Consider the following 115176-nt stretch of genomic DNA (forward strand, 5'->3'; position numbering starts at 1 on the left):
GCTTGATCACCAGTAGGGGGCATGCAGGAGACAGCCAATCAATGTTTCTTTCTCATCAATGTTTCTCTCTCCTTTCCTCTATCTCTAAAATCAATAAGAACATCTTTTTTTTAAAAAAAGACCACAACCCAGCCAGTGTGACTCAAAGGTTGAGCATTGACCTATGATCCAGGAGATCGTGGTTCAATTCCCAGTCAGGGCACATGCCCAGGTTGCAGGCTCGATCCCCAGTTGGGGGCATGCATGAGGCAGCCAATCAATGACTCTCCCTCATCATTGATGTTTCTGTCTCTCTCCATCTTCCTTCCTCTCTCTGAAGTCAATAAAAACATATTTAAAAAAACAACAACCAGAACATAGCAAGAGACAAAGAAGGACATTACATAATGCTAAAAGGATTGATCCAAGAGAATACAACCCTTATAAACACGTATGCACCCAACATAGGAGCAGCAAAATATATGAAGCAAATCTTGATGGACATAAAGGGAGAGATTGACAGTAATATAGTCATAGTAGGGGATTTTAACACCCCATTGACATCAATGGATAAATCTTCCAGACAGAAAGTCAACAAGGAAACAGCGGCCTTAAATGATACACAAGACCAGATGGATTTAATTGATATCTCCAGAGCATTTCACCCCAAAGAAGCAGAATATACACTCTTCTCAAGTGCACATGGAACATTTTCTAGGATAGACCACATGTTAGGACATAAAATGAGTCTCATTAGATTTAAGAAGATTGAAATCATATCAAGCATCTTCTATGGCCATAATTGTATGAAACTAGAAATCAATCACAAGAAAAAACACCCTAAAAAACACACAAAGACATGGAAGCTAAATCACATGTTACTGAACAATGAATGGGTTAACAATGAGATCAAGGAAGAAATCAAAAGATACCTTGAAACAAATGAAAATGAGAACACAACAACCTAAAATTCATGGGGTATAGCAAAAGTAGTCCTAAGAGGAAAATTCATAGCATTAGAGGCATACCTCAAAAAACAAGAAAAATTTCAAATACAAAAATCCAACTTTGCACTTAAAAGGAACTAGAAAAACAACAACAAACAAAGCACAAAGTTCATAGAAGAAAAGAAATAATAAAGATCGAAGCAGAAATAGAGTCTTAAAAAAAATACAAAAGATCAATTTAACCAAGAGCTAGTTCTTTGCGAAGATAACTAAGATTGACAAACCTTTACCCAGACTCATCAAGAAACAAAGAAAGAGCGCCTAAATAAATAAAATCAGAAATGAAAGAGAAGTAAAAAATGACTACACAGAAACACAAGGGATTGTAAAAAAAAATTATTACAAACTATATACCAACAAACTGGACAATCAGAATGAAATGGATAAATTCCTAAAAACATACAATCTTCCAAAACTGAATCAGGAAGAATCACAAAACCTGAATAGACCAATACAACCAATGAAATTGAAGCAGTGACAAAAGAAAATCCCAGCACTGTTATTCAAGATAGTACTGGAAGTCCTAGCCACAGCAATCAGACAAAAAGAAGAAGTAAAAAGCATCCAAATTGGAAAGGAATAAGTAAAACTGTCATTATCTGCAGATAACATGATACATAGAGAACCATTAAAATTCCACCAAATACTACTAGAACTGAAAAATGAATTCAGTAAAGTAGCAGGATACAAAGTAAATATCCAGAAATCGGTTGCATTTTTATACACATGAACTATCAGAAAGAGAGACTAAGAAAACAATCCCACTCACAATTGCTTCAAAAAGAATAAAATAGCTAGGAATAAATTTAACAAAGGATGTAAAAGACCTGTACTCAGAAAACTGTAAGACACTAAAGAAAGAAATTGAAGATACAAACAAGTGGAAGCATATACCATGTTCATGAATAGAAAAAATTAACATCATTAAAATTTCCATACTACCCAAAGCAATCTATAGATTCAACACAATTCCTATCAAGATACCAAAGGCATATTTCACAGAACTAGAACAAATACTCCAAAAATTTATATGGAACCACAAAAAAACCCAAAAAGCAATAGCCATCTTGAGAAAAAAGAACAAAGTTGGAGGAATCACGCTACCTGATATCAAACTATAGTACAAAGTCATAGTAATCAAAATAGCATGGTACTGTCATAAAAACAGACATATAAATCAATGGAACAGCCCAGAAATAAACCCACACCTTTACAGTAAATTAATATTTGACAAAGGAAACAAGAACATACAATGGGATAAAGACAGTCTATTCAATAAAATTGAACAGATAGGTTCAAAAAAATGAAACTAGACCACCTTCTTACACCATGCACAAGAATAAACTCAAAATGTATTAAAGACTTAAATGTTATACTCAAAACCATACAAATCGTAGAAGAAAACATAGGCAGTAAAATCTTGGACATTTCCAATGGCGATATTTTTTCTGATAGATCTCCTCAGGCAAGGGAAACAAAAGAAAAAAATAAACAAATGAGACATCAAACTAGAGAGTTTTTGCACAGCAAAGGAAACCATCAACAAAATGAAAAGACAACCCATCGAGTGGGAGAACATATTCACTGATACATTTGATAAAGGGTTAATATCCAAAATTTCTAAAAAACTAACAAAACTCAACACCAAAAACACGATTCAATTTAAAAATGGGCCAAGGACCTAAATAGATACTTCTTCAAAGAGGACAGATGGCCAATGAACATTTGAAAAGATGCTCAACATCACTAATCGTCAGAGAAATGCAAATTAAAACCACACTGAGATATCACCTCATACCTGTCCAAATGGCTACCATCAATAAATCAACAAAAAACAAGTGTTGGTGAGGATGTGGAGAAAAGAGAACCCTTGTACACTGTTGGTGGGAATGCAGACTGGTGCAGCCACTGTAGAAAGCAGTATGGAGTTATCTCAAAAGAATTAAAAATGGAACTTCCTTATGACCCAGTGATTCCACTTCTGGGAATTTATCCGAAGAAACCCAAAACGCTAATTCCAAGGAATATATGCACCACTGCGTTTACTGCAGCGTTATTTACAATAGCCAAGATCTGGAAGCAACCCAAGTGCCCATCAGCTGATGAGTGGATAAAAAAGTTGTGGCACATTTACACAATGGAATACTACTCGGCTGTAAAGAAGAAGGAAATTTTACCCTTTGGGACAGCATGGATGGACTTGGAAAACATTATGCTAAATGAAATAAGACAGTCAGAAAAATACAAGCACCATGATTTCACTCATATGTGGAATCCAATGAACAGAATGAACTAACAAGCAAAACACAGACTCATAGATAGAGAGCAGGCTGACAGCTGTCAGGGGGTAGAGGGGTTGGGTGGGAAGGGTGGAGGGATTGAGCAAAAAGAGAAAGAAAGTACTCATGGACACGGACAACAATGTGGGGATTGCAGGGGGAGGGGAGGTGGATGGAGGTGGAGGAGGGATAAATGGTGATGGAAAAAAAAGCTATAAAAAAGGCACGAATTACAAATATAAAGAAGGGAAAGGTGTCCTAGGGATGTCAGAGAAATTAAACACAAGTAAAAGTATTGTAAATAATTTTATGAAAGTACATTAAAAGATTTAATTAAGTCTGGGAAAAATCTTAGGAAAATAGTTTTTCAAAGCTATTTCCAGTAGAAAACATAGTCTAATAACTGTTTACAAAACTAAATCAATAGTCAAGAAAATCTAGGACCAGATGGCTTCACTTGTTGAGTTCTACCAAATATTTAAGAAATTAATCTAATCTTAAATTGTAAAAAATAAAATAAAATACTCTCAAGATAAACTTGATACCAAAACCTAAACAAAAATTCTCATGAGAAAGAAAATTATAATCATTCTGTCATGAGATTACATGCAAAAAATCTTTTTTTAAAAAATACGTCTTTATTGATGTCAGAGAGGAAGGAAGAGGGAGAGAAACATCAATGATGAGAGAGTCAATAATCAGCTGCCTCCTACATGCCCCCTACTGGGGAGTGAGCCTACAACCTGGGCATGTGCCCTGACCGGGAATCAAACCGCAATCTCCTAGTCAATGCTCAACCACTGAGCCATGCTAGCCAGGCACATGTAAAAAATCTTAAAGAAAATATTACAGAATTAAGACTACACTAGGAAATCAATGTAATTTACCATATTGACAAAGTAAAGGAGAAAAAACATAATAACCTCAATAGATCCAGAAAAGCACAAAGAGAGAGAGAACTTATGGACATGGGCAACAGTGTGGTGATGGCGAGGTGAGGGGTGAGGGAGAAGAGGGCATGGGGGGATAAATGGTGATGGGGAAAATTAAAGTTTAAAAAAAGAATGCTAGGGCAATTGGTTAACAGTGTGGAAAGAAATGAAACTGGACTCCTGTTCACACCATTCACAAAAATTATAATTATTTTTAGTAATATAATTATTTAAAATAAATGCAAATATCTATTACCTTGTAAAATAATAGCTTATTTACCCAATCTTTGAAAGGCAAAATTTTAAAACTCTCAGAAGAAATTACTGGAGAATTTTTTTATAAGTTGAGGGTAGTGTATCAGTCTAAATTCAATCAGAGAAGCCAAACCACTAGAATGTGTAACTATGTGTATATGGGTGGTTATTTATGTGCTTGTAAAAAATATTGCTCCAGGAATCTGGCCATCTTGCCTCCTTGTGAGGAGCTATTTTCTTCCCATCTGATCCTGGAACTTGCAAGTCCACAGGGCAGGAAGTCAGGAAGATTAATGTGGCATGAAGGAGAGCGAGAACAGGCTGGAGCACACAAGGACAAGCTGAAGGCCATGGGGCAGATTGCTATCTGTGTCAGCTCTTGGTGTCTCTAACCTAGATGGTAAGCATGTCCTCCAGGAAGCAGGATTCTTTGTAACAGAGATAAACATAGTCACCTGACCGAGCAGGAGAGGCTAAAGAAAGATCTAGGAGATGTCCTTTCAGACCTGGCCATGCCTCATGCCTACGGGATGAGCCAGTAGATGAGAGACAATGTGTGTGAGCTACAAAATGCTCTTCGCCTTTGCCCTGCAAGTCCTCCACAAGCGTCTCTAACCAGAAATATATGCAAAGGGAAATTCTGGGAAATGTAGTTCAGCCTAGCCAAGCTGACAGTACAAAGGCTCCCAGAAACAGGAATATTTTTCTTAAAGAACACAATGACCAGTTGTAATAGTATATGTTTAAGTAATTTTATTCAAAAAAAAAAAAAAAAAAGGTAAGATGCACATTTTCAGGGCTCTTGAATGTTTGTGAATATCTTTTTCTTAATATCGTATGTTATTCAAAACATAGATATGTAAAAAAGTCTTGATTTATATTTTCTCTCTCAGAACTCTGTAAAAGTTGTGGTTTTTTCCCTTAGTGTTACTGAAACAAAAGTAGAAATTCTTGAAAGCTTTTGACTCCGTTAGTAACATTACTTTTTGTCTGAATAGTTCACATTCTTTGTCCTCATAGTCCAAACCTTTTGTCAAAACTTGTGGGTATAGTTTTTGTGACAGATGTTATCAGTAACCTACCCGGAACGACTCCCTTTTTTCTTCACCAACAGTAATTAAATTTCGTCTGAACAATTTTCTCAGCCTTTATTGCAAACAGTTTGGCCAGTAATCCAGTAACACATGAAGAGAGGTTCTTCTTTCCTAACAGATCTCCTCATGACTTTTTTTTTCCTGCCCTGGAAACTAGACTGGGCCATTGTAGGTGAAGTGCCTTCATGTGACCATTCATTCTGTATTTTTGTTTACTGAACAGAACAGTCAAAAAGCTCTCCCCTCCCTTACTTGGGTGCAGCTTAAACTCAATTGTATGTCAACATATAATAACAGAATTAAGTAAAATATGCAGAATGTTGATGATAATGAGGGCTATGGGGAAAAAAATATTAGAATATGGAATTCCAGGAGGCTTTTGGGTGCAAAATTAAGCAGGGTGGTGGAGAATGCTTCACTGATAAGGTGACAGTTTAGTAAAGACAGAAAGAAAAAGCACGGCCATGCAGTTGGTTACAGGAGGAACAGGTGGTAGTGAGAAAACAAGGCGAAGGCCTGAGGGAGGAATGTGCCTGCGACATTGAAGGAGCAGGAAGCAACTCGTCTAGCTGAAATTCAGAGGGGATGGGGAGAGAGGAGACGGGGACAATTAGTGCAGGGCTTTTAGGTCATTGTGTATTATTTGACATTGACTTTGAGTAGGATAGAAAACCACTAGAGGGTTTAAAACAGGAGAGGGAATGTTCTCATTTACACTTTTAAAGCTTTTGTTTTTAAACTTTTTGTTTTGATCTAATTTTAGACTTACAGAAAAGTTGCAAAAGTAGTAGTTTGCTTACATGTCTTATCCCATTATATGCCTAATGCCAACACTTTACATCAAGAACAGAAAATTAACATTGGTGCAATATTAACTAAAATACATTCAAATTTCACATTTTTTTCATTTCTTTTTTTTCTGTTCCAGAATCCCATTCTAGGTCCCACAATGTACGTTTTTGGGTTTTTCTCTCCCTTTCTTAGTCTCTTGCAATCTGCAAGTTCTTCTCTCTTTCCCTTGTCTTTTATGACCCTGAGACTTTGGAAGAATACTAATCAGTTATTTTTCAACCACTCTCCTATCAGTGGGCATTGAGGTTGTTTCCAGTACTGTGCCATTAAAAACAGTATTGTAATTAATAAACTGCTTAATATTTTTCATATTGGTGGAGGCATATGTTCAGGATAGATTCTTAAAAACAGAATTGCTGGTCCTATTGGTTGAAAGGTAAATACATGTCACTTCGTTAGACACTGCCAAATTTCTCTCGACTAGAATTGTAACAAACTGTATTCCCGTCCACAATGTCCTCGCAGCCTTGTAACAGAACGTGTTGTCATATTCTTAAATCTTTCCCAGCCTGACCAAAGAGAAATGGTATCCGAGTGCTTTTAACTTGCATTTATCCGATTTTGAATCCATTTTTGAACACTTTCATGTTTGAAGATCATTTTTGTATCTTTTATGGTGAATTGTCTGTTCATGTATTTTTCCCATTGTTCTATTGGGTTTTGGGTCCTTTCCCCCCTCCTTCTACTTTTAACAAAATCACTTGGCTATTATGCCGAGTACAGGTTGTAGAACACTGGTGGCAGGGAGACAGTTCGTTATTTCAATAACCCAGATGATATAAAGCAAGGTAGTCACAGTAGAGGTGGTGAGCCATGATCAGATTCCAGATATAATATGAATGTAAACCAAGAACATTTCCTAACAGTCTCATTGTAGGATATAAAGAAAAAAGAAATCAAGGTGGACTCCCAAGTGTTTCTACTTGAGTAAGTGAAAGCCTGGATTTGGATTTGTCATTAACTGAAGTACAGAGCTTGATTGAGGCAAATTTGGGGTAAGGATGATAACAGAAGCTGGGGTTGGCCTATGTTCATTTTGAGATGCCCATTCGACTTTTTAAAAATTTTTTAAAATATGTATCTTTATTGATTTCAGAGGGAGGAAGAGGGAGAGAGAGAGAAACATCAATGATGAGAGAGTCATTGATCGGCTGCCTCCTGCATGCCCCACACTGGGGATCGAGCCCGCAACCCGGGCATCTGCCCTGACCAAGAATCGAACCGTGATCTCCGGTGTCATAGGCAGGTGCTCTACTGCTGAGCCAGCCAGCGGACTTTTAAGTGGAGATGTCAAGAAGGCTTTTGAAGATACAATGTTGGAGTTCCCAGATATAGATGGCATTTTGATCCATGAGAACCAGACGAGATCATCTCAAGTGAGTAGAGATGTAAAATAAACTCCAACATTACCGAAATCATAGAGAAGGGAAGGAATCAGCCAAAGAGATTGAGAAGGAGCAACCAATAAGGTACAGTAGTAAGAAAACAAGACGACAGTGTCATGGAAACAGAGCAAAGGACAACTTTCAATGACAGTCTGATAAAGTGTCCACTGACCATAAGACAGCAATTGTTGGAGACTTTGGGGAAAAAACCACCCAGCTTTAGTGGAGTGGTAAAGATAAAATCCCAATTCAAGTGAATTTCAGAATGAGGAGTAGGAGTTTCAGAACATCGGCATAGACATATTATGGGAATTTTGTTGTAAAGAATTCAAACCACATTTTGTATCATAAAATACAATGAAAAGAAATATGCGTGCTTGAGGATTTCATGAGCAGCAAAACCTTAATAAGCAAGAAGCAGAAAACTCAAAAGGAGAAAGGCTAAAACAAATGGGTAAAAACTAAAAGAAATGAAATGGAAGATGGATGCACGTAAGAGAAATAAACCAGTCACTGAGTAAAATATTTTGAATAACTCATTCCATGCACATGAATGTCCACAACAGACACATCTATAAAGACTAAAAAGTGTATTAACAGCTCCTAAGGCTGGAGGGAGGAGGTTCAGGGGAGTGATTGCTAATTACTATGAGGTTTAGGGTGGGGGTGGCAGTGACGAAAATGTTGTAAAATTAGATGTTGATGTTGCAGAAACTGTGAATAAAAGTCACTGAACCATACACTTTAAAAGAGTGAATTTTTTGATACATAAATTATGTCAATAAAGCTGTTACAAAAAACAAAAGACAAGAGAATCTAGTTGATAATGACTTTGTATTTGTTCTACTTCTCAGTCTTTTCTGTCAATGTACAGGTTTATTTTACCTTACTTTCGGGGATCTGTTAATCATTTTTAAAAATAATCTTTTCTTCCTTCCCCGTTATCCCTATCTCCCCTCCCTCCACTTCCAAACTCTCCAAATCAAAGATAATCAGATAGAAAACTGTTTGCCTCTTTAAAAAAAAACACCACACATTTGACATCTTTAAAAAGTATTAAATGTGGTCATTGTTCATATTTACTTTTTACACAGTCCAACTTACATATTTCAAAAAAGAAGCATTTGCCTAGAAATAACATATCACGTTAAGTAAACAATACATTATATAGCCTGAATTCTAAAATTCATTTTGGGTTATATAAAGCTATTTTGTAAAAGTTACAAAACAAGTGTCCCTCAGTCTTAAGAAATGTTTAAATTTTTAAATAATGCTGCTATAATACATCTTTTCCATGAAATTAAAAAAGAATTACAATGATGAGCAGAAGGTATCAACACTTCATGGATAAAGGGACTAAGTGAGTACATATACAATCCCAGTGGCAAAGCTAAGTTTGGAGCTGATTTCTTCTCCTGGGTTGTATAATTTTAAGAGTATACCTGAGCAATTTAGCTAAAGATACAAACAATAACAAAAATCCTGCACGAATATTCAAACTTGGGGAATTCTAGTTAAAAATAAAACAAACAAAAAATTAAGACAATTTTTCCTTCCAAAAAAAGCTTTAGATATCCCATGCAGATTATTGAAGTTATATGTGAATCAACCTTTTCTGCATTCCTTAAACAAAATTTTATAATCAACTGATGAAAAAACAAACTTCATATTCAAAGACACTTTCAGAATGCATCTATAGTTAGTTAACTTAATGCAAAAACATATGGTAAAAACGAAGCTAATTCACTGAAGTCTTTACGTATAGCAACATTTTATTATTTTTGGTGCATCTTCTTGCGCATTTCTTCAAGGGCTGCTTCTTTCTCTCTCAGCATCTGCTTAAGTCTTCGTATTTTTTCATCCCGAATGGTTTCCTCTAACTCTGGTGGTGTCATGGGAAAAATATCTTCAGTATAATTTTTAGTAAAGGAATGACTTTGTCCAAAATCTGCATTTGAACTCAATGCAGCTTTCTCCTGGTTCTCACGGGTACAGTGTTCCACCTCAGTTCTCCTGTCATCTCTGGTTTTGCTGCAGGTTGTAACGACGTTATGGTGTGATACATCTGAAGTTGGTAAAATACAGCTAATGAGTTGGGAACTGGTGACATTAGTTCCTCCATTTAAAGCTGTGTTATAAGCATTCTCGGTTTTTCTCTTCTTTGTGTGATCCATCTTCTTAATGGTTTTTGCTTTTCTTTTCTTATCAAAATCCTGTTGCAATGTTGAGTATGATTCCAATGGAAAAGTAAATTATTAGTACCATTTATAGAGTGTGCTCTGGAATTTAACAAGTTTGTAGGTACAAATACATAGTAATTAAATTCAACTCAACAAAATATATTGAGAACAACTGCAAGAGATTAATATTTATGGCATCAAAAAAACAGCAATGCCCCAATGACTTTCACTGAGAATAAATTACTGAATTCACATTTTCCTGCTTAAGTATTAGAATCTATACTGATCTACTACCAAAATATAATAGCCATTTGTGAAGAACCTGAGAATTAGAATAGATTTAGTTTTTTCCCTTTTAATGGTAGGCACATAGTAAAGATTTTCATTAAGAAAGACTGATCTCTGATCCTATAAGTAGAATAATAGTAGACAAAGTTACAGGGATGCTTCTTTTCACCATTGTTGACCATGTAGATTTCTTAAGATGTTGGTATTAAGAGTAATCCTGCAATGAACATCTGCATGTTTACATTTTCCCTACACTTGGATTCTTTATTTTAGATAGGGTCTCCACAGTAGTATAACTAATTAAAAAGCGATGGCCACCCAAAAATAAAAAGCTATGGCCACTTCCTTATAATTTTATGATGAAAAAATAAACAGTGGGTGAATAAATACACTTACCATTAATTAACCAGGGATGCATTTTTACCTGTGTATATATGGTTCTTTTTAACACCATTCTGGTATAATACATAGATATTAGATATGCAAAGTTGGTAACTATTATTAAAACATAAGACTCAGAAAACAAATCAAGAAAATTAACACACTCATCTCTCTCTGGAGTACCTACAAAGAACACTTGAAAATCTATTACCTGTTTTCTCTCTTCCTCCTTCACTATAAACTTTGTCTCTCTGTCACTCTTCACCAAACTCCTAAAGGAATCAAAACCTTCTCCAGCATGCAAATGGTCAGGAATCCGAGTAAGGCATATTCTCAAATCTTTAGTGAGACCAAATAGCTTTTTAAATTCAGCATCAGTCTTCAGATATGCCTTATTGCTTCCTCCTTGAGAATTTTTCTTGTCATTTCTTTCTTGAGTAACTTTTCCTAATGTTGATGCCATCTCACTCTGGATCTGAAATTAGGAAAAGAAAACACACAAACAATACTGCCCATTACTTAAGCTATTTTATCAGACTGGCAACTAAGTGATTACCTCATCTTACTTCAAGCATGCTTTAAAGTCCTAAATGGTTGGTTTGCATTACCCTTGCTTTACCACCCTCACTCGGAAAACTGAACTGAACTGAATACACTTAAAATGTTCCCACGGAATTTCTCATTTACTTCACTTTCTCACACTAGAAAGGTAACAGGCACTCAGTTCTCAAACAACTGAAATGAGAATACAGACTAATGACAAGTTAGAAATAACCTATGTGACATTAATTAGACATTATAGTCTTCTGAAAAAGTCTTATGCCTTTAACAAATCTTATATTTAATCAGAATTTACCTCCTTACATCTCTGGAGTTCAATAAATTCTGAACTGAAAGGTGAGAAACACTGGCATTTTTAAACAGACCTCTAAGTGAGGAAAAAGTGGGTACAAATATTTAGTTAGCACAGAAACACTATCTTAAGTAGAACAGAAAGGTCCTATGTGGGTATGTTGGATAATTGGATGAGGAATCAGAAAGGGCTTAAAAAAAAGGGAAAACTTGTCTACTAAAAAAATCCAATCATAGAGGTTGATAATCCTATTTCCACAAATGACTTGAAAGGTACTGATTGTCCTACCCTTTCCACCATCTACCCTGAAAAATTGCCAGATAACTATATTCCACCACAAAACAAGCAAAACCCTCCAGCTCTCCTATATGCATAATATTGATCTCTTCATATACTAAAAGTAGGCTATTAAATATCTATGTAGCCATGTATATGTATGCATGCGTGTACAAATGTGTGCATATATGCACAATTTTACTGAGCTTTTAATTCACATTATTCCTCTCCCAACTCTTCTAAACCTTGTTGCTCTGTGACTTCAATTTTGTTTTAAAGATTTAGGAATGCCTAATGATTCAAGACAAAGATATTGCTTGGACTCTCAATTATACTCCTCAAACATTTCCTTCAGATAAAAGCTTTGACTTAAGTAAGCATTCATGTGTGTATGGTATGTGTGTGATGGAGTGGAGGATGGGAGAAGAGGGGAGAAAGGTATTATAGATAACTCTGACAATTAAAAAAGAAAAATTTTCTATATAGATAAAAACACCACCCTGGCATGGGAAAATTACCTTTGGTTCTTGGTCTCTGAAAACACACTGTTGTGAAGTAATACTTGTTGCATCAACAGAGGAACTTATTTTCTCTATGCTCTGGATGATATTTTCTTTTTGGGGGGCATTTTGTCCTGTACTAAGTCCATGTGGAAAGTCTGCCTTTATGAATAAAGTCTTACTCTGTTTTAAGTAGTTAATGGATGGGTTCAGATTATTTGGGTTTAGGATAGAAAGAGATGGTGTCTCCACTTTTTTATTCTTCTCTGCCCTTAGCGTGGCCATGGAAGCAAGCTGGGTGTTTGAAAGTGATTTTGTCTCCATCTGGGAAGATTTATTTTTAGCCAAAACAAAATTGACAACCTCTCTGGATATTTCTGTGACTGGACTTGAACTCACTATCTGTGATACATCTTTTCTTGGTGGAATATCAGGAGAAACAGAATTCTGTTGATCAATTTGTGACGGCAAAACATCTGTCCCCTTTTTAGCCAACAGATAGATTTTCCCATTACACATAACCAAAGCATTATCTTTAATAGGCATACTTTTAGATTGTGCCCCACTAGGACTGATGGTACTCAATGGTGGCATATTTATAGTATTATCTCCCAAACTTTTCTTTTCTACAAAACTTTTTAAAATCTGTGAAGCCACATTATTTGAAGACTTAACAGGAACAAGAGATGGAGTACAAGGCTGTAGATTGTCTTGAAAAATCCATTTCACTGGAGCAGCTTGAGAGTGCTGACCACCTTTTAACTGGGTCTCTCTTGCAACCTTCACTGGAAGGTGTGTGGCATTTAGCATCACTGGTTTTGCTACTTCTGTAGCAGGTTTTGGGTAAATGTGTTGTAAGTTCTTGGTAACTACATTTTTCACTGTTTTTACAGGAGATACGTAAATAACAGATGGTATCTGGGAGGCCTCAATTGTTCCTGAGGTGCTTGTGGTGGTGGCTGCAAGTATCTTTTGCTGAACTGAAGGAGGCAATGACGTCGCTGGTACAGATTTCACTTCAGCATGGGCTGGAATCTGTAAATGATGCCCAGAAGGCAAAACTGGAGGTTTCACAGTCATTGGGAGGCTCTGAGTATTTACTAAAATATAAGATGAATCATTTTGTGTTGAGGAGGAAGAAACAGCCAATGTTTGCATGGCGAGTCCATCAATTTTCACACCATGACTCTGAACTTTAGAAACTGATGAGGTAAAAGTCTCAGATCCCACAGTAGTAACTCTAACTTTTTCTGCTGTATCTACTGTTCTTGTAAATAAATAGTTTGAAGAACTGGCTGGCTGAAAAATGGGCAATTGAGCTGATGATGCACTTGTGGAAGAGCTGGAAATCTGAGTCTGAAAAGTAACTTGAACTGGGCTTCCTGTATTCCCTTTCAAAGCATCAGACATAACTGAAGATTGAACTACTGGTATAAGATTTCCAGAGAAATTAGGAATTGGAAGTAATTGCAGAAGATTTTTTCCATCCGAGCCAACCGTCTGAACTACTTGGTACATGCAGCCTGAAACACTTAAAAGAACATGAGTAAATAAATACAACATACTACATGGTACATACATTTTATTTAAAACCAAATATTTGCAAATATTTAAAAATATATATATATAAAATATAATAAAAGTATGTTATTTGTCACTTTGATTTTTCAAAGTGAAATATTACAAAACAAAGATTTTGAAGAAGTAGAAGAAATAGTGAGAGATATGATCACAGCTTTTAGATTTCATATGATTAGGCAACAGGTATGAGAGAGGAACGTTTATTCCTAAAACTGTAAGTAGTTTTCTAATGTTTTACCCTATATAAAATTATGTCTACTAGAATATGCTCCTCAAACTATTTGCATCCTCTGCCTCCTTTTTCCTGGATTCTTTCCTCCTGTCCTCCTGCTTTACTTTTACTGACCGGATTCTCATTTTACTGCCTCCCTGCCCCAATCTGTTGTGTTCCTCCCACTGACAATGGCTCAAGCTCTACAGTTAGCCACCCTTCTTTTGCTAAGGCATCTCTTATGGCGATACCTTAGTGTGCCACATTTCTAGAGACTAAACTGAGTCACTCAAGTAGGAACCATTTTCTTCTTTGATTTATTAATTGTTCTCAGCACATCTGAAGTTTGGTGCTAAACAGTCCTTGGTATGGCAATTACTCATAATAGTTCCGATTGCCTGTCAATTGTTATATAACTGCAATGTCATTTCAGCTGAATGGCTTTCAATAAACGTGGAACACACTGAAAGTCAATCATTTTTTATTTTATTATTTATTTTAGTAATTTTTATAATCTAGCCAATTTTGATCTAGATACTTATGAGCTATTTCTTAGCACAGATTGTCTGATTTTTTTTAAAATCCCATACCAATCTCTGTATAATCAATTATTTGTAGATTTCTTGAATGCAGACACCTCAAGTTATTTATACCTGAAACTATCTTTCGTTCCTAAAAAATACCAAGACCTCATGGGACTCAAGGCACATGTTATTTCTCTACCTAGGTACTCCTCTCCCACCCATGTAACTCCAGTCTCAGCATAAATGATACTTCTCAAGTATCTGACCACCTTAACTACCCTTCCCCCTCCTTCATAGTCTAAAATATTACACCTGCTGATTTCCTTCATGGGACATATCACAAGTTGTCATCATGTCTTTATTAATCTGTTTGTTCGCTTGTCTGTAGACTGTCTCTCGTGCTCAATTCTAGCAATATGAGTGCAGAGCCAACGCCGTATAAAACCAGTGTGCCTTTATATGACTAAGATCAGTGAAGAAAAAAATGTAAGGGTAAAAAATAATAATCAGAATTCTCAAAAGTATAAAGGTGTGTATACTGCATATAGGTGTTTTTAAACCTTAGGTATTAATAAAAATCAAATCCAAAATCCTATACATCCTAGGAAGCACTGGAACACAGTTTTACCTTTCTGCAACCCAAAATAATATAACTACACCTTACAAATATTTAAAACAGCTTTCTGGCTACTTGATATTGCTTCAATATTTATATTTACTTTTGGTAAATGAAAAATTAATCTCTAAAGAGAAGCATGAACATAAAGAAAAGTGGGAATTCTTGTTTTTTGGGTTTGAAGAGGAAAACCCACCTCATCACCTCCCCACACCTGAAAAAGCATATATAAGCTGGATCAGAACTTAGCATCTTTTATGGTTCAGACATCAGGCTCAGGTATGGGAAAAGGGTCAGTAAAGTACAGCCTGTGGGCGAAATCTGGCCTCCTCCCTGATTTTGTGCAGTCCACAAGCTAAGAGTGGTTTTTATGTTTTAAATAATTTTAATTACAAGAATATTTTGTGATATAAAAATTTTATGAGATTCAAATTTCAGTATCCATAAATAAAGATTTATTAGTACACAGTTGTGCTCATTTTTTTTCATATACTGTATATGACTGCCTTCATGCTACAACAGCAGAGTTGAGTAGTTATGGCAGAGATCATATGGCCTGCCAAAGCCTAGAATATTTACTACCTGGCCCTTTACAGAAAATGTTTGCTTCCATCCCATCTAGTTCAAACCACAATCCCTAAAAGAACTTAAACTTCCTGGTACGTGGGCATGAAAATAGGTAATTATAACTGAGATAAATTATGTATTTAAATGAGTACAAAACTGCCCGCTGCGCCTTTTCTTAAAACATTCTCTTCCCAAGGCTTTCTGGATATGACACTCTCCTACCTCTGTAGTGACCCCTCAGTCTTCTTTGCCAATTCATCCCTACTTGAATCAACCTTCGAATGTTGGAATTCACCAAAGCTTAGACGGAATTCTTCTCTTTCTACTCTGTAAGCTTTCCCTAGATGATTTTACATGCATGACTTCAATTAAATTACCATTTGTGTAACAACAAGTCAAATATTCATCTTAGCTCTTTTGAGAGTCAGGCTTATATCTCCAGCTTCCCTCATGACATCTCCATTTAGAATCTCAAATGCACCTAAAACTCAACATGGCCTTTTCCAGTGTTTTTCACTCCTTTTGTAAATGGCATCCATTTATCTCAGATGTCTAAGTCAGAACAAGTAATTCCTGCTTTCTTACCATCTATATTCAATCACACAATCCTGTTGCTATTATCTCCTGTATCTCCCTTGATCTGTTCGTTTCTTTTCAAAATAACTGTTTCACTCTAGTCCAAGCAAACATCATCTCTGGCCTAGACTATTACAGTAGCTTTATAACTGATCCTTTCTTCAGTCATATCCTCTCCCCTTCAAACTGGCATGCTACAGATGGCCTTTCCCTGCTCAAAACATTTCAGTAGCTTCCCACTTTCTTTAAGCAGTAGAAAGAAAACAAGAGAGATTTTGAGGCAATGGAAACCAAAGGAAGAGAGTTTCAAGAAAATTGGGCAATTTTATTAAAAGTTTCTGAGAGGCCAAGTAGAACACAGATTTAAAAATGTACACTGGAATGAATGGCACGTGTCATTGATGGCTTTAAAAGAGCACTTTGGTGGGGAAAGAAGTTGCTGAAGCGTGAATATGGAGAAAAGATATGAAGAGAGCAAGTATAAGAGCGGGTACAGACAACTCTCTTACGAACTTTCACTGTAAAGGGAAGAGAAAGGCTGGCAAACAGCCGGAGGCTAAAAACAGGGTGAAAGGTCTTCCCTCTTTTTTTTTTTTAAAGCTTCGAATAACCAGAGCATGTATGAATGCTCAAGTGAGTCATCAAGAGGAAGAGACTGGTAGTAAAAGAAGATAGCAGGGTAATTAAGTGTAAGGTTTGATAAGAAGGTAGGAAATGGGAACCAGAAGACAGGGTGGAGGGACTGAACCTTAGAGCTGGAGAAACATCTCCTTTTGTTGGAACTGGAAGAGACGTTACTAGGTACATTTGCAGGTAAGTTTATAGCTTTGGTGTCAGAAGGTTGAGGTAGTTCTTTTTTGTTGTTGTTAATCCTCACACAAGGATATTTTTTCCACTGATTTTAGAGAGAGTGGGAGGGGGAGGGACAGAGAGAGAGAGACATCGAATCTGTTGAATCGATGTGAGAGAGAGACATCGATTAGTTGCCTCCCACACTTGGACTCAGGGGCCGGGGACCAAGCCTGCAATGGAAGTACGTGCCCTTGACTGGTATCGAACCCATGACCTTTCAGTCTGTGGGCTAGAGCTCTAACTACTGAGCCAAACCAGCCAGGGCAAAAGGTTGAGGTAATTCTGAGCTAAGGGCTTTTATTTTGTCTATGAAAAAGGGCATGATATCATCTGCTAAGAATAAGAGCAAAAACAGAGAGATCTGAGGAGAATCAAAAAGATTTGGAACAGTCTTTGTTCGAGAATCAGATGAGCTAAGAAAATCTATTTTCAGCCCGGCCGGGCATGGCTCAGCGGTTGAGCATCAACCTATGATCCAGGAGATTGAGGTTCGATTTCGGTCAGGGCACATGCCCGAGTTTCGGGCTCGATCCCCAGCAGGGGGCATGCAGGAGGCAGCGCATCAATGACTCTCATCATTGATGTTTCTCTCTCTCTCCCTGAAATCAATAGATATATTAAAAATATATATGTATATGATCCAACTGATTCTCCAGGAAAGTACAGTAGGGTGCCTTGGTTTTTGAACATCTCTGTCGATGAACACTTCGGTTTATGAACTCGGTAAACCCGGAAGCAAATGCTTCGGTTTTCGAACATGCCTCAGAAGTCGAACATGCCACACAGCTTCCGCTGAGGGCAAGATCCTGAGGCCTAGCTGTTGGCTGTTGATCTCTCGGTCTTCTGGAACGGATTGCATTCGAAAACCGAGGTACCACTATAACTGCTTTCCAGAACAAAATTTTAAAAAAAGAAAATCTATTTTCAAATATAATCACTGATCTTTTTTCATCTCTTCTCTTCTCTCCCCTCCAAAAAAGGAAAATATAGCTTCTTCTATGTCAGTGTATCAGTAGAAATTCACACAATCTACCAGAGACCATAAATTCCTTAAAGGTAGATTATCCTATTTATATCCATATCCTCTACACCTAATACAGCAACTGGAACACTGTAGGCAATGTAGCTGAGTTGAATTCTACAAACTATAATAAAAAATAAAAAAAATCCATGATTTCCTAGTAACAAATGGAATGAGTTCTAAAAATTAAACTGAAATGCAAAATGCTAACAAGAAAAGTGATAAATCAGGGTGAAATTCATACTTCTTCAATCAATATACTTTTTTTTCAGATCTAGAAGAGACTTTCCATTTAAGAGACTAACTAAAAACCCTATAAAGTTTCTGTTATCTTAAAGATCACATTCTGCTACCTAATGTCAGAACTCAAACTAGAATCAGACTGTGTATCCCATGCTCTGGTTCAGTCACTTGAAAAGAAACATGAACATGCTAATTAGCTTAAACCAGCTGGGGTTTGAACTGAAACTCCATCAGAAAAATAACACAGTTTAAGGCTTTAAAAGAGAAAACAGGGATACAATAGAAAGATTATGGGCTTCTAGTCTCTACTCTTCCAATTATTAGTTGACTGACTGGTAAATTTACTTAATGTCTTTGAATCTGTCTCTTCATTTGTTAAATGGGGCAATAGACTTGCTCTGAGAAGTAAATGAAGGAACTGGCTGGGACTAAGATAACCAATATATACCATTAATATGTACTTGGGGTCCAAGAATAGGCAAATTAATCAGTCTTGAAAACATGAGAACTTTAATAAAAGGTATATTAAACATATATATATTATATAATTGACACCTTTTACTAATCCAATATTGGTATGAAGCACTCACGTATTAGAAATGGAATGATAAAAATTTTGCTGGCTAATAAACATTTTGTAGATATTTTTGCAAAATATATTTTTTCAACTGCTAAGAGATCTTTTTCCATATTACTATTTAACATTGTGTACTTACATAATATACATAAGTACATAATGTAATAATATATATACCATATGTTATATACATAATAGATACTATAACAAATACTCATCATTAATCTAATCCTAATGAACAGACCAGCAAGGTGGGTATTGTCATTCCTATTTTACAGTTGAGAAAGAAGAGGTTTAATAATATTAAATAATGTATTCAGAATTACATGCTCTCTTGGGCAATCTCATCCATTTTCTTGTTTACTTTAGCATAACCCCAATATATCAGGGTCCAAAAAGTTCAACTGCATAAAATGAGAGATTAATGAAAAATAGATTTCAGCTAGCCTGCATGCTATGTCTGTCTCTCTTTCTCACACACACATCACAAAAGTAAACATAACACCTACACTGTATAAAACCAAATGCACACTAAATTGGCAATGGAACATTATTTAACCAAAGCAAGCCCCCAGCTAAGGACACTCATTTTAACTTCCCATTTAAGAACAAAGGGTTAAAGGCGGATAGAAGCCAACTGACAATCACATGACATCCTAATTCCTATTATTGTGGGATGTGTTATCATGGGCTTTTATTATAATACCTCTAAGCTGATGGCTCACAAGCCTTTATTTTCAGCTGAGTTTCAGATTCAAATCTCTCTCAGATGGCTTTCTTGACAAGTTCCTCATCTCAATTTACTAGTATCTACCCAGAAAACTGGCATCACAATAGATTCTCTTTTCTTCCTGCCAATTCACTAACAAGGTCTGCCTACTGTCTCTGCTATATTTCTTTGAATCCAACCTTTACTTTATATCAGGTAGTTCAGGCCCTAAGCATCGTGAAAGGACAACTAAAGTAGAATCTTTAGATGCCTGATCCCTCACCCTCAAATCCAAACTACCATCAGTTATCTAAAATGCACAGGTGACCATGACAGTCCTTTTCTTAAATCCTCTAATCTCTAAGAGATAGTCTAATGTCTTTAGCAGGGCAAACCAAACCCTTACATGCTATCTATCCTGCTTGTAGTACAGAATCAAACAATACTAATTATTAATAAGCCATACTGGTACTTTATTTTACCAATTCCCTCTGCCTGCGCATAGCATGCATTCCTCTTTTTTGTTAATCCTCACCCAAGGATATTTTTTTCCACTGATTTTTTTAGAGAGTGGAATGAAGGGAGGGGGAAAGAGAAACATTGATGTGAGGCACCTCGATCGAACCCGCAACCCAAGTACATGCCCTTGACCAGGAATCAAACCCAAGACCCTTCAGTGTGCAGTCGACACTCTAACCACTGAGCAACACGGGCCAGGGCACCTGCATTCATTTCTAATTGAACAGCTGATACTTACATTCCCCAACTCAACTGCTCTAGAAACCTTTCCTACAATTCTCGTTCTCTATGCCCTAATAACATCCTGTGCACAACACTATTAAAAAAATGTTAACACATCATTCCCCTCTAGACTGTAAGGTTTTTCAGTCATGGCCTGTACCCTATTCTTTAATTGGTCTCTCCGTTTAGCACAGTCTATCACAGAGTAGGCACTCATTGAATGCTACCAAATGTTTGAAATATACTGATAGTAAGTGGTGAGCTAGGATATAAACCTAGGTCTCTATTATCTCCAGTTTACCTTCTTTCCACTCTACTATTCTGACTCCTGCTTTGCTCTTTATTAATAAAGCCTAAATCAGTCCTAGCCGGTTTGGCTCAGTAATTAAAGCATCAGCCCTTGGGCTGCAAGGGTCCCGGGTTCAATTATAACCAAGGGCATGTACCTCGGTTGCAGGCTCAATCCCTGAACCTGGTTGTCTAAACAATAACCTTTCTGTATCACATTACTACAAAAAAATTATAAAAGGAAAGCAGTAACTCAAGAAAATTCAAGTATCTATAGAAAACAAAACAGAAATCATAGTCATTTTAAATTTATGAAGAAAACAATTTAGTATCATCAAAAATATTATCAAAAATATAAGAAAACAAAGTTTCCAATCAAGAACTGACAGTAATCAAATTACTTACAAAATTCTATTTTGAATGCAGACTGTTACTTACAAAAGAGAATAGAATCTAATATGCAACCAATAACCAAAGTAAGTGGTTTGAAGAAATAAATGCATTTGAAGATGAAAACAATGCATAAATCAATGAGTCAATGAACTCCAAGTGACTTATGAATGTAATCAAAACGTAATTCAATCTGCAATGTCTTATGAAATGCCAAAAAGAGACAGTCAAAGGGTTAGAAACAGGATGAAAAAGTTAAAAGTACACCATAAATAAAAATGGAAAGTTCTTACTCTTATTTCTGATGTTAAGAACAAATGCAATCCTGAAACAAATTGTGTTAAGTTAGGGTAAGTCAGATGTCACCAATATCGAGGTACTAAAACAAGGCAAAAGGCATAAAGTCATTAAAAAGTAATCTTACTTTTGCAGATCCACACAGAGCACTCTCTCTGCCTCTCCTGGCAACATCCACCAAAAATAACCCAACGACCAACATACAAACACAAAATCTGGCTCTTTTGATGGTTTGAAACACAATAGTTCTTTCTTGGCAGTTCTTCAATATTATATTGTTTCAGCTCACCGCATTTTAGAATGTTACGCAAGCTTTTTAAAAGTCTTTATTACAATCAGGTTTTGAATCTACTTGTAATGAAAGGAAACCTACTTCTTCAGCCACAATTCGTACGGAAGTAACGCTGTATTCTTATAACAAGAAGAACATTAAAATAGCGCTTTTCTACTTTTCCTATTTTACATATATTCACTCTTTTAATCCTTAAACTACCTCTAGGCGGCCTTATTTACAGAATGAAAACCGAGGTACTTAGCCTCACGAAGCTAGGATTCAACCTAGGCAGTTTGATTTTCTTCGTTAATCCTCTTGCATGAATTTTAACATCTTAACTTCCATGCTTTTCTTCTTCACATTTTCCTTCTGCAGAGACCCATTAACTTTTTTTGTCACCACTTATTACAGGTCCACTAACCGTGGAGTGAGTGAACAACTTCAAACATTCTACCGGAGCTAACAGTTTTGTTCCCGTTTCACTTGTCGATTAATAGAAGCTTCAAAAACAAAAACAAAAACAAACAAAAAAAAAAACTACTGAGTTAGGGATAAACAACTTTCTAAATTTACGAATCAGTACGTCTTTAACACCGGCATCTCCCCACCTCAAACACAGTTCTTTCACATAGACATCCAGTTAGAGACGGCATTCGCTCTACCCTGCTTCAAAGGCGCTGTTCCAAAAGCCTGGTTTTTACATGAGAATTTCCGGGTGTTTTGGTTTTTTTTTTTTTTTTGGTTTTGGTTTAACTTCTCTTTCTCTCCACATAAAGCTGTTATTTGAAATTTTTAAAACAATCGATTCCCTTATTCTAGGACAATTTTTCCGTTTCTAAATTCATATACGCTTATCAACGACACAAACACCTCCTGCGCTCCTCACTCCCTGAAACGAGGGCTATTTTCACTGCGGGTCCAGCGCCACCTAGGCTGTACTTGCTACTCCGCGCAGGTCGCCGCTTGTTTTTCCTGCGAGTGCGCGAGAACCTTCCAGAAGGGTTCGGTCACACAGGAGCGTCGGCCATGTTGGTTTTCCTCGCCCGTGGAGCTCTATTCTGTCCGCCTATGAACGCGGAGACGCCGGGGCGGGGGCCGGCCGCGTTCGGCTCCGAGGAGGGTTTAGGTTTCCCAGGAGGATGCGCTCTAAGGGCTCTAACCGCCCGAGAGGCGAGCGCCTCCCCTGAGGCGGCTCCCCCCGCGGGGCGCGCTCCTCCGAACGGCGGGGTGACAGGAAACGACGGCCGACTCCACATCCTGCCGAGAGACGGGCGCGGGGCGGGCGTGCGGAGGGAGGTCGGAAACCTGTACTTACCAGTGCGAGGCGCTGCCCGACTTTTCCTCGGCGGCTTTCAAGAAGACTCCCTGTAGGTTATTGGACATTTTAGCGGGGTGGGAGGGGCCAGCACATCCAACAAAGTGGGCAGTGGGGGACCGGGGTCCTCCAGGGGGCGAGAATCGGCAAAAAAAAAAAAAAAAAAAAAGGTTGGGGGGGCAGCCGCCCCGCAGGAACTCTGACGGGGGTGCGAAGCTGAAAAGAGGGCGATGAGGAGTTTCTCCAGAGGGCGTAGCTCCGAGCCTCGGAGGGAGGCGGCGCAGCCACCGGAAACGGAAGAATGGGACGCGGCCGCCGGCGCCCGGCCGGCCCAGGGCTTGGAGAGAATCAGCCCGAGTCTCCGCCCCCCAAGGCTCACCGCTTCGCTCCAGAGCCCGGCGGAGTCGGCGCAGGAGGCGTGGCCTTAGTGGCACCGCCCCCAGCGGGGCCGGGTCCTCGGTGAAGACCGCGCCCACTGAGGCCGCCAGCCGAAGCGAAGCTCAGCCGGCGGCCTCCGGGATCGTCACTTCCGGTGGTCAAGGTGATTGGCTCGCTAAAGCCCCGCCTTTACAACGCGATCCAATCGCAAGTGCTGCTTGCTATCTCTTCTTCCGGATCAAGGAATGAATCGCCACAGAGATTTCTCCAATTACCTACGCAAAATAAAATGTTTCCGGGGTCAGTTGTAAATTTTCTGCCTCGCTGTTCGCCGTGAGTGTCCTGTTTCCTCGCCGGCCAGACTTCCGAGGGCTCTTGGAAACGCCGTGCGCTCGCGGCGTGAGAGAACTGTAGACGCCCGACTGCAGCCGGCGGCGTGTTATTGCTCATTTCTGAGGCTGTCTCGGTTATTTCCTCATTCCTGAAGCTTTGCTTCTAGACTTAACCTCTTTCTTCACCCCGCGCTCATGCCTTGGTCAAAATAATTATTTTTGTCATATAGTTAATTGTCTAAAAGTTTCAATTCCCATTAGATTTTTTCTTTCTTTTTTTGCATCTTTATTTGGATCTCTAGAGAAAAGCTTTTCAGAAGCCTCTTGATTCCTGCCAGTCGCTTATCCAAGAAACGGACTCAGTCTCGGGTTTAAGGGGTAGACGTTGTCGTGCCGCTGGGGCTGGAAGGAAGTTGTGGGACGAGTGGTTTAAAGAAATCGTTCTCTTAGGTACAGACTGTAAACTGACTCACTGCTTCAGTTTAGGAGACTGACATAAGGTGGCCAGTTCTAACGTTTATGTCGATCTTTTAAAAACGTTGGTTACTCATTACCCTGACTCCTTCATGAGCTGATCCTGATGAAAGAACTTTGTGTCCTGATACATTAACGGAAAGTAATACTTTCTAACTAGCCTTCACTCCCTGTTAAAGGATCGCTTCAGCGATATAGAGCCCCGGCTGTGTCACTGGCATTTATCTTTCAGTCCAGTATCTCCTGAACTGAAGGGGGGGTGGGGGTGAGCCCTTAATTCTGCCTTGGTTTTGCTCACAATCCTACCTGTGAGAGAAAAATGAAAAGTGACCCATTTGTGCCTGGCTGGTGTGGCTCAGTGGGTGAGCTTCGACCTCGGAACCGAGAGGTGATGGTTCGATTCCCCTCAGGGCACCTGCCCAGGTTTTGGGCTCCATCCCCAGTGGGGGGGGGGGGGTGAGAGGCAGCCAATCCATGTTTCTCTCTCTATCCCTCTCCCTCTATCTCTCAAGAAAAAAGAATTTAATTACCCATTGTTGTTTGTTCCATGTTTTCTCACCATTTATTTCTTACCTTTTGCGGTCTGGCTTTTCATGTCCATCACCACTTCCTATCAATGAAAGTCATTGTCACAGACTGGGTTCCCTGGGAAGCAAACTCTTGCCATGGACTTTGGTACGCAGGACGTTTATTAGGGATCAGAATCTGTGGAAGGGGAGGAAAGGAGGCAAAACTGGGCAAAGGGAGAAGTTAGGTTGTGATGCCCAATCTTAACAATGCCTTAGCCTATCCCACATTTCTAAAACAGGTAAACTTTTTAAAAAATTGATTAATTTTAACCCAGCTGGGCGTGGCTCAAGCGGTTCAGCATCAACCTAGGATCCAGGAGATCGGGGTTCTATTCCTGGTCAGGGCACATGCCCAAGGTTGTGGGCTCGATCAATGACTCTCTCATCATTGATGTTTCTGGCTCTCTCTCCCCCTCTCCTTTCCTCTTTCTGACATATATTTTTTTAAAAAAAATTGATTAATTTTAGACAGGAAGAGAAAGAGAGGAGAGAGAGAGATGTGAAAGAGAGACATCAATCGGCTGCCTCCTGAGTATGTGCCCTGACCCAGGGATCAAATCCACAACCTAGGCATGTGTCCTGACTCGGATCATACCTGCAAGGCTTTGGTGTATGGGACGATGCTCCAACCAACTGAGCCACCTGGCCAGGTCCTGAGGTAAACTTTCCAAGTTTTCCCCGGTGGGGATGCCGGTTTTGCCAAGGAATGCTGTGGGACCTTAGGCACTGAGCATCTCTTTAGCCAAGGCAACTACTCAAGGAGGCTTATAACTCAATTTAAGAAGTATTGAGGCTTATAACTGAGGCATTGCTGCTGGCAGCACTCCAACAAATGGGGGATTAAGACCTTGAGTCTTGAAGGGAGGTCAGGGAGATGCATCACAGCATCCACTATACTCATTAAACCACTCGTTCCAGTTGTTACAATTAATGTTTATCTCACATTCACTCAAATCTTTCCTCAGCAGCACTGTTAATTATTCTTTCATTCTTGATACCATTGGCAATATATTTTCTTGGTTGTCCTCCTACCTTTTGGTCTACTACTCAGTCTCTTGAAGATTTATCCCTCCCTCCTCAGCCGTTAAATAAGAAAGTTCCTTAAATCTCATTTTTTGATCCTCTTATTTTCTTCAAATGTCTTGTTTTCTCAAGTAATTTCAACCATGCCCATGGCTTTAATTACCACTTTTACCCATTATATACTAACCAACACTTGTATAATACTATGTGCCAAGTACTATTCTAAGTGCTTTACAAATATTAACTCATTTATTTTTAACAACTATAAAAATTATTTATTACATATGGATGAAGAAATCGAGGCTCAGAGAATAACATAACAGCATGTTTGAAGGGATGAGAGTGAGACCAAAAAAAATTAGAGCATATTAAAATATAGAGCTAAAAGACAAAGTGACAAACTTAAGAAACAACTGGCAGAAATGAGTAGATTAATAAATCAAAAAATGTAGAGGATGATTTTATACACATAGCTTTGAGAAATTAATAGTTGAAGCAGATAAAAATAGGCATAGTTATAAAATTTCTAAATACTAAAACAGACCAGATCAACCTATTAGATATGTAAATCACTCTCCACTCATCAGATAATTCAGATTCTTTTTGAGCATACATAGAATATGTATAAAAATAGACCACATATTATCTAGAGCTTTAACTCTTCCAAAGGAGAAATACTATACAGGCGGTTTTCCAACCATAAATTGACTAAATTAGATAATAAAGAATAGCTTTAAGATATTTAGAAACTAAATAACCTATTTCTAAATTACACTTGGATTAAAGGTGAAATTATAATGGAAATTAAGTGACTTAAAATTGTTATAAAATAAGCTTAAAAACAGATGAGTTAAGCACTCAATTTAAGAAGTATTGAAAAAAAGTGGTGTCTGAGAATTGCTTATTGGTGTTGGGAAGCCTCCATACACATGCTGGAATCAAGTTCCAGAACCTAATTTGGTTGGTGTCAGTGAAGTGAGATTTGCTAGAATGATCCTAACTCATCAAAACGTGGGTTTTGAAGAAAAAGGAGACAAGAGAGGAGGGGAAAGGACAATGAAGCTTTGACCCCTGGATGGCTACCTAGTCACCCATGATATAAAACTATACCTGCACTGAAATCAGTTACTAAAGGTAAAAGTAACTAATTGAATTTAGAAATGGTTGTAGACCCAACTCGCAAGGAGTTGACTAATTGGATGTATAAGGAAATGCAAATAATAAGAAGCATACTAAACATACAATTCCCGGGGTTATTGTTATCTGTCATAGCCAAGATGAAAATAAAAGGATTCCAAGATGGCTGCAAAGTAGGTGGAAGTTACACTCACCTTATCTTGGTGCCAAATCAGATTTACAACTAAATTATAGAGCAATCAACCTGAATAACCAAGTGAAGGCTAGCTGACCTAAAATATTATAACCAAGGATTTACAAAAAGAAGCCACATGGATACTGGTAAAAAGGGAGGAAGCACAAAAAGTGCTGACTCCCACTCACATGTGGTGGCTGAGAAACTGGAGTGATATCTTGGCTGCAAAACTTCTTCCCCCCATGACCATGGGTCTCAAGTCCATGCAGGGATCCCCAACCCAGAGCAACAGAGATGGGAGGAGGAGCCCACATAGCATCTGGTGGTAAAAATCAGTGGGGATTCAGTCCACCCAGGAGAGAAGGGAGTCTGCTAGAGACCCAGATGGCACCTTCCCAAGGTCAAACACTCCTTTTGTTACAGCGCTAGCCTGGGGAGTGCACTGCCAAGTCCTCCAACTACTGCAGACACCACTCATGCTTGGGTTCTGCAGAGGGGTCTGCTGTTGGTACCCATCAAGGACTTTTGGGGTGCTCTTCTTCTGGAGAAGCTCTTGGCACAGACTCAGACAGTGATTGAACTGTGTAGCTTTGGAAAGAGGGCCATTCTTGCCCCCCCAGAGCACACAGCCAGTGCCACCCCCCACCTGCTGAATCACTTGACCTGCCCTACTACTCCCTGTGGCCGCAACCTGCTGAGTTCAGTCACAGAGGGGGATCAGAGTGCTGTGAAGTGTCTAGAGTTTCAAAGTGCCATCTCTCGGGGAGGTTTTTGTCCAGGAATCAGATGGGCTGGTGCTGGGTTGTGTGGCTACATCACAAGGGGGCCACTCCTAACTCCCCTGAGAGCTTAGCCCAAGCTATCCCAGAAAGGGAAGAAGTGCCCCTCACACATACACACACAGAGAGACTGTTTAGATCTTCCCTCCCAAATCCTGGTAGACCCCCCTGCTGAGCTCAGTTCTGGGAGGGGAAGGGAGAGCTGCTTGGAGCTGGGACATTTGGAGTATGTCTCCATCAGAGGCTACTGTTTGGGACTGGGACAAACTCCCAATGGGAGACCCACAAAAAGGCCAACAGCATTTAAAACTAAACAACTGGAGGGTGCACATAACCCACAAGAGACATTCCTGCAGCACTGAGATGATATAGAAGATTGTACCACTGAGCCCAACAAGACAGCTACATCATAACAAGTTTGGGAGCCATAACAGATCTACCTAATACACAGAAACAAATTGGGGAAAGAAGTATGCCCCAAATGAAAGAACAAGAGAAATCCCCAGAAAAAAGATTTAAGTGAAATGGAAGCAACCAAACACCAGATGCAGAGTTTAAAACAATGGTTATAAGGATGCTCAAGGACCTTAGAAGAAGAATGATGATCTCAGTGAGAATTTAAAGAGATAGTGAGCATTAAAAAGGACATAGAAACCATAAAGAAGAACAAGTCAGAAATGAAGAATACAATATCTGAAATGAATACTAAACTAGAAGGAATCAACAGCAGGTTAGATGAAGCAAAGGAGTGAATTATCGATTTAGAGGACAAATAACAGTAAGCACCCAAGCCAAGCAGAGAGAGAGTGAGAGAATTTTTTTAAATGAGGAAATTCTAAGGGACCTCTGGGACAACATCAAGCATAACAACATCCGCACTATAGGAGTACCAGCAAGAGAAGAGATTGAGCAAGGGATAGAGAACTTGTTTGAAGAAATAATGGCTGAAAACTTCCTTACCTGGTGAAGGAAAAAGTCACACAAATTCAGGAAGTCCAGAGAGTCCCAATCAAGATGAACCCAAAGTAGCCCACACCAAGACACATCATAATAAAAAAGCAAAGGTTAAAGACAAAGAGAGAATCTTAAAAGCATCAAGGGACACACCTTGCTGTCAGTCACCTATGAGGGAGCTCCCATAAGGCTGTCAGTTGATTTCCCAACAGCAACACTTCAGGGCAGAACGGATTGGCATGAAATATTCAAGGTGATAAAAAGCAAGGACTTACAACCAAGACTACTCTATCCAGCAAGTCTATAATTTAAAATTGGAGATGAAATAAAGAGCTTACCAGAAAAACAAACAAACAAACAAAAAAACCTAAACTAAAAGAGTTCATTACCACCAAACCAGTATTGCAAGAAATAGTAAAGAACCTGCTTTAAGAAGAAGAGTTAGAACCAAGAAATTGCAAGGAAACGTACAATTTTATCTCTGGCAAGTGGACATCATTCCTGTATTATAGTGTATGTAAATGTACCTGGTAAATGTTAATTTTCATTAAATATAGGATGAGCACTCCAACTCCAGAAAAGCTAAAAGAAGAAGGAGGAGAAGAAGAAGGAAAAGAGGAGAAATATAGACAGAGCTCTGGTCTCGGAGGGTGCTGCCATTTATAGAGGTACCTAGCCATTTCTTTTAGTTTAATTTGTACAGGGGGTCCCTGGGTGCCCCTCCCTGGTAGTGCCTTGTCCCAGACTTTTGAGTTAAAAGTAAACTGTTTATGGAATTGGATGGAGCTTGAGGGTGGGCTGAGTCTTGGTTAGAGATTGACAAAAATATGGAGTGGCCATTCCTCCGGATTAAACTACGACGCTGGATATTAGTACCTAGGACTATCATTAAAACCCTTCCCATTAAGGGAGAAGGACATTTGGGCATTACCAGGGATTGTTAAGAAACTGAAAAATCTTAAAGGCAGCAGCTGAGAAGTGAGGTAAAATATTTTCTTTTAGGTAGACCTTCTGTAATGGTACAAGCTTCAGATGTCAAGGGTTTCATATGTTCCATTAAGACCAAATAGGTGGGCCCTGACTGGGTAGCTCAGTTGGTTGGAATGTTGTTCTGTACACCAAAAGGTTATGGATTTGATTCCTGGTCAGGGAACATGCCTGGGTTTCGGGTTCAGTCCCCAGTCGGGGAGTGTGAGGGAGGCAACCAATTGATGCTTCTGTCTCACATTGATGTTTCTCTGTCTCCCTTTCTCTCTTCCTTTCTCTAAAATCAATAAACATATCCTTGAGTGAGGATAAAAAAAAAAAAAAAAAAAAAAGATCAAGTAGGTGGCTCCTATGTAAATAAGTTATTTTTAAACTTTTTTACCTATGTCACTCAGGGTTCTTCCATAGTTACGTCTTTCATGAGGAGTGACCAGGAACCCTGGGTCCTTCAGTCTTCTTCAGACAAATCCCTTATGGGTTCAGGAGTTGCCTTCTCCCTTCAGAGCTGGGGACAGTCCCTTTCCCAATGGCCTGGCCAGGTTGCAAAGAAGGCAAGGACCAGGGGGCTCTTTCCTGGGGAGGGGACACCAGGTTCCAGCTTTGGGGAGGGGACATTGTCTGCTCCAACGATCCAGCTCACTGCACTTAAAGCATGCCGCTTTGGGGGCCCCAGGGGTGTCCTACTCAGCATCCCAATGTTTCCCTTGGGTCACCTTGAGGATGCAAGTCACCAGCAATGGTGACTGCTACCAACTGAGCCAGTCACTTGGCCTGTCTAGTCTCACATTGGGCCCTTTCATCCCTCTTGGTTTGGTCTCTGTTACTGAAGAATCTGAAGGCCATTTCCAGGAAATGGGGTCTGAGAGCCAAACTGAAGTTTTTGTAACTTTTTCCTGATATCTGGAATGGATTGACTAATAAAATGTTGACTGAGGCCCTAGCCATTTTTGCATAGTGGTTAGAGAGTCAGCCTATGGACTGAAGGGTCCCAGGTTTGATTCTGCCCAAGGGCACGGTTGCAGGCTTGATCACCAGCCCTGGTCAGGCCATGTGCAGGAGGCAACCAGTCAATGTGTCTCTCTCACATAGATGTTTCTCTCTCTCTTTCTCTCTCTCTCTCTCTGAAAAAGCAATGGAAAAAATATATCCTCAGGTGAGGATTTTTTTAAAAAAATGTTGCCTGAGTAAGGCTTGTCCCTCAGGGGCAGAGGAAGCCAGGGTGGTCAGAGATCAGCCCAGGGAAAGGCTATAATGGTCACAGGACGAAAGAGTAGCCTGAAAAAGTTATAATTTGCACTCAGACCAGGTAAAACTGAGGCACATGGGGATTCTGAAGAAAGTGTGGGACATCTGGTCCCCAGAAAAAGAGAGAAATACAAGAAAAAGGGTGTGTTTATGAAAGGCAGAGGTGAAACAAGGCATGTTCATGTGGGCAAACATACCAACAACTGCAGGCAGAAAACTTATTTTTCTGAGGCATGGGTCTGACGCTCTTGGCCATATGGGAGGGAGAGGGAGCCAGGGACAAGCTACAGCCACTTGCTGCTCCTTGGTTTGCAAGTCTTGCAGAGTGTTGCTGTGAATGGAAGAGACCTCCTGGCTGGCTCACCAAAAGCTGATGTCGGGTGGCACCTGGGAAAGCCAAGGGAGGCCTCCTCTGGATACCAATATCGGGATCCAGGTGTTTGTCATGGCACAGGAAAGGACTCAAGAACGAACTAAAAAATTTAAGAAAGCACAGATTTATTAAAGCAGAAGTACACATACTCAAGACGTGAGAGCAGGCGACCTTAGAGAACAAGAGGCCTGATGAGGTATGGGTGGAAGGTTTTTATTCAACATGAGCAAGGGATGGGGGTGATAGAGTGGTCCTCAGCTTCTGACGCTACCGGAGTGACTGCCGATGTGGTTCATCTTCATCCCTCTTCTCCCAATAGTGATTTCAATTTTGGTCCTTTGGAACAGTCATGGTGATTTGGGGAGTGGAGTGGTCACAAAACCACAATGCAAATTTATTATTAAGACATTATAATGGTTGCTGGTCACTTTTAGGTCAATATGGCTGCTGAGTCTGGTTGAGACCAGTTTTTGTTTCAACTACAGGAAATTGGGGAGGGAAAGCAGAGGCACAGGTGGCAAATGTCTGTGACGTTCCAGCCAGGATGGAAAAGTGGAGGGGTAGAGCTTGAGGCCTTTATTCACTATTCTAGCTCTCCTGCCTCAGGACTGCCCATAGCCTCAGCAGTTCCGAGCATGGTCTCTACCATACAGAAAGCACAGCAGGCTAGAGAGTCAGATACGCAGTGACTGACCCTGAACCTGCGTTCTTCTCTGTCTCGATCTCAGAAAAGAGCCAATTACAGTTTGCCTTCATGTGGGAACGATCCAGGTTTACTTTTACTGTTCTGCCACAGGATTATCTGAATGCACCCTCTTATTGTCGTAATCTGATCTTAAGTGATTTGGACTTGATGCAGGTCTTCAGTGTAACAACACACTATACTAATGACATTATGATAATATCAGAAACCAAAGAGTAGACTAGGACCAATTTGAATGCAATGGCGACACACGTGACCAACCGGGGCTGGTTAATAAGTCAAGCAAAGATCCAAGGCGCTGCCCAGATAGTAAAATTCTTGGTAATACCTTGACAGGAGCCACCCAGGGTATTCCACAAGCAACTAAAAGTAAACTGCTATCACTATCCACCCCTAGGATTAAGAAAGAAGCCGTGTTTGGTTGGCTTATTTAGATTTTGGAGAGTGAAGGTTCAACATTTGGGAATACTGCTAGCTGCCATCTATAAGACTACCTGAAAGGAAGCTGTATTTGAGTGGGGACCTGAACAAAAGCAGGCCATGTCTGAATTACAAAAGGCAGGAGCTCTCCCAATGCCTTTGGGTCCTTATGACCCCCACTCAGATATGATCTTGGGAGTTTCTGCCACCTGTACTCATGCTGAAGTTTATGGCGAAAACCTATGAGTGCCTTCCAGCAGCTGCCATTGGGACTTTGGACCAGAAAATTCGCAGACGTTGCCACCTAGTACCCACTGTTTGAGAGAGACAATTAGCAGCCTGCTATTGGACACTGAGACTGCTTCAATGATTGAAGGACATAAAATTGTCATGAAACCTGAGATGTCCATACTGTCTTGAGTGGTATCAGAGAAACACTCTAATAAGGAAAGCAGTGCTCAGAAGTTTCATGATAAAATGGAAATCATTTATACAGGAGTTTGCTCCTGAGGGAATGCAGGGAAGCACTCATCATATCCCCACTGGGATTGCTCCCCCTATGAGGTTTCACAGGCTCTGCCCCACCTTTAAATCTTTGTTACAATTCCTAAGGCTTGGTAAGGTGGATTATGCCTTCACCCCATCTGGCAAAGTTGGGGCTAACAGCAAATGGTGGTTCTGTACCTGTGTAACCCTACACTATATGAGAGCGGACTGAGAGGCACCTAATAGACTAGTATGTCTGCCAGCAATATGGACCAGTGCAGTGGCCAAACCTAATTTCCCTTCCAAGACTGGCAATGACAAATGGAGAGAAGGTAGAAACAACAGTAGGGGGTAAGGGGATGAGTAAGTGGGTTAAGCATGAGGAAAATCCAACATAATGCCCTGAAAGAGACTGAGAGCACAATAATAATATTGTCTCTCAGCTCGACTATACCAGATGCTTGATAGGGGAAAGCCACGTTTGCTGAGATCACCCCTGCTTTTGGAACCCGACAGGGCTGAATGGCAGCCTGCAAACCTGAGTGACATTATCCTGGGAGATACTTTCATATGCTGTGATGATTGCCTGGATAGGCTTTAAAGACTAAATGAGGTGCTAGGAATGTGCCAGTATCTTTTGACTTATAAAATTGTTTTGCTGTAAAGGATCTGTGTTTGAAGACCAGGGGTGGACTGCAATATTATGGTTTATAAGATATTTGGTTTTCATCCACCGTTCTTGGCTCAAGAACTGATCAAGAGTCTTTTGTTGTTAATACAGTGATATTTGAACCCCACCCAAGGGTGAGGGCTGGTTGTTAAAAGAACCAACCATGTGATTAGAGTTTGGAACTTTCAGTTCCCCAAACCCCGACCTCTATCCCCGACCTCTAGGGAAATAAGAGGGGCTAGTTCAGTTGCCAATGGCCAATGACTTAGTCAACCATGACTATGTAATGAAGCCTCCATAAAACCCCCAAAGGACGGCTCATGGGTCCTCTTTTTTTGGAGAGCTCCCACGTTGGGAAACCATGTGCCACCACGCTGGTCTCCAAGCTACACAAGGACAGAAGCTCCTTTGATTAGAACCTGCTGTGTATAAGTTTAATGTCACTTCAGATCCTCTTGTTTACAACCTAAATGGAGTGTTTTATTCCACTTGTTTATGACAAAGAAAATACATTGCTTTGATAGAAGTATGAAGTCAGTCATGCTAGGATGTCCTCATTCTACATCTGTTGTTGTTGATAAGCAGTTAGCCCAGATGCTGAAGGGCCCTGCTGGGGGCTTATTGATAAGAACTCATGGAGAAGCAACTATAGCAGGGGACATTTACACTATAAATACTGAGAGCTCGTGAGGATTATTTGTGAGTTCTGGTTTGGGTGAGGTGACTCTTCGCTATCCTAAAAACTCTCCAAAGACCCTTGGGGCATTCGCTCCTGTCTTGGCTGTGCATTCCTCCTGGACAATAGTGATAAATCGAGCAGAGGCCCTGTGAAGAGGTCACTCCGCCTACCAACCCTGGCTTCTTCATTCCCTAGCAACCTGCTCTAGCAACAGGGGACTTTTACTTTTGCATTGGCAGCTAGAAATCAGCTCCTTAGTTGGTCTCCAACTCTCCCAATTGCCTACTTTGAAAAAAAAAAAGGTACACCTCACATTAAATTTGGACCTCCCCTTGCCTGGAACAAGTGTGATTAATCTTTCATTTGTTTGGAGTATGTTCTCTCTTCATTTGGCTTATCAAGAGAGACTATTCTGTATGCTACTGACTTGTGAAATTATTATAATTTCCACAGCAAACCTGTGGTAAATTGTTGGCAAAGACAAAATCAGTCTCTGAGTATTACTTTTACTGCCTCCCCAAACAAAACATAAACAAAACAGGACCTCACCCTCTCTATCTCTTTATCTGTCTATTGATCCATACCCTTCAATATCTTGTGTAACAAATTGGTAACCTAGTGAGTAAATGTTTTTTTTTTGTTAATTCTGTGAGCTGTCTTAGCAAATTAATCAAACCAAGGAGGGGATTGTGAGGACCTCTGATGTGTAGCCAGTTGGTCAGGACAGGCAACCACCTGGACTTGGGATCGCCGTCCTGAGATGGAGGGGATTGTTGGAACCTCCAGTCTGTAGCTGATCAGCCAGAAGCATCGGTAACAACCTGGGCTTGCAACTGGCATCTGAAGTGAGCAGCAGTCCGGTGGGACTTGAAGTGAGCAGCAGTCCGGTGGGACTGAGCCCTTTACTTCTGTAACCTGATTCTATCTCCAGGTAGATTGTGTCTATGGTTCTGTTTGACAAGAGCATGCATGCCTGAGTGCCCAGAAATATTATGTGCCCAAACTGCCAGCAGGTATGAAAACAAGAGGGGTCCCAGGAGGCAGCTGAGGTGGCTAGCAGAAGAGTGTTAATCTTACGTAATTGGTCTGCTATGCTGCAATGTGCCTCTAGAGTGTCATGTCGTGTATATGCAGAGACAGGTTTGACAGAAGTGGGAATGGGCAATGTTGCCAACTCCTTCCACATGTGGGATCCTCGGAGAGCCTGGCTTTGTACTCATTAAGAAATCATACCTGTCACTGGCACTACCAGACCACAAGGCCATTTGCAAATGCCCATGAATCAATTAACAACCAGACATGGGGAACCTGCCTAGCAAATGGCTACCTGTAGTGCCAAATGGGCCATTTCCAACTCTGCAAGCTGGGCAGACCCAAAAACACTGTCCTTAGAGAGGTATTCGAAACCAAATGATAGGCTGTGGCTCTCCAGCAGGCTGCACTGCATCCAGTGGTGGTTATGACATCAGTAGTGAAGTACACTCACTTCCATTCCATGTCAGTTGGTCCCAAGGGGCTATTTCACCATAAAGGGAAGCAATGGGGGCATCATCACCATCTCTAGGGCCATAGGCAAAGCATAGGGGAAGCCACAGCCTCCTGGAACTTGGAAAGGCCGTTTGTCAGGTTTAGCTGATTACTGGAGGTTCCATTTCCATTTAAGCAGAGGCTTCCATGGCCTGGCAAATGGTCTGTCTTGGAGGATGTCCCATGTGCACTCCAGAACATGTATTCTGCTGTTCCTGGGTGGAGTGTTCTATCTGTGGTGTTCTTCAAGTCTTTCGCTTGCTGTCTTATCTTCTGTATGGTTGATCTATCATCCATTACTGAATGTGGGGTATTGCAGTCCCCAGCTATTATTGTAGAACTATTTTCCCCTTCAATTCTGCCCATTTTTGCTTCATATAGTTTGGAAGCCTGTCATTAGGTGCATAAATGTTTATATTTTCTTGTTGTATTGAGCCTTTTATTAATATATAGTGTCCTTAATCTCTTGTAATCTTTTTGAATTCAAAGTCTATTTTGTCTGATATTACAGACACCCTTCACTCTTTTGGTTACTATTTGTATGGAATAAATATTTCTGCCTTTTCCCTTTCAACCTATTTGTGTCATTGGGTCTAAAGTGAGTCTCTTGTAAACAGCAAATAGTTGCATCATGTTTTTATTTTAATTTATTGTGCCAATCTCTGTCTTTTGATTAGAGTTTAATACATTCACATTTAAAGTGATCACTTACAAGGAGGAACTTAATTTCTCCAATTTTGCTATTTGTTTTCTATATCACTTACTTCTTACTCTCCATTACTACCTTCTTTTGTGTTTAGTTTTTTTGTAGTGATACATTTTAATTCTCTTCTCATTCTTTTTATGTATATTCTTTAGATATTTTGTGGTTATGATAGGGATAATAGATAATATCCTGCATTTATAAAAATCCAATTTTAAATTCTGCCAACCTAACTTTAAAAGCATACAAAAACCTGCTCCTACATACCTCCGTCCACCATTTTCTGTTAGCGATGTCACAAACATCTTTATACATTAAATGCCAAATAACATAGATTAATAATTGTTTTTAGGCATTTGCCTTATTAATCCTATAGAAAAAGTGTAGTTACAAACAAAAATTACAATACTAGATTTTAAAATTTCCTATGTGTTTATCATTACTAATTATTTTTCTTCTTGTAGCTTTTAGTTTCCTTTTATTTCAAACTTAAGCACTACTTTTAACATTTCCTGCAGGGCAGGTCTAGTTGTAACAAACTCATGTAGCTTTTGTTTTTCCAGGGATGTCATTTCCTCCCTCATTTTTGAAGGGCAGTTTTTCCAGACACAGAATTCTCAATTGACAGTATTTTTCCTTTCAGCACTTTGACCTCCAAGGGTTCAACTGGAAAACAGCTGACAGTATTATTGAAAATCCTTGCGTGTAATGAGCATTTTCCCTCTTGTTGCTTTCAACATTCTTTCTTTGCATTTGTCTTTGAACACTTTCATTATAATGTACTCAGTGTAGTTTCTTTGGTTTATTGTTCAAGACTGCTTTGGCTTTCAGGGTGCTTAGTGGCCCATACAAATTCTAGGATTAAATTTTTGCTCTGTTAAAAATGCCACTGGAATTCTGATACGGTCTCCTTACATCTATAAATTTCTTTGGGAGGTATGGACATTCCAATAATACAAAAACTTCCAATAAAAAAATCACAAGATATTTTCCTATTTGTCTTCAATTTCTTTCATCAATGTCTTATAAAGTACAGATTTTCACCTATACGATTAAGAATTTCTCAGTATTTTATTGTTTTTGTAACTACTATAAATAGTATTACTTTCTTAGTTTCTTTCAGATAGTTCATTGGAAGTGTATAAATATTTAACTGATTTTTACATGTTGATTTTGCTTCTTGTAATTTTCTGAATTTTAGTTCTAATAATTCCTTGAAGTTTTTCTAGTTTTCTATATATAAGATCATGTCATTTGCACCACATGATTACACTTATATGGGGAATCTAAAAACAAAAACAAACATACAAAACAGAAACAAACTCATAGATACAGAGAACAAATTGATGGTTGCCAGATTGGGGGGGGGGGAGAGGATGAAAACGGGGAAGGGATTAAGATGTGCAAATTGCCAGTTATAAAAACAGGGATGTAAAGTACAACACAGGGACTATAGTCAGTGATAGTATAATAACTATGTATGGTGTCAGATCGGTACTAGAGTTATTGGGATGATCACTATGAAAGTTATATAAATGCTTAATCACTATGCTGTACACCTGAAACTAATATAATATTGGATATCAACTGTAATGCAAAATTAACTTTTCAAAATGCTCCCCCGCCCCATAATTGTTCTGGCTAGGACTTCCAGCCCTATGCAGAATATAAGTGGAGGAGTATTCTTGTTTTGTTCTTAATTTTAGAGGCAAAGTTTTTAGCTTTTCACAGTTGTTTGATATTGCCTGTGGGCTCATCATACATGGACTTTATAATGTTACGTTCCCTCCACCCCTAATTTGGTAAGAGCTTTTATCATAAGATGCTGAATTTTGTCAAATGCTTTTCCTGCACCTACCGAAATGATCATATGTTTCCACCCTTCATCCTGTTAATGTGGTATGTCATGTTTATTGGTTTGCATATATTGAACCATCTTTCATCCCAGGAATAAATTCCATTTTAGCATGGCATGTGATTCTTTAATGGACTCTTGAATTTGGTTTGCTAGTATTCTGTTGAGGATTTCTGCATCAATGTTCATCAGGGACACTGGCCTGTTATCTTTTTTTGTGTCCGCATGTACCTTTGGCATCAGGGTAATGCTGCCCTTGTCAATGAGTCTGAGCATGTTCTCTCCTCTTCAACTTTTAGGAAGAGTTTGAGAAGTACTGGTAGTAATTCTTCTTTAAACATTGAGTAGAATTTACCAGTGAAGTCATCTCATTCCAGATTTTTCCTTATTGGGAGGTCTTTGAATACTGACTCAATCTCCTTACTCATTATTGATGTGTTCAGATTTTCTATTTGTTCATGATTATGTATTAGTAAATGGTATGTGTCTAGGAATTTATGTATTTCTCCTAGGTTATCTAATTTGTTGGCATGTAACTGTTCCTAGTAATCTCTTATAATTCTTTGTACCTCTATGGTATTAGCTGGATGTCTTCTCTTTTACAGTTTTACTTATTTCTCTTTTTTCTCAGCTTAACTAAAGGTTTGTCAACTTTATATAACTATTTTATTGAAAACACAACAAAAAAAACCCCAACTTTTTGTTTTGTTAATTTTTTCTACTCTTTGTATTCCATTCCATTTATTTCTGTACTAACCTTTATCATCACCTTCCTTCTCCTACCTTTGGGCTTAGTTGTTCTAGTGGCGATGAACTCCCTCAGCTTTTGTCTAAGTCTTTAGCTCTATTATTTCTGACAGACAACTTTGTCAGATAAAGTACTCTTGGTGGGCATTTTTTTTTCTTTCAACTCTTTGAATATATCATCTCACTGCCTCCTGGCCTGCAAGGTTTCTGCTGGGAAATCTGATGATCACCTTATGGGGGCATCTCTTGTAAGTGGTGACACCATTTCCTTTCTCTGCTTTCAAAATTGTCACTTTATCTTTGATTTTTGAGAGCTGGTTATAATGTGTCTTGAAGATCTCTTTGAGTTTGTCTGGAGACCTTCAGAATTCATGTATCTGGATGTCAGTATCTCACCCCAGATTTGGGAAGTTTTCAGCTATTGTTTCTTTAAATGAGCATTTTCCACCTTGCTTTCTTTCACCTTCTTCTGGGATTTCCATAATGAGTAATTTGGTCTCATGACGGTGTCCCATAATTATGTAGGCTATCTTCACTCTTTTTTTGTTTGTTTTTCTTCTCTCACTGGACAATTTAAAGAGATCTGAATTCAACTTCATAGATTCTTTCTTCTGATTAAATCTGCTGTTGAAGCTCCCTATAGTAATTTTCATTGTGTTCACTGTATTCTTCAGCTCCGGCATTTTTGCTTGGTTACTTATTTATTTATTTTTAAATGTTTTTATTAATTTTAGAGAGGGAGACAGAAACATCAACAAGAGAGAAACATCAATCAGCTGCCCACCGCGGATCAAGCCTGCAACCTCGGCATGTGCCCTGACCGGGAATCAAACTGGTGACCTCTTGGTTCATGGTGGATGCTCAACCACTGATCAACACTAGCCCAGCCGGTTCTTTTATTTTTAATGATTTCTATCTCTTTGCTGAACTTCTCTTTTTATGTCTATTATTTCCTGAGTTCACTGAGCTGTCTGTGTTAACTTTAAAATCCCTGTAATTCTTTAAAATAATTACTTTTAATTGTTTTACAAGCAACTGGTAGATCTCCATTTTGGGGGTCAGTTACCGGATAATTATTTTGTTCCTTTGGTTTTGTCATATTTCTTTACTTTTTTGTGTTTCTTATGGTTTTGTTTTCATGTCTGTACTTTTGAGGGAGTAATCACCTCTTCCAGCCCTTTTAGATTGGCTTCCAGCCCTTTTAGATTGGCTGCAGGTAGTTGTGAAGGCACCAGGTGGTGGGGTGCAGTTTTCAGTTCTGGGGAGGGCATTGTGGTGTAGCTTAATCACCTTGTAGCTTAATCACCTATAGTTGATGTCACTGAAGACTGAAAATCCTCAGTATACAGGGCAGCAGGTATCTTCAGTGGCAGAGTCATCTAAAAATGTTGGGGTCCTTGGTGGAAAGGCTGCTGGGTCTTCCTGTTCTTTTTGTCTGTGTGAAAAAACTATAGCCAAGAAGGTCCCTTCTGACGCCAGGTCTGGAGCAATGGCACTCTGAGCAGCAGCCAAACTGGGGCACTATGATCAGAAGCATGCAGAATTACTGTGATGCCTGGAGCACGGGCACATCTGCTCTTGTGGTATGGGCATCTGAGGTACAGGCATGTGCAGGTCACCCACACAACTGATGTCCGGGTTTCTGGGACTTGCTGTGATGACTTGGGCCCTGGGGGTGGGGTGGGAGGTTACAGGAAAAGCTCTATTTCTTACTATTTTGTTAAGTATTTTTGCATGTGTTCAATATATTTGTCAAGTTTTGATACTGGGTGTTGTGCCAGCCTCATAAAACAAGTTGAAAAATTCTTTTATTTCTTGAAAGAGTCTGTATAGAACTTGGTATTATTTCTAGCTTAAATATTTTACAGAATTCACCTGTGAAGTAATCAAGGCTTGGAGTTTTCTTTTTTTGTGATTAAAAATTCAATACTTTAATAAATATGAAGCTATTTTTAGATTTTTTTTTCTTCTTGCATCACTTTTGACAAATCATATTTCAAAAGGCATGTGTCCATTTCTTCGGAATTGTTGAATTTGTTGGCAGAAAGCTGTCCATAACATGATGTCCCTCTTTTCATTTCTGGCAATAGTAATTTGTGCTTTCTCTTTTCTTCTTGATCAGTTTTTTAAATTTCCTAGACTGTCATAACACATTACCATAAACTGGGTGGCCTGAAACAAAAGAAATTTATTCTCATATTTCTGGAGGATAGAAATCCAAAATCCAGGCTCCCTCTACAGGCTGTAGGAGAGAACTTTTCGTTGCTTCTTTCTAGTTTCAGGTTGCTGGAAATCTTTGGCATTCCTTAGCTTCAGGCTACATTCTCCAATCTCTGCCTGTCTTCACCTTCTCTACTTCTGTCACAATGTGTCTTCTTAAAAGGACACCAGTCATTGAATGTAGGTCTCACCCTAATTTAGTATGATCTCACCATAACTAATTACATCTGCAAATGGCCTATTTCCAAATACAATCACATCCTGAATGTCTGGATGAAAATGACTTTTTTTGGGGGGGAAGGGGAGTACTATTCAACCCCAGATATTAGTCTTGCTAGGTGTTCGTCAATTTTCATCATTTTTTTAAAACTCAATTTTGTTGATCTTTCTCTTCATTAACTTCCACCAATTTGGGGAAGCTCTGTCAACATCACTTCAAACTTTTCTTCATACCATCCTCGTCAACCTCTCCTGAAACTCAATTACAAGACATAAGGCCACTTGAGTTTGCCTTCCAAACCCATATACTGTATTTTGACTTTCATTCATTCTTCTCTTCAAGTTTCAGTTTTTATCTTGTCTTTCCTTACTGAATTTATTGGGGTGACACTGGTTAATAAAAGTTTTTATACTTTCAAATGCCATCTTCAAGTTTATTGATTTTCTCTATGTGTAATGATCATAACCAGTTGTACAATTTTTGTGTTTTTCGAAGTTTACGTCTCTTGTGAAAGTCATCTTTTCATGCATGTTTTCCACCCTTTTTATTAGATCCTTTAGCATTTTTATCATGATTATCTACCTCTGATTATTGCAACATCTGGGAAACCTCTTGAGTTTGCTTTTATTAACTGGTTCCTCTCTGGATCAAATTTTCCTGCTTTGCATGTCTTGTAATTTTTTACTGTATGCTGGATATTTTGCACAAGAGTAGGTTTGAAAATAAATAAGTTACTTCCAGAAAAGGGCATGCCTGTTCCTTTGTCGAACTACGAGAGTGGAGAGTTAACTGGTTCTGAAGTTGAGGTGGAGATGAGCTTTGTTGCTGTTTTAGTTTGACTCACTTTACCGCTTACTTCAAATGTTTAAAGCGAACAAATTTTCTTTCAGCAGGGATTGGGATCTGAGATTTGGTGAGATTTTAGTAAAATCTTTGGGCTTTTCCGCTGAGCTGAATTTCAGGCATTCTCTCTGTATTCTACTCAGGCTTTCTGAGCAGGTGAACTCTTTCAAATTACCATACCTTTTGGCAGATAAGACTTGCTTACTGTTAAGACTCACAATGCCTCAGAAATATTCTTCCTAATAAATGAGTACATTCTTTCTAAAACCAGCACTGTGGTTGGTAAAAAAGAGGCAAGATGTACATCATGGACTTACTAAGGACACTAATAAGTCAATAATAATTGAACTTCATTTCACAGTGCGTCTGTATAGGACACTGCAGAAAACAAAAGCTGTCTTTCTCTTTCATAAACCCACGAAGCATTTATGATATATGACACTATTCAAGAAATATACAATATAATCTTAGTCACTGGGAAGGATGAAAACAGAATTCCTAAATTATATTAGATCACTGGTCTGATTTTCTAAAATCTGGTTAAAAGTGGACTAGTGCAGCCTCCTTTTACCATGTGACTGTGCCATCTCTTAAAATCTTGTTTATCCAATCAATATCCAACTGGCATAAGAAATTGGAAAAAATTCCTGTTTTTCAAACACACCCATTTCATTTATATTTTACCAGCTAAAATTTGGACTCATGCCTATTCTTAATTGAAAAGGAGTCTGGGAAAGATCATCTTGCTATTTACCCAAGACAAAAAGGAGACAGATTTTCATTATCAGTTCACAGTATCTGCTAATTTTGTCAGTTTAAAACCTCTTATTTTTAAAGCTAAACATTCAATAGGAGAATGTTAACTGAATTAAAGAAAAGTGCCTTATCTGTTCATCCAATCTCCTGTATCTGAAAGTGCAATTGAGGTATATTTCCAGGGCATATATGGTTATCTTCCATTACTTCAGCCATAAAGTAAGGGATACACATATTCACAATTTCTAATTATAATCCTTTTTCGAACTTATCAATATTTGAACCTCTGTTATTTCTAAGGGTAAAAGTTAAATAAATGAAAACACTATCAAAGTAGTATTTTTATTTTAAAATAATTTCTTTAATGTGTTAGTGAATATCTCTAAACCTGATATTCTAGTATGGATATACAAGTCCACATTCTTCCCTGTGCTATTGTGTCCACACATAATTCATAACTTTATGAACTTTGATTCTATCAATTTCTCCACCATACTGTGGTCTTCATAATTGAATTAGTTTCTTTGATATAGAGCAATCAGTACTGGATGCTGTTTCCCAGGTGTGGTCACATTATGATTTGAAGAGACATAACAATTTTTTATACTTTGGACCCACATTTTTTTCTAGTCATGTCAATCAGTGTTTATTGAAATGTCTCACATGTTCACTGCTGCTTGATATAGAGTACTTTATTCCATCTTGTCAGTCCAGAAGTCTTCAGAAACATTATATAGCCCTATTCTAGCAATGTATTCATGATCAAGCTCTCTGGTTCCACCATATAACCATCTTCCCTTAAATTGCTTTCTCTTAGGCTTTAACTTGTTCTCACCATCTTTTATTCTGGCTGTAGAACCATTTCTTCTAAAAAGATAAAGCTTGTTAATCTTCAAGGATTCTTTTGCAAACCAGTTTGTTAAGGGGCACCTTCCAGATGAGCATTTTCTTCTTTTGAATTTTATCTGGGATCTATAAACCATTCTTTATCTGCATAGATAGGAATTCAGGTACAAGCTATCCAATCACTTGCATGACCAGAGAGATGTATCACAATTATTTTGTACCTAGTTTTTTCCAACTGCTAATTTTGTCCTTTAGAATTTGAGTTCTACAAAAATCACATCCCAATAAAAAGGCTCAACATTTGCCTGTTCAAGGCTACTTTTACAAGTAATTATAATTTACTATAAAGGAAAATCTAAAAAACTCTGGACTACAGTTTAAGGTAACTTTTATTAATGATATCTGCTGTTGTTCACAAACTTCTCAGCCTTGTGAATGAACACTAACCTTCATTTTATGTAAAACATGACTGGAGTAAATTTAATTATAGCTACTCCTTTCATTTTTTTATTAAAATCTCACAGCAGAGACTAAGCTTCATGAAATTACTGCAACCATGAGTGACAGACCAGTTAGCATAATATCTGGCCTTGTGGCAGGAATCAAAATCTCCTGTGCAAAGCTTAAGCAAAGACGGTGCTCACATGAATCCAGGGCTGCTTCCCTTCCTAAGTGGATTCCAGAAAAGAGTTGTACAAAGACTGTAAGAAATGTATAAATATGGTAAAACTATTACTGCAAAACACAATTTTAAAGGAGCTGCTGAGCATTGCTGATTACTTGGGTGTCCTGGAAAATGTATCACATAAAAGTGCTCCAAAGAAAACATGCTTTACAATAATCTCTCAAACATGAAAGGCTGGGCCTTGCAGACGGCTCGGTGCACTTCTGGTACTTCACTTAAAGTAGGAAAAAAAATCTACAGTGCTATAGTCCTTTGGTTTTATTTCCTGGGATTAAAAAAAAGTATAGGCATAAATGGTTTTACATGATCCTCTTGAAGATATCCTTTAAATTAATTATAAAATGGCTTACTTCATGTCTCTTGGTTATCAGGACCCATCAATGTCACTGGCAATCTTGATTAATTGGTGGAAAATTTCAGAACAGAAGTAACTTATGAACGTTTTCCCAATCCCTGAGAATCATAATCATCACAGAAATGTTTTATCCTTTTATCATAAATCTCTGGAAAGTAGATGTGCTCGCTCATTGTTAACAGGACAAGGAGCAGTGTCATAGAGTGTTAATCCTTGTAAATTGACTTCCACCCGTAAAGAAATTTTCTGGAACAGAAAAGAAAATTATATACAGAAGTTTGCTCCTTAATGACAGATGACATCTTCAATTAGTTCAGAGGAAAATCTTTTGGGATTAGGAATATAAATCAATTCTAATGAGTAACAAGAATGAGACAGCTGTTGAACTGCCAAAGACACCATCCTTAGTACTAATAGAGCTGGGAAAACCAAGCTTCTCTATTTGGACCTTCATTTTTCTTTCATTTCTATGAAGAATCAGTAAAAGCAAATGCTCAGGATGGCCAAAGTACATGTAAGCAGAGTTATGAAAATTCTGTAAAAGAATCTCTACAAACGTGATTGTTTTACATCCCTATTTTTCAGAGCCAAATCTTGCTAGTAATACACTATCTGCAAATGCAGAGACAATTTGTGTGAAAAGCTTCTCTTCTGGCTTCATGGCTTATGAAGTTAATTTTGGAAAGGTTGGAAACTTGCCTTTAGAAAGTTCTCGTATTCCACCTGCAGGAAGTTTGACAGTATAAACCTAATCCTGTGCTCTTACCTGAAAATCACGGATATAAGTCAGGAAAAAACCAAAGAAGGAACATGACATAGACCATTCTGATGCAGTAGTGATCAAATGAAGCACATAGCCCTTGAGTGACAACGAAAAAAAAGTAATTCTGTGAAATTTCATGCAAATAGTCTATAATTTATCTCAAATAAAAATTTAATATATACCCTAATTTTAACATATCTTGAGCATTAAATGCAGACATTAGGAAAGTCCTCCTAAGTGATCTAGCTATCACAGTTTTATCTACAGTACACAAAAGTTCCATAAGACAGGAAACTTCTACTCAACAATCAAGAAGTTACTTTTTCCAAAGCCACAGATTCATTAAAAAAAAAAATTACAAAAAAACAAAACTATTAAGTAAACAATGCTCATGATAAACTTAGTATTATTTTTAAAGCATTAAGTAATATATGGATTATACTTCAGAGAATGTGGTAAATTATTTCATTTATTCATTTCCACAAACATGTCCTCTTAGGACTGATTCTTATGCCACTCAGCGGTGTGTGACAACAGATAAACTCATTTTATTATGTATGTAGTATATGTCCCTCCTCTTTTTTTCCTCAGGATCAAAGATACTATCTCTATTCAGATACCCACTATATTGGAATCCAAAGGCAGAGTCCATAATAATATATTTCCAGGTAACAAAAGGTGGGAAAAGACATTTTTTTCAATTCAGAAAACAAATATTCTAATGATAAAAGGTCTCAATTGCATATATTGTATACTATATCCTTATCTTGAAGATCTGAAAAAACTCTTTGCCATCACAATTCCCTTCATGTCTCGAAAATGTCCACAGACCACAGGTGACAGGAATACGGATTATTCTATATAAATTCCATCACATATAGAAAATAATCCTAATATGTAACTGACCATTCTACGGAAATGTTTCAGTTAGTGATGAAATGAAAACTACATCAAGTAGTCACCTTTAATAGAAAACTAAGTTTCTTAGACTCTAAGTTCTTACTTTGTCCTGGGGGTTCCAGTGGAGTTTCTGTACCACATCTGAGCCAAAACTGCCACTATACAGGAGTGACGAGCAAGTCAGCACTATGAGAAATGCCAGTCAAGGAAGATTCTCAGAAAGGAGCTGCAAGTTTCAACTAGATTCAAAACAAAAATTGCTTTAAAGGTCCAAGAAGATTACTCACGTTTGTTTCCAAGGTCCAAACTCATGTTCTTAAAGACTTCATGTTGCACAGCAGGAAATTTTTCAGTGTGCCCAGAGGATCACTATGAAATGGTTCGCATGGTCAATGCCCCTGTGCTCAGTAGTTCAGCACTTCTATCACCAGCTTCTGCTCTCAGGGAAGGCATTGACTCACCCATAGCATCTTTGAAGTGAGCATGACTGGGCTAAACATTATCTTTGTTCCTAGCTCAGTTACTGAGGTCCTATGTAAAATCTGAATTTCATGTTTCAGATCCTTGAATTTAGGGTTACTAACCCAAGAATCTCACTGTACACACAAGGACTGCTTACAATATGGCAACAGTGTTCACTCACATTTTGTTATTTAAGTCCCTTCCAAGTGTAGCCACGATTCAGAGCAAAGGATACTGCTAAATGCGCTTACTCCACACCAGATGACCAGCAGTAGTCTGATCCAGAAGATTTGTTTGCCATGAATTTTGGGCTGCATTTGGTAGGAAAGGGCAGTCTGAACAAACATATACAATGAGCCCATACCAAAGGTGAGCACAGCTCCACATACATGTACAGTAAAAAAGGCTGTTTTCTGAGAGGCAGAAAGAAGAAATAAGAAAATAAGAGAACTTCAACACACATTGCCAACACAGTATCTAAAAGCACAAGCCAGAGAGATTTGAACAGATCATTCCCTGAGAGGAAAACCTCTGCAGATTCTACAAATTACTTCCTGAGGTCATTTTCTTTCATAGTGTTCAGCATAAACCTGTGGATTGTAGTAATTCAAATTATATCATAGGCCACTACTAAAAATATGATAGTAATTATCTATTTAATATGTTTATTTAGGTGCAAGTTACTGCAAAACTGGCAATAAGTTAAGAGCACTAGGGAGAGAGAAAAGTTTATTGTCATTACCACTTTGTATAACAAAGGAAAAAAAGAATATTCAGCATCCATAAAATGTAATACAAAATGGTAATATTTTCTTAGTTCATGATGATGTGGATTTATCTATACATATGGCTAAAAGCTGGAAAAATATAGGCAAAAATGAAATTATTTATTTTAAGGCTAAGAACAGGAAAATGGGTACGTTTTTCCTCTTATATATCGTCACATATATTGATTAAGCTAAATTCAGATGCAGCCTGATCAATGCCCACTGTGGTCAGTACACAGTCCTATCAACAAAATCCTGTGAATTAAAGAGCAAAAACAAAGAATGGAGGGCATTCATTGCTATATTTTTCTAATTAGAACAGAGGTATATACAATTGGTGTGTGATGTTCTGTTATGATAGCTCTAGGAAATTAACATAGATTTCTGCCTACTTATCCCTTCCAAGTTTCCTTGAGGATAAATTCCCTAGAAGATAAAAATTCCTCTAAGTGGCACTAAGTGCACTTACTACATATTTTGCTCGTTATTATTACACATATTTTTTTCCAAAGAAATTAAATTTGTATTTTTAACTCAGATTTTTCGAATGCCATATTGCAATTAGGTCTCTCTCTTTAAATGCAGGTGACTACAGTAACAGCAGGAGAATTTTAAATCTATTCTGCCTGGCCGCTCCAGCCTCCCTCAGGAAGTTGGCTACTGTATTTAATGAGAGCACGTCTGGCTAAGCACTGCTTAGCTGCTGAATATACAAGGTGCACAAGCCACTGTGCTTGTAATTAGTGGAGAAATGTATTAACTAAAATTCTTTGAAATAAAATTTTAAAAACACAGATATCAAATTAGACTATGAATGAGTCTTAAGAATTAATTTCCAGAGGTTTGGAGAACACAAAGAAAACCTGAAATATATAAGAGCAAGTCTCTCAAGAGAAAAGACTTCCCTGAGGAAGGCCAGCCTGTACTGAGATCTGAAAGGTGCCTAAATCTAATCAGACTTGGGGGTGTGGTGTGTCCAACAGAAGAGACAACATAAACTGGAGTTAAGTAAACTGGTCTCACTTAAGGAACAAAAAGAGGCCAGTGTATGTACAATGGGGGCCTTAGAAGAGGAATGATGCAGAATGAGGCTGTCCCCCTGCTCAAGGTTCTATGGGTCCAAAGCTGCATGAAAAGATAGTCAGGAGAGAATCTGAGAAGCTGCCAAACTGCTTAATTAGCTCAAAGGTACTGTGCGACAGGCTGCCATCAGCCTCTCGGCCTTATCTCAGCCTCATTGTGTCTTTGTTAAGGCAAAGACACAATAACAGCATGTAAGTGAATGTTTCAGCTGCTCCTGGTCACATACATATTCAGGTACCTCAGGAAAATATCTGTGTTGGGTTAAAACACAAACCTGGAAGTTGGCCACAAAAGAAAGTCCTAAACAACTCAGCAATCCAAGTACGAGGCCAGCCTTGTTTAACCTGGTGACGTATTTCCCTTCAGGATTCAGAGCATGAACTTGCTTATAACGAACATAAATGGTAGCAACGCCTGGGAGAGACAGAATCCAAGAAACAACAAAATAAATAACAAGAAATAAAGTTGCCAATAGTTTGCAAAGGTCACCGCTATCCAGAAACAGAGATTTTTCCCTTTTTTCTTATTAGTCAAATAATAAGAAGGGTCAAATCTACCTTCCGTTGCAGAAATACTGCCAGAGAACACAATAGAACAGAAAATGTGGCAGAGCTATGCTTCTGTACATGTGTGTTTGAAAACTTTAGTCATAACTTGAACTTCTGCACACTGAGTCATTTATTTGACTTTAATTTTTGACTCTATGGAAGAATGCAAATAATCACCTTGGTGGAAAAAACAATAATTAGTGAACCATTAATAAAAACTTGGTTTAAAAAGTAATTAATGGGAACATAAAATACTGTAGCAGAACTCCACTGCTCTGGCATTAGAATATCATTGAAAAATCACAACACAGTCCCCTGCTATTCTCAAACTTCTGAACTATTTACCCTGAATGAGGTTAGCTGGGATTAGTCATGTTGGTGTGCTGACAGCTGTCTTCTACTGGCTGCTTAAGAGACCCATTTGAGGCCTCAAGGAAAACTCAGTTATACTTCACAACTTGCATTTGAATGAGGAGTCAAACAGCCCTAAAATGTTTTTAAAGATTTAGTTCCGTAATTCCGCACTTCTAGAAGTTGCTTTTCTTTTAAAAGGAACACATTTATGACTGATAATCTAGTGATAGCATTCCCTCAAGTGTAGTAACTAAAAAGTAAAACAACTAACAAAGTATTGTCTAAAGAAGAAAGGGGAAAAGCAGCGATTCATTTTGATCGTTAAGACCATTCTCATTACTTACATAAAACTGCGCTGAAATTTAACATGACCCCAAACAAGCACTTTTCTGGAGCAACTGTACCAGTGTCACTGAAAGAAAACAGAAGATGATACAGTGTGTGGATTCCTGACACTAGATTCACATGATATCTCTTCTAAGGGATAAGAAATACCAGGAGTTACTTCAAGTCCTTTATCTTTTTATAAATCCGTAGGTTCAACTCTTACAATCGCATAATGGAACACAGCAATCTAGGCTCACAATGTTTGCCTAGTTCACTTTTTTCATATCACTTAAGATTTTTTCACATACTAGAAATTAATGTAAATTGATAAAAAAAAAAAAAAAAAAGCACATTAATGATGTGTTCCTGACTTATGACAGTCAGGCAGATACGTTTATCTGTCTCTCCTGAATATTCTCTAAACATCACAGATCTTTTCACAACTCTGTCTGGTTATCTGCTCTTGACTCTGCCTATAACTCAATTAACATCTACTCATTTACTGATTAATCAAAAGCTATTTATCAAGCACCTACCCTGTGCCAGACAGCATTTTAGGGACAGGAATATGGTAGTAAGTAAAGGAGACAAAGCCCTAGTTTTGAGCCCCCACCTCTCTGTGGCCTTGATCAGTCCTCTCAATGTTGATACATAGCATTCTGTCCAGACTTCTGTTAAAGCGGGCTACAATGCATTGCAATGCCCGTCTTTCAGGGCAGTCTTGTGTACACAGATCCAGATGAACAGCCCATTATTTACTAACTGTGGCCTTGGGTGTGTTCCTTTATCTCCCTAAGACTATGCAAAATGGAGCTATTAACTTCTTCCCGGCCTCATCGGATGGCCATGAGGAACTGAAACTGTGGTAATGTATGTGAAATATCAGAGTAGCAGGCACACCAGAGACCCAGTAAATGTTGCTTCCTTTCCCTTCCCTCAAACTACTGTAAAGATTAAAGAGACAATGTTTTTGACCTCAAATTAAAGCACTGTAGGAAAGAGACAATAAGGAGCTCAACTAAGACAATGTAATGAGAATAAAAAGGGATGGCAAGTCCTTTCTGGTAAGGCATCAGGACAACTTGGTGAACATCTGGATTACGTTTACAAAAAGTAAAGTGTCAACTATGTTGGAAGGCCTACTCCTTCTTACTCGAACATGTATCTTCAGACACAACAGATGCTGTTGCTCTTTGATCACGTTCAGGGAGTGGGGATCATGTTTTTTTGTTGCTGTTGTTCCTTCTACCTTTCAAGTTTTCAAGAATAATGTATACATATTATTCTTATAATCAGAAAAACCCCACGATTTTAATACTTGAATTCCAAACGATGCTCTTGTTTTGGATCACCACAAGAGTAAACAAAAGCCTGCATTTCCAAGTTGGCTGGCAATGGAGCACAATGACACACTGGGCTCCAAATGAAAATAGCCACACCCACTACCTCGTGAGCACAGCCCTTCAACCCAGTGGCCAGCACACTATTTTGATTACACACCATAAAAAAAAGTCTGATCATGTAAGGAAATGAGCTTAAGAGAAGTCAAAATAAGTACCACTGAGTTTGAATATATTATAATGTTGGGGAAAGATCCTAGGGTAATAGTACTAAGTTCAGTAGCAGAAAGAAAAAAAAGACAGAAGGACAGGGACAGGAAAGGAAGTGTCTAGGGGACTATCGGTCAGAAAATCACATGCAGTACCTTCAGAGAACTGAAACTCGAAAAGAACTCAAATGGCCTCTAGATTATTTAAAGCTCTTTAAAATGAAAGCAGACACGTTCTCGAAGTGGAAATAAAAACGCTGAAGGACACACATAAATCTTCTCCATGTGTCTTCTCTTCGAGTTACTAAAGAGTGAACTGGCTCCTTATGCTACATGTGCCTCTAGCAGAATAATATCGGTGATGAGCTATCAAATTATCCCTAGAATTGGAACCTTAAACAGAAAAATATCTTCAGATTTGTAAATCTACTCCAAGTGCACCCAGTTTGTTGATAATCCTTGTGTCATACCATTTATAAAAAACACTTTTAGCCTTTTAGTTTACCATCCTTTTGAAGGTTACTTTTTCAGAAGGTAAACAAATTCATAAATGAAACAACTCCAGCAACACCCAAACAGGCCGAACTCTGGAAGGCAATCCACCCAACCATTCATCACGTGTGTGGAGGCAAGGACTAAGGGGAGGTTAGAAGAGGGAGGTCAACTTTTTGTTTTTATAGTCACTCTAGTATTATTTAAAATGTGTTAGAATAAGCACATATTGCCTTTATAATTGGAAAAAAGGGTATAGACATACATGAAATTGAGTACCTATACTTTATCATTAGGAATTTTGAAATTTCAAAAATATTAGCGATAAATTTTGGTACTTAATGTGTCAGAAAGATCTAGGCAACATGTTATAAGCAGTAAGAGCATGGCCTCTACAGTCAGAATGCCCAGTGAAACAGAATCTTGGTTCCATCACTTACTGTGTCGTGTCCCATTGGACAAATAACCTTTCTGGACCTCATTCCCTCAGGTGGAGGGTGTAGCTCCTACCTTAAAGGGTGGCTATAAGGACTCAATTATTTAAGACCTGAAGAATGTTTACAGTATTACCTTGTACACAGCAAGTAGAAAAGGAAATGTTTGTCATTAATATTATCTTTCAATATTATTATTGTTGACTGTAAAATTTTTAATCTGAAGGGGAGAGTAACTCCAATTCTATCTCCCAAGATGACTTTGCATACTTATTTGGAAGACAAGGCACTGATATGTCACAATTCACTAAACAATTCCCCAACCGAGTCTTAGCCCTGTCTCCACATTTCTCCATCAGGTAAAGAACCAGGTACAACTCCCTTATTATGTTCCTCTCATCTTTGTACTGCCAAACACAAAAATTGAATTTAAAATGCTAACGTTACATCTTGGCTTCAATGTTCAAATATGGGTGAGACATAAACGCACTCCTGTAGAACACATCCCACTAACCTGATATAAGGCAAAGCAGGGTCCACATGGTGGAGAGTAATGGCAGTGATGTATGAAAATATGAAAGCGGATGCCGTCCAAATGACAAGGGCCGAAGGAAGGAAACTGAGGCCTTGCTGGAACCACCACATCTCAAACAGTCTTCTGAAGTAGGAAAAGACACATCGGCCAAGGTTATTCACAAGAGTTTCATCTATTCTTCAGCCGTCCACTCCCCAACCTTGGACTTAGCACCCTGAGCTGCTCCACTTCTGAAACCAAATCCCCACGCCACCTACCAATACCTGCTCTCCTTCGACTTCTCAGTAAATGAAACCGAGATCCCACTTGTCAGATCCAGAATCATTCTCTCTCCCATCCTTCCACACAAAATCAAGTACCAAGGACTGTTTATTTCACCTTCTAACTTTCCTTAGTATCTACCTCTTCCCTCCATCTTCACTGCCACTATCCTACCTCAACCACCATCATTTCTTGGCCAGCTTGTTATTAGCTTCTAAACAGTCTTCCTTGCGTCTGGACCACAACCAGTCTAGACTCCACCCAAAACCCAGTGATCCTTCTACTTCTACAAGGCCAATCTGACCACCTTTTTCCACAAAGAATCCTTCAGTGCTCCCCTATGCCCTCATAAACTCTTTCTTCCTTAACACGGCCTATAAGGTCCTTGCACTGTCTGATCTCTGCTTACTTTTCATACTCCTCTCTGGCCACTCTGTCTGCTCTCAGTTCAAAAGCAAACACAGTGTTTACTCTGTGTCAGTAATGTTACAAAGCACTTTCAATATGTGATCTCATTTACTCCTCAAGACAGAATTACAGAGGTTAAGAGAATTGCCCAAGGTCACAGGGAGGTAGAGACAGGATTCAGACTCCGGCGTTTCCAGTCTAACACCAATCACTATGCTATAAGGCCAAAGCAAGCTTCTTCAGATCTTCAAATGTGCCGTCCTCTCTTGTGCCCCTTGGGACCTTCATGCACACCATACTGTCTGGGGGAGTAAACTACAGTGCTATCCCCCTCTCCCCACTTCCACCAGTTACCTCCTACACATCTTTAAGCCTCAGCCCTTCTTCAGCTGAGTGTCCCTGCTCTCTTCCCAACAGCACCCTCTACTTCCCACCAGGACACTCACAACACGTATTTGTTACTTGCTTGTTTGATTTTATCTTCCACACCAAACTTTAAGTTCTATGAGAGCAGGAACCAACTGTTCTGTTCACCATTGTATTTCCAGCTCCTACCCGAAAGGGGAGAAAAAAGAGAGAACTTAAATACACAAAGGCCACACATCACCACTTTCTCCCCTACCTGCCAGACTGAGGACGTCGGTAGGCAGTAATGAGCTGATGTGAATTAGAAAACATAACTGTCTCTTCCTGCATTTAATGTTTGAAAATACAGAAATACTTTCAAATTATAAGAAATTACTCATATGCATGTGAAAGTAATTTTATTTGGAGGAGTATCTTCTCATAGTTTAATGGACTGAAATTTACCATTTCCCATGAACTTTGTAAAAAACTTACAACTCTTATGTCTACCCACTCTTCATGTGTTCAGCTTCATCATCTCAGACTGACTTTCCAAATAAAAAAAATCTCAGTCACTTTTGACTTGTCTTGGCATTTACTCTGATCATCTGACTTATTGCTAAATATGTATATTTAAATCTCGACAAGCAAGTTTCTTTTCCTTTGTCCCTAATGCCACCATTATAGACTTGAGTCATTTCCTGTCCGAATTATCATCTCCTCCTTCTGTCCTTTCCCCTTGTCAGTCCTTGACATTCCATCAATTTTCTTCATCTAGTCAGTTAATTATGACAATTCCTCACTAAATTCCTATAGTGCTTTCTTTCCCCAGCATAAGTTTCTGGGACAATAATTTTCAATTTCTATAAATGATGAACTAAAATACTTCTAAAATCTTTAATTTTTTTCCTTTCAACTCTTTAAGTGTTATTTGAATTGCTCCTGATAATTCTAATATAAAATCCTTAGTCTAGTACCATGTGTTGGTTCTGCCAACCCTTGCACATGAGTTTTAAGGTTTTTTATGATGAGTTCAATTGGGAGTACCCTAAAAGGATGAGATTAAGGGTCCGTATTTATTTTTGCTAGGTATGCTGACATGTTACCAACTGGGGCCAACTGTAATTTCTTGGCTTCCGAGTTTTTTAGCTCATGTAGATATGTCAATTTCAACCTTGAATCTGGGTAAAGGCAGATCCTGTAGTTTTGACAGAGTAAGCAGTTAGACATGAGCAGAGCAGGACAGATAAGCCAGGTACAGAAGCTCACCAGGGTAAAAAGCCCCAGGTGCCTAGCAACGGGCAGAACTGGGAGGACAAGTATGGTAGGGTGGGACCTCACCCTCAGGGTGACCTTTCCTCTCCTAACCCATTACTGGTCATGCATTTTAGATTCCTTGGCCTTCCATATCATAGGCCATGGTTCAGATCCTTCCCTGCCATGTCACTAATCCTGTGGTAGACCCCCTTAGAGGAAGAACAAGGAGGCAGGAGGAAAGCCTCATAGACTCCCACACAAGCCCTTGCAGGACCACTCCTTTAGGCCTTGAGTCCTCAGGACAATGAGGTTCTGACCCACATCAAATAATCTTAGCAACAAAGCCTCAGGTCCACTAACCACAGTTTTGGGAGATAACATCTAGGTCTCAGTTGTGTATCAGCTCCAGGCCCAGAAAAGCAGAAAGGCCAGGTGGGGCAATTCCATGGCCATGGAGGACACCAGGACAAGCTATGATGACTAAAGTTCCCCTGCTCTGGGGCCAACCGATCAGTGGAGACTGGGACGCTGAGGAGTCATACCTGGAAAGCTGATGAATATTCTATTGAGATCCTCCCCAGACCTCCAGATAAAAGCCCATAAGAGGAAGGGTCAGCAGGCTTGCGCTTTCTCTCTCTTTGAAGCACACCTGGGCCGTTCTCCTAGTTATGTTTTCTTTGCTTCTCTTTCTCCTAAGCTCCAAGGGCCTTTCTTTTCGCCTCCATAACTTGTTTTCTGGTCCATGCAGCCTTGCTGGCTCACTTCTTCTACCCCTGTGACTTTCTAAACTTTCGCTTGTATTTGAGCTGCTTGGCTCTGAATGCTTTTCTTAGCCCAACTCAAGGACCGACGTCTAACACCTGATGCTGTTCTCCGTTAACAGTTGCTGTTCTGAGATGGTACCTTTATTCCCCCACCTGGAGCTATGGTGAAAATGAACACACTTCTTTGTGATCTCCCTGTGCCACGAAGGAGGTACTTTTCCTAGCCCATCTTCCATGATTTTATATAGATTTTTGAGGGTTCTGGCTAAATTTGGGGGAAGGGGCTCGTCCAACGCCATGAGATGTACAATTTCAAGCAGAAATATTTACACTTTACTTTTTATGAAAAAGTCATCCCCTGAAACACAGGTACTATTTACACAAACTACCATGTGAATAGTGCCTCCAGCAGTTGTACACCTGGGAGGTCAAAGGGAGATGATTTTATCTACTTAGGCTAGGGAGCAGGGGCAGCCTATCACCTCTCCCCAGTTGTGCTTCATTTCTGCTACCAGTCAAATGCCCCCAAAGAAGACACACTGCTGGTTTACTACTCTGGTCTCAGTGCTCTGTCTTTTTAGCCCTGGGGGTCTCCCTTTCTTTCCTACAAGATCTGCTACGCATTTAAAAGGCTAATATAATTTATTCAGCATTAAGGCATTTTGGATAAAGGGATTTTCAAAACATTTTGTCCACCCCATTGCTAGAAGCATTACCTCCTCCTCATTTAATCCTTTTGCATGTCTAAATCCTTCCTGATCTTCAAAATCAAGCTCAAATACCATTTTCCACCCACAACACCTTCCCTAATCCCTTTGCATCTGGAAATAAGCAGCCCTGCCCCAGGGAACACTGGATTTGCTCATCTCTGCAGCTCATTATCTTCCACAGGGTGAAAATGTAGGAGGGTGTCTAAAGTGGATAAAATCCTTAATGGGGACTCCACTTCTTTACCTCAGCACAGCAGAGGGCCTTGCTCAATAAATATTTTATGAATGATCAAACAGCCCAAACCAACTCCTCTTAAACTCCAAAAAGGTTCATAAATTTTCTGTTTCAGTAAACAGTATTATCATTTCCCCAGGTTATACAGATTCTAAGACCTCGAAGTAACCTTAGGTTCTCTCTTCCAAAGCCCTCACATGCCATCACTAAGTGATGGCAATTCTACCTCGTCATTTGCAACCATTCTTCCTCCCAGTTCCCACTGTAACCCCTCAAGTCAGTCTCAATTCTCTCAGTGTAACTGTTTTCCTTCCCCTCCATCCATCCTATGTGCACTGTAAATGAACATTCCTATAACATTCTTCTGCTCAAAAACTTTTTTATAAAATTGTATGAACTTGGACAAGCTTCCTTATCTTATCTGAATCAGTTTTTCCTCTGAAAAATGGGCTTAATATTATTGGCAAGGGCTGCATTATCTAATACAGTAGTTACTAGCCACAGGTGGCTATTTAAATTAAAATTTCAATTGACTAAAATAAAATTTCAAATTTCACTTCCTCAGTCGTACTAATCACATTTCAAGTACTCAAGTACTGTCGTGGTTACCACAGAATGGATAGTGAAAATATAGCACATTTCCATTCTCATGGAAAAGTTCTATTGGACTATGCTAAACAGTTATTGCTGGGACTGCACTGACAAAGCACAAGTAAAGAACTTAACACATTGCTGACATAATAAATGGTAACTTTTAGTACTAAGTGTTAAATGTTCTAAAATAATACTTGCATAGAAGTTTATTGAAGAACTAAGTGAGATAATATATGCAAATAGGTGATATAAATAATATATTGTCATAGGTGGTCAATAAACATTTGTTCCCCCTTTAGAATGTAAAAGATGAATTACCTGTTTTAGTATCAGTCTTCAAATCTGCCCAACCTGCCCCTTTTGTAGATCCTGAAAGCCACATACAAAGAAAATCAGAGATTGTTTCAACCAGCATGCTTTTAAACACGTACAATTTCAAGTCAATGCACCAATACTGTCCATGGGCAGAACACTTTGCTATAGCATTATTAATAGGTTACTTTCCCTATAGAGTTTATACTTGTGTGTTTCATAATGATGCTGTGCCATGTAGAATGAAATATTTTAATTCCAGGATATCAATTCTCCGATCCTTTCTCATAGTAGACACCTTTCACTGACCTCAAAAAGGATGAAAGAAAAGACAAAAACACTGAGTTTCCCCCTGTAGAAGGAAAGACAAAAATGAGGAAAGACTGACAGCTTATCATTAAGCAAGACAAAGCACTAACTATTCTTTGTGATGCAATGGAAAGAACGCAGCTGTGAGATCAGATTTATCTAAGTGCAAATCCTAGCTTTATCATACTCCAGCTCTATGATTTCAGGCAAGTTACTCAGCCTTTCTGAGTTCCAGTATTCTGATTTGTAAAGCAGCCATCTCAAAGGGTTGTTCCTTAGAATTGAGCCGACTAAAAAGAAATATAATAACGACAGCTGACATGAATTTTGTACAACCATAACTAGCCACAGGGATGGGGGATAACAACACTTGATTCTTTGTATGTGTGAGTTATCTTGACTTCGTCTCTCCTTAGGTTTTGAGGGTTCTAGTTGATTCGATTGACAATTTAGAGAAGCAGGGATTGAAATGGTTGCCCAGTCTGCTAATGACAACAGAAATTTAAGTGCACCCATTAGGTGAGGAAGACGAGTATTGCCCTTATACTTTCACACTGGAAAGCTGGAAGCATGCCTGACAACTACCAACCAAGCAAAATAAGAATTTTAATGGTTCATAATTTAAGAAATCTTTAAAAAATCCTCCAAAATATGCCAGAATAACCTTCACGTGGCACAAGTGTTTAAGAAAATGTTCTTGTATCTCTCACCTATGTCCTCTGCTTTCTTTGACAACCCATGAATCAGAACTGCAGTTACAATTTTTAAATTTCACAAATATTTAAATGCCACTGGTAATAAGCTGAATTCCTTATGCCGTCTCCTGTACGTGGTAGTGACTGCTAAGAAACGATAAGAAAGAACATTCTGGATATTCCAAGTGAAGAGAGAAAGCCCTAAGCATAACAGGCCCAAAGCATAACAGAAAATAGATATTTTTCTAAACTCTAACTTGGCCTTGTGACAAATGAAACATTCTTGTAGTGGTTAAATCCTAAAGAGTCTAGAAAATTAAGCAACTTTTAAAATAAGTTGGATCATATATTACAGGTAATTGGGGGAGAATCGATGCATTGCAAATTACAGCACTGCATTTGGGAGAGCTGGAAAAAATCATTTCTGTGTTTTTCACATGCATCTCAAAGCAAAGCTCTATCGCGGATACAAAGGCCTCGCCCCACGGCCCCGCGATGGAACTGCGCGTAGCAGCCTCGAGCTTCGCGTAAACACGCGCGGGCGCCGCGGGTCTCAATTTCAAACCTCCCCCGCGCCCCGCCTCCCCGCCCAAGGCTCTGGGCCCGGGAGAGGCGCCTGGGACGCGTCCTCAGCCTCCGTTTTCCGGGAACTGGAAAGCTTCTCGGAAACCGCTTAAAACAAACAAAACCAGGGAACTGCCTGTTTGGTCCGCTGCCTCCTTCCGGAGGCGCGAAACGCTTGGACGCGGACCAGGCTCCGCTCCGCCTGGGGCCGGGAAAGATGCGGGAGGCGGGGCTTGGCCCGGAGGGGGCCGCGGGGACGGGGGAGGGGGACAGGCCGGGGACCCGAACCGGGACGGGGACACAAAGGTGAGGGGCGGAGACCTGAGCCCATCCTGCACGCACCCGGACCCCCGGGAACCCCGGAGCGCGCCCGCGGCCACCAGCCGGTCCCTCTCCGGCCTCACACGGTGCTGGTCTGGAGGCCCCGCGAGCTGGCCCCCGGCTCGCCCGCCAGCCACGAGGGTGGGGGGCTCCGGGGCGCGCCCGCTCCGCCGGCCCGCCCGCCCCTCCGACACACGCCCGGTGAGCGGCCGGGCCGCCCCTCCCGCCCCTCCCGGCCTACCTCGCTCGGGTGAGCCGCCAGGGCTGACCGCAGGGTCTGGAGCCTGAGGGCTGGACTGAGACGAGGGCTGGACTGAGACGGGGCGGACACCGGGGCGCGCGCCCGAGCAGCGAGGCCCGGCCCGGGGGCGCGCTCCCTCACCGCCTCCGGGAGCGCGCCCGCGCCCGCGCCGCCGCGCGTTCCGACCCCGCGTTCCTTTACGGCAAACGCGAAAGTGTCGTGAACGCGCTGCCGCCCATCGGAGTCACTCAGTCGGCTGGAGTCGGAGGTACGGACGCTGGGGGTGTGCTTGTGGAGGTCTGGGTGAGGCTGCGGGGCTCGGTGCCGGGGAGACGGGCGGCGTGTGAACGGCGTGTCGGGGGGGAGGACACGACTCGCCACGGGGGTGGGCTGAGGGCTACGTGTCCCGGGGTGGGGCGTGGGAATGGAGCTGTGTGTGGACTCGCGCGAGGCGGGCGCCGTCCCTCCTCCCGCGGGGTGGCCTCGCGCTGGGGGCTGTGGGCTGGGCGAGGGGCCGCTGCCCCCCGGGCCCGGGTGGGGAGGTTGAGACCGCGAGGGGCCAGCGCGGGAGCCGGGGGCCGCTGGGGGCGTCGGGGTGGGAGGGGCTGGGAGGCCCGCGGGCGGGGGGCGCTGCCCGCGCGGGACCGGCCTTGCGTGTGGGGTCCACGCCGGAGCGGGTCGCGTCCTGGGCCGGGTCGCCGTGCCCCCGGGAGGGGACGCGGGTGTCCGCGGGTGGGCCGCGCCTCTCGGGCAGCAGCTTGCCTCAGAGCCTGTGGAGCTGCCCGAGGCCGCCGGCTGGGGTGAGGGAGCCGGGTTCCGGGCGGGAGGGTTGCGGGGCGCCGCCGGCGCTCCCGGGAACGCGGGGCGGACGGGACCTTTACGTTTATTTAGCCGCGTTGAACTTTTCCCCGGTCCGGTGCTTGGCGTTTCTCTGTCGTTCTTGCCCTTTTGCGTCATCGGGATCGAATATGTAATTTGGCGTGAAGTGTCTCAGTTCATTAATGAATCGGTATTACGGTAGTAGGCCGATTCGTAGTTATCTTTCAGCACATATTAGCGTCTTACCTTGTATGCGAATAAAAAAAATAAAAAATAAAATACTCAGCCCCTGCTCTAGAGCTAGGAGGAATGTGTTCAGTGTGTGTCTGGAATCGACTGAGGCCCCCAGGCAGACCGTGGTGAGGGCATTTGCAGCCTTACTGCTGTAGACCCACCGGCGTTGCCGTGAAATTCCAGAGATTGGGGTTCTGAAAGCATTTTGCTGCCTATTTTTTGTTCCGTGCTAAGAAAAATCAGTCGAGTTGTGCAACGTGTCCTTTCAGTCCTTCCCTTTCAGAACTGAGTTAGATAAATCCGCCTCTTGTGTTGACCTGCTGGGACAGGGGCATCTTTGTTGTCCAGTTAATAGATTATTACTGAATATTTACAACTCTGGCTTCATGAATTTATTCTCCTTCCTATCCCACACCCAGTCTCTCTTACCCTTTACATTATAAACACTATTGTGTGTCTGATATGTAACTCTGAACTGTTTTTATAACCCCAATTACATACTATCGCATTGTCCACTTGTTTTCTAGGCAGCAGTGACTGCTCTTTAAGTTGTCTTAAATAAAAGTGCTGCTGATGTTCTTTTTGGGGGTCATGCTGTGCTGTCTTCTTTAAGAGACTAGGAAAATAATCTACAAAATGCTAGGCTTTTGCTTCCCCCCCCCCAACCCCCGCCCCTGGAGAAAGTTGTTTCCTAGTTTTAAGGAATGCAAGATTTCACTTCAGCAAAACAGTAGATCTAAATTGTATCACACAGTACTGTTTCTGCTTCCAAGTCTGCTGAAAAGGCTATTGTTTTTGCAAGCTTGTTTTGTGTATCTCTTGTTAAATAATGCTGAACGGAATCTGTGATCCTATTGGTTTTCTAGTCTTCTTCTTTTTTTTTTTTACTTTTTATAAGTTGCTCTGCCTCCCAAATACTGTTGGCCAGTAGTATTTTCCTTTATTGCCATAAAGGTTGGAAAGAGCTGTGTAGTCACCGGTACCTGTGAGAGGATTGTAAACATTCAGCTCAATCAGTGCAGCTCAGAACTTGGCACAGTTAGGCGTGGGAGCTGGGAGTTCTGGACTCTCCGCTGCAGGCTGGAGATTGTGTAAGCTCACCTTAAGCTCTGCTGAGCAGTGGAGATTCCTTTTTTAGGGCGATACGTGTCAGGTGTCCCCCCCAGTGCTGAACACAGGAACACTGTCGGCTGCATGCAATTATCCTCAGCTGCTATAAGTACAGATGTTTTGCATCATAGATTTAAGGTCCACAGACTGTGTGTAATTTTAGTGAAGGTATTCATTAAATATCTCCGATGATGTTTTTGTACCTTTATTGGACTTTTGTTGTTGTTGATCCTCACCTGAGGATTTTTTCCATTGATTTTTAGAGAGAGTGGAAGGGGAGGAGGGGGAGGGAGAAAGAGAGAGAGGGAGAGAATGAGCATTGATGTGAGAGAGACACATTGATTGGTTGCCTTGAATGCACCCCAGCCCAGGGCAGGATGGAACCTGCAACTCAAGTATGCACCCTTGACCGGTTATCGAACCCACAACCCTCCAGTGTGTGGGCTGATGCTCTCACCACTGAGAACACATGCCTGCACAAAGAAAAATTTTTGTTAGAACATCTGTATCCCCCCTCTGCTGGACTTCCACAACAGTTTGTTCACAGCATGTTGTAACTTAGCTGTTTGGGCATGGATGGCATATTTCAATCATCCTGTTTCCTCGGGGTCTAGAACAACTAAGAGATCATTAAATACTAGATGAATCATATTTATTTGTTCATTGTTCCACAGATAAGTACTAATTACCTACTTCGTGTTAGGTATGCTATGAGATTCTTGGAAAAGAATGTTAAGGCAGGCATGGCCCCTTCACTCATGGAGCTTACAGACCACCACCACTACCAATAAGAAACAACAACCAGAAAAAGTTTAGAATGTGACCAGTGCTGTGAAAGGACTGTTGAACCGGAGCCAGGTTATAACAGAAGAGGGGACTTCGGTGATTACTAGTGGAAAGGTTACAATAGCTATAGGTAGGACTGTGATGAGAATTATTGGGAACTGAATTCCAGGGGTTATTTTATTTATTTATTATTTGTTTATTTTTTTCAGGCGTTACTTTAAACCTTCACTTTTACTGTTATGATTTATGAAAACACATCCTCAGTTAACAAGTAGACTGTGCCACAAAATTACAGGTTTCTTTATAAGCTTGTTGATGGCTTTCCGTAACGGAATAGAAACTCCTTGCTGTGGACTGTGAACCTCTGCATTGTCTGGCTTTTCAAACTTCAATTTATTCCACTCTTCTTTTGGGGTGGTTGAGATATTAACATATAGCATTATATTAATAACATGCTGTATTAAAATGTAGCATAAGTATATAACATATTAACATGATGTTAGTTTCAGGTGTACAACATACTGATTTTATATGTGTTTATATTGAAAAATGATCACCACAGTAACACTCTTCCATCTGGTTTACTACTGCCCAGCCATGCTGATCTCAAAGGCACCTGAACAAGACTAGCTTTTTCTTCCCTCCAGGCCTGTTCCCTTTTGTGGATGGTTTCTGCTGCTCTTGGAATGCCTGGCTCCTTTTCTTCCTCTGAATTTGGTATAAATTCTGCCTCTTCACAGACTTAGATCACCTTATCTAAAATATGCACCCTCACCTATTTTCTGCCTCCACTCTTTGTCTTCATTATAGCACCCATCACAGTATGTGATGTTATTTGCTTGTTTACCTGCCTTTAGTCATTTTCCCATTGGACGTGGGAGCTGGGACCATGTCTGTCTTGTTTACTGCACTCAGATACTGGCTGAATGGATTTGACTGGTTGCTAGGTTTCCAGGCTAGGCAGCAATAATTTTAATCTACTATTTTTTTAGTTCCTTCTGGTGTGGCAAGAAAATGATATTTCCTTCTCATCCTGGCCGGGCTTAGATAAAAATCCTAAGTGGCTAAAATTATTTTTGTAATATTTGAACCTCTTTTCCATATCTCCATCCCACATCCTGTTTCGCTTTCTCTCCATATAGTCTGATCTCCCTGTTGCAGTCACCTGCCCTGTCCTGCTCTCTTGAAATATGCATGCTTTTCATTTGCTAAAATTCAGAAGCTCCTGTTTTTCTCAGGTGATTTTCATGTCAGTAGCCTCTGGACTTCAGGTGTGATAGGAGGAAGGAAGACTGGAGATGGGCCTGTAGCAGTGACCGCAGCCTCTGTGGCTATCTGTATGTGTTAGAAGCAATGTCAGGATACTTGTATCTGAATGTGTATTTGCAATCTTGTTGCTGACAGCTTCACAGAGACAGTCTTGCCAGATTAAAATGTTCAAAAACTTTTTGCCCCCCCCCCCCCCCCCCCCCCCCCCGTGTGTGAATTATATACAGTGGCTAGACCTAGAAAGGTTTGTCATAATGTAGATTTTTCCAAAAGAGAGATAGAGGGTTAAAAAAAAAATCTAGGTCAGCTGGGGGGGAAACACCCAGAAGGAAAAGTATCAGTTTATCATACAGTCCTGCCAAATGCTAAAACTTAAAACCATCAGGATCAGTTGCTTGTAGCTGTTAGTGCCCAAAGCAGGCCAGTACCCTCAATATTTTACCTTTAAAAAAAATGGGGGAAAGGAATACTATAATAATAAAATATAAATTAAGTTGGCTAAACTTTTTATTACAACTTTAAGTGAGATTCCATAAGAGCTTAGCAGCTGGTTATAGCTTACCAACTATGGAAACGCATCAAGTCTGACTGTAGAAAATCTGGCTTATATATAAAGTTAAGTATTTTGGTGGTTATCAGTCTGTCAATTGATCTAAAATGATCTTGTAACCAGTTTGACATTGTATAAATAAATATTACTTAAAAACAGTTTTAATCAATTCGTTTGTGACATGTTGACTTAAACGTCCAAACCTGTAGAGAACTTTTATAACTTTAGTTGAGTTGAACTGATAACAGTTGCTGGGAAGCAAAATCTCAATGGATTGAGAAAATGCTCCGGAGAATGGCAGTTTTGCAGCTTATTTTATACATTAGAATGAAAGGAGGAGACGTAAGGGTGGGGGATACATGAAATTCATTGGTAGTGAATTTGGGAGGTGGGAGAAAGCAAAGCTGGGATATCCCCGAGATTGGATGGAGAGTAAAACATAGAGACACAGTAGTTCTTTTACTTTGGTGGGTACAGGATAGCTAATAGTTAACATTTACAGCACGTAGAGATGGTATTGGGGGAACAAGATAACAATGAGGGGTGCTGTGGTCTGTGCTCTGGTGCAGTGGGTGTGCCCTGAGGGGTCTGGAAAAGGAGACATTGGAAGGATGTGTTATCTTTGATGCAAAAGGACAATAGACAAGCTCACTTAAAGTAGAGATTGACTTTTGTCAGGGGAGCCCCAGGCCTAGGATGTGACTACCTGCCATAACCTGCCGTTGTTAGTGGGGAATTTTTATGTTCAGACCATCCTCTTAGGAATTTTTATGTTCAGATCATCCTCTGTGGTTACTTTTGGTGTCTTGAGTTTGTAAGGCCTGCCATGCAGGCCTCCCCTGTGCTTGACAGGTTTAGTATGTGGCCCCTTTTTCATGCACATGATTGAGCTACATGATTAATTGCGATTTTGGATATCACTTTGAATATTTAGTGACATTGAAATTTTGGAATTTGTTACTTATGGTAACGGAGGCAAGAAGTTCTGGGCATGTTTTGATACTAGATCCATTGAGATGTCCTAGACCCTGTATCACTCTCTGTATTCCCATAGTGTAGCATTTCTGGGAATTTCATATAGCCAGAAGTCGGCGTACACCCTCTTGGTTCAGTGCCACTCACTACCCTTTTAGTTCTATTAAGATTATTCCTTTTTTTAAAATCAACAAGGAAACAGTGACTCTAAATGACACACTAGATCAGATGCATTTAATTGACATTTACAGAACATTCCACTCCAAAGCTGCAGAATAGGCATTCTCCTCAAGTGCACATGGGACATTCTCAAAGATAGACCACATGTTAGGACACAAAACAAGTCTCTACAAGTTCAAGAAGATTGAAATTATATCAAGCATCTTCTCGGACATTTACACAATGGAACACCATGCAGCTGTAAAAACCAAGGATCCCTTACTCTTCGAGAAAGCATGGTGGGACCTGGAGAGTATTATGCTAAGCAAAATAAGCCAGTCAGAGAAAGACATGATCTTACTCATATGTGGAATGTAATGAACAAAATAAACCGGTGAACAAATTAGATCCAGAGACATAGAGGCATGGAACAGACTGACGAATCTCAGAGGGAAGGCGGGGGGTGGGTGGGTAGAGATTAACGTAAGAACTTATATACCTATATGCATAACCCATGGACACAGACAATAGTAGGTTGAAGGCCTGGGGGAGGGGTACAGGGTGGAGGGGATCAATGGGGGGGGGAAGAAGGGACATTTGTAATACTTTAAACAATAAAGATAAATTTTAAAATATATATATATTCCCTTTTTTAAATCCTTTTATGGCTTCTTTTTCTCCTCACTAACTATGAGTTTCCCACAAGGTTCTTTGTTTCCTTTTCATTTCATACTTAATCCCTTCAGGAACATGCTTTTATTGATTTTAAAGGGAGAGGGAGAGAGAAACATCTATGTGAGAGTGAAACAACGATTGGTCTCCTGCCACACGTGCCCCGACTAGGGATCTAACAGCAGCCTAAGTATATGCCCTGACCTGGAGTCGAAACTGCAACCTTTCAGTGCACAAGACGATACTTCAGCCAACTGGGCCACACTGGCCAGGGCGCCGTACTAATTTTTAAATGTTCTCACTACTATCTCTATTCTGATGAATATATATCTATCCTATTAATCTTAAAAATACACTTGTCATTATTTTCTTACGTTGCTTAATAACAGTAATTATGCTGTCTCTAATAATCTTTGAGTCATGTACATGTACTTCAGGGATTAAACTCCAACTCCTCATGAACAGTCATCACTAGTGCACGTAGCCTTTTCCCTTATCACCCCCGTTCATCAGGCTGCTGCTAATACTTATCTACTGTCCTCTGAAAGTCAACTTTTGTCATTGCTGTTTACTCCTACCTGGAATACTATATAGAATATCCCTTTCTATCCGTGAGAAGTTTTATCTTTTAATTTAGCTTAAACAGAAAGTCTGTGTTTGTGTGAACCTCACCCACTAGCTATATGGTGCTTTAGTTTCATTTTCTGTAAAACTAGGGGTAATTAATAGTCCTTACCTTCTAGGGCTGTTGCGAGGATTAAATGAGTTAATATAGAAAACATGCTTAAAGTTTTTAGTCCATAGTAAGGGCTCAATACATAATTGTCAGCATTAAATAAAAATCTAGTTTAAAACCAACGATATTCAAGTGATGCCACTGGTATTCATACTAATTTTCTAGCTCATTGGGTATGCCTTTGGACCTCAGTTTTCATGTATTGGAAATGATTAGATCATTTCTAGGATTTGTGGCATTATGCTACTGAAGTCGATGAGAAAAAGAGAGCATGAGCTTAGAAGTCACACAAGCTGTAAGGTAACAGGAAGCACATTACTATGAAAACCCCTTAATACTTTTCACTTAAAGGTGAGGTTATATGACTTCATTTGGCTCACACCATCAGTAAGAACCAGAACTAGAAACATACCCCTGGTTTTCTGATCCCTGTTTGATAGGCATGACTCTAAATTACCAGTTTGACTTTTTTTTTAATTTACTTACATTGATGTAAGTAATGGCTGACAAACTTTTTTTATTTCAGGTAAAGACCAGCCACTAAAAGCTATAGAACAGCACAAATTATTCTCTCCAAATAAAAGAAACCCAGAGTCCATGAGTGGGCATCGGTCAACAAGGAAACGATGTGGAGACTCGCGCGCGGAGTCCCCTGTGGGCTTCGGGCACGTGAGTACTCCGGGGTGTGTGTTGAACAAATTGTTCCAGTTACCTACACCGCCTCTGTCAAGACACCAGCTGAAGCGGCTAGAAGAGCACAGATACCAGAGCGCTGGGCGGTCCCTGCTTGAGCCCGTGATGCAGCGATACTGGGAATGGCTAGTTGCAAGGGTTCCCTCCTGGATCGCCCCAAACCTCATCACCATCATCGGGTTGTCAATAAACATCTGCACAACAGTCTTACTAGTCTTCTACTGCCCCACAGCCACAGAGCAGGTAAGGGGATTTCTTACCAACATATGAACATTTGCTACCAGAAACACTGTAATTGGGATTTCTAGGCCATTTTAGCTAAAGAGAAGATACTCTGACAACTGTTTGTCAACTATTTTAAAACAGCCTATCACACATCCTGTTAATAAAGCTCGCTATACAACCTGCCTTGTACACTGTGCTTACGAGAAGCCGTAAGTAAACGTGGACTCTGGTTCTAGTAGGTAAATTAATGTTAGCGGGGTTTAACACATAAGATGTTCCTTTTAAAATCAGTAAATATCAATTCTTTATGAAAGAGTCTTTTTTTTTTTTTTTTTTTGGATGTCTGAGTAAAGTCTTAGCAAACTGGAAAAGAACCAGAGAGAGAAGTGTGGTAGTGAGATGGCATGGCTGTAAATTAGTCATGTCAAAAGTGGTGTCCTCTCCATTGCAGTGAGATTGTTGAATATCCCTTATTTCACCCTGTAAACACATGTGGCTGATGGACCCCAAATATATCTCTGTTATTCTAACGGAAAAGAAGTATAAGGAAAAGTCAGTGTAGTGTATTTCCTGCTCCGCGCCCTGCTGTGGCTGCCATTGTAAAAGGAAGCGCGGACTGGCTTACAGAGACTCCCCGGCCACCTCAGATGCAGGCCTCTTCTGCTGTTTCCTGTTTTACCCTCAGAACTCACTACTTAAAACCAAAACTGAAACTAGAACCCCTCATCAGAATGGCTAAATTGACACTTGCTTCTTTGGTTTTAAAATGTCCCTGTGAGAAGATGAACTTTGGTAGTCAGGTAGATGAAAGAATCAAACATTTGTTGTGCCCATGTTAATCGGAGCCATCAGTCCCAGGTAACCCAGGAAGGTGACCTCAACTAAAGGTGTCAAAAGCGGCTTTTTCTATAAAGTGATTCTGAACCATGTGTGATAACATTTCACCCCCACAACGTTTCTTGTATGTTTTAAGCTTGAAGTAACAATTTTTTTAGTGTTGTCATATGATTTGTCCTTTGAGATGAAATTGTCATCATCTGTCTCTTTCTGTTTTCATCAATTCATAGTTAATTTTTCCCCAGATTCTCATTTCCTCTCCTCCTCTTTGCACAGATCCAGTCCATACAGGTTGTATGGACATAGTTCTGTTTTTTCCTCATTTTCTTAACTATCTTACTTTACATCAGTCAGGAAACTTAAAAAACAAAAACCAGTATGACTGGCTACATATCGTTGGGACTTATATAGTCCCAACAGGGCAGGCACTGACGACTTAAATAGAACAGGGCAGGATGGATGGGGTACTCTGGTGTGGCCCGCTTGGTGGGGGCAGGGCAAGGGCCTGTTCCAGGAACCAGCACGCCTGGGGCTCAGACGGACGGGGAGGGATTGGTCAGTCTGTGAGGGGATTTTCCAGAGAGCACCGCTGTCTGGCCCGGGTCTTTCTGGGTCTAGCTGGCAGGTCCTGCAGCAGTCAGGCAGCAGGCGTGTCGTGGATTAGTCTCCTCCACAACTATATGCTTGGATTCCTCATTACCTGTCCTTTGAGCTGTTTTACGAGTGGCTTACTTGAGGACCTAACAGCTACTTCCAGAGGAATTTGGTCCAAATAGATTGGGAAGTGGCAACATATTGTGTCCCCCTTCTGGAATACTCACAGTATGCTAGTAATACTAAGGGCCAGTGGAAGTTCTGCAGTAGAGAAATCTTTTTGACATTGTTTAACCCAGTGTTTCCCACATGGGTTTAGCATGGACTTTTTTTTTTTTCACGTAGTGCCTATAAACGTCTTGAAATATACAATTTGGGAAATATTGTATATTATTCATTAATTGACTCCTAGAGTCTAAATGATTCATTCAATCAAATTATTCAATCAAATAATCTAGATTATTCATTAATTGACTCCTAGAATCTAAATGATAGATTCTTATAGAAATTACCTGAATTTCTGTAATGTCCCTGGGAAGTGGTTACCCAGCTTCTGCCCGAACACCCCTGCTAATTAAGGAATTTAATTATTTTACAGTTTGGATTGTTTCGGAATGTTTTTCATTATGTAGCACTGGGCTCTTCTCTCCCATGGGCTCCAACCAGCAGTGCTGCTCTGGAGAAAGAAGATAAAGTCTACTAGCCAAGCACAGCAATGACTGTGTCTCAGTAGCCTTGCTTTTGTTGTTTTATTTCATAGGCACCTCTGTGGGCATACATCGCCTGTGCATGTGGCCTTTTCATTTACCAGTCTTTGGATGCTATAGACGGGAAACAGGCCAGAAGAACCAATAGCAGCACCCCTCTGGGCGAACTTTTTGATCATGGTTGTGATTCACTGTCAACAGGTACTATTGATTCTTTAATGTTAATGGTTGACAGTGACAGAAGGAATGTGATAAACAATTTTAGAATAAATAAGAGGTTTGTGGCAGTATAAAAGCTGTCGGAATGAGTGATTTTGCATGTGTTTTAGCATTTTCAAAAATTAGAAAACTAGTTAATGTTGTTCATTCTTAGCTGTATTGGGAAATTTACAAACTATATTAATTTCTAGTCAGTTATTTTTAACCATAAATATTATTGTTCTGGCACCCGTTATTTTTAAAAATCTTAGAGCATAGCTGTCATCAAAAAATCTCATAAATGGTAGATGCTCATGAGTACAATAGTGGGAGACTAGGAAATTCCTAGTCTTTATATTTAAGTGGATATTATGTAGACATATAAAGCTATGTCTTAGACTTGGAGTAAATTCTGTGATAATGGGCTTGGATAAAAGGACTAGAAAAATACTACAGTAACTCATCTATTGCTAGCATGTTAGTGTTAGATATAATCTTATATGTCTCTATTTGTACTGTTTTTAAAATAATATTTCAGCCCAGCCGGGCGTGGCTCAGCGGTTGAGCGTCGACCTAGGATCCAGGCGATCAAGGTTCGATTCCCGGTCAGGGCACATGCCCCGGTTGCAGGCTGCAGCCGATCAATGACTCTCTCATCATTGATGTTTCTATCTCTCTCTCTCTCCCTCTCCCTTCCTCTCTCTGAAATCAATAAGGATATATTAAAAATAATAATATTTCAGTTCTTTTTTAGAGGGCAAAAAAAGATTTAGAAACTAAATGACAGTTTCCAACGAGTCCTCCTGACAGGAACTCCCCCGCCTCTCCCCACCACCCACACACTTCTTTTTATTTAGTTCTTCAGTTGGTTTCTTGTCATTTGTCATAGCGATGAAAATATTTTAAAAGCAACAAACAAAACCCTACATGGTTTTACCTCATGAACTCTGATTCGCTGACATAGGTGCGTGTTAAAGTTACCATTTCAGTGTATCCGACAGCAGCTTGCTCAGTAGAGGAGAGGAAACAGCTAAACTCTTATAAACACTTGAGACTCAAGAAAAAAATCAAACTTTCCACTGAATAAAGGCTAGTTGGGCATCTCAAAAGGCTGTTTTAATTTAATTAGGTGACAGCAGAGTGATAGGATCCTATTTTTTTATTTTAAGTAATAGTCATTTTTGCACTGTAGTTTGAGTTCCAAAACTTTTATAGGAAAGTCCATAATGATATTTGCTAAATAAGAAAAGACAGCCATCAATCTGAAGCAAGTAGGGCCCTTTGTGAATTATCTAGGCCTTTTTTTTTCCTTTCTTTTTGACTCTGCCTTGTCTTTTTTTTTTTTTTTTTTTTTTTTACTGTTCATTAGTACACTATCACTAAGTTGGGAGAATACTCCAAAAAACTGCTAAAGTATTTTAATTGCTTTCAAAAACTTAGGTTTCACTAAATGGTGCAGAGAAAGAGGAGATTGAAATGACGGGGTAAAATATGGTGTAAAAGATTATACTCTTCTTTCCTGTTACCATTGATAACTGAGAGAAGATGGTACATTTACAGCATGTCTTTGTTTTGCCTCCTCTAAAATCATTTCAGCTCATTGGTAACAGGAAATGTTTTTTTATTCAGGTTGCTCGGTTTTCATTGTGATCTTTCCTTTGCAGTGTTTGTGGTTCTTGGAACTTGTATTGCAGTGCAACTGGGGACAAACCCTGATTGGATGTTTTTCTGTTGTTTTGCTGGGACATTCATGTTCTATTGTGCACACTGGCAAACATATGTTTCGGGAACATTGCGATTTGGAATGTAAGTAACACTTAATGGTGATTTTGTTTTCTCTTTCAAATATTGAGAGTGTTGCGTATAGGTATTTGAGTATTAGGAATGGTCAAATCACAAAATTAGTAAATAAAATAAATTGAAAACCTTCATTATTCTAGCTCTTACCTAAGGTCTCCATTACATGTCCTTCTATCATAGTTTTTAAAAATAAATATTAGAACCTCCCAATCAACACTTTTGAATATTCTTTTATTGATATTTTTAGAGAAGAAGGGAGACGGAGGGAGAGAGAAACATCGATGTGAGAGCAGAACATTGATCAGGGGTGGAGCCCGCAACCCGGGCCTGTGCCCTGACCAGGAATCGAACCAGTGACCTTTTGGTGCACAGGATGACGCCCAACCAACTGAGCCACGCCGGCCAGGGCCCAATCAATAGTTTTAAAGTAATGAGAAAAGCAGTAGCCCCTCCTCACTTATAATCCACTTGTCTTTCCATCAGACAGATTCAGTTTTCTTTTTTTCTACTCTTACTCACCTTAACTCTGTGTTTAATTTTGACCTATGAAAATTCATTTTCAGGAAAGAAGAAGATAGTTTATGAGAGCAACTCTAATTTCTAAATATTGTAGCTTAATTAGGTTTTATTCTTTTCACATTTTATTTATGAATCTATAAAAATCTCAGCTCTTGGTAATTGACATGAACACACCATATAGATTATTACTGCCAACAAAGTGCCTAAGTATTTAAGAAATAAAATGCAAACTCCTTTCAAACTTGAAAGTGAGTAGTTCCAGGGTGGTGACCCATAAATATTAATTAGTCAACCAGTCTCCGAATGAGGTTAAGGGTGGAATTGACCAGCTGGTGTTTAATTAAGTATCACAGATCCTGTTTACACTGCTCAAGTTAGTCTTTTATTTTTTTTCATGGTATAAGATCAAAAGAGAAAGAACTTGAAAAATGACTCGGAATACATCATGAAATGTCAAAATAAAAATCTGATGGCAAATGATAGGAGAACATCTTAACCTGGTCTCTAATTAAGATGAATCATTAGGAGAGTTTTGGATTTTAGGTTCATAATAAATTTAGTGTTTGAGGCCTTGAAAAACCCAGAGTGCATAAAAGTTCAGGTATTCCCTACAGGTTTAGTTAAGATGATTTTTGCTAAACTTACTTAAATATAGTTTAAGATGTTCTTAACTATGACAGTAACTGAATAACTATTTAATATTTTGTATACTAAGTAAGAGACATATCCCAGAATAATTTCAAAATAAAGGGGTTTAGAGAACATGTTTAAGGCCAACCTTAAGGTGTTATTATTATAAGAGACAATAGTGGGCATGAGTGTCCAATTGAAAACTATATGCATTGATCAGCAGTTTAAAAATGGTTGGTGCTCAGAAAATATTGAAGGTTTCTGATATATTTTTTTAAAAAGCAGTAATTGAAAATATGTGCCACTGTTTTTTCTCAGACTTCTAAAATTACTTGGTTTGCCCTAATTTTTAAATTTAGTGATGTTACTGTTTTCAAAGATAGCAGAAGTTTTAATATCCAGATTTGGCGTAGTTTATGTTTCATTGGTATGATCACAGAGTTAACTTTCAGGCCCTTATTTTGAAAAGTTATTCATCATCTAGCCCTAATTTATTCTCTTTCCCTTTCAAGTAAAGCAGCACCAACCATATGGTGTGGGAACTGAAGGAGGGAAAGCGAAAACCAGGGAAGCAGGGACAAGTAAATAGATGACATTTGTAGAAGTGATTTGTTGTTACAGCTCTCTCTTTGCCAGTCTCAGAATTGTCCCGGTGGTGTAGTCCTTTGACGAAATATGTACTTGGAGAACTGCAGGCAGTACCAGGTTGTTAGATCATCAGATGCCTGTGGGGGAGTGGCAGAAGATAAGGCTGGAGAAGCTCCAGAAGATCAGGGGCCTTCTATATCCTGCCAAGAAATGTGGGCTTTGATCCGGAGTCTGTGAGGAACCTGTGCAGGACCTCAAGCATGACAAAATGACCTTTTGGAAAGATCAGTCTGACAACATTTTGGAGAATGGGTTGGAGTGTCTGTGACTGAAGTAAGGAGACCCCTTAGGAGGCATCAGTACAATTAATGTGAGGAATGATGTCTGAACTAGTGCAAAGATAGTGCTCTCTAAGAGAAAGAGGGAGGTCGGAGAGAGATTTAAGAGGTAGAAACTTCAGGGCATAGTTTCTGTTTGGATATGGAGAGTAAGAGAGAGCGGAGACTGGAATGACTCGCAGTCACCTTCTCAGGTGGTTGAATGGAAGGTGGAGAAAGGCAGTACAGGAAAAGGAGCCTTGTTGTTAATTTTAAAGAGAGGGAAGGGGGGGTAGGAAGAGAGAGAAACATCGATCTGTCGATGTCTGTGTAGAATCATTTTAATAAATGCTTAGGAACCCTAAACAATCTTTAATAAACTATATTTATGCAAAACATGAGCCATAAAAACTCAAAAAGAAAGTATAGTAAATTGAACTGAGACCAGTATATCTTGCCTCAAGTGTTATTTCCAAATGATCTCCTCTGTATATCCACTTGGGCAAGACCCATAACTTTTATTGCCTCGTTTTCTAATGTGTAAAATAAGTTTGGCTCTGACCCAGGAGATTGCGGTTCGATTCCCGGTCAGGGCATATGCCCGGGTTGCAGGCTCGATCCCTAGTTGGGGGTGTGCAGGAGGCAGCCAATCAATGACTCTTTCTTCATTGATGTTTCTCTCCCTCTCCCTTCCTCTCTCTGAAATCAATAAAGATATATTTAAAAAATAAAATAAGAGTTTGGGATTAGATCATAAGTAAAGTTCCTTCTGTGAATCCATTAAGTTTACAAATGTTACTTCTAGTGTACTTATTACTTATAATTACGGCAGGCAGAGTATTTATCTTCATTTTATTACATTTTTTTTCTATAATTAAATGAAAAAAGTTAATAGGCTATGTATTCTGGTGGTCTTACAAATCTAGTTCACCTTCTTATGCAAGTAACCTCTAAAGAATAAATAGTGGAAGACCTCCTAGTCATTAAAAACTGTTATCTATTAATGTGTGATCCATTTCCTGTGGATTAAAAATGAGGAAACTTCTTGTTGAGTGCCTTTATAGGATCTGCATATCTGTAAATGTTCAAGATTTATCACGTGGATTATTAAACACCAAAGACTTCCTTTAGTTTCTATTTTCCTGTGTATTTTCTTCTCAGCCATGATTCATTCATTTGGATTCTGCCCATTTTATCACAGTGTTGTAGGTAATATTCTAAAACAACTGTTTGTATGAATGTAAAACCTGGAGTGCAGTTTGGACTCAAGTCACTGGGCAGAATCACGGACTTCTCTCTCTCTCTCATTAGCGCTCCTCAGAGCTTAAGTGTGGTTATGTCGATTTTATGTGAAGTCCGTTCCAAACCACTATTGTTTTTTTCTATCACCATCTGTGTCCCAAAACTTTTCTAGTGATGGAATTGGATGTTTTACTCATTTTTACCACTAATAAACTTTTTCAGGATAGTAGAATGTGTGATGCCATGTGGAATTAAGGGAAGAGAAAGACGGAAAAGGGTACGACTCTGGAGTAGAGATTACCAGGAGACAGGACAGGGAAATCTAACCATTTCCAAAAAGCCCCCTTCCCCACTTGCCCTTTCCACGTGCATGTGCATTTCACTGAGCTAGCAGGAGTAGGGGCATGATGAGTTGCGGGGCAGTGAAGGGATGCAAGATATTAGTGGTTTTTCAAGCACGGAGATGTCTGTGCCTTGGGGCTTGTGGGAAGCAAAGTAGTAGTCATCGTTCCTTCCTAGGTAATTGAGAACTGACTGCACATTTTTAGTTCTAGTGTTTCCAGCTGCTGATTTACAAGTCATTTATTCAGTGTGTTATGGTTTTAATTTTTAAGCTTTTATACTGTTTGGATTTCGGTAAGAAATATAATGTATGCATAGGATAGCGATGGTATTGTATGAATCATATTCATGTGTGCATAGGATAGCGATGGTATTGTATAAACCATATACATGTATGCATAGGGTAGCAATGATATTGTATGAATCATACACATGTATGCATAGGGTAGTGATGGTATTGCATAAACCATGTACATGTATGCATAGGGTGGCGATGGTATTGTATGAATCGTGTTATTGAATCCTTAGATGTCTTAGTAAGGAGAATGCTACCTTTTAAATCTTTTTGTTACCTATTGTAGGGGGGCTAAATCTTTAGCAGAAGCTCTGAGTAAAGTTATTTTGAAATGTTTGTTTCCTTATGCATAGATTCGATGTTACAGAGTCCCAGATCATAATTATAATAACCCAGCTTCTCACAGGAACCCTGGGACCTTGGTTCTGGAACGTCACGGTAACTGCTGGATATTCATGCTGTCCAATGAACAATGGCATGAACTCAATAAAGATGGCACCTTTGTCATGCACAGAGTAATTAAAACAAAAAATCACAAGTCTCTCTGCTGGTATTCCACAGGCAAACAGGTTATTAGAAAACAAATCATTTTAACATATAATAGGGCAATAAAAATCCACCCTATTAAACAAAACATTTTAAAAACAATATTTTGATGATGTGATGCTAAAAGCATTTCTCTCCTAATAATACCATTTTTGCTCTATGTAATATTTTTAAAACAAATACCTTTCCACCATTAAATAGATTTTTTTTTTTTTTTTTGTATTTATATTTTTAAACAATAAAACAAGCAGAGTTTTCCTTAGATAGGTAGATTGAGAGAACTTTTTATAGTGGTGTGGAAAAGATTCTGTTTATTCTTCTAACTTCTTCAACACATCCTTTAAGCGAGGTAATGCTAGGGTTTCTGCTGCTGTTTTCAGTGATTTTGTTTTTATTTTAAAAAATTAATGCTAGAAGCTGCTCTCACTTCTGTTACGTTTACTGTTTTCCTCTCTGATTTGTGCTTTTAAAACTAAGTATCCTTAGCTTCCCTATTACTATAGTCATCCTTTGACGCCTTTCTTTTTCAGGTTTTTTTAAATGTATATTAAATGCATATTTCTGTAATTAATACTAAGAGTAAGTAATGTACCTTTTTCTTGATATATTAGAAGTGTGATTTTGACCTTTAAAATTTCAAGATTTATTAGGATATGATTTCCCAGTAGAACAGCCCAGAATCCTTCACACTTTGGTATGAAACAGTGTATTTACAAGAAAATAGAACTTAGATTCTGTTTATTTTGTTTTTCAAGGAGTACTGGGGAACTGTGCATATGGACACCTGTCAGATCGTTCTAGCAACACAAGGCTGCATTCGGTTTCCTATGTTATGTCCTTGTGCCCCCAAATGCTTCAGTAATATGATAGAAATAGTCTCTGGTAGCAGAGTTCTTTCTGGAAGGTATCTTGCAGCGTTGTAAATCCAGTTATTCAATGGCAGTGACTTCCTATGTCAGCTATTGCCTATTGAGTTGTACCATTTTAGAGAAAATTGTGTTAGAATATGAGAAGCGTCATCCCGAAACATAGACAGTTACAGCAGTTAGATGCATGTGAACCTGTCTGACCTCCTAGGATGATTTTGAAAATTAAAAGTCAAAAACATACAGCGACTAGCGTATAATAAGTGGTCATTATCATTATTATTAATCTTAAGACCCATGTTAATAACTCCCCAAAGTTTTCAGATTTCTTCCGGGACTGATTGTGCTGGTCTGAGTGGAAGAATATGCCCAGGATCCCTTTATTTAACTCCAAGGTTATTCCCCAGTGAGGAGAGAGGGCTCTCTCCTCACTCTTCTGATAGGCTGCCCCTTAGCAAGCTTTAGTTCCTCTTAGAGGACTGTTCTAGTCTGGCCTGTGGCTGTTTTCCTCTTCTTATTCAAAGTCACTAGATAGATTGTTTTTTGTTTTAAGTCTTTAAAGATAATCTAAAGATTCACATAGTCATTCATGTGGTAGATAATACTGTTTTAAATAATTCAGCTTATCTCAAAAATAGATGCTTAGACATTCTCTGTATATAACACTTGAATTGAAAATATTCATACTTATCACTCAGCTGTAATATTATTTAACATTAATCTAAATTTCCCATGCCCAGTTTGCCCCTTATCAAGGGTAGGAAGTAAAATATTGGCAGGCAGTATATTGAATTTCGAGCTAACCTTTATTCCACTCTACCAGTCTTCACCCAACCATGGTATTTCTGGTGACATATATATGAATGCCATATACTGGTCATGCATAAGTTCCTTAGAACTTCAGATCCACTTATAAATAACTGCAAATCTGTAGTTAATAGCAATCTAATCTTCAAATAGGATTCCAGACACCTTCAATGACTTTTTCAACAAAATGCTTCTTTTTTTTCCTAATGTGTCTTTATTGATTTCAGAGAGAGGAAGGAAGAGGGAGAGAGAGAGAGACAGAAACATCAGTGATGAGAAAGTCGTCATTGATCGGCTGCCTCCTGCACACCCCCGACTGGGGATCGAGCCCGCAACCAGGGCATGTGCCCTGACCAGGAATCAAACCACAATCTCCTGGATCCTAGGTCAATGCTCAACTGCTGAGCTGCACCCAGCGGGGCCAAAATGCTTCTTTTTAAATAATAGCTCACAAGTCAAATGGTACAAATCAGGGTTTCTTTGACATTGTGAATTTAGCCCTAAGTACATAATGTGTTAACCAAGCTAGTAGCCAACCTAAATTTACAACACAATTATATTTGCTATGTACAGTTTAACAAAAAAAGTTATGTTTACAGATTTGCAAGTATATCTTTGGAATGTGTATGACATATAAAACATTCTGAGAAAAGATGATTAACATGCTTATCAACTCTCACAGAATGTCATTTACATTCCTTCACATCCCTTAGTTAATCCTGAGTCTTGTTGGAATTCAAACCAAATGCATGTTGGTAGGTATCCCAATTTGGGGCTTTGTAAAGATCTTTCATGTTTTCTGTTCTCTTTTACATTTATCCAAGGTACAAGTAATTGCATGAGGTTCCCTCCATTTTTATTTTGTAATTCTATACTTCTGGCCCTTCCCCTCCCAAAAGGCTACTTCATATATCCAGCAAAGTGTTGTAAGATGTCTGCCCTCCACCCAAGACAGAGTCGATCATCTCTGACACCTGCTTAGTCTCCTGAGTCTGCTACTGAGTGTAATTTTCCTTATTGGCAACACCACTCACCAGGTCAGCTCTACAGATTCTTTTTAGCCTAATTCAGTCCATTTTTCCCCCAATATGTGTATATCGAGATAACTACATCACTATATGTTTGCAGCTTAATAAGCTTGTTCGAAAAACATTCTTGAGCAAACAAAGATCAGTTTTTTTAGTGGTGAGAGACTGGTTTCAACCTAGTTACTTGTTATAGATGTGAGAGCTTACGAATCTTAAATTCACATTATAGATTGAGGGCTCTCCTCTGCTCTGGGAGTTGAACCGCCTTGATGTTGTTGATATCTATTTTTCTTAGACTTTTTTTAAAATTTACTTTCTTAACAGATCAGTTATTCATTTTGTTCGTTAACATTATAAAAGATATGCAGTTAATAGTCTCCTCCCATTCTTGTCTCCCAGTGGTCTAGGTCCCACACTGTCCTTTCCACTAGGTAACCACTGTTCTCAGTTTACGATTTAAATCCTTGCAGAAATGATGTAGTTAATGGCAAAAATAAAAATAGAATATTATATGTCTTTTTTATGCAAAAAGTAACATATACACATTCTAGAACATTTTTTTTGTTTTTACCTAGTATGTCATTGATATGTTTCCATATCACTGTGTCAGGAGCTCTGCCCCTCGTTTTTAAAGCTACCGAGTATCCCATTGCATCACAGTTCCATGATTTCTGTAACCATGCCCTCGTTTATAATTTTCTATTATAAATAATGCTGTAATGAATAACCTTGTGCAGACATGGTGTGCACGCCTGTCTGTAGGGTAAGTTCTCACAGTTAAATGGCCTTTGGGCCCGGCGCTCTGAGAAGGAGCGTCTCAGGGCGTTAGCAAGCAGCGGCAGGAAGGGGCACGGCTATGTGCTTTGCTCCTGCCTTCCTGCCCAGATTCTTCTCAGGCTCTCAGGCTTCTCCTTTCTGCTGCCCTGCTTTTGTACCAGCTCTGCCTCTTTCACTGTGAGGTCATTTCCAGCTGCCTTAAAGCTAACTCTTGGTTGCTTTCAGTATCTTCTTTCCAGAAATCTTAGGGTAGTTGACCTAATAAGCATAAGAATCTGAGGATTGGGTGAAACTTTTTTATACCCACAGCATGGGAGGCATTAAATGAGTACATCTACAGGGCAGTGAGTTTGCAGGGTCTCCGTGAGGTATGTGACTATAGTGGAAGCTCACGGTTTCTTCCATTTGGTGCTACAAAGACCTCATGTATCAGTACAGTGCAATCCTCTGCTTGACAGTCAAAATAAATGTAATATACACACCTTTTTTTTTCTCTTTTTTTTTTTTTGGTTGGAAAGGTGAAGCTATAGTCAGAAATTTCCTTTGGAAAGGAGGGGTTTTTATTGCTCTGTGAAATTCATCAAATTAAATTAGGAAGCTCTGGATTTGATTTGATTTTGCTCATAACAAATTTTTGACACCCCCTTTCCCCTCTCCTCAATGTTTGAGATTTTTTTTCTATTGTGCATGATAGAGGAATGCTGCTAAGCTTGCAACTAATGAACTTGAAATTGTTTTGAGTAATTCTGCTTTTTTGGCTTTTTGTACCTAATCAGAATTGATGTGACTGAAGTGCAAATCTTCATAATAATCATGCATTTGCTGGCAGTGATTGGAGGACCACCTTTTTGGCAATCTATGGTAATTCCGTTCACATTGTGTATCCCATGTACTGCATGTTGTCTCTTGCTTGTGTTTCTAATACAGGGTAATGCAGATTAAGAGTGATGCGTGAAATTATTTTATTCTTTCTGAAAATGAAAAGGCACAGCCACAGTTAGGCACAGACTTCCCTTCAGGGCTGGTGAATTTTACTACTAGAATTGAGTGGCGCGTAAGGTGCATTCCAGGGCTATTTTTGAAGGCTTTCTGAATCATTTGTTATTCCATTTTACAGCTGAGAAACAGCAGATAGTGTATCGAGCTAACCAATGACAAGATTAAATTAGCCCCTTTATTCCCTTTCTGAACTCCGAGTTTTTTTGTCAGATGCTTAAAGCTGAAGAACAAATTTAGAGAAGTAAATTTTTTGTCATATGCTTAAAGCTGAAGAACAAATTTGGGGAAATAAGTTAACTTTGGCCCCAAAACAGAACAAAGGCATATTAAAGCCAGTGCCATAGGATTTTTTTTTTTTTTACAAGCCAGGACCTATATTTTTCAAACTGACCTAAAACATAGTCTCCCCTACAATCACAAGTTCTTTTCCAGAAACCTCTGAAAGAGGGAATATAATATGTATGACATGGAGACCAAGAGCACAGGCTCAGGAGCCAGGCTGCCAGAGTTTGCTCCAGTTCCACTGTCTGCTATGAGAACTTCATCTGTTACTCAGCTCTCCGCTGCTTGGTTTCTCCTCTGTAAAATGAGGACAGTAGTACCTATCCTATCAGGTTATTTTGTGGATTCAGTGAGTAAACATGTGTAAGGCACTTAGAACGGTGCCCATCGTATAATAAGCCTTCAGAGGGTGCTGTTCTTACAGTTAGAATGTATCCTTCCAGATTGGAGTCAAAGTAGCTTGTCCTCCCTGGTCCAGTTAGCTGCTGGCCATCACCACCACCCATCCAGAGTACAGTATTTGTAATTTATTTAGTGTTATCTTGCCAAAAAGATTTACTGGTCCTGAGCGAACATAATTCTTGAAAAATCAGATTGGTTTTAAGGTACAAGGGAAGTTTCCTGAGCAACAGTCTTCCCTTACCTAAGTCACCTTATGATGGTAAATTAGATACTTGAGGAAGTGTAATTAACATACTTTCCTAAGAATTTATTGCTAATAATTGTTTAATGCCCTTTATTCTGGGGGAGGAGGGTGGAATGAAGGAATAAAAACAATCCATAGTCAACTAGGAAAATTTTGAAACTATTTAATCATGTACATAATGTTATGTACATAATATCATTCAGATCACATCTTTCCTACACATTTGTCTCAAAGTCCAGTACGGTCTCTAGAGAAATCTGAGATCTATAGATTTCACTAGAGAATTTTATTACTTTTGCTCTCCACTAGGTCAGTAGTTATTTATATATGTAACAGTTCAGCCGTAGAGGGGGGAAGGATTTTTCGTAAGACTAGATCATAAAGCCTAAAGCCTACTCCCACTTAAATTTATTGTATCTCTTGACTGTATTATTTTCATAGGCTTTGTGTTTTACACCAAAATCCCCCCCTTCCAAAGTTATTTTGAATATCTTAAACATATATAAATTACCATAGTTTTAGCATACCAATAAAAAGAAAGTGGGGTTTTGGTTTGGTCATCTAGACACAGGTGAGCATCAGGTGCATAGCTATATACCTAATTGTCCTTCTCAGTGTGGAAGTACGTAAAAGCACTGTTATACATGAAGCTAGAGATACACATCTCCGTAGTTTTTAGGTTTTGCCTGGCAGTAAATTTGCTTCAGGTGTACTTGTTGCCTTTTTAAAATTAGGATTTATACACACAAATCTGTACATGTACATAACAGATGTAATTTTTTTTAAAGGATCAAGTATTTTGTCCTGTCTTTATTGAGAATTAATAATATAATCATCCTTTTTTATTAAATGTTTTAAAAAGCAATCTGAGGAACTCTCCGAATCAAGACTAACATGGAGTTCGCAGACCCAGCAGTCCAATTCCAGGGTTAGCGAGGTTAGGTTGCAGGTGGGAAACACATTCCCGCCCTGTCTCGTCGTTACCGTCTATCACTGGTCCTCCTGTCTCCATCATTAGAGGAAAAGGGAAGTGCCTGGCATCACTGGTGCTTTCCGGGGGGCTCAGAGAAACATTCTGTGTTCTTTGGGCGATTTCCCGTACACATGCCCATAACTGACCCCAGACCACTATATTTCATTTTTTCTTTTTACTTGACCCTCTGCATTTATTGCTGAGCATGTTAGTTCAGGAAAGATTACTACATGTATTGTCACCACTTACTTGTGTGCCAAAATGGAGAGATGATTGGTTTAGGGCCTAGATGTGAAATTTTCATCTCTTTTGAGGTTGATGTCATAAAATGGAAATTGCTTTCCAAACCCTCATTAAAAAGCTTTTACTAATATTTAGAAATTAAATTTATGGTAAATACAAAGAAAAACAGTGCAGATGTCTTTATAAAGCTGATTCCAGAAGATCAGCTATGAAGCAGAGGTAAGTGACTTCTGTCTACTACATACGATGGCCCATTTCCTCCAGCTCTCATTTCTCTTCAAAGAGACGAGTTCTTACCAAGGTTATAGTTCATGTTTGTTGGTTTGGTTGGGTATTTTTTTTGTCTTGTTTTTGTTTTGTTTTTTAAGGAAAAAACTATTTTTATGCACAAAAGTCCACTATTGCATGGTTTACGTGTTGCAAGAAATAAAACACACTTTTGTGTATTGCTTCCCCAAAAGAATATGTCCTTTTGGAATGTCTTGGAACTATCTTTTGTCATATCACTTTTGAAATAGGGGGTAAGGAAAGTACTACTTTGAAGGGAACCCACAAATGATCCCTTCACTCTGCCTCCGATTTCCTGGTAGCTAACTTCCCTTTTCCCTCTTAATGTGGGGACAAGTGTGTCTTTATACTCTCTCAAAACAGTAATTCTGCATTGAGAGTAAGAGAAAGGGACAAGATCTTCATTCAACAAGTGTATATTGAGCCCCTGCAATATTCGGGGCTCTAGAGAGAAGATAGAGACCAACTGAAACAAAGCCCTGCACTCAGGTGCATATGTGTGATGAATGCAGCTGTCCCAGGGCAGCCGTGAGGAGGCTCCTCAGCATGCTCACGATCCTCGCTTCTGAGTCTCTGCTTGCCCGCTGGCTTACTTTGTGGTCTATGCCGTTTACTAATTTGCCTGGCTTTTCTGACGTTCCTGTTTATTCTCTCTTCCTTCGAAGGGCAGCCATTTCCATAATCCTAAAGCATTTTCTAGATTTTAAGTACAGCTGTGACGCTGTTCGGTTCAGTTGTGCACAGATCACTAGGCCAGAGCTGGCGCTCATTCCGTCCACTGGCCCCCATTCAGGCAGGCCCCTTAATGCTTTGCTTCTTCTGAAATCTGGGGGAGTGTAGTGTTTCCCTCTTGCCAGACAGGTCCTTTGTCACGGGAGGGAAAGGGATGCCAGCCAGCATACTGAGTTTCGGCCAGGTGCATCAGACTCAGATTGCAATATTTCTAGTTTTCTGAACTATAGCAGAAAAGTTTCTTGGAGTTCAAAGCAACTGTAGTGTTGATTTTCTTTTTTATTGAAAACAAGTTTTGGATTGGTCTGAGGGTTTGGAGATCAATTAGGAGAGGAACACAACCATTGTTTAGGATGGGCCATGAAGTTCTGGACTTGATTTTTTAAGTTGACCTATTTCATTTTAGAAACTTAAACACTGTGACAGCACAACTTGAAATTTGAACAGTGTTTTCAACTTTTTTTTTTTTTAGAGCTGCAATTTTGCAAGAGGTCATAGAGTTGAGTAAACAAACAGAAGTCTTAAGAATTTTGAAGAAATAGAGGATTTAAACATTAACAATTATCTCTCTACCAATTTTACTGCGGTTGTATACATATTAGGAAATTTCACATTTCCTATTTGATTTTTAAAGTGTAGGCAGATGGCAGCCCTAAGAAGTATAAACAGCCCTAATTAAATTATTTTCATTGTAAAAACTCATTTCCTATGAAGCTTTTGTGGGCTGTTGCAGTCTTGTTCCTATAGTTGTTTGTTTCTGTTTTTAGACTGTATCACTTTACTGTTGCTTTCTTTTCAATCCATATTGGACAAAATTTGAGACTTCAGAAAAGCTAAAGGAGAGGTATTGAAAGGGAGAGATTCTTAAATGATTTTAAAAATTAATATAAGTGTATTTCATTTTAAATGATGGGTTTGTGTTTGCAAGATTAAGTCCATGATCTAAATCCACTTATTTACTTCTGAAAACTTAAGTTTATATGTTAAAATTTGGGGTACACAGTTGTAGAGCTGTACCTACTTGGATGTACTTGCCACGTTTCCCCCCCCGCATATGAATGCCCTTGTAGGTGCCTTGTGCTTACTAAATGCCTGTATCCTAACAATCTGGCCTTGGGAGCGCTTCTGAGTAGAACTTTTGTCTTCCATTCTCTGGTTTACAGATTTTTTTTAATCTAGTTGCAACTATTTTTAGACTTTTACAATCCATGCTTTCTCTATCATAACAGTTATAACAAATTATGGACATAGAGGTAGAGTTAGAAAATGCACAGAATAAAAGGCAGAGTACTCTCCTTTGATAAAAAAAAAAACAACAACCCAGAAGACAGCCAAGTTCACTGTTGCCAGCTTTCTGGAATGCGTTAGGCGAACTTTACTTAGTTTATGACTCAAATTAATAAAGTGGGAGTTGTTTCTTGTTTTTAAAGATTGATGTCAGAAGTGCGATTAATTTCTATGTAGCCTCATCTCTTGAGACTTATTATATTGTTTATAAAGGAAAGGAGAGAGAACCTTCCATTAATGTAAGTATTTACTAAGCTGGAGGGCATGGAGAACATCTCAGTATAAATTGAAAATTTGTTGTTTCCTTGTTTTAACTTGTATACATTTTAACTGTCCTTTCTCTCTGCCTATTAAAGATTCCAGTGCTGAATATTCAAGTGAAAATCTTTCCTGCACTTTGTACTGTGGCAGGGACCATATTTTCCTGTACCAATTACTTCCGTGTCATCTTCACGGGTGGTGTTGGGAAAAATGGATCGACAATAGCGGTGAGTACAGCTCAAGATTCCCAGAGGTGGTTTATGCTGGCGCTTGGTTTTGTGGTCACTTTTTCATTTGACTTGTATGAAATCACTTGTTAACTAGGAGTTTCCACTTAGTCTTAAAAATAGTAATATCCAAAACTTCAGTTGTATTTGTACGTGCATACGTGTATATGCCTAGATGCGTGTTTTTGTGATGCGCACACACACGCTTTTATACACATGTATTTTTAAAAGGTATGACCTGCTTTATAAAATCAGCCTGGCCTCTTAAAAGTAAAATCCTCAGTTTGTGCCTAACCAGTCCGGGCGCTGCTGCTTCGCTGTTCCAATGACCCATTATAGAAACTGCCGGCTGTCGGGCCCCACGAGGGTCTTAGGAGCGTGCGTGAATCAGTGTGAATCCTTGTCATTCCTCTCCCCGGCTCCGCGCAGGGAACAAGCGTGCTGTCTCCCTTTCTGCACATTGGCTCCGTGATCACACTGGCGGTGATGATCTACAAGAAGTCAGCGGTCCAGCTTTTTGAAAAGCACCCCTGCCTTTATATACTGACGTTTGGTTTTGTATCTGCTAAAATCACCAATAAGCTTGTGGTAAGCACGGAAGTTTTTATTTGTAATTTTCATCTTACTTTGGTTTTATGGCCATAGCTTTCATTCCATGGTGTCCTGGGAAGCTCTAGAGTTTGCTCTCCTCCAATCAGAATCTCTCGACACCAGCATGGGAGCTGCGGGTACCTCCTGTGAAGCTGCAACAAAAAGCTTCTTGAACCACCATAACTTCTTTCTCTGCAGTTTCATTTGCTTACTTTGCTCGCTGCATCCTTCAGTCTCACTCTGTACATTCAAATTAGGCTCCTCGTGAGAAGCATCTCCTGGGGGCTTAGTTGACGTGCTAGATCCTTTCGGTGTGTAGCTCTCAGACCCACTTCATGGTGTCAGAGTTGTAGTTTTGGAAATTCAACACATATTGCTAAAGAATTCTTGAAATTCGATATTCAAGCACAGTACTGATTTCCGGTGTAGATCATAATTTCTCTAACAATGCCCATGTCATTGATTTCTCTCTCATTCCTAGGTGGCTCACATGACCAAAAGTGAAATGCATTTGCACGACACGGCATTCATAGGCCCTGCACTTTTGTTTCTGGACCAGTATTTCAACAGCTTTATCGATGAATATATTGTACTTTGGATTGCCCTGGTAGGTATTGTATTTCATGATGTGGAGGCTGCTAATTTTCTTGTTTCAGGGGGCCAGTCCTGAGAGAGAAATCTTACAATTGTAATGATTTGGCATGTCAGAACCACAATTATGGGACTTGGCGAGAGTCCTTGTGGCTTTGTCTTTGAGCCATGTTTTGCATTGTTATAATAGAATTCTGCCTGCTTTAGGGCTTATAAATTCCATATCTCTAACTGTAAAGCAGGAGTCGGCAAGCTACACTCTGTGGGCCATTGGCCTGGTTTGTAAATAAAGTTTGATTAGCGCACAGCCGTGGCCATTCATGTATGTATTGTCTATGGCTGCTTTCATGCTGCAGTGGCAGAGTCGAGCATTTGTGACAAAGACAGTGTGATCCGCAAAGCCTAAAATAATTACCATGTCTCCAGAAAGAGTTTGTTGAGCCTTGATGTAAAGGAAGAAGCAGTGAGATGCTGAGTTACTAAATTGTATAGAATGGAGGGTGAATCTGAAGAGAAGGGAAGGAAGTCAGAAGCCACTCCTTTTTACTTTCAGGAAGCTTGGGGTGGCCTGAGCAGGTCCTAAGAATCTAAGAGTCTCTTTTCTCCCCAGGTCTTCTCTTTCTTTGATTTGATCCGCTACTGTGTCAGTGTCTGCAACCAGATCGCCTCTCACCTGCACATACACGTCTTCAGAATCAAGGTCTCTACAGTCCATTCGAATCATCACTAGTGACGGAGTCAGTGTTATATAGGAGACTCATGTTTTCTGCAGGAAAGAATCTGAACATAATGAGAGTGGGGTGGACAAGAACAAATATAATTTATAATAATCAATGTTGTGTAACTTTTATTCTTTGTTACTGGTAACACCCCTTAATGATCCTGCGTGAGAATGGGAATTTCATGTCCTGTCATGTAAATTGTACAAGTTGGTACACAGGGTTTAGCCCAAGAAAGCATGTGCGAATGAATGCCACGTGTTTGTAACTAGCCTGGACTCAGAATAAAATTGTCATGGGGGGCCGATTCCCAGCTGTGATTTCTTACGTAGAATGTATGCAGGCCACAAGACGGTTGCTTTATAATTTTAACAAATCATCATCTTTTAGTGACATCTTTGATTTGTGTCTTCTCAAGCTTTCTTTACTAAGGAGCTCACCTCATGGCACAGCTGTACCCCACTGGCTGGTGAGGGGAGCTAGGGATAAACACCTCAAATTTGGAAGGAAAGGTGTCCTGTCTTTACACATTGAGGAAGCCGTTTTTTTATTGCTCAAGAAATGGTGTCTCATGGGCTGGGGAGCCCTGTCAGCATGTGGAATAATGTACCTTTGTCGATCCATTTTATTTTTTTTAATAAATATATGATCTGAAAAGCCAGCGTTTTTCTCAGTTTTATTCCCTGGAAAGATAAACTACGTTTTAATATCATTTTTCAAACTCGAAGCAAAGTTTATTTCTGTTCTTTAATAAATAAGAAAATTTGGTCAGCTGTGGTGTCATGATGTGTCCTGTGACCTTTCTGTTTCGTATAAACTGTTCAACTTAAAACATAGAAGAGCTGTGTTCATTTTCCCTACTGATGGGTTTTTTGTAGTTTTCACCCTGGCCTCTGAGGGCCACACTCACGTACACACACTAAAAGGATGGAGATTTTGAAAAACTGAGTGCTTCTAAAAGTTCCTGTTCCTTCCGTTTCAGCAGAAGGTGGAGGCGTGGAGGGAAGGGGGACTAGGCGACCACTAAACTCCTTCCGACTCTTGCGATTCTCTTTTCTCAAGAGAAAAAAACTGTCGTGGGATCCCTCCACCTTTAGCTGAAGAGTTGAACTGGGCTTCCCAAAATAGCAAGTAGGGTGTCTAAAACGGTTCCAAACTGGAGGTGATGGGCGGGCAGACCTATTTATGAAAGCAGTGCCGACGGCCTTCCCCTCTGGCTTCTGCTCGCTGAAATGCCTGCCCTCGAGTCACCCTGGCCCGCAGATGCTGCACTCTGGCCAGCAGCCCTTCCTCCCGGGAACCTGGAAAGCACGCCTGCCCCGAACCAGGACCTGCTGCCGTCCCCGGTGTTGCTGCTGCTTGCACCTGTGTCCCTTACCCTTCCTGCTGGAAGTGGGGCTGCTGACCCCTAGGAGCCTCCACTGCAAACACAGCCTGAGTTCCAGGCCACCAGGACCAGGTCCTCCACTTCCAGTCCAGCGTATTCTCAGTCTTCCCCGGCGTCTTTCTGCTCCTCCCCAATAGTGAAAGCCAAAAATACACATATAAACCACAAGATTTTCATTTTATTGTTATCCTCATGTGTCCACAGACTTTTTATGTGGCCTTTGAGCCACAACTGCTTTCTCTGGAGGATTTCGTAGTAGTGGTTCCTGGGGCCGGGCAGTTACAGCAACTTCTATGTGTCATCACACCTGTGCTACTGTCCCGCTCTGTGTCCCCTCTGCAGAAGGTGAGCCCTGCTCTGAGCACGAGGCCAGATCCTCCTGAAGTCTGGAGAAAGCTGATCCCAAGGATCCCAGACTCAAGACACCAGCCTGAAGCAAGACCTGGTTACCAGGACTTGGGAGAAGACTGGATGCCGGGGGCTGAGAGCTTCGCCGATTCTGCCACGTTGGCTGGGGCCCAAGTCCCAAACTGGCCTGTTGGTCTAGTCCCATCACCACAGTTCTTACTTCACGGACTTTTCCTTTGATTTCTTCTGTTTCTTCTGTTCCTCATATTCAAGTATTTTCCGTTGGAAATAGCCTGGGGGTTCAGAGGCAGGCGTTAGACGCATCTAATCCAGCTGGGCGGACTGATGAGCTTAGGGGCAAGGATCGGAAATATCCTTTCTGCCTGCTCCCCATACACCCACGTTCTCGCTGGGAAATTCCTCTGGAGATCCACAGATTCCATTTGGCCCCAAAAAGGGCCTACAAAGAAAAAGTAGTAGGCCTGGCCGGTTTGGCTCAGTGGTTAGAGCATCTGCCCGCATGGACTGAAGGGTCCTGAGTTTGATTCCAGCCAAGGGCATGTACCTGGGTTGCAGGCTCCATCCCCTGCCCCGGTGGGAGCGCACGCAGGAAGCAACCAATTGATGTGTCTCTCTCACATCGATCTTTCTCTTTCTCCCCCTTCCACTCTCTTGGAAAAGCAATGAAAGAAAAATCCTCAGGTAAGGATTAAATAAATAAAAATCAAATTTTTATAAAAATTTTTAAAAGTAGAATTAGCTCCAGACTCAAAAGAGCAAAGGGCCTCCTACTGGCTGCGTAATAGAGCAACTTCTACAAAATGTCAGCCCGAGGGGCGTTTCTTTAGGCTTCACGTTACTGCTTTCCAACCCACTGATAAGATCACGGCTATTCTGCGGGCCTCTGGAGGGCAATGGTCTTTCCTGCCCTTTCCCAGGGCCGCACTTCGCTGGGGGCAGTAACCCTGGGAGCTTAGCCATAGGAGGCTCTCACGTACCTGCCGGCGGGGTCTTGCTCTTCTCAGCCTCCTGGATGAAGAGGGAGAAGAGCTGCGTCTTCACAAACTTCTTCACGAACCGGCGGTTGGCCTTGGAGGCCAGCGCCTTGTAGAAGGCCCGTTCTTGGAAGCGGCCTTGCCCGGTCGCCTCCCGCTTGATGTAGGAGGCGTAGTGACCCACAGTCTTGACAAAGAACTGCACGAAAGGGCCTGAAACATGCTCGTTGATTTGTTCTGGAGCTGCAGGGGACATAGAGACACCAGCTCAGGGGAGCAGAAGGGTGAAACTACCCCTTTTCCCCTTTAAGGGGCCGTCACGCTGGCTCCTAATTACTGATTGACTTATGAAAGTGGGAGGCCAGCTATGGGTCCTCTACCGTTGCTCAAGAAGACTAAAACCTCCGACTTGCCCTAGGATCTAGGCCTTGGGACTGGCCCAGGACTGCCAAACAGGTTCATTTTAGCTCTGGAAGGGGATGGTTGGGAATCACGCCCTCAGGGTCTCTGGAGAAACCCAAAATAAGAGGGGCCTAGGACTTACTCTGTAACTCATTGATTCCCTGACGAAGAGAGTCCAAGATGTCATCCTGAAGCTTGGGTGGTAGGATGTCTTTTTCATCACCAACCTAGTAAAGACGACAGAGTCAGGGAGGAGGAGTGAGGTGGGGTGCTGGCAGAGAGGAGGACCTGTCTGTACCCTCACTCATCCCCAAATTCATAAATGGCCACATAGAGAAACAACAGAATCTGTTTCTTGGTCTTCAGCTTGACTCAACATTAGCAAGTCTCCTCTCCACCCCTGTGGAACTTGGTTTATATCTTCACTCTAAAGGCACTAACACTGATGGCCTTGTCATGAGGTCATCTGTGTTTTTGTCTGTCGTGGGCTCCTTAAGAGAGGAGAGGTTCTCGCTCAATAAAAATACTTAAGTTGAACTAAGTGGAGCATGGATGAGACTAGAGTGATGGAGCTGGTGGTGGGCATGCAGGGGATCTGCACCGAGATACTCACGGACATTAAGAAGGTTTTTTCACAAAGATCCACCAGCAGCACCTGAAATAAACACAGAATGGCTTTGTCTCTTCCCCTGTCGTCATAGACCTCAGGAGGACCTGCCACCTCCGTTTCTACCTTTCAGCCCAAGTAGCACCAAAACCAGCATCTTCAGTGCTCATTTCCTGCCTGACGTTGCTTCCTCTCCATTCCCTTTTGGAACTCTCAGTTCCCTTCCTGGGGGAGGCCTGAGGGTATAGGAAGGGGGGTGGGGGGAGAGCTGAGACAGGAGGGGAATGCACTAGTAGGAAACCACAGCCAGCCACTCCCTTAATTCAGCACGGAGTGGAGTAACTGCTTCCACCTATGGAACACTGAGAGCAAGACGAGTGCTTTGCACACTTATCTCCTGTAACCCTCCCAGCGGTCCTGTGCAGGCAGGTACTCCCCTGACTCAAAGAAGCTGCCTGAGGTCACACTGCTAACAAACAGGAGAGCCAGAAGCTGCAGAGTTCCCTGGCCTCAGGACTGCTTTCCCTCTCCCTACACTCAGCTTCCACTCCCACCCTCATGTCAGCTTTAGGACCAGGGTGGACATCTTTTCACCCTTCCATTCTTGCAACAGCCTAGAAACCCCCTCAAGGCTTCGGGGAACAGCCAGAGAAGGAAATGAGCACAAGGTCAAGAGAAGAGGGAAGGAAAGGCGGCGAGGAGACCACGGGTCTACAGGCTGCGGGAGGGACCAGCACGGGCTGGAAAGGGGGCCCTGTTCCGGTACCGGCTCCATCGCTTGCCCGAGGGGCCTTCTGTCTAGATTGGACATTACAAAGAGACACCCCACTGCTTGGATTCCAACCTGCAGATCTATTTCTTTGATCCTCAGAGCATTTTCAATGAACTGAATTCGTTTCCAATGTTTACATTGGAAAATTTCACATAAAATTTGGATTGGGGGCTTCTCCTCAAAAGTCAGGAAGTCTATGCCCTGGCCAGTGTGGCTCAGTTGACTGGGCACCATCCCGTGCACCGAAAGGTTGCTGGTTTGATTCTGGGTCAGGGCACATGCCAAGGTTGTGGACTCTCGATCCCCATTGGGGGGACGTGCAGGAGGCAGCCAATCGATGTTTCTCTCTCCCTTCCTCTCTCTCTAAAAAATCAATTAAAAATATTTTTTTAAAAAGTAAGGTAGTCTAACACTGGTCCTCATCTCTAAAGGACAACATTCAGAGGGACCTGAACGCGGCTGCCCCCTTTGGGCTCAGCACATGCTCAACAGTTTGTCACAATCCCCCAAAACCTGCTGGTCACTTAGATGCCACGTGGGCTCCTCTTTTCAGTTTGGGCCCTTGCTCTTGGCAATGGGATGATCCCTCTGTGCTCCCGTTTTCCATATAAAAGAGAAAAGAGGGACTGGAAAGTGTGCCAAGAGACAGAGCAGGCACTGTAATTATCTGTCATCAGGGAGAAAAGTTGAACTAGTCCAGACCTGAACCCACTGTTTACATCAGCTCAGGTACCTTCAATCAAGGAAGACTATTTGTTTGGGGTGTTGGGAGCTAAGACCGTGGGTGAAGAATGTATCTGTGAAGTCGTTCCCAAAGATCTTTCTGGTATTTGGGTATATTACTGTCAACTAATCCCTTCCAGACAGCTTACGTGGGGAGTCAGGGAATCGCCCCACGCCCACCATAGCCCCTGCCCATTACACAGGGCAGCTGCTGAGGCAGAAAGAGGCCAGAGCTCTGGGATGGCAGGAGCCCAATCCTTCTAGCCTTGGGATGTCTTCCTGCCTGGCTGTCCGCGGGAGGAGCCACAGCTTCTGAGAAGCTGGAGCTGCAGCGTCAGGAAGTTTCATAACGAACAGTATTGGGACATTTTAAGTCTCATTGCTAAACACAGGGCTGACACTCTGCCCCAGTTAGTCACAAGGCAAGGCTCGTTCAAAGGGCGTGTGTACTCAGCAATTCTGAAAAGGACTGGGAGGGCCAGGAAGCGAGAAAACATGTCTTTCCTTCCCATAACACTTGGTAGAAGGAGGGCTTGGAGTCTTCTCCCCGTGCTAAGTTCCATCATTGCCTGTGTGGCCTGGGGAATGTCCTTTGGGTCCTCCGGACCTCAGTCATTCCTTACACAAATGAAGGCAGGCCTCTCACTGTGGCTGGTTCCAGGCCTCCTAAGTAGCTTACTTCTCGCCTCTCCCCTGGGTTGGCCCCCTATCTGCACAGAGTCAAGGTCAGCCAGTGCAGACACACACACACAGACCTAAGCAGCATTTCTTGCTGGAGCTGAGTGACATGCTAACCCTGAAACTTCCTCCTGACAGCTTCAAGCAGGACACACACTTTGAACTGTCCTTCCAACACTAGAGCCCCATCTATGCTACGAATGCCCGTTTGGGGGCATTGCCAAGAAATAAGGTGACAAAAATCAAAGGGCTATATCCTGGTTGCCAGTTGACTACTAGAGCTAACTCATGTCGCCCTACTGAAGACGGAGTCTTGCAAATGGAGATTTTGTAGCAAGAGTTGTCTTTCTGATTAGCTGAGAGCTCAGCTGCCCAATGACCCCTCAATAAGCTACATGCCTGCCCGCGCAGCCCAAAGGTGGGTCATTCAGGGGCAGAGAGCTGACGCTTACTGAGCACCAACTATGCGTCAGGCACCAGGCTGGGAGCCTTACGCGGGCGATTTCCCCTGGCATCCCTAGGAACGGAACACGGTCACCCCCACTTAACAGAAGCAGCAGCTCAGGCTTCACGAGATGAACAACTTGCCCCAAATCACACAGCCCTTGGGAGCAGAGCTGGGGTCTGCACCCAGGTCTGCCTGGCCCCGGACTACGGCTTCTTCTTCTTGCTGAGCAGTACCTCTTCCATGGGGCTGTCCAAAACCTCCTGCCGAAAGCGCATTTGGACTCCGACCATGAAGGGAGTGGGGCAGCAGACAGTGGCCAGGAGGCTCTCGGGCACAACAGGGATGTAGGTGTGCGCCCAGCTGAAGGGGTAAAGCAACGCAGCGGCGGCGTGGATGCACTGAGACAGGGTGCTGGGGACAGGGCACAGAGAACAGAGTCAGAGGGGCCGCCCCGCGCCCCGCCCCAGCCTCCCACAGGGCCCACCGCCCGCAGCAGGTGCAGAGGCGGGCCGGGAGCCACGCGGGTCCCAGGCGACCCCTCACCGCTGGGAGGGGAGGGGCAGAGGCTCCTCTCAAGGACGGGGCCTCCGTTTGGTCATTTGCCAGTTGGTCTCAGCTCACTACTGGGCAAAAATAAAAGTGGCTCTGAAGACACGGGGGGAAGAAATGCCTGCACTCAAACCCATCACAGATTGAGCCCCTTCTATATTACGCTCAGCACGGTGCCAAAGATGTGAGCATCGGGACGTGGGAGACACGGGCCCTGCTCTTGAGGAACTCAGGGTAGTTAAGGAGGCGACGTGTAAACACCGGGTGCAGCTGAGAGGCAAGACCACATTTCCTCCTTGTGTCTCTCCGCCCTTCCCGGTCTTTCCCTCTCAGGCTCCCTCTGGCCACTCGAGGCTGGAGCCTGAGTTAGTTAGTTTGGGAAATTCCTAGATTCCCAGAACCTCACCCAGCAATTCCTACCCGGAAAGTCCCCCAAGGTGGCCCCCTCCCTTTCCGAGGGAGCACTCCCTGAGCAATTATTGCTAAGTCACAGCTCAGGGCCAACTCCTCACCCACTACCCCCCCCCAAAAAAAACACAGCCCCATTCTCTCCCTGGCTTCTCTGGTCCCCACTAACTCTCAGGGCTCTTCATTTCTCCTGGTTGCCCCCAAACTGAAGCCAATAAAAATACAGATGCGGAAACCTTGTTCCGATTCTTGGTATCAACTAGCACTTCCTAAGAGAGAGGGAAGTCTCCGAGAGTCAGGCCAAGGCTTCAGATGACTGGAAATCCCCTCCCCTCCGCGTTTCTGGGACCTGAAGACAGTGTGAGAAGGAAGTGGGGAGAGGTACGATCTCCTGGAAGAAAGTCAGAGCCTGAGAGGGAAATCCTGCCCCCTTGCCCCTGCCCTGGGCCAGCTGACCCCTGCGGTCGCGGTCACTTCGCAGGCACGGATATTAGGGAGAAAGGCCAGCATCCCAGCTGCAGCCCCATGGACACTCCTTTCCCCACAGGGCTCAGAGGGAAAAGCTAGTTGCAAAGCCAAAGGTCACACCACTTCCCTCAAGGATTAGCCCACAACCAGTGCCTTTTGTTGACACTGACTTTTGCAGAATGTTCAACCCACAGACCCCGCTCCCTGCCCAAGCTTCCCTCTCTCTAAAGGCCATGGCATTCACCTGACCCTCTCTGGCCTAACATTTGGGCACCTAACACCCTTTTCTTTCTTTTCCCTAAACGATAGAGCCAGAGTTGCCAGCCCAACATCAACGGCCTTCTCCCTCCCCAGGAGCGAACGGAAGGCCAACCACCTAGTGTTTTATGCTGTTTCTTTCTCTCCCTTTCTGCCACGTCTCCCCGTGTCCTTCTCAGACTCAAAGCCCCTAAGAGGTAGAGACCAAGACATGGCAGTGCCCCGCTCCACCCACACATAGGGGTAAACACTCAGCTGCGAGCTTAAGAGTAACAGCTTGTGCTTACTAATATGTGCCTGGCAGGGTGCTAGCTGCCTAATGGGAACTATTTCATTTAACCCCCACCACAACCTTAGGAGAAAGATACAACCATTTTCTCCACTTTACAGATAAGATCATGGCTTCAAGAAGTTAAGCCCTGGCCGGTTTGGCTCAGTGGGTAGAGCGTCAGCCCTCGGACTGAAGGATCCTGGGTTCAGTTCCAGCCAAGGGCATGTACCTCGGTTGCAGGCTCGTCCCAGACCCTGGTTGGGGCACGTGCGGGAGGCAACCCATCGATCTTTCTCTCTCTCTCCCTTCCACTCTCTCTGAAAAGCAATGGGGAAAAAATATCCTTGGGTGAAGATAAAATAAAGTTAAGAAGCTGACCTAAGAGAAGCACATAGCTAAGGTGGAAGAACAGGAGTGGAAGCTGGTTCTGCTGACCGAGCACGCAGGCTTTGACCCGCTACAGAATTCTACACCCCCCGAAGGTCAAAGACCGTGTCCTGTTTGCCCATACCCTCCTGAATGCTTGGCATCTGACAATCAGCTGACACACAGGAGTGTCTGTTGAATGAGGGAGTGAGCGGATAGATGTGTTTGTCGCTAAGGATGATGGCCTTGACCTCCATACCATCACACGCCTTCCTGCCTGTCCTCAGCCTCTCGAGAGCAGAATGCTATCGCATCCACCCTGATGGTCTCCGCCTGGGCTGTCCCCGGAACACCTCATGGCCTGCTCAGAGCTAAATCAGAAACCTCCTCAGGCCTAGGTAGCCGTCAAGGTTGGAGGCAGAAGCAGGTTTTAGTGCAGAGCAAGACCCGGATGCAAGAGGGTCCTACAGCCTGACCTCCTTTGAGGGCCCTCCGGCTGGTCCCTCAAACCCGAGGATGGCAGTCAGTTCAGATGAGCTGCTCGATGGCTGGACCCACCTGAGACCTTCCGCCAGGAAGATGATTCTTCTCTCCAGCACCGCCGAGGCGAAGAGCTGAATAATCTGCTCGATGGTGAGACATCGCAACAGAGAACGAAAATCCACGTGTTCTAGGTGGGAGTCCAGGGGCCGCGTCAGGGAGATGAACTTGGGGAAACCAGAGAGACAGGTGTCACCACACTGAAACATCACGCAGGTCCCAGAATGCTGGGCCTCTGCCGGCCTCCACTGTCCCCGGACAGGAGGAAGTCCGATCCTGTCTCTCCCTTACTACTAAAACCCAGCCACGGTGCCCTCTGCCCTGAGATACACGGATGTCATCCTTAGCATGGCCCACGGGGTCCTGCCTCCCTGCTAGCCTCACAGAGCGCACTCCACCTCCTGCCATGCTTCACCCATCACCTCCTCCTGTTCCTCGAGCATGTCACGCTCTTTCGGGCCTGGGGTCCTTCTCAGCTTGGGAGCCCCCTGGTCTCCCCTTCTCCCTTCCTTCTTGCCCTCCCTCAATCCCCAGAGGCCTTCCTTGGCCACCTAAAGCAAAGTGCGTTCTCTGTCCTTTCTCCTGTAGCACTATTATCTTTTCCCCTTTCATCACAATCATACAATTTTTAATTATATATTTGTCTGTTTCTTGGTTGAATGTCCGTCTCCCCCACTAGACTTTCAGCTCCATGAGGCCAAGGATCACGCTCATTTCAGTCACCACTTTACAGACAGAAAATAGTTGAACTCGGTGCCTGGCAAGCATCCTACACTTACTTTTTGAGTAAGTGAAAAAGCCCAGCCCCTCCCCTTATTTTTATGGGGTTCAGAGGGCCACACAGATTATCCAGAGGAACAGGGCTCAGCACTGGGATTCTTAAAACAACGTTCTGCCTTAAAGCAGTGGCATCCCCTGTGGCATGGGTGGGGACTCAGGGGCGGGGATGGGCGATAAGAAATAGACAGATGGAGGCCACAGGCAGAGATATAGGACAGACACAGGAGGCTGAGGGTGTGGCCGGGGGCAAGTGGCAGGTTGGGGGCTGGGAGTAAAGTCCGTTCTAGAACCTCAGCTTACATGGTTTATTTATGACTAATAAAAGTCTCGGTGGCTTGAACAGTGACTAGGTCCTTGTGACCATCTGGTTGGGAGGATCTGGAAATTTGGGTTTGATTTTCAGCTCTGCCGATAATTCAAGCGAAGACCCAGCCCCTGCCTCAGTCAGTTTTTCTGTATGTTAGCCAGTGAATGGAAGGACTGTGATGAGAGGGGCCACAGGAGCCTGCGCCCTCCAGCCAGAGAGGGTCTCACCTTTTTTTGGAACCCACCTCGGTGCCCGAGTCAGGGATGAAGCTCTTGAGGGTGACGGTCTTGCCAGGAGCAGGGAAGGTTGCCTCCCGGAGGCCCTGCATGAACGGGTAGATGACAGCCATGGAGATCTGGTGCCTCTTCTCCACCTCATCCAGGATCTGTGCAGAAAAAGGACCATGGGAGGCATGGCTCAAAGGGATGTGACTGGGACGGTGGCAGAGGCCCCACGCGTGAGGCTCCCGCACTGGACCGGCCAATCTTCCTGCATCTTCTAGACCCCTCTGCCAGCTGGTCCCTCTCCTCCCTGGCACAGCCCAGTCCACTGCTTTTTCCCAGTCTTCTTCTTTCCACCCTCCCTCTACCAATCCATGCTCGTCCCTTCTCCTAACAGCAACATCAGCCACCTTCTCAGGGAGTCCTCCCAGAGTGAACTCATCGCCCATGGTGACACAGTTCATTCATGTTGGTTGGAATGGGGGCTACAAAGCTGGTCCTCTTGGGCACCACTCTGCCCTCCAACTTCCACTGGATGCCCCCAGGGCCGGGGACAGCCTCTGTCCCCCCGCACCCTGCAGGGATGAGCGCTCCACCCAAGCAAGGACTGATGGAGTTCCCTGTCTTCTTCCTCCAAGGGGCCTGCTGGGGCGGAGCACACAAAAGCCCTTCCAGGCCACCTAGGCACACCCTATCCATTCTGAGGCCCCCTTGGGTGTACTGGCTCTCAGTGAGCTCCGGTAGGAGAAGTCCTGGAGGCCTCCATGTCTCCTCTGCCCTGGAAGGAGTTAGAGGTAGTCCAATATTGTGTAATTGTCTCCGTATTTCTGTAGAGCTCAGCCTTTCTCACAGACCACCTCACCTGAGCCTCACGCTGGCCGTGAAATAGGAAGGTGAGGGTCATCTATGCATCTGACAGATGAAGGAACCGACAACTCCCGATTCCTAACCTGGGGCCCCTCCCACTGTCCCTCCAGCTGCTTTCTGCCCTGACCAGAGCGGGAGCCATGGGCTCTTGGCAGGGGAGATGGTCTCCGAGGTTAGGTTTTCACTTTTGTCTAAAATCAAGTAGAGCCCAAGCCCCTCTCTGCCTCAGTTCTCCAACGTGGGACTCGCCTGCCCCCAGCTGTGAGGGAGGCGCTCCCCTAAGGGCTTAGGGAGCACAGGCGGGGCAGGCGGCCCGGGGAGCTGAACAGGCCCAGCAGGCCCTGAGGAATCCTGCTCCAACCCTACCTTGGAGAACAGACCGAAGCAGCCGATGCAGCTGATGATACAGTACACCTTGGGGAGCCGAGGGCCAGGGCCGGCGGGCTGCGGGGAGAGAGCCTCCTTTAGCACCCCAGCCTCCCAGGGGCCCACGGGGCACAAGGCTGGTGGCTGGGGCTGGGGGACTCATGGTGAAAGGTGGGCCGATGGAGGAAGGCCTGGCTGTGCAGAGGTCCCGTACAAGGGACAAGCAGCAAGGAGGCCAGAGTGGCCACCAAAGTCAAAAGAAGGTGGCTGTGAGGGGGCTAGTGGGCTCATGGGCAAGCACTGCCATCATCTGGGGTCAGCAAAGAGAGGGAACAACTGTGCTGCAGGGATGAGGAAATGGCGAGGGGGGACAACACTGTGAGAGTGACCTGGAGACTCCTGAGAGCCCAGAGCAGGGGTTCAGATCCCAGCCTCTGCTCAGGGAGGCTCCCGGGGCCAAGGCAGCGAGGCCTGGAGAGAGAAGGCGGGGGAGCAGGTTGGAGCCTCCCACTGAGCGCAGCTGTTGGAAGTTGGGAGAGCAAAGACCGCAGCAGGGCCAGCAGAGGTCCCCTGGGTAGGCGGGCGCGGGGGTGGGGGGGGGGGATGTGTCTCCGTTCTTGTGGCTGAGGCAGGCACGAACATGGCAGCCAGTGCTGGACTGTGATCTCTACTGTGACCAGCGCTGCCAGGGAGCCTGGGCCTCTGCAGCTGAGGCTTGAGCAAGCCCAGCTGTGGGGCCACGCAGGCTGCAGAGAGGAGGGGAGGGGGCAGTTCTGAGCTGCACAGACCAAGAGGCGCCTGCAGTAGCCGATCTTCCTGCTCCCATCCACGTTGGTCAGGACAAAGGAGAAGGTCTCCCTGTAGAAGAGCAGATAAGATTTTCACTTGCCCACAAGACTGTAAAACAGGAAGGCAGTCACCGTCGGGGGGCTCTGAGTGCGGTGAGGCGGACACAGGGAGCTGCCGATCAGTCATGAGAGTGACAATAATGCCAGAAATGTATTAAGTGCTTGTTGGTGTCAAGCTCCAAATGCATCATCTCGTTTAATTCCCCAGACAACGCTTTCAGATAGGTTTCGTTATTATCTCCATTTTAAAGTTGAAGGAACTGAGGTGGAAAGGGCGTCTTTTAGCCAAGGTCACTCCAACTCATGAGTGGTTCAGCCAAAACTGGAACTCAGTCAAATTCCAAGCCTCATGCTATAAGGGACTTTGCTACGGGCCACCTTCTTAAAGTCCACAGGCCTTCTTCTAGGTCCAGCTTCTGCCAGTGCAGAATCAAAACACAGAGACCACGGTTCCTAACACAGTGGAGAGAATCTGGCCCGTCTCTGTGCAGAGGTAACTGGTCAACCGGGTTAGCGAAGCTCCTTGGTGTTAAAGGACCCCAGGCAAGATGGTTATAAATGAATCAACTGAGTCCCTCCCTGTCAGGCGGAAAGCTGGTGAGAGATGGGCAAACACACCAGGCGAGGGGGCCACAGGATCACAAGGCTCACACTGTCCCTTCTCCCCGATCCCAGAGCCCCCATAGCAGGGCCAAGCAGTTACCTGGGATACTCAGTGAGTGGTGCCCACTCGTTCCCATCTGGGAAGCAGAACAAGGGGATGGCACTGAGCAGCCGCTCCTCCTCCTCCTGTTGGCCCCGAAGCAGGTTCTCCCTCTGCAAGGCACAGGAAAGGAGAGGAGCTGATGGTGCGTGTAGGGGAAGCAGGGCAGGCGGGCTTCTTTTGAGGCTCTAAGGCAGTCTGAGGATAAGCTTTTCCACCGGCAGGGGTCCTCTGCCAGTCATTCTACCCAGGGACTTCATTCTGGGTCTGGCTGGACCAACCCCAAGGCTGAAACAGCCTGTCCTGGGCCAAGTCTACATGAACCTGAGTTAGACGGCAGCGTGCTGAGGATCTGCGGAGTCAGGAAGGGGGCCAGGGCCACATCTGAATACAGAGAGGCCCAGAGACTGCCCAGCTTCCTGCGGGGACCACTTCAGAGAGAAAACACATCAGAGAAGAGAGCGGCCAGCTCACTTGCCACGCTTTGAGAGTTAATGAGAATCTCTCACCCAGGGCAGGGGCCAGCGAGGAGCCCACTGTGTGGCTGTGGCCACGGGCTGCCCTACCCTCTCCCTCCCACTCGTCCCAGGGAGGGGATGCCTGTGAGGAGCTCTGGCAGAAGGTAAGCTTCTCTACAGAGACGGGTGACTGGGGATGGAATCTGGGAGAACTAGGAGGTCCCAAAAGGGGCAGGAGAACTGGCCTAGTTTCCCGGCTAGCAAAGGAGCCTAGGTCAGCTCCTCACAAAGAAGCCAGGCCTAGATTCTGTGAATGATAGGAAACAGGAGTGGGAGAGCTCAGGGCAGCCCTGGAGGAGTAGGGAGAGAGAGAGAGGGCACCCCCTCCCCCCCCCGTTGCCTCTCAAACACCCCATCCTCTGTCCCCCCTCTTGTAGCCCTTACCTTGGGAAACTGGTAAGTGATTGTAGGCTCATAATCCTCCCCCGACCGCTTTTTCTTGAGGGAAACCACGAGGAGGTATTCAAAGAAATGCTGTCCCCCGGCGAAATTGGACAGACAGTGCTCCTGGGCCCTCTCTGGTTCCTTTGCAGCTTCCCCTGGATTGTCCTGGACAGATCCTGAAACCCAGACACGTGGCCCACTCGGTATCTCACAGATCCGTGCCCCGAGTGGAAACTGCGAGGCTCCAGGCAACTTCAGCACCTCAAGGCCCCCCTGTCAACGCTGATGTCCCCAGAGCCTGCCCAGCACCTAAAGCCCTGAAACAGGATCGGAGCCAACTGGGTAGTTTCCATGCCTGCCCTGGCAGATGTGCAGCCACGTGGAGCCAAGAGGAGAAAAGAAACCACTGATACGGAAGCCAAGAAAATGTACCCGGGAGGCCGCTGGGGAGGTCCCGTGCCCCGGGGTGCTGCAGAGACTACCTACCCTTAGGGCGCCCAGTCCAGTACCTGAAACATTTTGCCTGGAGTAGAACTGTCCTCACTAAATCAGAAGAGGCCGGAGGGCCATGTGGCTGTGACCACACCAACCGCGCCCCCTCCCCCCCCAGGCTCTAAAAACCAGCAGGGAAACCTCCCAGCCCAGTCACATGAGGGACAGGGTAGAGGTCAAGATAGAAAAGGAAGGAAAAGCAGAGTGCTGAGGGAGAAACAGCCCCACGGAAGAGCTGCCGTGGAAAAGAGAAGTGGGCAACCCAGTCCAGACCTTCTCGCGGTCGAGGCAGGTGTCTGAGGATCCACCTGAGCATCCCGCCTACCACTTGTCCTTCCACCTTCCAGGGCCTGCGGGGCATGGAGCGTTGCCCTTCCCTCCAACCCGGGCTACAGAAAGCCCGAGGAAGGCGCTGCCGCTTCAGGGTCCCACCACAGCACTATGAAGACAGGCCCCACACCGTCTTCCAAACAGGGGAGAGCAGTTTCCATCCTGGGCACCCAATGGTTGAGCAAGGAGGCTGTGACGGGACCCAGGAAGGCGGCAGGAAGCCGGCACTGACAGAGGCAAGCATCCTGGCAGGCCGCGCAGACCTCAGCTCCTCCCAGGAGCCCCAGGGTGTGGTGAGACAAAAGGTTATAAGCAAACACCTCCAAGGCCTAGCTGCTTCTGGGCTCAGGGCTTTGAATTCTGGGCTGGAGGTTGTACAATGGGCTTATTTACAATGTGGGGAAAGTGAAGAATACGAGATAGCATCAGACTGTAGGCACTAGAAACTGGCTGGCTGGCTGGTCGCTGGTCCTGGGACCGGAGGGCGATCTTCTATCCCCATAACTTTGATTTTGGGCCTTTCACTTCTTAACGGGGTCAAGAGCAGCCCCAAACCCCTGCAAGGCCACATGAAATTTCCAGGACTTCAGGGCTTCAAGCAAGAACACAGGCCCTAACACTCCCCACAGCCAGGATGCCACTGCTTTCCCTGATATCTAAAAGGGGAAATCATTCTAGTAAGAGGGAAACCTGGAAATCAAGGAGAACCTACAAGCTTCCTCTGCCGGTGGTGGAATAGAGAGAGCAAAGTCCAGGTCTGAGCTGGAGAGTTCCCAACATCTCAGATCTGCACTGGAGCATCTCTCAGCCCTGCAACGCTCCTGAGACAGACTTCTACTGGGATCTGTTCCAGGGTCCCAGCAAAGAATCCCTCTTACAAATAGGAAGCACAGACTCAGGACACTCCCCCTGGCCTACAGTAAGGGACCGGTTGCATCAGCAGCCTCATGGCTGCTCAGTGACAGCAGAAAGCATCTGGGTGACCTCCACCCCACCCCTATTCCTGCTCAGTCTTTTTCCTCTGTTGGGCCAGGCCAAAGGTTCAGCCCAAGCTAAAAGCAGAGCAGCTGCCCCCTGGGGCTCTAGTGGTGTCTGGGGGCTGGGGAGGAGAGAAAGAACAGCAATAAATCACCTAGAAGCCTCGCATAAAACCCCTGAGTGAGCACATGCACAAGGTAAGACAGAAGGCTAGGAAGCGGCGCCTAAGAGAAGCCAGGAGGCAAAGCGTTTGATGCCAGTGTCTGCCAGCCCTGCGGAGAATTAGCAGCCCTCTGGAAGGGAGGGGGGTCTGGAATAGAGGAAACGGCTGCCTTGCTCTTAAGAGCTTTGCACCTGGCTTTCATGGGACTAAGAGAAGCCACACTCAGTGGCCCTGCCATGACTCCTGGGGAAAACCCCCATCAGAGTAAATACGGATGTTACCGTAATGGTGAGAACATTGACCCAGATCACTCAGGTTCTCGCTACTCCTTGCTCGCAACCTGCACAGACTTGTACAACCCTCAGCACCAGTCTGAGGAATAAGCATCTTGCCAATACAGTGGGGAAACCGAGGCACAAAGAAATTCAGAGCCTACTGACAGACTCTGTCGGGGTGGGAACTATTAGAGTTCTAGGCCCATGCTCCTGCCTTCTGGATGCAGTACATACACAGAACATCACACAAACGTGGGATGCCTCCTGTCTGCAAAGGACTTTGAGAACCAAAATGCTTTCACTGATCATTCCAGAAGTTCAGGAAATTATTCCTTTCCTCGAATCGTTTGAGTTGCAATTTACAGCCCACTCCTTCCTGTTTTATCAGGAGAGCCAAGAGAATAGCAAAACTCATAAACTCAAACAAAAAAGGGACTAGACCTTTGGGTTGAGACCCAAAAATCCACAAAAGATGGCTTTCTCCTGTCTTTCAAAGGGAGAGAGAACATCTATCGGACACACACACGTCATATAGGTCATCTCATCTGATCCCCAGTGCCCCAGAAAGGAATTATGATCCTGGATTTTTAATTGAGGAGGGAGCCGCCCTTTCTAAGGAAGTTGGGAGTCTGGTTACACTTGTTCTTCTACCGGGAAGCTCCTCCCACAGACACCTGAGGAAAGTCCCAGAACAGACTAAACCGTAGGTGAGGGGCGTTTCTGGAACCTTCTCTGAAAAGCTGGCCCTTCCTCTTCTAGTTCAACTGCTCTCAACCCAGGTCCACCCCCCGCAGCCACTCCTCCCACCAGGATGATTTACACATTCGGTGTGTACACACACACACACACACACACACACACACGCCCCTTCCTGCCACATGACTGCCCTGGAGGGAGGGGGACTCCCCAGGAAGGTGGGAGGCAGATGGAAGGTGTGGGCGATGAGGACACACTCCCCACACTCCCCCAGCCTGACAGGTGCCAGAACCCCCAGTTCCTCACAGCCAGGCAGCTCCTCTGGGTACAGTCATCACCTGGTTTTGAGGGTCAGGGTGGGTGGGAACAACCCTAATGTCTCCCCTGGGCTACCGGGAGCAGACCACTTTCATTCCCACGGACGTCTCAGGGTTGAGGGAGGCCAGAAAAGCCCAGGCCTGTGCTCTCCAGACAGGAGAGGACAGCAGTCCCGCCCCACATTCTGCTCGGGTCACCGCACAGTTCCAGACCTCTGTCCCCACCCGCGGTCTCTGCCGTCTGTGCCTTGGTAGGCTGAAATGACGGACGCTAGGACCTCCTGTGTAGGTAGAACAAGGGCTGGGGGGAGCGCAGGAGTGATGGCAGAAGCACTGATCTCACCCCCACGCCTCCCCAACTCTGGGGCTGGACCTTGAGGATGTGGCTTCAGGCATCCGTGTGATGTGCCAAGGTTAGAAGAGGTGGTCAGTACTGTCCAGTGGGCTCCTTTCTCCTGAGCAGGGGCCCCTGGGCAGAGGAGCTGAGGGTTCTGGCTGCTCGGCCACAGCGCTCGGCCGGTGGAAGAGGCAGTTATGTTTGCAGAATGAATGAGAAAATGAATGAATTCCCAGCTGCCTTCCTTCCACAGCTCAGCGGCCCTGCTAAGAAGGAAGCGAGCATCGACTTCTAACGTGATCCCCACCACGCTGGGAGGAATTATTCTCACTTCGCCCAACGACGGGCTAGGGAGGCGGGACTTGTGGGGTTCACACACTCTAAGGAAGCCCCGGGGCAGGCGCCACCCCAGCTCTGCCCTTGGCCACACTCTCCATGGCCCCTGATGGCCTTGGGCGGGGGTGGTGCGTCCTCCTGGAGACTAGTTTTTCTGGCCAGCGGCTATTTGAGGCGCACAGGCGGGGCCGGAGGGGCGGGGCGGAGGGGGGCACCCCGGGGCTGGGGCGAGGGCTCCGGGGAAGGTGCTCCAGGCGCTCTGCGGTTGTACCACAAGCTTCCTGGCTGGAAGGACACGTGGCCCCGGGGCCCCACCACGGTTTCCTCCGCCCCGCCGCCTCCCCGCTCAGCCCCTGTGGCCTGGCAACTGCTCTGACCTCCGACCTTGTCCCCAGCGGGCCCTGTGCACCCCCACCTGCGCCCTCTCTGCGCTCACCTGCGCCCTCTCTCCGTCCAGCCCTCCCGAGCGCGCGGCCGACGGCTCGGGGATCCGGCCCCCCGCGCCGCCCTTCCCGGGCCCTGCCACGGTCACCTCGGGTCCTGGCCCCGGCCCCCGCGCCCCTGCCCCGCGCCCCGGCCCCGCACTAACCCCCGCGGCCGCGCTTCAGTCTCAGGCTGGCTCGGAGGCGGCGGCCGAGCCCGTCCATGGCCCCTCCGGTGCCCGGCGCCCGCTCCCAGGTCCGCGCCGGCCCCGCCCCCGTGCCGACCTCCGCGGGGCCGACACTTTCGCTTTCACGCGGGGGGGGGTTGGCCGCGGGGACCTGCCCGGGGCGGGGCGCGCACCTTCCGGGCTCCGCCCAACCCCGGCGCACCTGGGCGGGCCCGTGTCCCCGCGGCCGGGCGCGCGGGCGGCGCGGGGGGCAGAGGGCGCTCCACGCGCCTCCGCCGGGGGCGGCGCCACCTCGCTCGCCACCGTCCGTGGGGCGCCCGGGAAGCCTGGGCGGGGTCCCTGGGAGGCCAGCCCCTCCCTCCCTCCCTCCACAGCGCCGGGCGGGAGCGCCGGTCCAGGCGGCTCCCCACTTACCCCAGGAGGGGGGCGCTCTTCCGGAGCGGGCACGCCCTTCCAGCCCCTCCGTCTCTCCCGCTGCGGCTGCCATTTCCAGATCTTTTGCCTTATTTGTCCCTCTACCCACAGGGCACGTTCCTGCCTTGATCAAAGCCCTGTCCCACTTCCCCAGCCAGGCGAGGGGAGCCCAGCGCACGGGCGGGGCTCCCCAGGAGGTGCTGGCGCAGGGGCCCGGCCTGACCCCGCCTTCTCAGCAACCTGGTGGTGGTGGTTTGTTTGTTTGTTTGTTTGTTTGTTAAGTCATTGGAGTAACATTGGGTAATATATAAATTTCAGATGTACAGCCTTATAATTGGACATTTACCTCCGCTCTATTGTGCGCTCCCCACCCGAGGGAGTCTAGTCTCCTTTCATCACCATATCCCCCCTTCCCCTCGGTAACCTCCGTTCTGCTGTCTGTGTCTATGAGCCTGTTTTTTGTGTGTTTGCTCCTTCAGTGGACAATTGCATAAAGATGTGGGACATACATACAGCGGAATACTACTCGGCCATGAAAAGATGAAATCTTGCCATTGCTGGCTACATGGATGGATCCCGAGGGTATTACGCTAATAAAATAACAGTTGGTTGGACAGTTGGTTGGAGCACCATCGCATGCCCCGAAAAGGCTGTGGGTTCGATTCTTGGTCAGGGCACATACCTGGGTTGCAGTTTCAATGCCCGGGTTGGGGTGTGTATGGGAGGCAACTGATGCTTTTCTCTCGCATCCATGTTCCTCTCTCTCTCTCTCCCCGCCCCTTCTTCTCTCTAAAAATCAATAAACATAGTCTCTGGTGAGGATGGGGAAAAAAAAAAGACAAGACCCGTGGGAATTCACTGATATGTGGGATATAAAATGAAAAGGAACATACCATCCTGCGTGCTCCTGGGCAGACAAACAAAATGGGGATAAACCCCATCCTGCCCCCCGCCCCGCCCGCCATGACATGTGAAGTTAAGGAACAGAAAGCACAAATTTAAGGGGTGGTGATGATGATGATGACGATGGGAGCTGCAGCTACCCACACTCCCTGTCCTCTAATCCCAGATCTCAATACAACCTTTCAGCTCCTCCACCCTCCTCACCTTGTTGGCCTCCGGACGTGCCAGGCTTCTAGCTTCCATCCTCAGGCAGGACAATCTGCATCTGATAAGCCACACTTGCTCCCAGGGCAACTGCCTGGCTCCCTTTCCCTCTCAGGACCAGCATCTGTAGGAGGAGGAGGGGGGAGGAAGGAGATTCCATCTGAAGATGTGACCCGCAGCTACAGCTCCCTTCCTCCGCCGTGCGTGGCCTCCATCCAGGTGACCCTCCTGTCCCGGACGGTGGGTGGGCAGGAGTGAGGAATCCAGCCCTGGTATTAAATTGTCTAGTCTTAGCCCGGAGATTCTAAAAGTCGCCTCTACTCTGGGCCTCTGCAATTTTGTGCTTAATTACGGTCTGTTTTTGTTCCCTATTTTCTGCTTCCGCCCGCACGCAAGGGCACAGGCCTTCCCCAAGCACCTTCTCTTGGCTGCGCCTGGCTCTTAGGCATCTCTGTGTAAGTTTAGAACTTGTTCGTGATACACTTGTCCTATTGGTTGAATATTATTGGGCCTTAATTTTCCTACCCTATTTTATGGTGGTCCCAACCAAACTGCTTCCTTCCTTTAAAAACGAATGAAGAAATATATGTCCATGTACACCAAAAAGACATGTACAAGAATGATCATGGAAACACTATTTGAAATAGCTTCAAACTGGAAATAGCTCCCAGTGTATATAAATAGTGAAATGGGTGATTGCAGTGTGTTCTTACAATGGAGCATCATATAGCAGTAAAAAAACACAAACATAAAAACCACTGCTACACACACTGACATTGCTATTTCCTACAAACATAACTGAGCAAAACAGCCAGACACAAGAGAGTATCTAATGTAAGTTTCCATTTATATGAAGTTAAAAATAGGCAAAACAAATATATGGAATGAGAAGTCAGGATGATGTCAGATTTAGAGAGAAAAGGGGGACCATCATTAGGAGGACATCATGGGATTCCAGGTGCTGAAAATGTCCTATTTCTTAATCTGGTGGCAGATACATAGCCACATGCACCGTGTGATCATTCCCTGCACTGTTCATGTAAACCGCTTGGAATGGGAAGCCATCGGGAGGTCCCCATTCCCACAGAGCTGACATTCTTGGGGGAAAGATACTACATTATGGAGGTGCTGGGGTTACGAGAAACAGTCTAGGAACATGAGGGAGAAATGCATTCCAGCCCCCAAAATGGAATTTAATTTTGAGGGGAGCACTAGGAGCTAAAATGCATTGTGAAAATTCTCCTTACCGTTTTTTTTTTTTTTTTTTTTTTTAACAAATAGACTAATTTTTAGAGCAATTTTAGGCTCACAGAAAAATTGAATGGAAAGTAGAGACTTCCCGTGTACTCCCTCCCCTCACATACAGCTTCCCTGTTATTACCATCTTTCATCTGATGGATAACTGTCTTCTTTCTTCCCTTTTTCCCTTACTGGACAGAGATCGCAGAGAGCAGTGAGCGCTTGGCGCAGCCCTAGGACACAGTGTGTGCGTGATCGCCGACCGATTGATGACATTGATGCCTAGCTATTCACGTTCACCTTCAGTGACAGAGCCCCAGAGGCCTGACCCTCAGCCCCCACGATTCCCTTCCTCTCCCCTCGCCCCTGCCCAGCCCAGGATGGAGCTGTGCTGAACGACTGTGTTACACAGAAGGGCTATCGGCTCCGGGACCAGGGCCAGGGCCAGGGCCAGGCCATCGTTTAGGGGAAGCTCAGGAAATGACGAAAGGCTTTGAAAGACAAGCATGTGAGGAAAAGGGGAAGGTCACAGTGGGCAGGGACCTGGAGGGAAGGGACAAAGGTGGTTGAGTAGAGAGGCTGGGGGCAGGGCTCACAACCTTGGCTGCCCACTGGGCTCTCAAAGGCTTCTCTCTTCTCCTTCCCTCTGGCTCCTGCAGAGAATATCAGTCCATACTATATCTTGGTCATATTTCAAGAGATGGGTACACACAGTTGTATGTATGTATATATACACACACTCACATAGGTGCCCATGTGTCTATTTATTGTACGTACCAAACTGATACCTGTCCCCAAACCGGACTTAGAGCCACTCAACCTCAGTGCCTGGGCGCTCAGACTCTGGGAATTACTTAGCCACTGGAGAAGGGCCTGTCTCCGCCTGGGAGGATGCCCTTTCAGGCTTTCTTAGGAGCCGAAAAGAAAGGGGCCACAGCCTGCTTCGTCCTTCTCCACACCTCTGCTCACACCTTCCTCTAGCAAGTCCTCAGCTGTCATTTCCTGCATGTCTCTTGTGTCCCAGGCACGCTGCTGGGTGCCACAGATTGAACCACACTCCATGGAGGCGCCGTCTCAGCTCTTAGGAGAGTGTTCACACCCCATATAACGTGCAAGGTTCTTGTGAAAACCGAGGCAGATTTTAGTTATGAAAGTGCTTTGAATGCTTGGAGTCTCGGATCTCATATTACCGCCGTATAGTTCAGTGGAGCCTGCACCAGAGCTCACTAGGGTCCTGGCCACTGAGAGGAAGTGGAACTCAGGACGCAGCACTGCGGGACCACACGGAGGGTCTGAGGCCAGGGCGGCGATCGAGTCGTGACACATGCGTGAGAAACGGCGAGCATTACGTTCCCAGGGTGAATGGGCTGTGCGATTAAATACTGTTTTGTTTCTCTTTTACTTTATGTTTTTTCTTCTTTTTTTTGGTAATATACAAAGGAAACCAAATGCAAATTAGGACAGTACTTTATTCTTTAGGGACCCAGATACCAGTCCTCTGCCTATCAGCAAACAAATCTGGGTTTCACAGAGGCCTGAGGTGGGGCTCAGGTTGTTTACTGGCTTGTTCTGGGGAAGGAGATGGAACCATCACCCACAGCGCTAACCAGGGGAAACTGCCTGTTCCCAAGGTCACTGCGGGGCTTCCTGCCAGAGCACCTGTCACTTCACTGACTTAGGTGGGCCTTTACCTCCACCTCAGATTTTTTCCATAGATGAGCCAGGAGGGCTTGTGAAGGACCAACCAGCCACCTCCCAGCTCAAATTTGAACTTCTCGGGTGTCCTGGGGGGAGGCTGCAGGCAGAAGGAGCACCAGGCTTTTCAATGCCTGCATTTAAATCTTGGCTCTGCCATTTGAAAGCTGCATGACCCCCTCCCTGTAAAATGAGGAGGGGGTATAATAGCCACCATATGAGGCTTACATAACTTCCTCTCCCATCCATTTTATTTTTAAAGAATAGGATCTTTTTTTTTTAAGTTGGTTTTTTTTTAGAGAAAGAGGGGGAGGGGGAGAAAGAGGGAGAGAAACATCGATGAGAGAAACATCTATTGACTGCCTCCTGCACGCTCCCTACAGGGATCCAGCCTGCGACCCGGGCATGTGCCCTGACCGGGAATGGAAGCGGCAACCTCTCGGTGCACCTGACGGCACTCAACCACCTGAGACACACCGGCCCCCATTTTTACTTTTCCCCTTTCCTTCCCAGGTCCCAGGATCCATTTACCTCCCTTTCTTGTATGGCCAGCCAAAACTCAAAATTCTTCTTACTTTATTTTGCAAAGCAATTTCGTTTTATTTCCACTTTTTCTCTCTAAACCAGATCTTAACTTTTCAGAATTGAGCAACTATGCCAGTGTTTTGCTAACAACATCCACAACAAAAGTTCTTCTCCCAAAGGAATTCTGCCTCCAGCTTTAATATAATGTGTGGTTTTTTCCCCTTCTCATTGCTATATTGGTTCTTCACTCTGCACTCCTGTTGTTTCTCACCTAAAGTGAGTGAGCTGGCCAAGCCGGCCTACCACTTTCTACAGACTTCATGAGTGCCCAGGGCATTGCTCCCACCTGAAACCAGCCATGCCCTCCCAACCAGCCAGCCCCCTTCCCCTCACGGCCCTCCTATGTCTTTCTTTTAGTCAGCTAGCTTATTTATGAAGTCTTCCAAGGTCACAAATGCCGCCTTGCCAACATTGGAGCAGTACATGTTTAGTACACACCTGCCAAACATTGGGCTGGGGGGGGAAGTGAGTGAGTTGTTTTGTAACAAAATCGCAAAAAGCAATCACTGTAGAAAGTGTCCATCATCAACCTCCCATTCTTCCCATGGCTCGCCCCTTCTTCTCTGCTGGTAGAGCCTCGACTTGTTCAGCCACCAGTAGAAATCCTTTGACTTGGGGGAGAGAAGACCCCCTATTCCAGCCGTCAGGAAGAAATCGAAATTCCCCTAGACCACACATAGCAATCTCATTCTCCTAAGGCTGGCCACGGCTGCGGCTTCCAGGGAAGCTTTTTGCTTTCTTGGGTTAGGAAGTTAGAAATTCAACTGGCAGGCCCCGTTCTGTCTCTTTGCCATTTCTTCTTCCCTGGAATACTGACGTTATGCCTGTTTCTCTCTTCATTATATTCATGTTTCGCTCTAAGGCCTTGCACATACTTACACTAGCTACTTTAAGGCTCTTTTTGTATGTTAATCTGTCATTTCTAATCTGTTCCTATTGACACTTTTTTCTTCTGATTATGAGTCACATTTCCTGTTTCTTTGGCATATCTGGTTTGGGTTTTTTTTGGGGGGGGGGAGGTTAAATAGAAACTTCAATCTGTTGTTTCACATATACATTCATTGGTTGCTTCTTGTATGTGCCCTGAGTGGAGATCGAACCCGCGACCTTGGCATATTAGAACGACACTCTAACCAAACCCGGCCAGGGTCTATCTATCTGGTAATTTTTTTGTGGGATGCTGAACATGGTAACTGTCGTCGAATGTTTAGATTATGTTGGCAGGCGGTTAATTCACTTGCAGACTGACCTGAGCATTGTGGAGCTCGTGTTTACGCCTTGTTGGAGAAGGTCTAGAGTTCTCTTCGGGTCCAGGGTGCCCTTTCATAAGGACTGAACTTTGTGAGCTCCCAATTTAATTTCCCAGCTGCTCAACCGAGACTTTCCACTCTGGCCAGTCTCATATCAAATGTCTCCCAGCCCTGTGCAAGCTCTAGGGTTTGTTCAGCCTTCAGCTTTCTGGTGGTGTTTTTTCCTTGGTATTGTTCTTTGCCCATTTTTCTGGAGTTTCACCTTACGTACATACAACTTTACATTTAGCCGAAGATCCAACGGAACCCCACACAGATTTCTGAGCTCTTTCTCTGCATTGCTTCTGTATCTCTGGTATACTGTTGTGTGATTTCCATACATCTCAGGCTCTTCCACCTCCAGTTTTTGTCTCCTTAGCTCAGTGAGACCACCATGCTCTCTGTAGGTCCCCCTTCCTTGTGTTGCACTCTGGAAATTGTCCCAAGGCGGAAATCTGCAGTGACAGTAAGGCTCATGCCATTTATTTTCCTTCTTTCAGGCTTCACAGTGCTGCACTGCCTGTTGCCTATTGTCTGAAAACATGATTTCATGTATTTAACCTAGTTCTCTAGTTTGTGGCATGAGGGTTACTCAGCTATAACTGGAACTGACCCCAAACACTGCTTAAATGTGCAGTGCATTTCACCGTAGTTACTAGGGAATGAAGCTGAGTGTGAGTTCACTGCCATGTGGTAGAGGAGCCGAAACTCAGAGTGGGGAAATTCTGGGAACTCGGAGCAGTGTCCAGGTGTTTTTGCAACCTCCAGTTCTTTGTGTGCAAGTTGTATCATTTCCCCCCTGGCTTAGCTCCTCTGAGCACTCCCTGTCCCTCAGTTCCTGCCATCTAACACTCCCAATACCAACTCCTTTAGCCAGCCCCCCACCAACACCTTCCCCATACCCTCTTTCAGACTAGCCGAGAGAGGTCTTTCAGGCCCAAGGTTACTTAGACCATATAGAAAGACTGAGACCCGCTGCATCATGGGCCAGTGGGATGAGATTTCTGATTCTCTCCCCCCTCCCCCCGTATCTGCTTCAGATCTGCCCCCAAAGCCCCCAAAGTGTTGTGAACAGTAACACCAAAGCAAATGAGAGTCATCGGGAAATAATTAGAGCAATAACCACCTGCCTTTGACTGTCAGGCCACGGGGGCCTAGGGGTCTCAAGTAAAAGGCCCTCTTCCTCCTGGAGCACGCATTCGAGGACCTGCTGCCCAGCTGTGAGTGTGTTAGCAGACAGCCTCCTGCTGCTGGTTTTCCCAGGGTCCGCAGATACCCCTCCCCCGAGCTCATGCCCTCACGGGGCAGCCCGCATACGGTGGGGGTACAGGCCCAGGCATCCTGGTGGAAGCAGCACAACTCTCACGGACACTTTTTGCGCTAAGCTCCTGGCCAGGTTGGCCAAAGCATTGTCGGGGCTGCACCATGGCTCAGTGCTGTCCCTCCCCTTCCTTTCACGGGTAATGATTCCTGGGAAATGGCTTGTGCCCAAGCTCTGACTCCACATCTGTTTCCAGAGAACCTG

General features: G+C 42.8%; 4 protein-coding genes across 14 annotated transcripts; 1 reads left to right on the forward strand and 3 right to left on the reverse strand.

Moving 5' to 3' along the window:
• Positions 1-8828: 8828 nt before the first annotated feature.
• On the reverse strand, positions 8829-23198 carry LRIF1 (ligand dependent nuclear receptor interacting factor 1). 7 transcript variants are annotated; one of them, XM_016223435.2, is made up of 5 exons: positions 23044-23122; positions 22150-22228; positions 12280-13784; positions 10844-11107; positions 8829-9996 (listed from the first exon to the last, which is right to left on the reverse strand). In XM_016223435.2, exons 2-5 carry the CDS (start codon positions 22175-22177, stop codon positions 9559-9561), a joined length of 2235 nt encoding a protein of 744 aa, XP_016078921.2. In that variant the 5' UTR covers positions 22178-22228; positions 23044-23122; the 3' UTR covers positions 8829-9558. The 7 variants fall into 7 exon arrangements, with proteins under 7 accessions (XP_016078921.2, XP_016078918.2, XP_016078923.2 ...); XM_016223432.2 differs by lacking the exon at positions 22150-22228 and having other exon boundaries at positions 12280-13792; positions 23044-23198; XM_016223437.2 differs by lacking the exon at positions 22150-22228 and having other exon boundaries at positions 23044-23123.
• A 20719-nt stretch (positions 23199-43917) lies between these two features.
• DRAM2 (DNA damage regulated autophagy modulator 2) lies at positions 43918-60504 on the reverse strand. 5 transcript variants are annotated; one of them, XM_087827730.1, is made up of 10 exons: positions 60415-60504; positions 58291-58341; positions 54534-54618; positions 53378-53521; positions 50406-50473; positions 49434-49573; positions 47545-47722; positions 46951-47033; positions 45951-46043; positions 43918-45430 (listed from the first exon to the last, which is right to left on the reverse strand). In XM_087827730.1, exons 4-10 carry the CDS (start codon positions 53506-53508, stop codon positions 45323-45325), a joined length of 801 nt encoding a protein of 266 aa, XP_087683856.1. In that variant the 5' UTR covers positions 53509-53521; positions 54534-54618; positions 58291-58341; positions 60415-60504; the 3' UTR covers positions 43918-45322. The 5 variants fall into 5 exon arrangements, with proteins under 5 accessions (XP_087683856.1, XP_016078896.1, XP_016078895.1 ...); XM_016223410.2 differs by lacking the exon at positions 60415-60504 and adding an exon at positions 59304-59496; XM_016223409.2 differs by lacking the exon at positions 60415-60504 and adding an exon at positions 59304-59496 and having other exon boundaries at positions 58291-58636.
• Positions 60505-60574: 70 nt separating this feature from the next.
• On the forward strand, positions 60575-89345 carry CEPT1 (choline/ethanolamine phosphotransferase 1). The gene is made up of 9 exons (XM_016223393.2): positions 60575-60682; positions 68251-68660; positions 70834-70981; positions 72643-72784; positions 81512-81596; positions 86542-86673; positions 87103-87261; positions 87746-87871; positions 88466-89345. The coding sequence occupies exons 2-9, from the start codon at positions 68322-68324 to the stop codon at positions 88583-88585; spliced, it is 1251 nt and encodes a 416-aa protein (XP_016078879.1). The 5' UTR covers positions 60575-60682; positions 68251-68321; the 3' UTR covers positions 88586-89345.
• An 855-nt stretch (positions 89346-90200) lies between these two features.
• On the reverse strand, positions 90201-107359 carry DENND2D (DENN domain containing 2D). The gene is given in 14 exon segments (XM_087828153.1): positions 90201-90602; positions 91308-91547; positions 91849-91933; positions 92320-92361; positions 95168-95345; positions 97813-97961; positions 99126-99266; positions 100336-100413; positions 101124-101193; positions 101887-101999; positions 102789-102964; positions 103554-103664; positions 103667-103837; positions 107302-107359. Coding segments are annotated over 14 exon segments (1689 nt in total). The 3' UTR covers positions 90201-90525.
• Between the last annotated feature and the right edge of the window lie 7817 nt (positions 107360-115176).

This window comes from Miniopterus natalensis, chromosome 19, assembly GCF_054644295.1.
Source record: "Miniopterus natalensis isolate mMinNat1 chromosome 19, mMinNat1.hap1, whole genome shotgun sequence".
NCBI classification, from domain to species: Eukaryota; Metazoa; Chordata; class Mammalia; order Chiroptera; family Miniopteridae; genus Miniopterus; species Miniopterus natalensis.

Coding starts and splice junctions, on each gene's coding strand:
- LRIF1 (XM_016223432.2), bottom strand. CDS start 23,111: ATGTCCAATAACCTACAGGGAGTCTTCTTGAAAGCCGCCGAGGAAAAG. Junction 11,108..12,279: donor TCAGAGACCAAGAACCAAAG/GTAATTTTCCCA, acceptor TCCTAATTTCAG/ATCCAGAGTGAGATGGCATC. Junction 9,997..10,843: donor AGGAGGAAGAGAGAAAACAG/GTAATAGATTTT, acceptor ACATTGCAACAG/GATTTTGATAAGAAAAGAAA.
- DRAM2 (XM_087827730.1), bottom strand. CDS start 53,508: ATGTGGTGGTTCCAGCAAGGCCTCAGTTTCCTTCCTTCGGCCCTTGTC. Junction 50,474..53,377: donor CCTGCTTTGCCTTATATCAG/GTTAGTGGGATG, acceptor GTTTTCTTTCAG/TGACACTGGTACAGTTGCTC. Junction 49,574..50,405: donor AAATTTCAGCGCAGTTTTAT/GTAAGTAATGAG, acceptor TGTCTCTCCCAG/GCGTTGCTACCATTTATGTT.
- CEPT1 (XM_016223393.2), top strand. CDS start 68,322: ATGAGTGGGCATCGGTCAACAAGGAAACGATGTGGAGACTCGCGCGCG. Junction 70,982..72,642: donor TTGTGATTCACTGTCAACAG/GTACTATTGATT, acceptor TTTCCTTTGCAG/TGTTTGTGGTTCTTGGAACT. Junction 87,262..87,745: donor AAATCACCAATAAGCTTGTG/GTAAGCACGGAA, acceptor TCTCATTCCTAG/GTGGCTCACATGACCAAAAG.